Source organism: Nothoprocta perdicaria, unplaced genomic scaffold, assembly GCF_003342845.1.
Source record: "Nothoprocta perdicaria isolate Ctin4 unplaced genomic scaffold, notPer1 scaffold_32, whole genome shotgun sequence".
In the NCBI taxonomy this organism is placed as follows: domain Eukaryota; kingdom Metazoa; phylum Chordata; class Aves; order Tinamiformes; family Tinamidae; genus Nothoprocta; species Nothoprocta perdicaria.
Window position 1 is genome coordinate 1993787 of NW_020455555.1, and position 144179 is coordinate 2137965.

At 39.5% G+C, this 144179-nt stretch overlaps 2 protein-coding genes across 6 annotated transcripts in view; both read right to left on the bottom strand.

Moving 5' to 3' along the window:
* Positions 1 to 7149: 7149 nt before the first annotated feature.
* Positions 7150 to 105140, bottom strand: LDB3 (LIM domain binding 3). 3 transcript variants are annotated; one of them, XM_026043099.1, is made up of 18 exons: positions 104807 to 104974; positions 99080 to 99205; positions 73110 to 73261; positions 64017 to 64092; positions 58245 to 58651; positions 49478 to 49681; positions 44500 to 44669; positions 43500 to 43536; positions 30044 to 30079; positions 23994 to 24161; positions 22407 to 22514; positions 20876 to 20923; positions 19922 to 20049; positions 16088 to 16388; positions 14610 to 14790; positions 11792 to 11912; positions 10899 to 11014; positions 7150 to 8871 (listed from the first exon to the last, which is right to left on the bottom strand). In XM_026043099.1, the coding sequence occupies exons 2-18, from the start codon at positions 99170 to 99172 to the stop codon at positions 8782 to 8784; spliced, it is 2436 nt and encodes an 811-aa protein (XP_025898884.1). In that variant the 5' UTR covers positions 99173 to 99205; positions 104807 to 104974; the 3' UTR covers positions 7150 to 8781. The 3 variants fall into 3 exon arrangements, with proteins under 3 accessions (XP_025898884.1, XP_025898883.1, XP_025898882.1); XM_026043098.1 differs by lacking the exons at positions 20876 to 20923; positions 22407 to 22514; positions 49478 to 49681; positions 104807 to 104974 and adding an exon at positions 105115 to 105140; XM_026043097.1 differs by lacking the exons at positions 20876 to 20923; positions 22407 to 22514; positions 49478 to 49681.
* A 14119-nt stretch (positions 105141 to 119259) lies between these two features.
* The window catches only part of OPN4 (opsin 4), a 26410-nt gene continuing 1490 nt past the window's right edge, over positions 119260 to 144179 (bottom strand). Inside the window, exons 1-11 of one of the 3 annotated variants that reach the window (XM_026043076.1) lie at positions 131970 to 132024; positions 131500 to 131642; positions 129692 to 129825; positions 128490 to 128693; positions 126494 to 126665; positions 125453 to 125617; positions 124457 to 124564; positions 123162 to 123342; positions 121448 to 121600; positions 120918 to 120986; positions 119260 to 119581 (exon numbers count right to left, since the gene is read on the bottom strand). In XM_026043076.1, the coding sequence (XP_025898861.1) occupies positions 119390 to 119581; positions 120918 to 120986; positions 121448 to 121600; positions 123162 to 123342; positions 124457 to 124564; positions 125453 to 125617; positions 126494 to 126665; positions 128490 to 128693; positions 129692 to 129825; positions 131500 to 131639 (1518 nt within the window). In that variant the 5' untranslated portion in view covers positions 131640 to 131642; positions 131970 to 132024 and the 3' untranslated portion in view covers positions 119260 to 119389. Of the gene's footprint in view, positions 119582 to 120917; positions 120987 to 121447; positions 121601 to 123161; positions 123343 to 124456; positions 124565 to 125452; positions 125618 to 126493; positions 126666 to 128489; positions 128694 to 129691; positions 129826 to 131499; positions 131736 to 131969; positions 132025 to 144179 lie in introns of those variants that run through there. The other 2 variants (XM_026043074.1, XM_026043075.1) reach the window with 2 other exon arrangements.

Consider the following 144179-nt stretch of genomic DNA (forward strand, 5'->3'; position numbering starts at 1 on the left):
TCACTGTCTTGTGTTTTTAATCACATTGCCCTTTTTAGCGAGCTTCTGAAGAGAGAGCAGCTTTTAGGACTACACAGAAGGTCCATGGAGTCTTTAATAGTCACCAGAGATGTAAGTCTGTAAAAGGTGCCAAATATGCCTAGTGTTTGCTACTAAGAATTTAACCATGTGGGATGCTCCTCCTAATTTAAAACTCCATGGTCTTGTGCTCAGGTGATCAAGATAGCAAGATCAGAATGTTTCCAGTCCACTAYAAGATGTGTAACACAAAGCTAAGGGGTAAATGCAGAGTCCTTTCCTATTCTCACGAATATGCCAGATCAACTAAAAACTTTGCAAGTTTGAATTGAGTCTAGCTGGTGTCATGACCAAGTGGCAGAACAAAGCCAATTCAGAAAAGTTTCTCTTCCAGAAACTGGTCTACATAACACAAAAGGCAGAACACCATCACCTACATAAAATATAGCCCTATTCTCCTTTTGCTGCAGCAACTGGCACTGGAATTACAGGCCCTGGGGCTGGCTGTGCCCTGCTGCTACTCTTATCACAAAGCGGTTTTGATTCCAGTATATTAATTTTGATGTCATAGCTAGAACCYGAACTTCTCTGGCCAGGACTACCGTGTTTCTGGCAAGCATTTTTTTGCCAGCCGTGTGTGTCATATTGCATAGGTGTTGTCAGGACTCATGCRGAAAAGCAGAACCTTTCAGTAAGAGTGAGACAATAAGTGTAAATCCCCCCATATCAGACCCTTCCAGGACGTGGCAGACGGAGCCCACCCCGCTGCACACACAGGACCTTGCTCCTCGGCACCCACTGCTGCACAGCTCGCAATCAGGCGAAAGGACAGTGCCTGTCGTCATGTGCAGAGATCATAGGCAAATTTACACTGGCCTCAAAAGCAGTGCAGAGAAAAAAAGGAAAGGAAGGAAAACAGATTAGGGCAAAATCCAAGTTTATGCAGGCCCGACAGTTGCATCAGGTGCTGCAGAACAAAAAATGCCTGGTGTGCTGTGAAGCAAATAAAGCRATCTTTTATCACTTTATAGCTGTTATTTCATCTGTTCACTTAAAATTAAATGGAAGTTTTCATTTGTTACTAAATTTCAGATCCTTTTAGGAATAACTCATGCTTTTATTCAGAACAAACTCTTATTCCAAAAATCCTTTCTTCGTGTGCTTTTTGCAACAGCATTTGTACCTTTGTTGTATAGTAAGGCTTCTCTTTCAAATAAATCATTTTATTCTTTCAGCTATTAAATAGACTTTAAAAGAAAATTCTTTCAATTATTCAGTTATTAACCTTTTTATTAGCTTRGAAAGTAAACTGTAGTATTCCCATTTTGCTGATGGAAAATAGGCATAACAAAATTAAGCTATTTAAAGCCAAGCAATGAAGGTTGAACCAAGATTAAAAGCAGAGGAAATTCTGACTTCCACCCTCAAGATCAGCTTCCTGGATGATGACACTGCTTTTTCTATAAGCTTGATCCTGCAAGGCTCCATTACAATTTCCTTTAAAAACAATAGGAATTTCACCTGAATAAAATCTTCCAGACTGAGCCTCTGATTCTTTGAGGAAGTTTACAGCCTAAATAAAATATTGCCTCGCAGAATGAGGTGCTTTGATTGTGGAATAATATATATAGTCTGTGTTCATAATGCACAAAAAACATACTTCCTTTCTTAAGTCATTTTTTTATATGCAGACCGAGTTTTGAAAGTGCCCTTCTTTCTGCTCTCACAGCTCCTACGGAATCAGAAGTCTATAGAAGTCATCATAAGGCACAAATACCTAACTAATAACAAACTCAGTCTCAGAGAGTACTCAGTTTAATACAGTATTATGCTGTGCACAGTAAACACACCATATGACTTCAACAAGTTAGGCTCAACTACTGCATGTATAAGCCTCAATTCCAAGTATAATTTCCTGTTTCAATCCACATATATTTTCCATACATACATATTTGCATTCTTATTTATCTTTTTAAATCCTGGTAGACTTTGAGCCCAGCATTATTTTCTAATATATATATATAATTAAATCTCAAAATAATAAAAATCCTGTAACTTTTTCTCTCTCTCCTTCTGAAAAAAAGATCCCTTTAGACTATGGATATAGCTATTTATAAGCTTCCTAAAAATCCAGAGTACTCCTTTAATACACTGTTAGAAGAAACATTCCAAAAGAACAACAAGTTTTCTGACCTTCTGGTAGCGAGGAGCGTTCAGCCCAAATGCATTTTTGGGGGGAGTCACCTTGGTTCAATTCTAATCTGCGTTTTTATCTATTTCACCAAATTAAAAAAAGAAAAAATCACCAACTCAGAAAAAAAATCAACTTTTTCAGCACATACTAAAACTAAGTAGAAGCAGCAGAAGTATTTCCATACTGTCTTTATTATTAATGAAAATAATGTGAATTTTAAAAGCAAAAAATTATAAAATACTTTTGCAGTAGAAGAACTATTGATGACACTTTAATTTATGTTCGATTATTCCCTAGCAGCTAAAACCTGGAAATTTTCAAAGGAGAAACTTGTTTTATTCAACAACTTTAACTGCACTTGAAGCAATTTCATTCTGCTAGCCCTTATGACCCGGAACAGTCTCATGACTCACCTGTGGAGCCTCTCTAAGGTTTTATCAGTTATAGCCACTATATAAATGAATGAACATTTCAGCAGAACAGTGTCTGATAAGCACTGCAGGGAAGCAGGGGCAGCTTCCTAGGGGCAATTCCTAAAGAGCGAGGAAGCTGCCATTCTTTCCCAGGCCGTTTTGCCACTTCCCATCAGCTCCATGGGCCAGAAGGGTGACAGGGACACGGGCCGGGCTGGCATGGAGCGGCGCCAGGGACAGGGACCGCTGGAGCAGCCGCGGGGTGAGCAGGGACCTCCGGCCCTGCTGAGTTGCTGCTGGAGGGGGTGCCAGGCGAGGCGGGATCTGCAGCCGCGAGTTTCTCATTTCTGGCACCTTTAGGAGCCCGGGGCAGGTAGCTCCTGCTGCAGTAGGAATAGCTGATGTCCTTGTGCAGCTTTGAAATTATATCCTCACTTTGTCTTCTCCTATTTTGAGTAAGAAAAAAGTACACTGCATTCACTTGCAATTTACTGATATGCCTGTACACTGCAGCTCATCTGTCACTGCTTTTTCTTGCTGTGAGCTTCCTAACAGGAGAAGGGACTGTATTTTTAAGGACTAAGCTTACAAGACAGAATTTATGCCTGAATATAACCTGGATCTCCTCCGTAACGCGCTGATTTGGCCAGGAGAACAAAGCATCTCTTTGTGTATTCAGTAATGGTTTCAGCAATCTCATTCACACATTCCTTTCTTAATCAACAGAAACTGCCTGAATTTAAGATTCATGATTCGGGAGGTGAGGAGGGGAAAGGGGAGGGGGAAACAAAGCCAAAACGTATAGTTTTGAAACCACTGATTTTCTATAGAGTAAATCATCATCTCTCCTGTCCTCGGAGTCTTAATGCAGCACTAGCCCAGCTGTTCTGCCCCCTGCGTGTCTCCAGCCACCCTTGCTGGGCATTTCTGGGCCCCTGTTCAGGTGTCACAGGGCCGCCCATGCTGGGTGCCCGGGGCCCCTTCTAGGAGCGCAGCCAACGCCAGAGGGCACGGGGCACAGCCGGGAAGTGCTCCCTGCTGCAGAGCTGCACGGCCAGAACGGGACATCTAAACCAGCCCTTTAGACTTGACAACAAATCGGGTACRTTCTGATCATTCTTTTAGATCGTGCATTTCCTTATGCAAACTGTAAACAGAAATTAGGGCTATAAAATAAAATCAAAGTGCACAAAATTGCACTTCCTGATGCTGTCCTTCGTAATGCCAGCTAAAGCTGAATCTGTTTATTAGCCTAACTTCTTAATTAGGTTTAGTRTCATTAGCTGTATCTTTAAAAAGAACTGCATTCCTGAGGGGTGTGGATTAAGAATGTACAAAATGGCTGCTTTAATAAGCTATACTGTTATGTGAAGATTGACTTTCCTTCGCAAGTATTTCTTGGCACTGGAGTTCAGTGCAAACATCTAGAACTTTGTGCGCATTTTTTAAAGCCACTTCTGCTGAAAAAGAGCAGAACACCCACGTAATTCAGGCAACTGAACTGTGGGCTCCGATGCATCCCTGTAACCTAGGACAGAACCCACCCCTTCCTTACCAAGGTACTGTGTCAACAAACACTGCTTACAGTAACATCTGTGAATTCACCAGTCTGGTTAAATGACAGCTGGTACTATTGATATGCTGCATCTTTTAAGTGTACTAGTACTTTGTTGTTATTGTTTTCCAAAACAGCATTATAGCTGTTGAAAAAAACATTCAAGATTGCTAAACAATGAAGAAGAGTTGAAACCAACACTTTTTATTTTATTTTAAGGTCTGAAGTAGAGAATACAAGCTTGTGTATGCTTCCTTATCAGTATTACATGGCTGAAAGCTGTCAGCTGTTCTCATGGCATATTAATAAATAAGCCCAAATCATAAAGTTCTAAATGTATTTGCACATTGCTTTTATAACCAGTTTTATTCATGTTGGCATAGATAACCCATGCAAGGTACAGTTACTCACACCTCATAAACCACACTACACTCCGTTTCTGAAGTAACTAGAAACTTAAAAAAATTAAATATATATATTAATCTAAAAGCAAGGGCACTTGTGGTATCAAGTCAACATTTCAATTATTATAAAACTTATCTATTATGATCACTGCAGGCAACGAATCACTCATTTTAAAACTCTGATGTTTATAAATACTAAACAAATTAATATTTGCTACCAGGAGACAAGTATTGCAAATAAACATTAGCATGCCCAGCATTAGACACTAATAAGAGTGTTTAGCGCCGTGGACACTCACTTTATTACATATAAATACAAATAATTTTAACAAAACATTTCACCCAAATTACTGACCACTGAAGGACCAAAGTAAAATATTTTTCACTGCTTTGAATTTACTTTAGAAATGTGTAATGTGTGAACACAACATCAAAAACTRTCTTCTAAAAATAGTTAGCACAGTTGCTTTTTTGGAAAATAAAGCCAGAGTCATCTTTGGAGATGTTTAATTCACCCCATTCTGGAGGAAAAAAAGAAAAAGAAGGAAAAAAAAAGGCAGGAAAAAAAAATAGGATTATTCCCAAAGCCTTTAACTGAAAAGTTTGACTGAAAAAGATATTGATCATTTTTTAATTAGCTAGGTCCTTTTATTTGATCATTCAGAGGTACAGTGTCTTTGTTTTATTATGTAAAGCCCCATGTGAATTATACTGAAAAATACTGAGATCATTTTATGACTTAGGCATCTGTTACAAGACATAAAACAAACAAGCACAAATTATTCATCTTGCAAACATTGTTTTTGAACAGCATTCATGTTTAGTGATAGCTGAAATAAGGGCCCTACTTTTAATTTTATGTCTATGTGTCTTTGCCCCCATGTCACAACTAGGACAGCTGGCAGAAGAGTATCAGCAGTTACATGGTATCCTACCCGTATGAGAGTTGAAGTTCTACGTTATTATTCACTAATTTCTGGTTCAGATATGTGCAAAAATTATATCTTAATGTAGATATGAAGGGCGGGTAAGTGGATTCCCAATGTTTGGACCACATCATGAAGCAGCACAAGTTAAACAGGAAGCTTATTGCATGCTGTCCTGAGGGTGTCTGTGCCTGGGCTCGGCGAGGGGCCGGCGGGAGCGGGGCTGCCGCCCGCGCGTGCCGCTGCRCCCGCTCCCRCGCAGCCCCCGCGCTGCGCCGGCCTCAGGCGCCCTGGCCTGGGGCTTTACGGGGTCCTCTCTGCTCGTGCCGTAGCTCGGGCCGGCTGTGAGCTGCTTGCACCCTCATTTCTTGCTCCGAGTCCCTGCCCTGAGTACAGCAGGTCTTCCTGGCTATGCCCCCTTCCCACCCCGTATCCAGCATATTACGAAGTCAGTGAAACCTGCCCTACCCGGCCTGCCCCCTTCAGCAAGGGCTTCCCCTGCCTTCTCAAAGCCTCATCTACACATCTGTCTAGACTTGACCAAAGGCCCAAGAGTCCTGTCTTCTGGGGCCACAGTCACCTTCCSGCTCACACGGGGGCCCAGCCTCCCCTGCCAACACGAGACCCCTGCACCCAACTCCTCACAGCCTGAGCCACCCATGCCACCCGTCCTGGGCTCCCGGAGGGAGGGGGAAAGCAGCCCCACCAGTCCCACTGCCGCCCTTTCTGCTGGTGCCTCATCTAACAGCCTGACTTCCTCTAAGCAGGTGAAGCAGGAGGTCAGGAGGAAGCAGGGAGAAGAGGAAGCCCCAACCCTGCTGCCTTCTTCTCTGAGCACCTCCTCAAAGGTCACACTCCTCACACRGCCAGCAAAGAGCACATGTTCAGGGACTTGGCAGAGGGGAAGGCAAAGCGGGAGAGGGACAGGCGCACACGTACAGATGTAGAGGCAGGAGACCTGATGAGGAACCTCCTGAGGAATCACATCCCCTAGCAKTTTGTATCCTCCCAAAGAGCCTGGCCCCCGTTTGGAGAATCTGTGATGTTGACATGCGGTTAGAGACTAGTCCCATGTGAGAGGGTAACACAGAAACTTCCTGGAAGAGCATCTTCAGTGCAGGCTTAATATGTAACATGTTGTTTCTGAATCTATCTCTCAGTAACAGAGAATAATAAACACCATTTTTTGTTGAATGACATTCAGAAAACAAAAGGAAATATAGAATCACCTCACTCTTACAAAAAACTACTTAGTGCAGTCAAACATGAATGAAAAAATTATTTAACTTCCATGATTATGATTTGTTCCTCTGGAGAACACTAGAGCCAAATCTTTGAATTACGTAATCAATGGAACCATATTTACATCAGTCCAGCACCAAGTGAAAGCAGAAAATTTGTTTACTATGGGAAAAAAAAAGCTACATAATGTATTCCTTTAGAATAATTCATTCATAAAAAATCTGACTCTGTAGCCTGGGATTATTGCTAGCATCAGTAGTAAGGTACCTATAGAATAAATACAGGTCAGATTATTCATGTCAAAACTGCCACAGGCAGCTTAACGTTATTTATTTGACCCAAGATGCGAACTGCCTGCAGATAAGTTTTTACTTCCACAACAGAACCCTGGATTTCCTTTATTTACTCCTCCCGCCTCCTCCTGCACACTTGCCACCCCTAAAAGACATGCTGACTTTCTCAAAAAGGGCATTACATGTCACAGGAGGGAAAGGCAATACCAAGTCCCTCGCTACTAACTCAAAACCACAAGGTAAGATAGTGTGCAGACAGCACCAGAATGGTACCACAGAACGCATCCTCGGGAAGCTGAAGCCCAAGAAATCCTAACGTTAAACCGGAAGCACTGTAAGATAAAAATACAAATTCATAATTCTCTCTTAAATCAATAAAACTTGAATAGTTATCAAACATTCCACTATAATGCTATTTCCTGTTCAATAGAACACCGTCACAGAAGTCATCAATATTTAAAATTAAAAATTATCAATACAAATACTGCGGTCTTATGGAAAAAAGAAGTCGCGTAAGTAACTGTCTGAATAACTTCAAAGGTGTTTAAAATAGTAGGCGAGATGATTCTATGGTTATCCTATGTATCAAAGCCTACCTACTGTCTTACAGTGGTAAACGCAACACAATTCAGATTGCATTGCATTTACAGAACAAAAGTTWAAAAAGACCACATACTTGGCCCTGTGAATTTTTGTCAATGTTCATTTACTACAGGGAAAATAAAAATGTCCTTTTCCTAACTATACGGGGACTCAGCAGGGAACTTCCGTAAGCTACCTCCTACCTCCAAGCTGTGCTCCAGGGATGTGAAGGTTGGACTCGCGCTGAAATAAAGGAGAACTAGACACRCAAGCAGCTCTGAGAATCTTGCTTCCCAAATGGAAAGGTAGACYGGCTTTGAATTAAAAGACAGTTCCTTTCCAGTGAGCCCCTTTCCATTCCATTTAGAGCAAGTTGGAGGAAGCCAGTTGCCCTTTCTCATTGTGTTTTGAAAGTGAGGTAATCTACTGTTTGTACATACGCCAAGTGCATTAACAAGGTAAAACCAAAATCCTTTTCTTGGGCTTATTGGGATATGGATAGAGTAAATTCTGCTTTCATGTTATTCTTAAACTAAATTACCCATTCTCGGCTTTGCTTCAGAGCTGCATTCAAGCTGGATTCAAGGCAAACTTCTTGAAAGAATCTAACATGTTTGATGCTATAAGGCAGCACCATGACATAATGGAATAGTCCTCACTTTTCAATGAGGAAAACCTGACCTATTTATTTCTCTTTGAAAGCTATTGCCTTTGGTTCTACAGATTACTGTACATGTGGCACTTGCTCATTCTTGCTACAAAAGAAAATGACTTACTACAAAAGAACTTTTCCAGTTATTCTTAAACACTAGTGTGTGGTCTAAGCAGTAAAGCTGCTTTGGGTAGCAGTCAAAACTGTATTTGCATATTACTTTTTAATATTGTAGTTCAGTTAATACYAATAATTCCACCAGCTGCTGCATTAAACCTATTTTAAAATAGACAGTTCATTTGTTTTGATTGTTCAACAGCTCTTTGTATGAACCATTCCAAAGTTGTTCTACATATATGAAAGAGGTTAAAATTAAACGTCAGGAGTGTCAGCTTCCTAGTTTTTACCCATAAACATCCTAGCCAGCCATAGCCATCCATTTCATAATTGCCTGGTTAGTCATGTTTTTTTTCCCCAGCGTAACTGGCTTCCACCTCTTCCTTTAGATGTTGATGGCATGGGCATGCTTCTTGCACAGGGGCTTATCCTTCTTGGAGTAAAACGGTTGGCCTTCCAAATTCACATGACATACCTAGAAAAATAATAAGTGCAATCAGAAGAAAATGAAAAGGCAATTAAAAAAATATATGTGATGATCCATGTCAACTGTCTTTCTTTTCAGCCCACAATTTGGGTTTTTTTTTTTTTTTTTTTTTTTTTTTTTTTTTTTTTTTTTTTTTTTTTTTTTTTTTTTTTTTGGCCAAGCCTACACAACAGAGTCGGGGCATGTGCCCAGCTTCCCGGATCAAAGGGCACATGCCCTGGTACCTTTCCCAACTCTGCGCTGTGGTTTGGCCCTGGTTTGCATCAACCCTCTGCTCTGTATCTGGCTGCCACACCAGGCAGCTTCAATGTGTCCCAGCAGGGCCTACGGGGACTGTCAAGGGAGGGTGACACACAGGGCTGCATCCTGCTTCTCCAAAGGAGTGATTTTACAGCAGCCCTGGCGAGGTACCACGGTCCCAGCAGCAACACCCTGCCACGGTACCATTAGGAGMTCAGTCCCTCTCACTTCTTTGTCCTAATATTGGTGTTAGTGCATGAGTCACTCCATAGCTGATACCACTGCAAATGAAGTACCTTTCCTGCCAGGTTATTCTTCAACCTGTAGGCTGCAAAAGCGCCAGTGTTGACACAGCAAAGCAGGTGGGAACATACGGCTAAGGGCAGGGCAGGCCATGTTTAGATCAGCTCGAACTGCCCAGGAAGCCGGGAATTGTACCCACATCCACACCGAGAGACATCCCCTGCTCGCGAGGTCAGAGTTTCCTACTACCCCTGCGGAAGTCAACGTATCAGAACCTAGATACAAGAATAAACTTTGCCCCTGTGCTTACAGCAGGCTCAAGACCAGACAGTGATAACATCAGCAATGCGCAACTGCAAGTGAAAGGAAAGCCAGGGGAGTGGATATGAGAAGCAGCATATTAGAAAGGAGTAATCGTGTGTATTTTCATTTGATTTTTAGCCCACTGAAAGAACTAAAGGAAACTGCTCCATCACAGATGTCAGAACTGCATTAACAAAACAAAGAAATCTCTGTAAAAACTTGGGTTGCTAATTCAAATAGTTAAATGAACATGTGAAAAAGAATAGGAAGCATTCAGAGAGAGTGTTGAAAGTTTGAAAAGGAATAAGCTGCTGGTTTGTGCATGGAACTGGCTGCCTTGGTGCTCCTTTCGGTGCTCCAGCTCCACACACGTTTCCATTTTCAGATAAAGGCATCACTGGGTCACTCATTTCCTGGTGTCCTTGAAAGAACGGTAGCCGCTTAGCTTAGCTATAGATATTTTAAGTATTTCTGCACTTTTACTTTTCAAATGAAATTGCTGAATTGGGGCTCAACCAACTTTCGAAATGGTCACTGTCATTTCTCATATGGCCAGTGTATTATTTGCACCTAATTAGACATTTTAAATATTGTTAATTGTTTCAGGAATAACAGTTGGGGAGCAGCACAGCTGTAATAGGATCATATGGAAAGTACTGCTTACTGTATGAATCCKACTATTTCATATAAATCTATTTGAATGCAAGTATAAGCGTAAATATATAGCTATGTAACTGTACACGTGTCACAGAGTCTCACCAGATCTACACCAATCACTATTCATTCTATCTAAACAGATTCCTTTTGCAAGTTTCAACAAGAATTCTGCATGGAAATGCAAACTTGGCAGCTTTGTAAGCAAAATTATAGCTATACTGCTCAGTATGGCATTAATCTACTTTAAATTCTGATGTATCTTCTTTAGTGCTGGAAAGAATTACAACATTGGAAAGAATAATAAGATATAGTGTTACTTATTCCTGTATATACAGGCTCTCTCTAAAATCRTGTGCTATATTAAAAAGCATTTGCTTACAATGCTCTAATTTTAATACCTCAGGTAAAAGTTTAGAGAGGAGAAGAAAAATAATCCCCATCTGTCTCCATCCACAAGTAAAAAATGAAATCCCTTTCCATCCACAGGTGTATGCCTTCCACTTCTACCAATGTGCTTTCTATTTAAGAATAAGAATCGTAAGAAAATTAGATATTTTTAGGATAGAACGTACAGCACAAATGAAGCAGGTATCGTGCCAAGTGTGTCCAAGAGCTTCAATGAATTTATCTCCAGCTTCAACAGGAAAATCACAGCCATGGCATTTTGTGCTGAACAAAGCAATGTAATCTAAAATAAAACAAACAAACAAATTTAAAACAAACTCATAACTTAATCACATTACATCAAAGAGAAACAACATTTCTAGAGGATGATTTTCTTGGATTATTGTTGCTCAGAATTTCTGCAGCATTCAGTAAGACTTCCCTATAAAGAAATAGGAGAGCTGCCTTTTTTTTTTTAATGCAAATACTAATTCAATTTAAAACTGCACATTGGTACAGCAATACGGTTATTGCAAATATAAAAACCAACATACAAAAGTCAGGAAATTGAAAGCCACGTTTCTCACAGTAGCTTTAAATCAGCTTTAATGCATGTGTAAGCTACAAAAGACAACTATGGTTGTTGAAAATAGAGTCTAATGACCAGTGACTGCTGCCTTAAGGGTGGTTTAGAAGCACAACATGAGGGAGAGGATATGGTCAGCAACCTGCTCATACTGTACAGAAGCACCAGCTCTGCTCCTTGCCCCAGGAACATGTGGATCCTAAGGAGCAGGATGCAAGCAGAGCCCACCAGGGAACTGGGGAACACGGGGAAAATGGGAGGCACAGATGAAAGATAAACAGGTAAAGGAGAGAAATGAGGCAAGGCAGTCTGGGCCACAGGGAGACTTGCCCCACCTGGCTATTAAAAAGTGAAGAAAAACATAGAGTGGGAAGCCAAGCTTGACGTTTGTTTCTATTTTTTTTTTTGTCTTTCTGAGCAATTGCTTTGCTCTTACGTGGCCTCCACGCAGGGGAGAGCAGACGAGCGCTGCGCGACGGGCCCCGCTTGCCCTACCTTTCTCACAGTAAGGCTCCCCGTCCTCCATGTGGAAGAGGCTATTCCCAAATGGCTTCTTGCAGGCAGCACAGACAAAGCAAGTGGTGTGCCAGGTCTGTCGCAGGGCGTGCATCACCTCCTGCAAAGCAAACACAGGAGCTGCAGCACGACGGCACGTGCTCTGCCTGCCTACCTGCTGCAACGACACCACGCAGATGCTCCCCACTTCTCCTGTTCTACCAACACATTCCTCTCCCCAAAAGAAACTGAGAAGCCAGGAAGGGGGCTCCCCGGGAAGGAGGGGGCGGCGCTGCCAGCCTGCTGGGACACAGCACGTGCCAGGGTGAATCGGTGCGGCCCAGCTCCGCAGCTCCTGCGGCCGCAGGGCGGCAGCCACCCGCAGAGCCGCCCGCGTCCGGCCTCCCTGGCCTTGACACCCTTTGTAGGAACTCCTCACTGCAACAAGTGAAGAGGGCGATGTATTAAATCTAAATAAATTCTCAAGTGTAACTTACCCTCTAAGACCAAGAAATGTTCGCTGGGGATAAATGATTTTGAAATTCAATGTTTTCAAGCCAACTTAATTAGGTGTTAATTTCTTTAAGCTTCTCACAAATAAAATCCTTGAAGATGACTATAAATTTTGAAAAAAAAATTGTGTTCCTAGATTCTAGCTCCTGCAACTAATGAAAATGAGTTGGCGGGTCTGCTCTTAGCCTATAGCATTAAGATTAAAATTTGCCCTAGTGATGTTTCCCACAGTAAAAGAAAACACTTGATACTGGAYAGGTGGCAGTTTTACACATTCCCATGATGATCCATACCCTATATATATTTTTTTTAAAACAAAACTTTTTAAAAAAATGTTTTTAAAAAAAAAAAAAAACTGTGACACCACTACAAATTACTGACACAAAAGTGGGCTGTTCTTAGACTCCCACCAATCTTAGTTGTTTCTTTCTCTCCTATATGGATCCCTCTGTTTCCAAAGAAGTATTTATGTCACTAAACAGTGACCTATTTTTCCTTCAGTTTAATCCATCCTGATTCCTTAGTCATTTGAGTGTGTGGCCACACATAAATTTAGGCCAGATTAAGAAATGGATGGCACAGGGGATAGGAAAGAGTAATGCAAGTAGTGAGAGTGTAACAACTTCTTGTGGCATGAACTTATAGCTTGTGGTATTCATGAAATCACAATTTCAGTTGACCAAGTTTGTTTGTTCTCCTGAACTAATGCAAATCCAGCAGYTGTCTGCTGAAAATCTTCCTTATTATTTTTTCTATATAAAAATACTTGGAACAGAGTACCCGGATTTTATCAGTTCTTTTCTTCTCTCCACTATGGAGCCATCTATTGCTGCTTCATTATCTAGGTCACAGTCAAGTTCTGCAAGCCCAAGAGCTGCTACACCGAGCTCTGATGCAGCATTACCTGCCAATTTGTTATTCTGCCTGGTGCTCAAGGGGATGGGACAGTAAATGTCTGTGCAACAGCTGAGATTTTGAAGGGCCAGATGTTCAACTGGTGTCAATTAGTTTAGCCTTATTAATTTCAATAAAACAACGATTTGCACTAGCTGAGGATCTGGTTCCTGGTTTATGTTGCTTCCGATTTAGTAGGAAGGATCTGATTCTCAGCTTTTATTTATTTTATTTTTTTAATCTCCATTGACTGACACAAAAATGACCGAAATCCCTTCTCTACTTTCACTCTACTGTACAGCCAAAAAGGGCTCATTTATGCTTGCCATACATCTCATTACAGAATTGCCACTGAGATTCACTAAATTACTATTTGCTAAACAGTTCTCTCTGAAAAATAAGACTTGTATCCATCTAAGAACATGACAGGCTGAAAAATCTTATTAATATACAGAGAAGGAGGTGGCATCTTTGTTATTTTTGTGATGAAAATCTCTTACAGAGAACTGATTTGTGCCATCATTAGATAACTTAAGTCAGTACTCTGCTTTAAAATTACTCCTACTGCTGCAGTAGTAAACAGGACTTGGTAGGAGCCAGAGCTCTGCCATAAATGTCTGATGCTGCCAGCCCTAATTGGCAATTGCAAAGGAAGGCATCTACTTTGTGGATGCCAACATTTACAGAGATGTCAAAAGGTGAAGGCTAAGTAGTGAAAAACAGTGTGGGGCTCCTTGCTTTCCCATTTAAAGGAATCATGTCATATATTCACTATAGCTGCATGTATAAATACACTGCTAAAATTAAATTATGGTATTTCAGCTGCATCAGCATCTATTTAGAGCATCATTTACTTGTATCTGAGGATAAATATATTAAGACAAAAGTGGCATCTAATTTTGCCCTTCTGGAATTCAAAATTGTATTTATTCTGTATTTTATTACCTAAACTATAATAAGTCAAAATAATTGCTTTGGGCAGCTGCATTTCTAGTCAATAGTGAGGTGCAGTGAGAGAAATGTCTCTCTCTCCAACTTTACTGACCGCTCTACAGGGATTTAGATTGCCAGATATTAAGAAAAAAATCCGCTTTATTACTAAGACATGAGAAGATAGCTAATAGAAGCATACCAAATTATGTGTTAAATGGATCAAAGAATTATCCAGAAAATGCTTTTTATTTTACATTGTGAGAGAAAGCAACTGAACTATGTACTCTGTTAAATAAAGCACAAAAGTATCCAAGATTTGAGAGTGTTAAAAAATAATGTTGATTATTCCAGAAGGAGAAATACGTGTTTTTATAATAATTTTTACAAAAGGCAAATAATCGAATACCTTCATTCAGTGCTTGCAGTTGAACCCTTTCTAACTTCAGTGGTTCAGCCTGCTCTGGTGCCCTCGACTTACCCCCATGACCTTAGTGTGGCACCTGGCACAGGTGGGCGCGAAGAACTGCTCGTAGCAGCGCTCRCAGTACACGCTGTTCTGCTCCTCCACGAAGCACACGTCAGCCAAGGAAGTCTTGCAGTAAGCACAGTTGAACTCTTCTGGGTGCCAAGAGCGACCCATGGCTACCAGGAAAGGACCCCTGCAAATAATAACGACCCTATTTGTATTAYAAAAATGCTGAAAGAGCTCGATTACAAACCCATAGACACATAGCAAGAATTCCATGTGAACCACGAAGATGCATATTAAAATAAGATCCAGAAACCTGAACAGAAATGGATAGTCGTCTTCAAAATTATCACTAAAACATTTTGCAAATTGGTTAAAATGCTTTCATTATTTAGACCAATGCATTTGATTTTTAAAGGAACCATTGAAAAAATCCTCACTTATTTTCCTATCTGCCTGATTATACATCTTTTTGTGACCAGCTGCAAGATATTTAACACAGTTCTTAAAAAGGACACACAAAACACAGAAACGTATAAACATCCAACTGCAGGAAAAGACCCAAGAACTGTAATATACAAAATAAAGCTACTATTTGAAAGCATGAAAAAGCATGCCAATTTCCAAACCTACACAGCCACGTTTCCCAACAGCTCCTCAAGTCTCCTGCTTTCTTTGCATCTGAGACTACTGCATGCTGCCTGTTGTAAAAATGCCAGACTATCAGATTGCAACCTRCTGTTAAATGGGAAGGCACATTAAGTGATTTTTGGTGACTTGCTTTTGACTGTAATCACATGTAGTGATTAGGATTTTATTCTATTATTACAGGAGTCTTTCTGTTTTGGAAGAGGGGCATAAGGAGCAGATCCGCAGCCCTCCACCAGCTCCGAGTGTCCCCCAGCTCGGATGCCGGCTGGTTAGCGGTGCCAGGGGTGGCTGCGGGCAGCCGGCCAGCAGCAGGAGCTGGAGCGGGGCAGGGAGAAGCATGCTATGAATCACTGATAATGGAGCGCAGGCATTATCTTGCTCCAGACACAAAAGCAGCAATTACATTTGGCTGCTGTTCCAAAATGATGTCTCATCCCTTTTCCCTCTGCCATCCCCTCTTTTTCCACAACTCTCCCCTCCCAGCCCCTCCCCAAAATTCTATGCACCTCTGTCAAGAGATAACTTGTGGACCAGAAACTTGTGTAAAAAATAAACAGGGATTAGCCACAGCATCCATGAAACAATTAGCATGTATAACTTGGTAGTGATAAAATGTGAGCCACACAATGATGAAAAGAGCTCTGGAAACGTTAAATTAATGAAGCAGACAACAGACATCCATGCTGGGATGCTGGGTAATTTAACTGAGTCTTAGGCTCTGTGACTGTATTTTAATGTATAATCACCAGTATCTCTGTGATATCTTTTTCCTTTTTTTTTTTTTTTTTTTTTTTTTTTTTTTCTTTCTTTTTTCATCCCTCTTCAGAACCTCTTACCGAATGATGCTGTTACAGTGCCCACAAAGAGGAGTTCGGCCGCTGGCTGGAAAACGCTCAGCCCTCTGAATTGTTCCCCGGGCTATTGCAGGAGCCTGGGAAGAAGCTGACACTGGGGTCGGATAAGCTGAGGTTGAGGCAGGAGATGGTACTGGAGCACCCCGTGGAAGGATGTTCTTAGTGACAGTGGTGGTGGTTTTTCCAGGAGCAAATTTTTGGGAAAAGGAGTCATCTGTTACCCACGGAGGACGGCTTGCAGGCTCAGTGTTGGCAGGCGTGTAGGAATGAACTGGGGCTGGTGCTGTTTTAAGTATCCCAAAGGAAACCAAGAATTATTTTAACCTCATTTTTTTGATGGCAAAAGAGTAACACTTGTCAAAGGGTACCCACAAACAACAACAACAAAGCTCGAGATGACACATAGTCTCTCGCATTATGACTCATTAATTCTGGACGCAATCTAATAATATCAGCAAATTCTCTGACATTTTACCCACTTACATCACTGAAATCATTAAAGTCTTCTGGCTTTTACAGAATTTATAGAGACCATTTTTGAGAACACCTCACTGTTCCTATAATAGGAATGGATGTGATTTTTTCCTAAGATTGCTACCTGATGTGTCTAAGATAGGTTAAAAATGGAAATGCCAGGTCACATAATAAAGTTTTAGACARAATTTCCTATAATTTTAGTAAGAAATCATCCTTAAATTTTGACCTAATTGTATGGGGCAAAATGCAGCATTTTCCACAGACGTCACTCTCCTCTGTAATTCATATGAAGTGTTACTTCTAGGTTCCAGGAGTAACACAGTGGATGCAGGGGACCCAGTGRCCGGGAGCGCGCAGCGGGGCAGGAGCAGCCAGGGCGCGCGGCGGCTCCGTGAGCAGCGCCACAAAGCYGGCAGCCCTCAGAGGAAGGCCAAGCTTGTGGTTCTGCCTAATCTCAGCTCAGTTCTTGGCTCTGCCGCAGACTCCTTTAGAACTCGGAGCAAAGTGTAGTGTCTCTGCCTCAGTTCCCATGTATAAAATAGAAAATTATGTACTACTTAACACTCCTCCTGAATTACAMGTGCTTAAAACTGCTCGTACAGCACTTGAGTGCAATCACCTCAGGACCTCTGGCTTTCTTCTTTTTACTGAGATTAGTATTGAATCTAAAGCAACTTCTTGATAAAACTCCCTCGTACTACAGCATCATCACATTTTCTGCTTCATAATCCTGTACCCCACCTTAGCTTAAGGCTTCTTTTTTTTTTTTTTTTTTTTTTTTCACCTAGGAATGGTAAACAATGTTTAAAGACTTCAGAACAAACAGCTTATATCCAATCTCTTTAAACCCTGGGGCTGTTGCTATTTGTGTATCAAGGTATTAGGCCAATCAAAATTAGAAGGTAATATTTCATCTCTAATTGGTGAGTTCAAAAAAGCTCCCACCTATGAGGCTCTGTAATTAAAGAAGGAGACTTCCAGCTCCCTCAGCTTTGTGAGGGGATTTTCCCACCCCCAAAAGCCAGGGCTTGTTCATGCAAAGCGTGGCAGTGATGCCATGGACAGCCCAGCAAAATGGCTAGAGATTCAAATCCAGACTTCCAAAAGTGAAGAGATAGTGCAGCCCTTACGGACAGCCCAGGTACAATTTCTAGGATCTTCTTCCTATGACTGTCTTCAATCAACTCMGTTTACAAGCTTACAGCCTCTTGATTTTTAACTTTTTCTTCCTTATTCTCATAAATAGTATCAACGTCTTGTTTTGATCACTTTGTTTATTCTAACAGTTTAGACAGCACATGATTAATTTGGGTTTGGACTAATCTAGACTCCTTTGTAGAATAAATTCTGGGGACTGTGTCTCATTCTTGCTTTTTCTTTCTTTCTATTTTTTTTCTATTTCTCTTTCAGTTTGCCACTGTAAAAAGAAAACAATAACATATCGTTTGTTTTTGAGCTGCTGAAAGAAGATGCCAAAGGAATTACTGCARAATGACAAATACTGAGTATTTGCAACTCCTCCTAGTTCTCTGCAGTTAAATAACTTCCCAGGTATTACCATTTAACTTTTAAAGATGGACTTACCACTGCGTATTTTCCCAAAGTAAACAAGCTTTCAAATAGAATCATTGCAAAGCACTAGAAATGTTTTACTGAGACTTTTTAGCTACACTTATTAGAAGGGAATTATTATCTTACAGTTTTAACTCTAAACTCATAAGAAAAGCTCCCTAGCTACTGCCTTACAAATTCACCTTACATGTTTACATATTTTAGCATCTTCCACCATACATACAGCAGATAAAAGGTGCTGTCTGCTCTGAACAAGGACTAGGTTCAGTATATCAGARGATAGAATCTCAAAATATCAGCCTCATATCAACTGACCCATGGCTGTTCAAAAATAAATACTTTAAATGATTCAGTAATTCAACCTCTATCGCCCTGTTTCCCTCGGACTCCGCTTCTCCTATAGTAGAGGGGAAAGAATGGGTTTTATTGTTATCTTGAGAGCATGGTAGAAGAGGTCTCACTTAACAGCCATGGGAACGGGCTGCCTCTTGGCTTCCACAGGATTTGGAATTCTCCCCTTCAGATCTTACTCTACAGTTAATAGATATTTTCCCTCCAGGAAAAAAGGCAGCTTTCCAAATAACAAAGAAAAGATATGTGCAGTCTCAAGTGCTTTAGACTTGCRTCTTATTTTGCAGTGTGGAAACAGTTTCCCATTTCTTTCTGTCTGTTAGCAGAATACAACTGTTGGTAACGTGTTTTCAGGGGCAAACACAATTCATAATCACTGCTCTTTTCCACTTATTGCCCTCATTCTCAAAACCCAGGATTTCGCTACGTACTGGTCCAGTGTATAGTAGATGAGAACCAGATAATGCAACCGTCTTTGTACACATTTATAAAAAAGACACAATTCTTATTCAGAAGAGTTTATGTTATCAGGCAGTGGCACATAACCTGCTTTTTCAGTCTTGAAAACATTTAGGATCGGTGAAAAGTTGGGATCTGTGAGAAGCTTTTCTTGATTTCTATGTGATCAGGCCACCACACTTTTATATACATGAGGACTCCTACTTAGCCCAAAGAWTTCAAAGGAAAGATTTCCTTTCTTGCTTTGGGCTATCTTATTACTTTGTAGGTCGGAACTGGTGTTTGGGTTGCTTGAAATCCAGGCAAGCTCTCGTCTCCTCTGGGATAGCACACGCTGAAGGGAGATACAAGCATTTCCTGCCACCTAGTGGCCCGGGTTCACACAGGGAAATCCATAGAAACAGGCCATGAAACATCATGGACACAAAGGAGAAAAGATTTCAGTTTGGCGTTTTCCCTATGGTACAAAGAGGGATTTCTAACAGCTGAAAATCCCCAGTAGAATTAGTCACAGTATGCCCTCTTTGCCRTAAAAGAAATATTTATTGATTCCTCTCATACAAGCCAGATATTCAGCTTATTTCATCTCTGTTTTGTAGTGTTCATTCTTAAACCGTTTTATCAATACTGATATGCCCTTGGTTTGCTAATTGAGCACATCAGGTTATTTCCCAAATGCATATCTTTTGAAAAATGTGAACAACACATTTTTCTTACAGTTTTTTCCCCTTGCTTTTCTTCCTCCATCCATTCCACATATTCACTTCAGACTAAATCCTTAACCTTGAGATAATCTGAAGCAAAACTCTAGCAAACCAGGACCATTTGGCTCCTTGCACGTAACAGATCTTTTCTAAAATATGCATCCTATAAAAAAAACTGCATTTTCCTTAACCAAAACCAAACCAAATTGCTGGAAACTGTCCTGAATCCTTTCAGAAATTGAGGGCACCTTACCTGGCTGGTAGACAGAGGGCTTGATGCTGGCAGTAGTGACAACCCTTGGTTTTGGCGTGGTAGAAGCAGCAGGACTTTCCCCATAGCTTGGAGAAACTGGTGTTGGTGCATAGGATTGGCTTGTGTTTCTAAAAACAAAACGAAGCTATGAGCAACTTGATAAGCAGCAAGAGATACYGATTATGAAATCAAGAGATCGGGCAGCTTCCACAGTACCCCACAGGTGCTGTCCTTGAGAGCTGCAGAGAGAATGCTGTGATATTCAGAAATCTTCAGCAGCGCTAAGGAAGATGGACAATTCTCTGGAAAGAAAACTATCTGCATAATGACTTCAAGTAATCCAAAATTATTCACATTGTCACAGCAGGTAACTTACTAAAGGAATATGACTAATAAAAATCTCTTCATAAAAGTAATAAAAATAAAAGCTTAGCAAAGTACCCAAATCATCACAAAATTAAAAGTAGACGACTACTGAACTCCTTTGCAAGTCAAAGTAATAACACATATTAAGTAGTGTGAGGAATAGAAGAAGTCTTCTCAAAGAGCAATAAAGTGTAACACTACATGATTAACGTGTTTAGTGAAGTTAAGCCAGCTTTCAAAAGATTTACTAGATACGACTTCTTTGAAAGAAAGAGAAAAAGCAAAGAAAGAGAAATACAACAAAATACATCCCAAGGACTGAAGATGCTTTAATGGAGGAGTAAGCAATGGCATCTCAAAAAGCAATGAAAGCACCCTGACCCAATTTATCTGTAGCAGCCAATGAGAGGTGAGAGGCAGCAAATTAAAGATTGTCTCTGAAAACTATTAGTTGCCAAAAAAAGGAAGTAAAACTTTCTAAGCAGATCATTTTTATGTTAATATTCAATATATGTCTGCTAGCTGCAATAAACTGGCTTGTTAAGTGCTTTTAATGCACAGTAGCTGCACAAAATAACACTTTTATACCTCTTTTTTGACTGGTAGCTGATGGAGGTGGAAGAATGTCGGTTGAAACTAAAATGAGACAAAAGTTGTATTTGAGGAGTGTATGAAGGAAATTGGGGTACCTTGTCCTGCAATTAATTTCCTTATAAACAGAAAGCACACTTACTAAGTGCTAAACAACCTGTAACATTTTTCGAGGATTTAAAATCATTTAACAAAGTATTACAGTACATTCCGCTTATCTTCTTAAAACTAGGACCATACTGAAAATTCAATAAAGGAGAAAAATGAGCTGACTATATTGCTCCCCACCTCATTCCCATTTAGTTCTTGATGGCTCTTTAGTTGCATAATGCTATTTCAAGGGCTGGAGTGGGTGCTTTGACATTCACTGTTGTTTTGTATTAGCACAGAAGAATAGACACGTTTTTGCCATTGTCATAACCTTAAAGTCATTTCAAATCTTAAACAACAACCTTGAATGAACCAAAGTTCAAACACTAAGTTTCCATATTAATTATAGGGCAATAAGGGCAACTCCACAGAAAGGCRTAGAAAGTATTGAAGCAACTGCTTCAAGCTAACATGTTCAGCAATACTGCCCTACTTGTGCATATCCCAAATACTCTTAGGGGTGTAAGCAGATTTTTCTTTTTTTTTTTTTTTCCCCCCTCCTTGGAGAAGCAGCACCATTTCAGATTTCCTTTACGGAATCTTCAGGCTTCCCATTTAAGACTCCTGCACTGTTTTCTCCTTTGTAAGACTGCAAATGAAAAAGCAAGTTTAACTCTTTAACTGTACTTCATCATGGGAAACACTGCTTCTAAATGAAAACTATCAGACGTTTAACAATTTAAAATAGAAATGAACCTAGGAGCCAGTTTTAGGCTCCCKTTTTGCTAGCTTTAAGTTTAAATAGTTTAAATAGTTCAATAGTTTAAAACACATAGACAAACAAATAGGGCACCAAAAAAGAATCAACCTTGGTTCCTGTACAAACGTCTAACAAAATAAAACAATTTGCTTTTTTTATACCTGTTTTTCAGGTAACCAATTTCATAGAGGTTTACTGAGTTTCTGATTTGACTGTATGTCCCCCGTTTGCTGCATTCCTGAACTATCAAGAGAGCTCAAGTGGCAGCATTTGCCTGCTGCTAACAGGCTGAAAGAATGTGTCAGCATGATCCTCGTGCCTAATCTGCTTCCCTGACGGACTTTTTCCCCCTTATATCCAACTGGAACTTCTCTCCTTCTATGTTTGCCATCTGTTAAATATTGGTAAAAGGACCCATGCCATGAAAACACATGAAATAAAAGCCATTTAAACTGGGGGAAAAAAAATTAAAGCAGTCTCCATCTTCATCACTCATTCAAGCCCCCTGTGATTTTGTAAAATCTGCATGTATATGTATCTTGCTGTTCCATTAAACATCACACTTTTCCATACTGTCAAGCTAAACCTTTTCAGAAGCTGTAAACTTGAAAATGGAGAGAATAATGCCAAGTAAACCAAATTAATAAGAAGAAAATGAAAAGAGCTTTACAGATATACCTAGACTGAGATGAGATAGCAGATGAGATAGTGGAAGCTGCTAATGACATGTTCTTGGACCCAAGAAAAGGCTTAGGTTGTGACAGAGAGCTGGGGGAGGCAGGCAGTCTGCGGAGGACACAGTTAAAGGCATGAAAGCATGTACCAAACAATTTCACAGGGACTACAAAACAGCGACATCAAAAAGAAGCTTTGTCTAAATTCAGATGCCAGAGGACTGCTGCAGTTAGCAGCAACATCTGTGTTTTCTGTGGCAGACCTCCGCAGACCTACAGAAGAGCATAACCAAGCATGTCCCTGCAGAACACAAGACAAAAGGCACACATTATGCAAAATTCTGAAACTAGAGCCTGTTGGTAACAAAGAAAAATGATATTTCAGGACAGGACTTTTGTCATTGATTCATGCTTTTCCTGCAAGAAATGAAGATGTTGGTGTCTAAATTCAAGCTAAACATAGCAATCAGCCGCAGACTAAAGATTCTCATATAGTAACACTTTTGTGATTAGCTAAGGAAAGTCATTGACATGATTAGTTTAACAGGGTAGTTTCTGAGGACTATATTAAATAATCCATTTTCTTCACATTACAGTTTAACCTGAAGAGCAAAATGATTAACCTTTATGGTTATATCATGTGAAAATGCCTTTCAACACAGTTCAGAATTGCAGTTTAAAACCTTAAGAGAACCTTTTTTTACTAGTTGAATGTTTGACTTTCTTGAACTGGAAAAAAAAAAAAAAAGGCATTTGAGTCCAGTCAGGATTGGTTAGGAAAAAACGACTTAAATGAGAAACCAAATAGCTGGTATACATAAACATTTTAAATGAATTGGGAAAAACTGTCAAGTAGAGCAAATTACAAAACTGTATGATACCACAGACTACATTTGAATTAGGTCTCAACTCTGTAAAACCATTTATTTTACTGAAGATGTGTTTTCTCCTTCAAATTTTTAAAGCATGCTAAAAAAGAAACCATTAGAAAATCTCTATATAGCAAAAGCCATAAACAAGGAAATATAAATATGCGCAAACTGAATTCATTCTTATTCCTTCAACAACTGCTATAATCTAAAAGACAACAATACAAATTGCATCCACTTCTTCACAGACTCAGTCTGATTTTTTTTTTTTTTTTAACATTTTGTTCACTATTTACCCTTTTCTACTGAAGGGTGCTACAATATGTTAAATCCAATCATCTGAATACATAACATATTGAAATTTTCTATTTCACATCATACTTTAAAAACCATGACGAGAACTTTCATTCACCCACTGCAATTACTGCGAAGATTTTTTTGTACTAGTGGCAAAAAAATAACTYCCCTTTTCAGCCCCAGGCTTGCTTTGTGAAAATGTGAACTGTACCCCAGACATAAAGCAATTTTCTCTTATTTTTCTGGGCAGTTACATTTTGCAAACATAAACAACACACTTCAGCATAAGAACCAACACTAAAATATAAAAAAAAGCATACAAACAGGTTACAGCTCTTGTATACTACATTCTTAAGAATGCATATACCGCAATTCCAGAGGCATCCAGGGGCACAACTGCGCAAGGAGAGGTACAGAAGCATTACCTTTGGAAGGAGGAGGAGAAGGACTCTTGCCCTGCGGAGGCGGGAGCGCTCGCTGGCGGAGTCGCGCTGCCTGGATTTGGAGCAGCGGCAGCAGGCGGATGCGCGGAAGCATGTGGCACAGGAGCAGAGGCAGAGCTGGTAGACACTGGAGCATGCTCAACAGGGGTACTAGTTAGAGTTAAATTGAACAAGAAGCATCTTTAAGAGGTATGTATTTAAACGTAAAGCATAAACCCTACTATGTTGGGACCTGAGGCCGCAAACATAGTAGCAGGCTGTGTTACTGAAAGAAAAGCACAGAAATACAAAGTAGACCACGTTCGTTAGGCATTGCTGGATGTGTAGCTCAGATGGCAACATGGCAACGCAGTTTTGGTCCTGCTTAATTGAATTCACTCTGGGAGCTGCACAGCACTGAATTCCTGCTCCCACTGAAGCCAGAGGCATGTGGCACAAGGTGCTTAGATGGCAGCATGCAGCCTATCGCAGCGCCATCCATCAGGACAAATTCCATCACTCCTGGAGCCAATGTTCAGATTAGGATTCTTTTCATGTAAATGAAAAGCAGTTTAAAGGACTTGGTTAGAGTCTTTTATCAGCAGAATTGCTGCAGATTCTGATAATCTAGAAACATTGTCAGCGGGGACTTTGTTTTGGACTTACTCAGTTTTGTGTAATGCTTGCRATGGAAAAATATTTAAAAATTTAAAAAGATTTTTTTAAAAAAACCATTGACTGACTTGTTCATCTCTGCCATAACTCACCATAAACTCTACCAGCCAACTACTCAAGCAATTACAGGTTTTTATGCTCATGCCACAAAGAGAGGAAAAACTTTAAAATCACTTGGGTGATGAAGACCAGAGTTGTTATTCCTATGTGCCTCTTGTGAAATAGATGGTGTAGATCAGAGAAATATTCATGTTTAATTTAACTTTATTTGATTGTAGAATAAATTTGACAAAAAAATCTCATCTCTTGTGTATATTTTAATAACCTACTGAAATACTAATTTGTCTCTCATCACCTTCTATCTGAGCAATCAGTTCTCATTAACAAATTTAAGCCTTATGAAGTTTCAGAAAGTATTTCCTAGCCCTTGCGAATAGGCAAATGGGACAAAGCTGCTGCATTAAACATCTGCCTCGAAATAACAGTGGATAATTAATTAACTAGTTATTGAAGCAGCCATAGATAGATGTCAATAAATGAAACAAACTGCCAAGTGGCCATGGTTCTTGATATCATATCTGTGTGCAACAGTTCCATTTTATTTGGTTATTCTAATACAACATTTATTTTTAGTTGTACGTTAATTGTATATAAATACAGTTATCCCCAAACTATTGATATAAAAACRTATTTTAAGATGATAATGGATTTTTTAAACCTCTTTTGATCCCACTCATGAGTATTTTGCCTCACCTTTGGGATCTTATAAACTACTTGTATCAAAATGATGGAATCGGGGGATTCTCCTGTGCATCGTACACGGGATGTCCCAAGTATTCTTTCTCTGAGCATAGCAAGTACCAAATAACAAGAGGCAGTTTACATTTCCAAGTCAATTTTTCAGTCAAACCTTTCAGCTGTTCTCCAAGTGACTTTGCTAGTGGTTTTCTTATTTTTTCAAACACTGTATTTTCTTTTGCTTCTAACAGCAGAAACAATGACTGAGCAAGTTATACTCCATAGGAGCTACCATTACTGTTTGATACATCAGAGCTCACAATACCTTCTTGCTCTTCAAGATACTGTCCCTTTTCCCCTGCCCTAATGGCACCTTCCTGTATGGTTTAGTAGTCCAAATGTTGCTGCCTCTTATTCCAGACGAGCTCTTTACCACTTGGTTAGTCAGGACTGGAATGTGGTGGTTATGCCCAAATAATTGCACAAAGTTTAAGCCAACTCACAGGGAAAGACGCAAATCATTATTTTCTCCTTTCCAAGTTTCACCTGCCATTGTAAATATAGCAACCAAGCACCTGAAAATACTTTACAATTCTTCTTTACCATTACAGTTTTCAAGGCAGTACACCTAACGTCTTGCAATAGTTTTGCACATTTTTTAAACCATAATTCACATTTGAAATTCAGATCAATTTATCTTTCTTGATGGTTAATGCATGATATTGCCAATTCTTCTGCTTTAGTTAAGATTATATCAACCATAGAGACCATGTAGCAGTGTGGATGTATATTATACACTAGCCCATAATCCATACCTGTGATGTTCTACTGAATTCTAATATAAATGAAACAGGATTTATTTCTTGCCTAACAGTGGGCAATGGAGCTTTCACATTAAAAGCTAATGACTCAGAATTTAGTACTTACACATACATAATTTGACAAATATGCAAGAATGGGAACTATATCAAAAATAAAACCGAACTTCCTCTAAGTCCTAAAAACAAATACAAAACAAAGAGACAAAATATGTGAAATCCTATTGCAATGGAAGTAAAAGGGAATTTGTTACAGATTTCACCAAAATCAAGACCTTAAATATCAACAAACAGTGAAGTTACTCAATTGTTGTAAAGATCTCAATGTTAACTGAAACACATACTCAGTGACTGTAATGTGAGGGGAAGATAAGAATGTGGGGGGGGCACAGATCTGTAGAGAAACAGATTGGAGCTCAACAGACACACAAATAAACTGAATAGAAACACACTAGAATACCTGTTAAAAGTAAAAACAAAGATTTTTTTTAGCATATGCTGTTTCTAATTATTCATTTCATGATTAACATGTTAGAGGTTTGAACAGCTTCCTGTAAGAAAGTATTAATTATTTTAAAGAACAAAGAATTGCTTACATGAAGTACATACAGAACACATACAAAAAGTACATAAAAATGAGGGAGAATTGATTTTGACATAAATTGGTTATAGAAAGGTTACATAAAATATCTGCAGTTGGTGACTAGCTTATCACTTTCACAGTAATTTTAGACTGTGACTTCTTCTTAGTTGGACCTTTAAAACTATTAAATATTTTCATAGATACTTGAATATTATTGATACATTATTAGTTTTAATAACATTTAACTTRTATTAAAGTTAATATTTAAATAATTTTAGATTATTTTAAATTGATGCAACTGCTTCCACTTACTGGAGCTGTTCTCTATGAGCCACAGGATTTGCATACAGACTCCTCTGAAGTCAGTAAGTCACAGTGCTGGTTTTGAAMATGTCCAGACTTCCTCTTTCTAGAATTTCTATCTACCTTTTTTTTTTAAATTTTCAGATGCAGAAGAATTAAGAACTGCTAAAGGCAAATACTGCTTTATAAAATGGATTACCTATTTTAACAGCTTCATTATAGGCATATTACAGGTATTTTTGTTCAGGTATTCTATACATTTTTCTTCATTAGAATTGTGCATTCTRAAGAAAATCAATGGAAATGTATATTCTCAAATATCTCTATATCTGTGGTAACAGACACAAATGCACAACACAATTTAGGTGGGTGAAAACAAATGCATGAATTCTGCTCCTTCTTGTTTTTCATTCACGGGAAGGGACACAGATCAGTAGAGGTTARGAGTATGATAGTGGTTAACAACCATGATAAGAAAACACAGCAAGAAACACAATAACATTTTAAAAAGTAAGTGTAGATCACACTATCTCAGTGGGGTCCTAAGTTTCTGAGATTTTCTGTGCAAGCCACAATTGAGTGGATCACTGACGATGTACTTTGTGTCTTATGTAACAGACAAATCTTGTTTCAATTCTTCCACTGATTCTCTTGTAAAGAAACAAAACTACAGGAGACAAGAATCCAGATGAATGCCATAACATTAAAAAAATGCTGGAGAACATGAGGAGCAGGACAGAACATGGAGTAGTTCTACATTTGGACATGGGAATGTTTGTGCTTGTAAGAACTACCGGTCAGGCATATACTGGATATCATCAGCTGCAAAAGATGCTCAATGGCTGCTGTCAGTACGCTGTAGGTGAACTTGTTAGGACAGCCACTTAAAACATAACCCCATATAAATGGCAAGTTGCTGGAATTTGTACAATTCATACTTCTGCCTATTGGGAAATAGGATTTTATGGGTCAAAGAGTTAGAAGAGGTTATTTCCAAACCACTCCAAAGCTACAAACCAGGTCAGTTATGCAGCTACATGTCACAGAGTACCTTGGATTACTCGATGAAGTAAGAGGGACTTTCTGGCCAGTGCTGACGAAACTGGCCTCCCTCTGACTTGTACCTGCTCCAAGCCTCACAGAGCCCTTGGAGGCCACTGGTTTAGCATTGTCAGTGGTGGCATCCACCGGGCGCGACTGAGGAGGATGCCAAATACTCGAGGTCACATACTGTGGCGCGTGAGTAGCAGTAGGCCTGAGTAACAAAGATTACAAGGGATTCATATATGAAAGTTTTTAAAATCATGTCACTCATTGCTTAGGTGATAGCAGGTTTCTGAGGAAAAAAGAAAAAAATCCATCCATAGAAGCAGCTGGTGGTTTTAAAGGAAAAAGGTTTGATATATATACACATATATATCAAAAATATATAAAAATACATCAAAGATATAGAGATATCAAAAAATATAAAGAGATCCATRTGCCTGCTACTTACAATATCAGACAAAACAGCTTTTCAGAACACTAATATGGGGCCTTTTAAGACAGCACTTACACATGCAGTGGGGAATGCTTTCAGAAAAAGAACAGATGCTGGAGCTCAAACACAAAACTAGATTTAATAGTAGAGGCTTCCTTTTTCTATTTTGCTTTGCTGGAAGATGTACATCTGTAAATATCAAGTGTCCTCCATACAAATCCCAAATTTCTTCTGTCATAGGAGATTCTGGCATAACATTTGAGGTAATGACAAATTTCAAGGATTTTTTAGTTACTAAGATCAAGAGAGGTTTTAAGAAAGCAAGAATATATGTACTTTGTGGCACACAGTGTGCGAAATCCACAAATTATATTGTTGAGAATATGAAAATCAGACACATAGCAGAGGTGTGATAATGGAGGTGGAAAAAGCTACAGTATGACAAGCCATGCAAGATTAAGATAAGTGTGACACACCAGTCATACATCAGACTGTGTTCCTGGTAAAAATAAAAAAAACATTATGGAGCCACTCCATAATTCTCTGGACAGTTTTATGCAAATAAAATCATTAGTGAAATATTAGCATTTGCTACTTTTTTCCTCAATTTAATTCCGTAATATCAACTTTATATAAGAAGTTGCATTTCACTGTTTTCACATAACTCATTAAATACTCATTTTTTCCCCCCCATACTATTCCAAACTATGCATCACTAGYGATGCTGCTGCTTTTACTTGGAGTTTACTTCTGCACAACCTTTGTTCATAGGTGAGCAGTGTTAAAAAAACAAAACAAGAGTGGCATATTTTCAGTGGAGGAATCAATAAGACTGAACAAAGTGGTGAGGTACATTTCAGAACATGATCTAGTTTTAAGAATTTCTTGACTCCTTTAAACGATTGATCTGTTGCATTCAAGAAGAAGCTCCATTTCAGTATTTTTGTGTTTTACTGCACAAATTAAGCTACAAACTACTCTGTGGAAAGGTGAATAGGTATTGAAATGAAAGAAATTATTTGCAGAGATGTTATCCTATAAGCCTCATAAGCCATCACTGTTCTATTAAGGTAATTACAAATTATATTTAGAAGTGTACTTAAAATACCAAAAAGAAATAATTTAATTTGAAAAACATCTTGAACAATTTAGACAAAGTTTAAGATAGAAATTGTTCTTAAAGCCCAGTCATACTACCATAGTATTCCATTCCAAGAACACTTGACAAAAGCATTGTATTTTTTCAGGTTATAAATTCCGAGGAATTTGTCCCAGTCTGCTCTCATCCCACAGAATTAGAAGTATCTAGCAAACACGCTCAGTTGGAATCTCCATTATTAATCACCTGCACAAACAGTGTATGCATTTGACAGGTTTGGGGGCATAAGAATCCCACGGGGAAGAGGGAGGTAAACTCCAGACAAGAAGGAAGCAGAACACGCGGAGTCAACATTACCTGTTTTCTGACGCTGCTGCAACATTTTCCTTGCCTCTGTGAAAGGAGGAGATACAGGATGAATAAAGCAAGTGCAGTTGTCAGCGGTGGAAAAAAAAGGGCAAAGGAAGATGGGCTGAGGAGAAATGTTTGGTTGCCGAAAGCATCACAGAGTGGTTGCCTATGAGTATTAGTTGTGAGAAACACATCCAGCTCACCAAGTGAATCCCACCAAATATGCAAGTTCACTGTATGTGTTTTCTCCTTTCATTTGCAAAGAACTCTGTTTTGATTTTAAAGTCATGCTTTGCATGTGTAATACATAATTGCAGGTTTAGTTTTGACTGCACTAAGTTCCCAAGTAAACTAAAAATTGAAAAATGTTCTACTGGAACATATCCTTATGTCAACTCCAAGTGGTAAAAATAATCAAACTTGGTAAAGTTTGGTTTCTAAAACAATCTGCCAAGAAAGAAATACCAAAAATGAATTATGTTAATATGTTGAACCCCAATCATTGTCTTAGTTTGAAGCRTTAATCCTGGTATTTTTAATGCTATTATTTTGCATACATTATTTCTCTCTCTCTGCCTAGATAGACATTCATACATATCCCCTACTTCCTTCATTTAGCTCCAAAATAGTTTTAAAGACCAGTACAGTTTACATCTGTGAAGATTTGGGCATGTCATCTTCTCTAACTTCTCATCTTTTAAAGCATCTCCCTACTGTAATGTGACCTCCAAAACACATGAACCGAAGGCAGATTTTCAAACTCAGAAGGAGGTCTGAAAAGGTGGATTGTTCACCACTCTAAAGCAATGAGAAACCAAACAGTATCTTCACAGACAAGCAAGTTTCATTTTCACTGGCATGTCATGGGTACAAAGGCGAGGAGGAGGAGGATGAAGTAGAAATCAGGACTTGTGAAAGAAACGTGTTAACACACCAAGAGCCATAATCATGCAAGTATGGTAAAAAAACACAACCAAAGCCTGAAGAGAATAAAGCATGGCTTATTTCCAGTGTTAATGTGCTATGAAAATAACCATCAAGGCCACAAGGCAAGCAATTGGAGCAAGGCTCCCAGCAGCAGTAGGCTCTCGTATTCCTACTAAGCAGCTGTGGCCTTACACTGAAGGATGGAGACAAATGACACTTGCTTTTCAGGTCAGAATTTCACATAAGATTTTTTTCCCTGAGTGTATAAGTTTTAAGTAATACAGAATGATGATGGCAGGGGAGTTGTGAAGGTTAAAGAGAGAGACAACTACAACAGTAAAAATACTTCCAGAGTAAAGCAAAGGAAACATCAGAAAGGGGAAAGACAGCCTCAAAGCCACACAACCCTTCCTTGCTGCTGAAGAGTTTTGCTTTCAGGAATTATTTCTCTTCCCAGTCAAAGGAAATAATTCCTGTCTAACAATAAAAAAAACAATGAAGATGCAGCTGTTATTGGTGATATTTGCATTTTTATAAACAGGCTATCAGATTTCTAGCATTTACAACCAAACATTTTTTGCTGTGTAATCAATTTGGTTTTCAAGTCAAATACATGCCTGTGACAAACTCCGTATAATCAACAGCTTTATCCCACAAGAGAATCTGGCACAGAATCCTCGGAGCTCATCTCAGTATCCCTGTGGTTACACAGGCTGCCCGAAGCAGCCAGCATGGAGCAGAGCAGCTCGGAGCTACTGGGGAGGTTTTCCTGCAGCCCCTGAAGCCTCTGGACAGAGGAGTCTTTGAGAGAACAGCTCAAACTCCCATAGATATTATTAGACATTGGCCACTCAYCTCAGAGGAGACTTGAGTGCAATATACTGTCAACACCAAGTTTCTAGTGGATATTTTGAAATGTACTGTGCAGTATTTCCCTCTCATAGAAGCCCACTACATGAAGTGCTCATAAAGACAGGGCAAATGAAATGACTTAGAACAGAATGTTTCCCTCCCACGCACCAGCAAGCTTAATAATAGTAAGAGTTAACATAACTAAATGAAAATGCACCCGCAAACCAAGCTTGTGTGTTCTACTGTATCCTAAAAGAGCTAGAAACTTCACTTTTACTAAATTAATTTGTTCAGTCTGAACTGCATGCAACAAAAGTAAAATACTTTCCATTTTGTTCAGCATTTGGGAATCTAATGTATGGGATTSTTGAATAAACACATACATGTAGCAGCAGAGATCTGAGATGTTGAGCTTGGACACTTTCCATCTACCCCTTAGCAAATAACAGATCTAGACTCTCCTGAACCATTAAATTGTTGTTGAGATAGAATATTTCCTGAATAATGAAGGTCTGATGACATAAGGAATATTAAATATGCAGAGACTGTGTGTCCCTTTAACTCCTTCCTGTCTTTCAGTATGAAAGCAGTAATTAAAAAAATCAAACAGACATTGTTATCATCTCAGCATTCCTACGCAGCATTTTACAAAGGAGGAATTACTCAGGATGGAATTGCTCATGGTCAAAAAGCATGTCCATGGCAGGGCTAAGAACTGAAATTAGCTCTCCTGAATCCCTATTGATTACTTTAAATATCAACTCACCCTCTTTAATCTTTAAATAGCTCAATCTCTTTAAAGCCAAGGACTATAGAATTTTGTAAATGCTACTATTCAGTTTATCACTGTTTGCCTGTATTGACCATTCAATAGTTTTTACTAAACCTAACCAGTATCAGCTGGCCTTTTTCACATAGGAAAATAATTTTTAGAACTTGGAGCTTATTAAGGTCTATCTATAGAAATCCACATCTACAAAAAGTTCTGTTTTTCAACCAGCAAGCTGTGGATTTACAGGACAGTCTTATTAAATGTGCAATAATTTTCATTCTAATATTTCTTTATGCACACATAAACATGCTTGTCTACAAAATTATTTTAAAATAATTTTTAACATGGCAGATAGGAATAAACTTGCAGCAAAGCTTTTTCACAACAGCCTTCCTGACTTCTTTGTCTCGAAGGCGTGAGATACTGAAAGCTGTTAGGAAGTGAACAGTGAGCTGGACTAGACTGTTCTGACCCAGTGTGACAAGTTCTATTTTCCAGTGTTTGCAGCTGAGAATCCTCCCTTGGACACRTGAATGTCAATCTACTGAGATGGGTTTCTCATTTTTCCAAGCTGCATATTTCCAAATGTAGCAATCTAATATCGTGAACAAAGACATCACAAGACAAACACAAAAAGAGAATCTTTGGCAGTTACTGTAGAGGATAAAAGACTAGATCATTAACATGCTGGTTTAGTCACAACTTCAGTTTAGGATCAGAAAAAAAGGGATAGGAGAAGGGCTAGTCTCTCTTTTTCAGCCACTGCAGTTAAGAATGTGAGCAGCCCACGCCAAACCAATGTYCTGATAGGAAATCTGCTTTCCAATATGGGGAAACTACTTTGCTCCCAGAAGATACCCCAGTTTGTGCAGACTGTGCCACAGAATAGGAAGAGTATTATTGGATATTCAATGAAAAACAAAACAAACAAAAAACAAACAACACCCCCCCCCCCCAGCAACTCGCTCTCAACAGCTCATGTGGAATTAAAAGTCAAAGCAGCTCACTAAATCAAAGCAAATCCCTTCTACAGATACATTCTAGTRGCATCTACTGATAATACGCTGTTTTATTAAACAGTCAAATAATACATTTAGGTATTATAAATAGGAAATGTGTTTGCMTATAACGGGATAATTGCTTTCTAGGATTTATATAGGGATATTTGGCAGGTAACTGTACCTGCTGCACTTTGCATCTGAAGGGATTCACTGTCAGGCAGGTTTCTAAGTCACACCACTTTATCAAGAACAGAAACTGCAAAATTCTCACCCAGAGGAATTGGAGTTAGAATATATTTCAGCTCGTTGGCTGTGGCAGAAAATTATTTCCTAAATGCTGCAATTACCTCTGTCTGAGCAGTTATCCCTAAGCCTTTTTGGGGCATCACTGACAAAGCACAGATATCTGCCTTCAGGAATCTAAGCAGAGAACCAGGACCGTCAATCTATTCTTATAACCTTTACAAACACCCTCTCTCCCCCCCCCCCCCACCCCCAAAGGAAAAAAAAAAAAAAAAAAGAACAAAGAAAAACTCCCACCAATGATCAACAAATGTATGTTTAGGACTCTGGGAAATGATTCCCCTTTGTACGTACAAGCTCTTTGGCTCTTTCTTCCCATGACTTCACTTAACTCTAAGGAAAGTGCAGAACATGACCCACAGATCTCATTGTCAGCTGGAAACTCCAGAAACACCTTAATTTGTGACTTGTAAGATAATTAAATTTATACTTTCTCTACAGAGTTCTTTATTACCCTAAGTTGGAAGCTGCTTCTAAAATACACTAGTGCATCTTTTCTAAGCACTTCCTGAACAAACTAAGTGGTATGGACTATATTTTATTTCACAGATTCTCTTAAGAATTTTCTTACCTTCCCTCTCTCTCACTTGTATAACATTCTGGATCAAATACAAAAATTGCTTACATGGAAATGAGCTATTAGGAAATTATTAGTATTTAGCCTAATCTTCCTGACATTAATGCAATTTAGAAGCAGAGTAAAAGGAAGCAGTGCCAGCACTACATCATCAGCCAGTTCTCACTAACCAAAGCTCTGCAAGCTGGTCTGATGATCTGCAGACCAAATATGTTAAGACATGCCCCGTGCAAAACCTGCTAGGTGCAAGAACCACTTTTTCCCCATTGGACTGAAGGCAATGTAAGAAAACAGTAGCGAGGGAAAGGCAACGGTGCCGCACTGTATCTTGGTTAGTCGTATGCATGGGAGGAAGGATGCATATGCACACCTGGAAGGTTGCTCAGGAAGGAGGGAAGAATGAAAGAGAGCTTAAAAAAGCAGCCAATGCAGAAATGAACATGTGATGGACAGGAACATGCAGAAGACTGAGATGGTAAAGAAAAGATGTTAAAAGGCAGCTTAGTACACAAACAAAAATGTAAAATTTGAGCTTTGACAAGCTCTGTTAGCTTATGCTTCCTCTACAAGTCATTTTAAGAAAAGTTTCACAGAGGTTTTATTTGGATGCCTCACTCTTCCAAATTGCGAGTACATTCAGGGGAATATGTGTGCCTAGTGCCTGTCATCTCTGACCAACTGATTCTACAGAGAACTGGTTTGGAGATAGTCCCTGACCTCTAAATTCACTTTTCACGTAAGAGTTCAAGGAATATAGCAAAGAAGAGAGACATCATATTTGCTCCATTTACCCTTCTGGATTCACTCAGAATTCCACAGAAACAACCAAGTTCATTAATTAGTCCCAGGCAAGCAGCTATCAGAAAAAAATAATGATGTGCTTAGTAGTCCTTGTTGTATTTGTATTTCTTAGATGAGAAAACTAACCAAAGAAGCCTGCTGTATTCTGTGTGTTATTGTGAAAAATTGCATATAATTCTTAGTTGAATTTTGGTGATCTACCTAGCATACGGATAGTAAATTCCACTCCACCTTTTTACATTTGTGAAATAAAAATGGTACCAGTAACCATACATTTTCTGAAGGTATAACGATGTCACCACAAATCATGGTAAAGACCATTAAAGAAACTACAAAGTCGACACAGTYCCTGGGGGCACCTAAGTGTACAACTGCCATCTCTTCTGTCTCTAAAACAGGCTTCAAACAGCTGCTCTGATACATGAGAGTTTGACTTTTCAGCAATGATAAAGCAGTCCCTAAAATACCTCCCTCTTGCTGCTGAACACTACTACTACTATAGCTAGAGAGAAGCTAAAATGAAGAGAAAGTGACCTCTACCTTTATTACACAGCAAAACCTTTGGCTCCTACCCATGCAGGCAGGCATGAGGTAAGGGAAGGGACCGCAGAACCTTTTTGTCTCTTCTCATCTTTTCATGCATGAAAGGAAGAGAAGTTTAAGCCTGGCTTCGCAGTCGCACTCCTGGCACATGCCATGCGCATGCAGCGCGTGCGGTCAGTACTCCTGCTGCTRACTAAGCGCTGGGAGAGGTGTGGGGGAAACCATCCAAGCAGAGGCCAAGGCAGCACTTGAAGAAACGGGTTAGTTTAGATCAAACAGTCTCGCACCACAGCAGAAAATGAGCATTTCCCTGTGTCATAACCAGACAAGCACATTTACCTGGAAGGTCGTTATGTTTTGATTTCCTAGTGGCACCAGCTTTGCTGTATCTTCATTAAATGCTTATAATGCTAGGTTTTACTGGCAAGATTGGGGAGSGTGGTAGGTTAATATCACTATCCACATGCTTCACTTTATTTTTGGACTGGAAACTATTCAGTATCGTTACYCATCATTGTCCTTTGCTCAGCAAAAGTCACGATTCAGAATATACTCAAGATGGAACAGATGTACCTGCCTATCATGGGCGCTACTCTAAAGGACTAGCTGACTCATCGGACATAGATGCAGGGCCTATTTTAAGCCTCAATATCACTAACTGAGAGCAGTTCTCTGAGGTCAAATGTAGACTTCTGCAAATGGTCAAGAAACACTGGAAAATGGCATTGGAAAAGCCGTGACAACATAAAATGAGATAAGCCTGGACATATTAAAATTAACATGTAGCCAGACCAGACTCTTTCTTTAGCAGATACAAAGTTAAAAGCTTCGTAAAGCTCTCTGCAAACTCTCCTTGGGTATCAGTCTGTTGCACCCTCCAGCAGCTGACACAGCAGCCCTGCATCTCTAGCCCAATTTCTCCACCTTAAAGAAAGGGCCTGACTCCTACTCCGGAGGGAAAAACAAGCCTGTTAACAGGAACAAGGAAATATCTGGAGTATTCATTTTCTGGGCTTGAAGATCACCATGACAACATAAAAGCAGATTTCTGAGGATGAGAATTACTATTTTAAAGACAAATAAGAGAAAAAGGACAGAAAAATATGACTGATTTGGTTTAAATCCCATTAGCTAAGAGTTTTTTTGAAAAGCATTGGACTAAGCACTAGAAAAATGCTGTATTAAATCTCACTAAATTAGGGATAAACTACAGTACCTTTGGAAAGAGGTCTTTGTCATTTCAAAAGCTCTAAATATTGCAACTACTGAAAAATTGATTTTACCTATTAATTCCCTATATTCCCTACACACAACAAAAATACTAAACTTCTATAAGGCTAAAAAAATTTAGAATCTATTTTCTATCTGCCTCTCAGGAAGGAAAAAAGACTGAAGAAAGACAACTATTTCTCTACCTGATTGCATGGTTTATCTGCTCTGAATTTTTACTTTTAAATTCAGTGAGGAGAGATATGGGAAAAGGTCTTTCATTATATTTGCATTAATTTCAGATCTGATCAAACCATGCTTTTTCTGATTATTAAGGAATCTGTGAAGACTACCATGAAGGCAACATTCGGCTAAAACTTAAACAYTGACTTTTTCATTAGAGTGCATGCACTAGGACTATTTGAAACAAATAGTACCAGCATATTGTTGGCAAAACAATAAGGATATACAATTCACAGTTAAGGGAAAGCAAATCACTGAACTTGGTTGAAAACTAGAACTGGGAGATTTTTGCTTAGGTACAATTGCTGTTTCAAGAGAAGACAAATTAATTGCATATTGATATTTATTTGATTTAATGCAACATGCTAATTTCCTTGATGCACAGTTACTGCTACCAGATACAGACCCCTAACTGGAAGCTTACAGAAGTGAATGGAGGGTGCAGTGTTCTTGGTAGGGCTGCAATGGAGTTAACCTTTAGCTGCAGGGGGAGACACCTACGTTTTGCCACCAAAAACTCTTGTTTCAATGGGCACTATTGACTCACAGTGCAGACTGTTACAAGAGCTAACACCAACTGTTCCTATGGAAACAGTTTTATTTGACTGTATTAATTGTTTCTTTTAACAATCAAAGCACAAATTCAAGAAGCAATACAGTTCTTGGATGTACTCTGGAGAGAAAACAAATATTTGAGGAAATTTGTGATAGACTTGCTTATGCTTTTAAAATAAAGGACTACCTCCTTAACAGCAGCAGCATCTCGAGTGCCTTGGCCATGGCACTTAGTTCCCTGTAGTGCTGGGAAATTCTTACAGCATCATTCTTCAGATGGAAATGCCTAATATTTAGCTTGTCATCTAATATCTATTAATTATACCAAGGTCTTTCAGAATCTATTTGCTCATTTCTTTTTTTGGTCTTTTAAGCGTTTCATTGGTTTGATTCAGATTATTTAAAGATGAATAAGAAGGCAATAGGGAAAAGCTTTTTGACTTTCACTATTTTCCATGAGGGATTTACCTTCTTTCAAAAATCAACTGAAGCTTTTACTCTTTTAAAACAGAATAAAGCACTGTGCAAAACAGGCACATAATTATTTTACTTTTTAATCCTTTTATTTCAGATAATGCATGCTGATATATACAGAACAAAAATGTGAGCCAAAGCAAGAGCAATATAGAATGGGCAATACATTACTTAAACTTACAAGATGCTTTTAAAAACTTCAGTGCACAAATTGCCCTATATATTCTTCTCGCTTCTAAATCACCTCTAGCAAAATGCCATTTCTTTCATAGTTCTTGCACAAGCACATTCCATCTATCTTTCATCTAGAGACAAATTCAGATTTCAAATGGAAAACTTGAGAGCAATGATTTTGGCAAATGATTCTTAACAGAATAACATATTGAAGAAAAATAAACTTAACATTGCTAAGATCTTATCTCAAACATCATTCATCTATGCAAAGCAAATATGCTGAATACTTAACAAGCTCTACGCTAGGCCAAGTCCGTTTTCTTTTTCACTGTTTTTTTTCCCCCCTCATCTTTATCTTTACAGCAGTGAAATGCAAAAGTCTAAACTCTCTCCACCCTAAAGAAATGCTATGAATAACTTTCCTCTCATTTCTTTATTTAAAGTCAAGAAAGCAGAAGAGTGATGTTTTCCTTCTAATTCTACATTGAAGTTAGATTTGATATAGTAAAGGACAAAAGTCTATCTACTGTATAATGAACATGAATAGGGTGGGATTATTACTTTGGGTGACAGTGAAGGGCTATCAGGCTAACAAAGCAGAGAAACCCCCTAACATAAGTCTTCCCTGGGTGTGACATGTGTGACACTCTTAGGTTAAGTCAGGACAGCAGTTTTTTCTCTGATGTAGCTCTGTCTCACASGTTTACGTCTGCTACACGTGGAGTTTTAACTTTTAACATTAAGGATTTGCGCCGACAGGCCGTGATGCCAGTTGCGCAATTTGGCAAAGCGTGGGCTGTTACGTTCCGTTTCAAACCTTTCCCTGTGGCGTGAAGAGACAGACAGAGAGAAAGGGRGGGAGACAGAGAGAGAGGGGAGAGACAAAGAGGAGAAAGAAAGGAGGGAGAGAGAGAAAGGGGTTAGGGAACATGGCTACCACTCCCCTGCCTTATAACTAGGGCTATGGCAATTTATTTGGATTTTTTTTTCTTCAGCTTTCAAACCAGTGCAAAGCTGGCACGGTGACCCTTTTTAGAGTGTGCACGAAGGGTGTTTCAGTTGTTCATTTCTGAGCAGTAATAACTTCATATTCTTTGAATTATGTTTGGTTTGACAAGGCTGCTTTTGCTAGAAATGGAGTGTAACCCCATGGCTTTCTTGACAGCAGATTCTCTCAGCTATTCTCCTGCCTACTGAGCAGTTAGTGACAGTTAGCTCAGTTCAAGTGCAAAATTAGTGCATTTTCCATTCTCAATTCCTAAATGATCCTACACTGTCCTCTAAGTACCTACAGCCAAGAACTTGAGCAGTATTTTTATAGAGATATAAATATACACACAGATACACACACTTATATAAATACCTATTAGCCAGGCTACAGGAACCAAATTGATTAAATGTAGACATCTACATAAATATGACTGATCACTTGTCCTTAAAAGCAGAATAATATGGGATTTTCAAAAGCACAGTCCTATGGAGTAAGGCATAGAACCACAGACTCATTATGGTTGGAAAAAACCTTTGAGATACATTGAGTCCAACCGTAAGCCCCTCAACATCCTGCCTGTTAAACCATGTCCCAGAGTGCCTCATCTACACACTGCTTGAACACTGCCAGGGACAGGGACTCCACCACTCCTGGGAAGCCTGTTCCAAAGCTTCACCACTCTTTCTCTGTAGAAATTCTTCCTAATGTCTAACCTGARCCTCCTCTGGTGCAACTTGAGGCCGTTTCCTCTTGTCCTGTTGGTAGKTAGTATGGAGCAAACACTGACCCCCGCCGCACTACACTCTCCTTTCAGGTGGTTTTAGAGAGTGATAAGGTCTCCCTTGAGCTTTCTCTTCTCCAGACTAAAAAAACTGAAGCTGGTTACCCAGCTCCCTCAGTTGCTCCTYGTAAGGCCTGTACACCAGCCCCTTCACCAGCTTTGTTGCCCTTCTCTGGGCATGTTCCAGCAACTCCATGTCCTTCCTCTAGCGAGAGGCCCAAAACCAAGCACAGCATTGCAGGTGTGGCCTCACCAGTGCAGAGACATCTTCCTTAGTCCTACTGGCTACACTGTTCCTGATAAAAGGCCATTGGCCATTGGCCTTCTTGGCCACCTGGGCACACGGTTGGCTCATGTCCAGCTGGCTGTCATGTCAGCCAACTCCCAGATCCTTTTCTGCCACACAGCTCTGCAGACACCCTGCTCAAAGCCTGTAGAGCTGCATGGGGTTGTGGTGACCCAAGTGCAGAACCCAGCACTTGGCTTTTTGAACCTCATACAGTTCAAGCTAGCCTGTCCATATTCCTCTGCAGTCTTCTAAAAACACAATRTCATGCAAGTAGCCTTTCTGCAGAAGTCTTAATATATGATTTTACATATTTTAATCATGTAAAAACATAAAAGTTATGTATTCCCAGCTGAAATCTTAAAACCTGAGGATAGCTTTTTTGTTTTTTAAAGAAATAATTTGGAATGTACTAGCTGTAATAGGTCTGGCATCACCTTTAAAAATTCCCTTATTGCTTGGAAGATACAACCCCTACATTCAAAGAAAAGGTATAAAGAAATGTATTTTAATTGCTGGAAAATATTCTGTTAACAATAATCACAACAGCAAAGTTTCCACAGCAAATTATTATCTTACATATGACTTCAAAATAGTAGTAATATAAGCAGAAGACAGTTATGAAATTAACTCATCGATATCAACTGAAAATAACATTATGACACCTGAATATTCCTGAATATTCCAGGTCCTCCTGAGCACGTCATGAAGCAGTAACCCAGAAGTGAGTATTTCTACATAAGGAACACCTCTCCCAAAAAGCTATGAAGGTTTTTCTCTTTTTCAAGGATTTGCAGGAAACTTGACCTCTGTTTCAGGCAATTCTCCCCGACTGCACTAACAAGCTCACGCCAGGAGACAAGAAAAAGCACAAGCAAGCATGCTCACAGCATGCCCCGAGAGCAAAATACTCTATTCAGTGAAGTCTCTGGCACTATAGGTTTCCAAACATAAAATATTTTTTTCCAGACTCCCAGAACAGCACAGATTTAATGCAATAGTGAGTCTTTCCAGAGTCACAGTCCTATGGACATCTCTGGCATTTGGGGGACTGGGAAACTATACGAAGGATCCCCAACTAGAGGCAGGAATGAGAAGGGGTGGTTGCACAGGTCACCTGAAGAAGTCAATAAAGAGAAGTTTCTTCTCTGTTATTGTGATGGGTGAGCAGAGTTAAAGATAAAAGTGATATCAGACACACAGATCCATACTTTCACACAGACAACAGAAGCACAGGTCTGTCTCCAAAAGTTCTAAGCCACAGAAGCCCGTTAAGGCCCAAGGCAGTAATGACAGAGCAGTCATGATACACTCACAACCACAACTGGCACTGCCAAGTTTGCAGGTGACATACGTATGATGGATGGGTCTGGACAACAGGCCACCAAGATGGGGCAAGCACTAGTTAACTGAATAGCAGGCCTCATTTCACACCTTGCATCCGAGCTCTTGCCAATAACATTGTAACACTGCAAATATTTATTATATACTACTTTTTTGTTGCCTCTACAATCCCTAAACGCCCTTAACATTCTTAACATAGTGTTCACCAGTGCCTACGTGTACTCAGACCTATGACTGTCCTAGTCAAAAAGGGTAACACAGTGATAGCTTAAAACTGTGAACAACATGCTATGTACAATAGATGTAGCCACATGTCCCAAATTAAGTTCACCATTTGTGGTGTCTTTGTTGATTAATTGTTTTTAATATATATGATACCATATTAAATGTTCAGTATCTGCTATTTTGCAAATGCACAGGTTAGAACTAAAAGGATTATTTCTTTAAGACTACATATTTTCCTCAGACGGGCATAAGATGGACTGTTCCCTTCAACAGAATGTTTAATACCATCATTATAATGTGCTCTTACACACCTGTACTATTACATCAAAACATATGATGTGCAATATATTTAACRGGAACCAGGCTTACACATTTGAGAGAAGGAAAAAAATCACAAAAGATGGAATGTCAAGCCTGGTGTGCACACACCTGTTCACCAACTTCAGCAAATGGCAGCCTTATAACAAACCTAGCAAATTGAATGTACACTCCTGGTATCTTCAACCGGAAGACAGCAGGTACCTGTCTTACTGACCCAGCATTTGTAACCTACACTGTGATCAAAAGCAAAAAAAAAAAAAAAAAAAATTACACAAGTCACATAGAAGGGGAAAAAAAGCAAGGAAGTTGAGTATTGTATACATTCCTGGCAGCTTCGAGTAGCTGACACAATATAGGAATTAGAAGAACGCAAATCAAGTTCACATGCAGGATGCTCCAATTAATCCACATTTAAGCTAGACACAGGATCCTCTAATAAAACTATCCCCAGGCAGTGTAGGACAATATTAAAATATTTTAAATCCTTAATGCCTTCTAACATATACCTTTGTATCTGTGTTATTGGTAGAACATCTGAAAACTGACATTCATTTCTCAGCTAGCAAAAGCAGTCCTGTGTTCTCCAATTCTACATTAGATTTTTTTTTCCACAGAAAAAAAAGCAGATGATGATTAAGGACATAAATGGAAACCACTGCTTTACTGTATCACTTCTGATCCCTCACAGGATCATCCAAATAAATTGCTCATACATTTAAAACCATCACAATATTATATGTTTAATCCAGTTATAGAATAAGTAGTTACACAGGCTTGGTTTTAGAAACTTATTACATTCGCATTCCCAATAAACTAAATGAAAATCGCATACGCAGAGAGCTTTCAGATTTAAACACACACCTCAGGAATTCTTCCACTATCTTTCCTAAATACATGCCAATTTGTTACCCTTTTGATTCAAATGCCTCTCATGATAGCATTGTGATTTAGTAATTTTTATGTAAATATGTTAGACTATTTTAAGAAAAAAGGTAGTTTTGCATCTACTTATTAATGCTGTTTTAAAGCATTATTTGATTATCAGTAAGGAAAAAAATGTAAATCTCATAATTAGTTGCCTACCTCGATCTCCTCAAGGCTTCTTCATCTGGATCTTGCACTACAGATTAAAAAAAAAGTTTGATAAAAATGGCAATTTGCATTTAAATTACAAGTTCTTAGAAAAATATAATTGAAAAGACTATTGAAAGATAAATGCTTGCTGACTTTGTAGCAATAGATTTTTCTAAAAACTGTATGAGCAAAAACAGTTCCCTAGAGCTTGGGAAGGGACTAGACAGAAAGCAGCTCTTCCCTTCACATTAATTTATTAGCAGATTTGCACAGCTGTAGGCAATGAACCTACAGGGAAGGCTCTGATTTATAGGAAAGCATCCAAAGCAGTGGTAGATTCCAATGCTTTTGAAATAAGGAGGAAATAACCAAGTAAATATTTCCATGGGATGCAGAGAAGTCTCCTGAATAAGAACTCTTTGTTTCTAAATCAGAAAAAAGATCTGATGCAAGCATTAAATGGTCAGAAAAGTACTTCTACAAGCAAACAGGAGTTGATGCTCCCAGGATATTCATAGCAGATCTCTGTCTGGATAGAGTTGCTAGGAAACCCAGGTACAAAACAAGTGATAAGATGGGTATTTTTGACCTCAGAAAGTCAATTCTATAGAAGTGTGTTGTTACAAGGGACAAAGTAGTTTATCCCCTTTCCAACAAACTGACAGTTCTGCACATCTCCCCTGACCAGAAAGTGAAAAATTACACCGCATACATTAGATTTGTACAGAAGAAAAACTATTTGCTCTCAGCTATCCTTTAATTGTATAGTCTGCTGTTCTTTTATGGTGACACCCATAGCAGATCAATGAATTTTCTGAGTAAAATAAAAGGTGAAATCAAATACTTTACCTCCAGCTATATTCAAGGTTTTCTATCTTGGGCATCAGAGAAAATGACTTACAAATAGACCATGAAACAATCTTGGGTATCAATTACTAATACTAAGATAAGAAAATAAACGCATGAATCCAAAATCATGGATGGGAGTACATTTTGCTATTTGACTTACTGTACTCTGTTCCTGTCATCTGGGCGAGGATGCGGAAGGACCTAGACTGCAGATTGGCAGAACGGCGACTCCAGTCTTCAGTCTCATCCTCAGGCTTGTTCTGAGTCTTAAGCACAGCCTGATACACTGGAGAGGCACTGTCTACATGAGGATCTTTAACTGGAAGAGTACTGCAATTCACAAAGTGCAACGTTGTGAAACAGCACATGGTGGTGTTCTTCACCCCAACCTCTCTAATTTTACAGTTTCTCAATCACAAAACAGCAACCCAAAATACTGCTTTAAAAAAAAATAGCAGTTTTTACAAAACAAAATAAAAAGATCAAATCGTCATAGTCCTGTACATATAATCTGTTAAATAGGTGAAACTTGWTTAAGATGAAATCTAAATCTGTACCCACAATCTGAATAAGCACCTTGCATCTAAAATCTTAAACAGCATAGTGTGCCTCAGACTCTTAGGATGTCCTTAATCACCTTGCACTGTGACATCCAGGAAGAAAGCTTCAATTTTACACATCTGAAGCCAAAMCTATACAACTGTATATAACATCAGCTGAAATAACTTTTTTGACTTAYGAGAAAAGCTTGAAGTAGACTTAGTAATTTAATAGTGCATGCGCGTAAGAGAGAGAAAGAAAATAGTTTTTGCACAGCACATGGTCAGAATTAAATTTTAAAAGCGGCAGACACACACCAAGGGTGTGACGTGTGCAGTCATACAGCTCTGGTCTATGACTCTTCTAAATGCAATATCTGTTCTGAAAGCAAGTGATTTACTGTGACTGCTTTAATGTGATACTCTGTGTAAAGCCTTGCAAGTAGCACATTAAACCTAATGAAAACTGAGAAATGGCTCTTTAAAAAAATTAAGGGCCGTATGGTCCAACAAACTCACTGTTGTCAAGTTCAGGGAATCAGTGCAGTCACTTCTTATAAAACTCACTCGTACAGTTCAAACTATTTTACAATACATTGACGTACATACAAAATCTACAGAGAAGTTAGGGTTGTGTTCTGAAAATTTGAGAGGACTCACAGAAAAGCCAAAAAACGTGTCTTGATATCTTGTGTAAAACAACAACATATAGGAAAAATCCCCTAAAATATGATGTTTTTGGATGACTGCCCATTACTGCCTTGATTACCTTTTTATCTCCAGTCTTGCATTTTAAATCTGCTGAACCTTATAACATTGCTGTATATGATGACACATTTCAAAATGATAGACTGTGGCAGACTGGACAACAACCCCTCAGATAGGTAGTACTGTTGATTTCAGCCAGGTACTACTGTGGCAATAGGGGTGTGTTTGTCATGCACAAATCCAATTAGTTTATGTAAATATTCTAGTTATGCTCCTTTGTTCCTACACCATAACTCACAAAATTGATAAAAACTGTACCTATAGATATATCCYTAACTCAGAGGTATTAAACAATTGTAGAGTGCAAGTTCTGCACTAGCAATGAGTATCACGGCATATTTCTGTCTTCACGGTAGATGACTAAGGCAGGAAACAGTTTGGGGAATTAACCTCTCCTAGCACAGGAAAGCACCCTCCTGCAAGCTCAACTAGATTAATGCACTACATTGGGATTATTTCCAATTCTGTCCTTATTTCAACAGGTTTTTTTTTTTTTTTTTTAAATCAATATTACATTACAGATGAGTAACCAGGAAATATGACCTACTCAGCATGGTAGTGTAAAATACAGAGCAGTCCTGATCATGAGCATTTCATAAACCCAAATGTGATGGCTAATACTGTCAGCCTTAGTATGCACATACTAAGTGGCTGTTAAACCTTTTCCTCTTTTCTGTCTGTATATGTGCATAAATATCATATATGTTAAACCTACCTCTTCAAATAGATGCGACTGAAAAAAAAATCTGCACTAGAATTTGAGAGGTTTTCATGTCCTATTCTAAGGTATTGCAGTAGAATTCATCTAAAATTGAACCACCTTTCCATATTGTAACATACATTACATATCAGTAAGCACAATTAACTAACATTAAAACAAGCTTTCAAGACAATCAAAGATGTTTCAGTAAGTAGCAAAGTGATTTTTGCTGGCAGTACATCAAAAATTACAGTTTTTATGAAACATTTATGGAAGTCATTACTCTGTTTTAATAGAATCAAATAGTTAATTGACGAATAAAATCAAAGGAAGGGCTACAGTCTTTTATCCCCGATGTAGACATACAATCAAACATCGTAACATTGGGTATTAGATCAAGTCCAACTAAGGCTTAAAAAAGCACTAAGGGAAAAAAAACAGATTCACACACATTGGCAAATTATTCAAGCAAATGACTTATTTTAAAATAAAAACAAGACCTAGTTACATGATTGATTTTACCACTAGAACTGTCTGACCTTAATACTGTTAAATTGYTAGTTTTATATCTGATTAAATGATTTGTGAATTTGTCTGAAAACAAATAAAAGAATTTAAGAATTTTGACAGAGGTACAGATGAAATGTCTGATTACACAGTTCTATTGACAACAACTCTTGGTTCTTGGTATAYCAAAATAATTAAAGCAAAGCAACACAGAATGAAAACGCCAGGGCATTGTACCTTTGCTGCAGTTTCAGCACAAGGTCTAAATAACTGCAGTTTAAATAATTAAAATTCTTTCCTTTGCGCTTTCTTTAATGACTCAGTATGTATGGGTTATTCTCTAAGCAACCTGAGCAGAATCTGATATCACTAGTATCAGACAGATGTCATGATTTCAAAGGGTTAGACTAGAAAATGACTCCTCATTCCAAGATTGTCCATTCTCTGTCACTGAGAACTAAAGAGTGTTTCAAGGTACTGTTAAAAAAACCTGAAACTCCTTCCATCTGTAATCACAGGATGCTTACTCCTTTAGCTACCACCTTGTGGCTTCAGCACTTATTGTCCTATGTAAAGTGAAAAGCCTTAAAAAGAGTAACTAAGTCTTGAAGTCAAACTGCATACAGAGAACTGAGACTAAATKAAATCAATACACATTTTGATTTGCTTTTCTATGACAGACTTCTCAATTATTTCTGCATCACATCTAATCTAATCTCAGATCTGATCAACTTGAAAACTAAGTAGCGTCCTCAGTTTGCACTGTTAATTAGAGTTCAGAATATCGTGGGATACGTTAAAAAATTCAGCTATAAGTCTGCTCAAATCATTGAGGATCACTCAATGGGTAAGCCAATGTTTTATCAGGGAGCACCCCCACGAACCTTGCCTTTAYAGCTAGATTTGCAGTGCTGTACTATTAAGGAATACAGTCCAACAGGAAAACCGTTTAGTCACTAAGCAAGTACTAGGAAGTCTCTGAACAGAATAATGTTGCACGAATATTATCTGATGTATAAAGATTAATGGCAATAACTATCCAGTTTCAAAGCAGTCATGAGATAGGTGGAACCCAAACTCAACATGAAAGAAACAAGTGAGAACTATTGCTGTTGGCATTCAATGCAGCTTTGGCTGCCYTCGTACAAAGACTTAACAGTTCATACAAATCTGGTTTTTTTTTTGTTTTGTTTTGTGTTTTTTTAAACTATCCATCTACTTAATTTAGCTCTTTTTCAGAYAGATGTACTTAATACTTTCCCATCACTAGGGAGAATTGTGATGAACACAACAAAACAGTATCAGAAATTAGTGGGAAAAAAAGAAAGAAAAAGAGAAGAGAATGAAATGATCAATAAAGGGAACACAGGCAACTACACAGAATATCAACATGCTCAGAAAGCTGGTAGCCAGCAGCTTCACAAGACRTTATCTTAGAAAGCTTCGCYGTATTTATTTATTTATTTMTTTGTCAAATGAAGGGAAGTTCTAATTCAGATAGAAAGATACCTAGCAGGAGAGAGACTGGGATAAATGAAATTCCATGAAGGATGAATTTAAGTCAAAAAATATGGTTGTTAACTGAATTATATTTACAGAAATACAAATTTGTTTCTTAATAAGATCCCAATTCTGTAACCTACCAGATGCCTATATTTGAAAACTCCRCTAAAAACGATGGAAAGCTATACCAAAACCTGCTTTTAGGACTATGAACTATTCTGATATGCATTTTTCTTTCTTCCACCTCCTCTTCTCTCAGAATGTTCCAAGAATTGCTGTGTACAAAGAGAAGGTCCCGACTCACCTCATACTAACTTGGCTTCATGTGTCTACAAGTACATTCTTTGTAATGGGGTTTATTCCTAATTTAGGCAAGTAYTAGAAATCTGAGAAGAAAGATCTGTTATTCAAAGGCTGAGAGTTGGAAAAATGCTATCTAAAAATATTGTTTCTCACTCCACCAAACAGTATTATTCCCTTAGGGGTTATTGTGCAACCAGTTTTCAGTCATCTATAAATAAAATTTCTTAAAGCAACAGCACTATGACATTACACTTGCATTTTTAGCTTAGATATAGTCTCTTCTGTCAAATATTTTGGAGTCTGGTAATTCTAAACAAGAGGTTTTGAGAAAACAGTGTTAGTATTAATTAAGGAATATCCAATAGGGATAGTATAGCACAACACTCTACTCTGAAGAACACAACTATAACTAGTACTAAATACCTCTCATGCTTTATAGATCAATAAATAACATTTTCCTCCCCTTTCCATTCTTTTTGAGCTACACATATGCAAGAGTGGCTCTAAGAAAGCATAGTCCTAAGTGACAGACCATCTTATTTTATATACAAAGCACCTGACATAGCTCATATTTCAGTGGCGTTTATCAATTCCAGGAATAATACTGAAAAATAAGTGTTAATTTTTCTAGCTATCCTTCTTATAAGCTTCAAAATGATATTAACACTTTCAAAAATGGTATTGTACTGATGTGTATTTTTTCACATACTAGATATTCCAGAGAGAAAGGCCAAAGMGGGGCCGTTGTGCCATGCAGGTTGGCACTACATGATATAGCATGCAGAGAAGAACCATTCCACAGGAGGAAATAATCTTACCCGGCAAACTCTCCACCTTGGGCTTGTGCCTGGCCTGCAATTGCATCCATGATAGCATCCTGGGAGTACATGCTGATCGGGGTGTTATACTGCGCGTGAATTATGGTAGCCTTGCCGCCCAAGCCTTTCACCTCAATGGGTTTGTGCGTAGACAGGGCAGAGTCCTTCAGGACACTGGGGTTGAAACGTTCCACAAAATCCGTACTGAGTTATGCACAAGTGAGGTTTGACAGGGAAAGGAGGGGAAGAAAGGACAAAAGCGTGATAATCGATTAAGTAAGAAAACAGGAATAACAGAGGAATGTGCACGTGGTCTTCATGGCATCGCACCACAAAAGCTCACACAGTAAGAGCCAATGTAAGAAGTAATAGTTAAAAGCTGGCTGTGGTAATAGAAGAGATGTTTGTGTTGGCTCTCAGATAAACAAAAAAGGTGAAAAGTTGTCATTTTATAACAAAATCATGAGAAATCACCACATATTTCTGATTTTTACACAAAGTAGTCTACTCTTACATGCTCATATATATAACTGTATACATATCGATACACATACATACMTATGCATATACCTGGATGTACATACATGCTGCAGAGAATTCCTAATTTTTTCACTACATCCATTCACTATTTCAAATGGATCTTAGGAAGTGCTAGGAAATGCAACGGGGTGAATATATGTTAGATTCTCTATTATTTTGAAGGTCACAGTGTTTTCTGCATAGATGATTAATCATAGTGAAATTTAATACTGAAGCCTTTTAATCTTCAAAGTTGTCACAGACACTAATGAWTTCTCACAAACATCTGTGTGGACTGCCAGAAGGGTTGCTATAGTATGATATATTCACTGAAAAATAGTTTAGATTAAAATAACCTACACTGCAATTTATGGGACAACTGCAGTTGGAAGAGTTGTAGCCATATTTCCTAGGGGTTCCACTTATAAGTAAGRATTTTGATTTGAGCAACTGAACCTCAGGCAAGACAACTGAAGCTTCCATAGCAAAAGAGTCACTTCAGTGTCACACTTCAACCTAGGAGCACCTGGCTTCCTGGCATTGCCTGGCTGCAGGCTGTCACCATCTTAGAGTCAGCTCATAATATTTTGGGGAGCTTTGATTAGATTACCTAAATCTCAGACTGTCATTCAGTGAAACAGGTACTCTAACTACTGGGAGACCACATTGTTCTCTAAGCTACTGTTCTTTCCCTGCCAACAGCAAGGGGATGCAGTGCAGGTCCTATACACTAATCAGCAGGGTAAAGCCAACAATTTTGTTCTTTAGGAAATAAGTGCATCTCACAACAAAATTTCATTTTGAATCGAAGCAAAAGCTAGAAAGGGATATATTCCCCACCACCAAAAAGAAGTTATGAAAATGTTTTCATGGTTTAGCTGCAGTAGGTGCCTGAGAAATAAATCAGAACCCTCAACCTAGCACGCAGGAAAAAGAAAAAATCAAGTAAAGTTGGTAGCCATCTAACTTAATCTTCCACTGACTATCAAAGGTGGCGTGCCACATGTGCAGCCAGCRAACAGAATCCTCTCAGCAGAATACTCTCAGCATTTTGTTTGTGGGATGCCTGACTGAAGATGGACAGTAAGAGAGTTTAGCATCATTCAAAATATTGGAAGAACAGCAGCAACATGCTCAAGAACAAAGACACAGATATGCACATGCTGCAGTRTAATCACAGCTTTTAACCCATGCATCACTGTCATAAAGGAGAGACACGGAAAGCTGCATCATGCATCCATGCAAAAGTGAAAGCCAATTTTTTACAAAGACATTTTCACACTTTTTTTTTATTACCTATTTTCCAAATAGGACATCATTAATAAACCAACCTCATCTGCTTAAGGGTCTTATATTCATTGCTGATTTCTCAGCATGCACATGCCTTACTCTAACAACTGTTTCTCTTGCAATATACCACACAATCAGGTCATTTGGAACACATCGGTCCTCAATATTTGAATTTGGTATTCTTTATCCCCGCTATCATAGTATTGAAGAGATTCTAAACCCAAGACTTGAGAAGACTGCAAAGAAAACAGATCAAGGTTAAGAATATAAAACAGCAGCTGGTTTCAACAGTTAAGAAATGAAAATTAGATCTTACCAGATCTCAAATAAGATCTTAGAACAGCTTAAGCTTCTCTAAAAGTAGTAGCAGTAGTAGTGGCAGTGGTGATTTAGATTTGACTCGTGTAACTGGAACAATCTGAATGACCTCTTCAAGAAACTGTAATCAAATTTAGCCAGATTACCCATACCAAAACAAAACATTTACTGAAATCAAGTGGATTTCCATAAAAAGAAGAGAAAAAAGTACAGATTTTGAACTGCTGAGTTCTTATTTTAGCTCAGGGAATGAAGAGATGTATTAAAGACTGCTGTGTTCTAGGACRAAGTGGCAGAGATACAATCCCAGAGACAGCTGGAGCAACTGTGTGAATTCAACRTTATTGTTATGCCAAACACGAGAAAAGTAGTATCAGTGATAAGAATACAAAAGAAAGATTGAAAAAACTATAATGCGACTTCCCTGTTCTAAGACAGTAATAACATAATAATTATAACTGTCATGTGGCAAGAGCTTCTTTGAATACAAAGCATCTAGATGCCACCTTAAGAGCAACAGAAAATGCCTGTGTGACTTACGTTCATGGAAAAGACTTCTGTGTTTATGCATTCTACTATTTTTATACTTCTCTTACCAGTTTAATTCTGACATTTATTTTATTGCTGAAGTTTAAGCCTAAACTCTTCAGCAATTTCTGGGCAGCATTCTTTTCAGGGACAGAAAGCAGGAATTTGCAAAGCATCCTCTGCCATTACCTTGGAAAACTACAGAAAAAAAAAGCTGAGATTTTAGCAAATTGCCCTAAATAACATAGATCAATCACCATTTCAAGTCCATAGCTTGTACTTAGCTGAGCAAACTTCTAAGTAAGGTCAATAACTTTTTGGATCTTTTCAAGAACAATATCTGATACCAGCAAATACCATAAGTGTGAGTTTTAGTGGAGTAGGTTTTAAAAAATATAACATAAAAGTCAATGCTAAAAATATCACTAATAATATAATGGAGGAAAAAAAAAGGAGCAAAAGGCCATCACTATGACTTCCCAAATCCTGATAGCATGAAAATCATTTTGAAGAATAGAATTATACCCTGGCTGTAGAAACTCAAAAAAGCCTAAAAATAATTGCAAGATTCAAGCAACCTCAAATTCTAACTACGGTTGCAGCATTAGAATCTTAGTGTGAAATTCTGAGCACATGGTATTCTTAGAACAGAGCCACCAGGGGATGCCGTAGCCATGTATGACACTTGGCATACCAAACAGATTTTTTTTTTTTTAATATTTGCACTTGCAAGCCAACACAGCAGGAACACCAGGGATCATGCTACCCCAGAACACAAATCTTCACACATAACAGCGTAACACAAATACTTGGCACTACACAGAAGTCATACTAACTTGGAACTGGTGTTGGTTATGACCTAAAAGAAGAGAAAGAGAAGAAACATCAAAAACAAACAGAATTGTCAATAGTTTTTAGAGTGCAAAGGACAAGAAGTATTTACAGAAGTTTATGGAAGCTTTTTTTCCAGTTCGTCTACAAATAGAAACAGAAAGCAAATGTACACCTGAAAATCCCAGCATGATTAAGAAAGGAAAAAATGTAGGGATTATAGTTTATCCACYAGGATTTAGTAAAGTACAGTGGTATTTTGGCTGACTCTTGAATGTGGTTTTATTACTGTGAATCCCTGGAAGTACTTTTATCTCAGAAGCACCGTTTCCTAAGTGGACAGTAGCAAAAAATAGGAGACATTTGCAGAAGACATTTCTCACCTAAAAGCAGTAAATGAGTGATAGAGATGACATTCTGCCTTCAGATACCAAATATACAGGGAGGAACTTATGCTCCACAGGCTGCCCTCAGAGCATCAGTCTTGCAAGACTGATCTTCTAGCTGTTTATGTGCTGGAGAATAGCCAGATAAAATATTCAAGGATGTTTTAAAACTCAAAATAAGGTAAAAACTTTTCTGTTTAATAAACTGTTTGCCTAAATTTAACTGCATTTGCATTATGCCAACAGTGGTGTGAGCTAATTGATTTCAGCCTAGTCTTCACTAGCACTCTCAGTGTGAAATGAAAAGAGGCAATCCAGTCCATGCATTCTGTATCTTTCAGATATTCACRTCAGGATATTTACTCCATTTGTTATGTATGGAGTTAAAAAAAAACATACATTCATTCTATAATCTACTGTGCTCCCAAAACAACAACTAACTGGCTTGCACAATAATCCAAAAGAAACACAATACAAAACTCTAAATGTAGGCTTTGGGCCAGCCAAAGCTAGATGCAACAGAGAACATGCACAGCCTGTAAGACCCTATGRCCTTACCTGGGGAGGAATAACCCCAGGCATCAGTACAGATTAGGGGTTGACCTGCTGGAAAGCACCTCCACTGAGAGGGACCTGGGAGTCCTGGTTGACACCAAGTTAACCATGAGTGAGCAGTGTGCCCTCGTGGCCAAGAAGGCCAATGGGATCCTGGCCTGCATCAGGAGGAGTGTTGCCAGCAGGTCAGGGGAGGYGATTCTGCCCCTCTACTCAGCTCTGGTGAGGCTGCACCTGGAGTACTGTGTGCAGTTCTGGGCACCCCAGTATAAGAGGGACGTGGAGCTTCTCGAGAGGGTCCAGAGAAGAGCAACCAGCATGATTAAGGGAATGGAACATCTCTCTATGAAGAGAGGCCGAGTGAGCTGGGCCTGTTTTCTCTGGAGAAGAGAAGGCTCAGAGGGGATATGATTAATGTGTATAAGTTCAGGAAGGGAGAATGCAGGGAGGAAGGGGACAGGCTGTTCTCACTGGTGGCCAGCGATAGGACGAGGGGTAATGGCCACAAGCTGAAGCACAAGAAGATCCGTCTCCGGGTGAGGAGGAACTTCTTTACTGTGAGGGTGACAGAGCAGTGGAACAGGCTGCCCAGGGAGGTTGTGGAGTCTCCTACTCTGGAGGTCTTCTAAACCCGCCTGGATGCCACCCTGTGCCACATGCTCTAGGTGTGCCTGCTTGAGCAGGAAGGTTGGACTAGATGATCTCTAGAGGCCCCTTCCAACCTTAGCTATTCTGTGATTCTGTGATTATTTGCCAGGAACTCTGCTGATTGCAAGAGCAGTATTAATGGACTACTATTATTTTTGCTTAGTTCCAAACCTTAATGTCCATTTTTTTTTTCTTCTAGGATGAAGAGTAACTCATCAGGCTATGACTAAAGGAAAATGGAAAAGACTCCAGGATCAGTTATTAAATATCCCTCCTCATTTAACTGCACAGAATGTTGTTGATAGATCTAGGCACTGAGCCTACCAGCTTGCTGCCAACRCTTCTGGATTTGGGGTGGATCTGGAATGGATAAACGATAGTGGAGAGCAACAGTGCTACCTGAGTGACATTCCAAGTGCATTTTGTCTCTTTCTGCTTTTGCTCAGGGAACCTTTGGTATTCCTGTTTTGTTTTACCAAGTCTTTCTACAACTGACCCGGTCTCCTCTACTTTCCACGATCAAAAATATTTTGGTGAGCCATAGCCACCGTCAAGGCTTTGCACTTTTGCTTTTCCATGGAACAGCAATCTCCGATCGCTTTTTACAGTTCCTGTTYTTCAGATGTCAGATTTGAGAACATTCAGCAAGTTATACAAACCCTGAATTAGGAGATAATTATCAATCTTTTACAGGAAACRGTAGAGATATATTAGGAACAGGTTTTAGCCAGTAAGCACATCAGTGATCCTATACCCATTTTGGGTATTTATAAGACAGCTGAGCACTTGCTTCTAATCAAACATGGTGTAATACTATCATGTTCTAAAGTGTACTCTGATGGCTGCTGTAACCTTCTAATCTGAGTCTCTGCCTTGCACATAAAATAACACATTAAAGGGAGAAGTAGAGTCCTTAAGAGAGGTCTTATGGAGAAGAACCACTTATTCACATGTAACAATATAATAGGTTGAGATAAAAAACATTACATGTATGCACTGAAGACAAATTAATAGCTATATATCTCACTAAAGYTTTTTTTTATTTTTAAAGAAGTGAACAGATTACTGCAGTGTCCTTTGGAAAGCATGTGATGAGCAAATCCTCTCCCATTTAAAGCCACACGTTTTTTCAGCTTGATTCTAAATGTGGACAAGTACTAAACACTCAACTTGTTCTGTCAAAGAGGTCACACAAGTAAGAAACTTGTAACCCAAACCACCAGGCACATAAGCACAAGCAGGGCAGATTGACTGACCATGCGAAGCTTAACTTACACCACAGTGAAAAAGATTCCTGTGTGAGAAGCTATGGCTTAGTCTTCATATTTATTAATATTCCCCCTTTCAGAGCTGTCAGCACATGAAGTTTAAGCAGACCTCTATATTTGAGGATAAAGCCTTAATAATGTAGAAGTATAACAGAGAAGCAGATGCTTTGTTATCTTTTAAATGTCAAGGAAATGCTCTGAATTAAATTTCAGCCTGCTGGTAGGATTTTCTAAAGTGTTCAGCTAAACCTCTATCAGAGCTCACATGATTAAGTTTAAATGACTTAGTGAAAAGCAAAGCAGCATTGAAATAAAGGTATCCAATTAAAATCTATCCAATTACCTGAATTCTCTCTCGTTTTTAAACATACTGATAAGTAGATGAATGCATGACAGATTGACAGCTTTGGAGCTGCATACTTTCACAGGCCTTATGCAGCATTTCATGATGTACTGTATGACAGCAATGTCCAAAGCGGCMAAGTCCAGAGCTGCCTTTGCAGAACTTAGAGTGCCTTTCTTAAGCACTCTGTCCTACATACACAATGAGACAGAAACCGTCCTGGCTCATACAAAGCCTCAAGCTAGCGAGACATAAGAAAAAAGACGCCCAGTCATGAACAATACCCAAGTGAAAGGAATAAAAGGATTATTCGACTCTGAATCTGTTTACTTGCAGTCAAAATTGATAATAGCCTAAACCTCAGAAGAATTTTCTGAGAACAAAACCTAACACAAAAATCTACAAAAACCCCTAAGCAGCAACAATAAAAAAACCCAAAATAACACCACCACCCCACACCTAAGGGTGATGGTTCCAGGATAAAACTTTCCTTCTTAATTCTCTGTACTGCCCCTAAATGACAGATCTCCACTAATGGGAAACTTCATTTATGTTGCCCTCCAACAGCCATGGGTAGTTATACGGCCCTAGTGCAACAACCTCCAGAACCAACATAATAGTTGTGGCCCTGACATCAGTTAGTGATGGTTAGTGATTCAGCCGTGTGGTGTGTAGTTTTAATAACAATAAATAGCCAGGAAACTGAAACTCCAGAAATATATCCCCTGTGATCCCTGCTTGGGCAGACATCAGGGAGACAGGGGAGAATAGTGGGAGAAGGACAGTGAGACATACTCCCAAGAAACTTCATATGTTAAAATGCTTCAAGAATTAGTTTTCCTCAAGAAAACAATAAAAGAARCATTCTGAAACTTATTTTGATAACTCTACTTATTAATTCAAATTATTTTCTTTTAAATACTACTTGCCTTTCTTAATTATCCAGTGAGAAGTACAAGGTTTGTTCAGATAAGTTAGYTAAGATGGTTAATGCAGAGCATTGRAAGTTATCTAAAAATGTATTATCTAAACTCTGCATGAATCATCTGAAGCATGTACATATGACTTTTTTGCAGAATGAAATAGCCTTATTTTGCTAGGACTTAAAAACTATTGCCTTAATTCTTACACAGATACAGAGTTTCTGCAACAGGATATTAAGTACTAGAAAATACATATTACCCAGCTAAAGTGGATTGTTTGACTTTTCTGCTTCTTTTCATGTAGTCAGGTCCTTCATATTAAAATGTCATTTTCCCCCCATAATTATAATAGGGAGCTTTATTTTAGAAGAACAAGTAAAAATGATATATGTTTGTAAGTTAAAAAATGATGGTAGAGAAGTTAGGTTTTTTTTCCCCTCATTGCTTTTGCTCATGTAAGCCCTGCTGTTGTATAGTCCAAGTCTACTTCACACACCCACAGATAAGAGAGTTAATCTGCAATATGAAAGYCTTGATAGCAGAGTATCAAAATATCTGGGTAGTAACTAGAGATTATTCTTAGATATAAGTTACTAACAAAACTATAAAAAGTTAGTAACAGCACTTAGACATGATACACAATGTCCAAACTAAAGGATTCAAAAGATTTAACTTTTGACTTGTCTTACACAGGAAAGCCAATACATTAAGGAGGGAGCTACCGCATCTTGCGGGAGATTAACATGTCAGATTTGCTGATCAAAGCAAGTACTCATTAGGCAAGCACCAAAAATCAGACCTCTATTATAACAGCTTCTCTAATGGTCTGTAATGATATCTGGTTCWACGAGTCTACACACCGTAAACTAAACTGGTAGTCACCAAAACCCTGAGATTATCACAGTTTACTTCAGTAATTGTGTTTCTCCTCACRTTCCAGCAATTATTGCCAATTCAACCGGCAATTCAGATACCAAAGACCAAGAGTTATGTAATGGTACTGTGTAAATCTCATGAGGATATYGGAAAATTTAATGATTGTTCCAGATGTTAATCATTTTTACAATATACATGCACAACAGTGTAGGTACTACTACATTTATTTTTCAGAAAATTCATTACTTACTGGAAGAGTGAATATTTTACCATGTTACCTACCCTCTAGGAAGTCCACCTTCTGAAGCCCTTCCTTTGAGACTTAATTTATGCATCTCAGCCATTTCCCTGAGAGTCTCTGCTGAGTAAAGGCCAATAGGGTTGTTATACTGCCTTGCAGGGCTCAGTTGGTGTTTAGGACTATTGCCATCAGTGAATACAGGACTTAGGTTTGAACCTAGATTACTCTTYGCAGGTGAAGTGTCAGGAGTCACAGATTGAGAGGACATGGAAGATCTAACTGTGGTAGTCTTTAAGTAGGAAGAGCTATTTGAAATGCTGATATCTTGCTTGCTGAGGTAGCCTGGAAATGTTCCATTGGTTGCTAAAACACTACCCACAGGCCCAGGCGTCGTGTTAGTTAGAGGATCGAAGGTTGTTCTGCTGCCATTGATTTCCCAAGAAGGTTCCTGTAGTAGCAAACATGCAGGCCAAGAAAAGAAAAAAAGGAAAGAGCAATCATAGAACACATGCAAAAACAATGCATCTGCAATTACAGCTTTCTAAACACATCAATAAACKCGCAATAAATAGATTAGAGGCCAACACACACAGCCTTTCAGAAAACGTTTAGTTCACTGTTCGAAAACAAGGGAAGCATTACATACTCAGGCATTTTTAAATGCTTTTTTAGTTCAAGTCAACAAGCTAAAGGTTAACATTGAAAGAACGTTTGGTACTGGTCAATATCATGGCAATAATATATATAAAAATGACTTTGTCTATTAATTCCTAGGATAATTAAGAAACTTGTGTTTTGACATTGGATTCATTTGAGTTGACAGTATACCAACATAAAATTCAACACCATTATTACAAAAACAATGTTTCTGAAACCCTACCACACTTTCCTCAAGTATACTTTAAGCTATTGAAGCCCACGTGCTGCATTGCTTTCACAGGCTCTGGTTCATGCTAACTGGGCCATCCAGGTTAGCATATGACCTGGAAGTACATCCTGGAATCATTATATCCTGACATCAAAACTGCAAATAACTACCCCACAAGCTTCAAGGTATCATTAAATAAAAAACAAACTACATYTCTCAATGAAAATATGTTTTAAAAGGGACAAATACATAAAGTCTTGCTCACAAATTAAGTCAACAATTGTGCAATTGAGCTCTACATGGTGGCAAAGGTGGACAAAAATATTGCAAAAAAACTAGTGCAGAAGCAATAAGAGAACATAAAGGATATGCTGGAGCTAGGCTCACACACTGCTGCGAAAATTCTGGGGAWTTTGCCTAAAATTGTGTTTCTTTTCTAAACTTCACTGTAAAAGGACATGCAATCAGACCTGATTGTGGTATCAGTTTGAACTGCTAGTAGCAGAAGTATCAAATATTCTGTAATCAAAATGCTTTTCTCATAGTTTCACCATTCCTGAATGCTAAGAGAAGGCAAAGGGAAAATTATGGGGAAGATGGACATAGGAAATCAGTGTTGATAAATGCCTAACAATGACCTGAACAGAATTTTGGTTTCACTCCTCAAACCATTTCCAGCTAGAATAAATTAGAAGATACAGAAGTGACTAACCACTAGAATTTCTAGCAACCGAACAGTGCCAGCTTCATACTCTCCATTTTGGTTTAGTATTCACAGTAATTCGCAGGTAGCTATTTTCCCTGCACTTAGGGGGAAAAAATGGTAAAACACAAAGTAGATAAGAGAACAGCCGTATAATTACTTCAAAAGAATTGTTGTCCAATAACCAGCTTATTCAGCTCTTCTCTGTTGTGATTTATCAAGTATCTGCCATTCAACTTTTTCCTGGGAGGATATTTGAGAATAAATTAGTATTCTGCTTCTTTGTAGTCTAATGATAAAAAGACAGATCAACACAGGAAAAGCCTTTCTGAAATCTGAAGGTCAGATTTCTAATAATGAGCAGCAGCAACACAACTCTTAGCACTCTATAACACGAAACGCTGCCAACAGTAACAAACACTCCCTTGTCTCTCCTCTGTCTCCTCCCAATTCCCCCTCCTCATCTCAGTAGCCGGAAAAGGAGCGAATATCCAAACTAGGCAAGTCTGAGGCTACCTTTCAGCTGACCAGAAGAGGAGGCTCTGACACTGAGCAATGGGCTTCAGGTCTAGTGAAAGAAGCKGTCATCTTGCTGCAATCCTTACTGCTGCTTAGTAGGAGGGGAAAACGGTTTAAATTTCAGTGTAATGTCAGGGAGYGAGTTTACAACTAGTAAATGTAGAGGAGAAACTCAAACATTTGGGAATAAAAGGAAGTTATGAATCATCTCCTTTCAATTCTGCAGTATTATTACGTTTTCCTTATGAATATTTAAAGTCTATGAAAGGTAAGCACCCCCTCTTACATCTAGGAGTGGTGAGAAGGATGGATTTGTATAGGAAGCAACATGAATAGTTTTCCAGGTCTTCCTTCATGTTCTATTATCTATATGATCTAYTGCTATTGTCCTTAAAGACTCTTTTTTTTTTTTTGCAGCATTTCTAGGAGAACAATTTCCAAACACTTGAGCTATACAGATGTATTTAACCACCCAACGTGCCAAGGAAATGAAGGCACTGTAGCTTTGTGCAAAAAAATCCAAAGCTTTCAGCTAAGCCTGCTCTCCTATCCCACGCATAATATCTTTCCAGTTATTTTGGCTCTTTTTCGCTCTTAGCCACACAAATTCCCAAATTTTGCAGGAAACCAATCACAGGCACTATAAGATTTTTCCCTGAGATTTTGAAATATATGCTCTCTGCAGTGTTTCACAAACAGCACAACATGTAGTCATGTTATTAACAGGGTTATCTTTAATATCTTTGTGCAAAGGGGCAGAAACTAAAGCTGGGCACTTAGCCTTAAGGCTTCAGCCTTAAGACTTTTGGAACTGCCCTAAACTGACTCCTTACCTGTACGTGCCCAACTGCATGCCCTCAGAAGTTGCAGAGCTCAGGCTAGTGGCTGCTGATGGCTCAGTCTCGGTCCTTGGAGCCAGGTTTACTCTTCTTCTAGTTTGAACGMTTTCAGCCTCATTTATGCCCTTCTCTTTCAACTATTCCACCCCTGTTCGAAAGGTCTGACTAAATCTCACTCCAAATGAAAACTGTTTCAACTTGCAGATTAACATTAGAGAAGAGTAAATCTCTTATTTCCAATGCAGACTCACAGCCCAGCTGATCTCAAAACTAATGGTTGAAGGAACAGCGTCATCCATAAAATTGATCCAAGGGAAGGAGAGAAAGCAAATGCTCCATTACTTATGTAATGTAGAACAATTTCTATCACATTGAAAAATGATGGGCTTTTTGGATAYTCTTYGCATTCTCTGAAGGAACTAAATTTRCTTTCTAAAAACATGAGAGTCCATGACCACGGCAGTCAAAAAAGAAATCCATGCTTGAAAATTAGTGCAAGCTGCAATCAGATCAGCAGGAATATATAAGCCATAGATTCATTTGTACAAGACCCCAAACTTGCACATGCAGTATGCTTTAGCTGACACAGGCATGCCTTTAACTCTGAGCAAGGGAGARGAAAGAAAAACCTCTGTCCATATTTGTGGACAACATAGTAGCAAATGACACATAATGTAGYTGTTGCCTGTTTGAAATGCAATTCATTTCATGTGCTTTCATGAACGCCACCAAGCAATGATGTAGAACTAGCAGCTTCTGCCTGTGTGCCACGTAACTCTTCATATTTACAGTGTTACTAGACATAATAAAAGGAAAAGCAAAGAAATCTTCATTTTAAAGTACATTTACTATTATATACTTTCTGGCAACATTCCATACTGCTGTTTGTATTGTAAAGACTTTTTATTCCAGTCTTCAGTCTTTTCCTCCAGCAGTTCAAWGTCTTCATTTTCTCTTAAAATGCTCTCCAGTTACTATACTCAGCAATACCTTGGTAACTTTCTAACATTAACTCCTACTAAATTACTTGAGTTTATTCACCTGGTCACAGCAGCATTTTAGCTCAAAAACACAATTATCACTCACCCTGACCCTGCAAGGATCCACCCCCAGCACTCTACTGTTGCCTATTCCCTCTGGGCCAAAGACCTACTCAAGAAAGCTCTCAATATTTTTAGAACCCTGCTCCCCGCCATCGCTAAGAGCTCCCACTCTTCTCCCACATAAAGATTTCAGCCAACTTCTTTCCCAACAGCAAGCACTGTCTGTAGCCTATTCAGAGCATGCAACCTCCAACAGCTCCTATAAACCTTTTGCAAACATCAGGGCACACAATGCTCAAGTGCAAACACCATCCTCCTGAGAAATTTAATCCTCATATCTCTCTGAAGGGTAATACAGGAAAGAGGACATTTATTTTACAGCTTTCATGTCAAAGACATATTTAGGCTTAAAAAAAMCCTCTAGTTTGTGGAATTAACTTTTTTACAGTATAGACATTAAAAGAAAAAAATGATGTCTAGTGTGGTAAACAGGTGTAAATGGCTATGGTTACCATCCATTCTAAAATGGACACTTTCCAGCAAACGACTACACGGTCATCCAAATCAAATTGTGGTGGAGACTATGGAAGTGGGGAAATGTGTCATACCTACATATGTATTATTGAGGATCCCTAAGGATAGTTTTTGTGTCAGTTGGAATGATTCTGCAAAGACAAATCCACCTGCAGCCTTCAAGGCAAACAGCCTTCCATGCAGATCTTCAAGGCAAAGCAAGCGCCCTCTTCCCCTTCCTGCCCTTACTCCTTCACTGAAGCACCAGTTTAAGCAAAAGAATGAACCAGCCTTTTCTCCTATAGAAAGTTCACAGTACCATTTGATCATTCTTTGAGCAAGKTCCTCCCCAAATAATATTTATAAAGTCATAAGCAGAAACAACTCTGAGCAACATAAAATCTCAGTTCCTTCTTCCCTTGCCAAAAAATTTACATGACCCCAGAATTTCTGTCTCAACTAATAAATAGTCAGGAAGGTTCAGCTAAAATACAACAAAATAAAATTAAACCAAACTATTCTCCCTAAATACATTGCCCTCCATTAGCTTGAAGGTATCTACAGCTATTACAGGAATGATGCTAACCTGAGATCTCAATTTAGAAGTCACAATGTTTATAAAAAAAATTCTAACACTGATCTATAGAAATCAGAATTGACTCCCTGCCCCCATCCCCCCAAAAAACCACCTAGTTTCCCTGTATATTTTGACCTTGAATGCTTAATTTACATTTTAGGGACAAAAAACAGTACTTACAAAATGGGTAGAAGAGTGAGGATTTTGCCTTTTCCCAGTTTATCTAATTGAATAGATCAGCAACATCAACATTCTCCTGACTACTTGATCTTCGGGATGCATGTCATCTTTCAGGCATCCTTGGTCCCAGGTCCTTGGGCCAATGTCTACTAACTGATGTGACATGAAGGCCATGCTCTAATGTCCTCTTATCAAGTCAGTGTCTCTTCAGTCATAGGAAAGATTTAGATACATTGAGACTGACAACAGGTTTTTCACTAGAATCTACAAAAGCCAATGCACACGTTGGGAAGCTTTGTCTGCAGCCTAGAGAACAAAATCAAGACAGTCACTTGCCCAGTCACTCAGACTAGACTGTATCCTGTGAATGGACAGCTGGATGCTTTGGTTCTTCTGATCGCAAATTGGCAAAACATAGACGATCTGTGCTACAGGCACTGTGGGTACCTGTGCTTTCATTCAATATTTACCTATTTGGGGTGGCAAAACCTTCTGCAGTAGTTATCTATGTTCACTACAGTACATGACAGTACTGATGACAACTCTGGCTGAGGAGAAATGTGTCACATACCTTCTGGTGGGGAATTACGGCCCGGGGAGAATCAATTCTGGGTGCTGAAGTTGAAACTGGCACTGGACGTTTTGATCTGGGAAGTAAAAACAATAAAGAAACATTGCTAATCAGGATTCCTATTTTTCACATCTAATTTTGAAATTCACAGCTAATTCTGCAACAGTGGAAGCTAAGCATAGCCTAGATTTTTGCTAGTTATTAGCATGCTTTTTTCTACCTCCTCACTTGCAAATATCTTGAATAAAATAAATAAGTTGGATTTGGTTTCTCTGAATGATGTAAAGCACCGGTTATGGAAGCAGCCTCACATCTGGGAGGCCCTCTATTCTCCAACATTTTCTGACAGGCTGTATTTTCATAAATGCCAGTCAGGCAGAGCTGTTAAAAAAAAGAAAAAAATCATCAGGCTCAGGCTGCACTCTGGAAAACAGCACTTCAAAGAGTCTTCAAAAGCAGAGAGTAAACCTTGATACTGAGGCATCTCAAAATCAACTTYAACAGATTATAATTTGATCTCTTAAGCTGCTATAGCAAAACACTAACTTAGACTYGTCTGTCTGCAGGACGAAACCTGGGCTTCATTTTAGACAATTTAAGTTTCAACAAGAGTTCCAACAAATTTCAACAAATATCACCAACAAGCTCACCATACTCCTCTCCAAATGCCATTCCTTCTCCTGTTTGTGACAAGAATGTGCACAAACACACTTAAAAAAACAAATACCAAACCAAAAAAAAACCCTATAAAAATTTTTTAAAACACTTGGTTCTCCCTTTCACAGAAGCACTTGGGCAAATGTTAACTAAATCACTTTGTGAAATCTTCTGGGACAATCAGGTAAGTAAAAGTTTATTTGTGGAGGTCTTGTGAGAACCTATATCAAACACCCCTCTGAAAACTCCTCAGTGCACATGGGATTTACCAGAAAAAATTATATGAAAAATGAACTAAGAATCAAAAAAAATAACCAAAATTAGACAAGTAATACTGTTGCCAATTTACAAAATATTAGACCTGGAATACTCATCTTTAAAAATCACTTTTCAAAATTTGGACAAAGGTACAAGCATGAAATGAAAAGACTGAAAAATAAACTTATTACTCAAACAAAAATGACTAAGATATTAGAAATTGTTTACTTTAGAGAGGAAATGAATATTGAAAGGCATTACAGAGGCTTAGAAAATAATGGATGGTAGAAAAAGAGAAATAAAGCTGCGCTCCTAAACTTGAAATGAAACTGAAAAGWCAACGCACAAAATTGACAGAAGCAAACAATTTTTCTTGGAGTACTTGATTAACCCGAGGTAAAACTCATTGTTGCAAAACATCATCGAGACCATGAGATTAGTAGGGTTTCAGAAATCATTAGACATTTATACAGATAATGAAAACTCCAAAGCTGCTTTAGGCTGGGAAAAAAATAAGTAGCAATAGAGATTCTCATTTTTCATGGCACAACTTAATAACGGCTGATAGTGGAAGGTATAAGCTCTCCGTGTTAGGTTCATTATTTCTTTACTGACAGGTATATTGCACTTTCCTCTGATATACCTAACAGAGCTATCTATCAGGGACAGAAAACTGAGCAAGGCAACTGCAGGGCTCATCCACCCGGCGAGTTCCTACACTAATGCCTAGTGTATCAGGCAGTATACCTGCCATCTAGGTAGGTAGTGTACTGCCTTTCTGTAGGAGCTAAGCAGTGAATTACGCCACCGGGATAGGATGCCCCAGCAGCAAAGCCACTGCCTACAGAACTGAGATTCACTTTTCCCTGTCACTACAAAGGAGGGCCTGCATAGAGTAATTGGGCATTGTCCTTCACAGGAAGGACCAGAACACTTCCCATGGAGAGGGAACTCAAAGACTGCTCCATAATACAGCAATATAATGAACAGCTGCTTGCTGTAATTTACTCTTTTTCCTGAAGCTTTGAGGAAAACATAAGCTGATTGTACAAATAYGTTGTAAACTGTATGCTGTAAAATCTACAAATATGCTGTAAATCCTATGACTTTACAATTACTCTTGGCATGTCTGCTACACTTCAGTTGCTGGAGATAGGACACATTACAARCAGGACAGAGAGACGAAAAGAAGAAAGTGCAGAAGAGATGGGGGCCAATAAGCATCTGGAGATGGTAAAACTTGTGGGAGAAAGAATTAAGCTTGACAGAAATTGAATTTTAGAGAGACTTTTACTATCAACTCAGCTCCACGTCTTGAGGAAAGAAAGCTGGCCATGACCATCAGTCATTTGCTTCCTTTTGAGTGGAATTCAAGTGCCATCTGAAGTTGGCACTGCAGTAATGAAGACCAGATGACAAGGCCAGCGCCAGTACTCAGTGTTCCAGGTTGTCATCTGCAACTGACACCCACCAAGGGGAGCACAGATGCAAAGAGGCGGCCAACTGCTGCTGGTGACAGAGACAGGCAAGACAACAGGGGCACTGACAASTTAAACTGTTTAGAGGAAAAAAAATGAGCTCCCAATAAAATGGCTCCAAAAAGAAACTACTAACCTCACAAACACCCAATGGCTAAATCAATATAGTAAAGTTTAGCATTTTACTTGGTGGAGTTATTTCTTTTATCACTTTTCAAAAAGACTGTATTATCCATTCCAATTAGCTTCAACTGTATAATTAGTATTTTGATGCATCTGTGCTTAAGCTTATCAACATTAATAAATAAGAAAAGGTCCTAACCCTAGTACCTAGYGACTCTCCTGCTTACGGCATCATTTTCAGCAAGATATTGACTTCCTTGTTCAGAACACAGCCCATAACTACTTGTCTGAAAGATTAAAASTGTCATGTTCGAGTAAGCTGCACCAGCCCGTTGGCTTCAAGATGGGCAGTGATACCCGGCATGACTCTTCCATGGTCAGTCCAGTATCACACACAATGGATTCCAATGTGTTCCCATGGAGACCATCCTCAGCTCATCTAGAGAACACTTTTCAAATAAAGGGCTGCATTTTAAGATCCCTCCTAGGAAGGTATTAAGAGATGGTGGAGGGGAGGGAGAGAAAGTGATGTACACTGAGAACTGTTCTAATCCCTTAGCAGAACACCTTCTTGTAATGAAGACTTCATTGCCCTTTCAGGCCTTGGCATTTATCCACAGTTTCCAAGCTCTTTTCTAAAACTAACAAGGGCACTTTATGAACTGAGTGTAAAATAGAAGTCCACCAAATTAAACTGCACATGTAAGGAATATATTTACTGCAGTGGCTGACATTGATATTTTATTTCATTTTCCATGGAAAAAAGTTGCTCATTAATTTTAAAAGCATTAGACGTTACTACTCAGAGATGGTAACTCAGAGCCCTGCTCAGATGCTAGCCTCACATCTAATAAATCCTACTGCCCTCAGTGCACCTGAGTACAGAGACAACTGGGTATGGAATAGGATTCCTTTATCACACAAGGAATGAGAGTCTCTCAGCCCATGATAACACATGGTAAACTTCTTAATCCACTAACAAAAAACGATATGCTTTTTTACACTGTGAGCTCCCTGCATCAGCAGGTTTGGGGAAGAAGTTTTGGATACAGGTGGTTCAAAAGTTCCTGAGACAAATTTCTAAATAAAATAAAGTAATAGTCTGCTGACCCTGTCAAACACAAATCTCCTATTCTTATCCAACAGACGAATTCCATGAGATGCATTCACAATGCTGGCCACTAGCACAAGTGAATTATCACTATTGCTAGCATTCCTTTCAAAAAAGGAGAAAATAAAAGCCACATTCACATGAGATCATATTCTGCCTCTAATGTGAGCAATCCCAACTTATCTCTTCTCTTTTGCTTGGCTGCAGAGCTAGATGGCAGCAGCAGATGTGAGAAAGCTCTTAAGTCCTACCTTGACTGCTGAAATTACCTCCCTCTGAGATCTTGAGATTTCTGGTGTTTTGTGAGATCCAGGACAYGCCCACTGTCCATGGCTCTCACTCTGCACACCAGAAGACAGTCACAAAGATTAACACTTGCATAGCAGTTAAATATGGTTTGTTTGTGGTTACTATCACTGTTTGTATTCCTGCATAATTAAATTCATATTGCAAATTACCATTGTTAAAACAGCTAGCAAAAAGAAAATGGACAGGCCAGGTGTGTCTGTGTACTTCTTGGCACACAATCATTTCTTGAAACATCTGTTGAGATTAACTGTAGACCTTCAAAAAAAACACTTGTCCCTCATGAAAACACTGCATGTAAACTAGAACTGAAGCTGGTTCTACACTCTTAAAAGACTTCATGGTCTTTCATTTTCTTTGCACAAACTATTCAAGACAGAAAAAAATCTTGACAGGTGCTTTTTGCTATCATATCACACCATGCTTATCCAAAGTGCGGATTATTGGCACTGAGGCTTGTAAGAAGAGAACTGTACAACAACATGACAGAACGGAAACACTATTAGCCTCATGAATCTATCAGGATTGCTCTAAGCAAGATTTTTTTTTCTCTTTTAAACCAATTATTGCCTACAGTGCTTTTAAGGCAATGTTTCTGCATGATATTCAGAGTACCACTATTTTTAGACTGTACTTCCATAACAACTGTTTATAGAGTTTCAGTTCTCTGATAAATTAGCATACATACGCTCYTCCAGTTCTCCTCTGAGCATAAACTCAGTCTAAACCTGATTCGGATTYAGAAGTGCCTACCAGCAGACCTAAAACACACATAGAACCGTTGGCTATTCACAGCTTCAGACAAGGGAAAGCAGTTTACAATAACCACTGAATTTCTCTTGCTTGCAATTTGCTGTCACCACATGCTTTATTTATAGTAGGTGTGAAATAAATATCGCTGGATCAGGCATCCTTTGGTGTAACACAAGAAAATCTACTTAATATTTGCAATAAATTTCTTGTAGCTTCGCCTCTCATCTTGCCTTTTCAATAGAGAAATGGATTATTTAGCCTGGATTTTCCAGCAAAAGACAGACTGGAAGTGAAYTGGAGCACCACTGGGGTGCTGTGCCAGCACGCAGCAGCGCAGAGGCCCTGCACCTCCCCTGCTCTTCTCCAGCAGCGCAGGGTGACGCCAAGGCRGGCAACTTACAGAGTGACACAGGAATGTTTAGGCCAGCAGAATGAGAGGCACTCATGTTACAGCACTTTCCAAAACTAAACCAGTACATTTGGTGAATCCTTTCCAAGGAGGCTGATCAGATTCCTCGTGTTAAGATCAAATGAATGTTGTGGATGCTGCAGTGAAATGTGCTGACAAATAATAATGCATTCTCCTTCATTACACTTACTGCGAATTAAAATAGAAACTCCTCTGTAACAAAAGTAGATTTTTCCATGCATTTCATTTTTCACCTGTGAACTAAGCACTGCAGGACAATAAGCTGATAACAAGTCTCTATGGGACTTAAAGGCAGCTAAAATGCCTGGGAGCAGCTGTATAGCTCAAGTAACTGATCAGAAACCAATACTGAAAATGATTGAGAACTAAATTCCAACAAGTCACAAAAAGATTAAAATCAAAGCTGTGTCTTTTTCCACTACAACCTAGAACATTATGGAATATGATCGCCTCTTCCACAGCCTAGTGTAACTAGCATGTCTAGTGTAGTGGAGGTACCTAAGGGATTAGCTGCACCTGTCCAAGTCTATAATGTTTTAGAATATCAACATCACTGTTTGCCTGAAGAGTGACACACTATGTAGAGTTCTGTTGGGTACTAGTGCACAGTGCAAAAGACTTTTTCCCTTTTCACTCCATTGTTGCTCTCTTCCCCAGCAAAGAAACTACTGTCCTTTGTCTCTTGAATCCACAGAACCAACTGAATTAAGTAGAGCTAGTCTGGAGGCTCCCATACCTTTCCACACCACTGGAACACAGGCTTTTTTCTCTAGCAATGTCCCAAGCACTTCAATTCTCTGCCCCCTTGATTGCCTGCATCCCTTACCTTTCCCAAAGCAGTCACAGAATGGTTAAGGTTGGAGGGGACCTCTARAGAYCATCTAGCCCAACCTTCCTGCTCCAGCAGGGACACCTAGAGCAAGTGGCACAGGYTAGCATCCAGGCAGGTTCTGAAGACCTCCAGAGAAGGAGACTCCACAACCTCCCTGGGGACTCCACAACCTCCCTGGGGTTGTCCTAGAAACTCCCCAGTCCAAGGAAGCAAGCCGCAGGGTCCAGAGAATTAAGCAGCCAGAAACCGAAAATGAGCAGCCAGGGAACAGAGTGTTTCATTCAGACAGAATGAAATGAAATGATGCCTCTAGCACTGCTGGTGAGAGCTTTTTTCTCTCAAAAACCCTCYTGAGTTTTGCAGAATTTTATCTAGAGCCATAGTAAGGATGAGGCGCTAAGAGGCAAATTTAACAGAGTTTAGGAACAGAAACAGTCAGAAACCACAGGACATAAGTAAATTCCTTATTCCATAACCGGTTACGTACAAGTAAAACATGGAGAACTCAGTTCAGTCCAGCACWGGCACCCTCAATGTTCACTGAAGAGCTAGGTTAAATGTGCACTGAAAACCTGATTTTGTGCAGTCAGAGAAGAGCCTCTGACTGGTTTAGGTAGGCATTCAGATGGGCATTCTTAATGTTTCTCTTTTGCTACACATTTCACATCTGTAATTTGTTGCCCTGTACAAATGCTGACTCCACATACAGATTTTGACAGCCATAAAAAAAACAACCATGTTCCCATTCTGAGAAAGAAACCCCACAGGGAATTTAGCGTGATAATAAAACTGAGCAGCAGCAAGCTTCATCTGAAGTGCCAGGTTATAAACAGAGCTCATGAAACCTTCAAGACCAGGATCGATTAAAGGAAACGTCACGACTCCCAAGAGCTAAGAATTATTAGAAAAATACAAAGCTTTATTTCGGAGTGCATATATCTGGATTTCACATTCCACTGCTTCTCCCCTGGCMCAAAAGCCTGAACAAGCAAGCAAGCTAGGGCTCTTTGACTGCCAGTGCTGAAGCAGCAAAACCAAGTCACAGATTGCCCGGCAGGCAATTCCACGACCTTGAGACTCTCCTGAGCCATGCGGCTACCTCACATTGAAGTCCAAAGTCACTAAATTCACGGCTTAAGTTTTTCCCATCACAACAGCTAGGCTCCATCTTGATCTCAATTACTAATGCACATCTACCCACATTCAATGTCAAAGGAYTCCCCACGTTTTCAAACTTTTATGCATATCCAAAAACTTCGAGTGCCCCCATTTCTTTATTTCTTTAAGATTTGATGGAAATTAGCTTTTTTTTTTTTTTGCAGTATAGGAACATCCCACTCAAGTTTCACCTTTGTAAGCCAAGTCTAAAAAGAGTTAAAGTCATCTCTTAGCACAAGCATTTTCCTGCTATCTAAGGCCTCGGGCATCTTGCCTTTCCCCTGTTTTGTTCTTATTGGATTGACAAGCTGGTACTTTTTATTAGTAATTGCTCTCATTTTTCACTCACTTATGCAATCTTTCCAATTGTTTTTTTYCCCCCTTCAGAGTAAAAATCCATGTAATTTCTCAGCAGGAGACCACACTGCTACAACCCTTTTGTATGTGGGTGAATTCCTCATGATTTTCTGAGGTGAGATTAATCTAACTTGATGAATATTGTGGAAATGCCCAAGACACTGGAATATTAGATCTTGAATAAGTTTTTATGCATAAGTCAGTAGGCTGAGCTCACATGATGAAAGGGTATAGCTTGCATAAATACTGAATTGTACAGACCGAAAGCCTGCTTAAATCCTCAGAGCACAAGTTTATGAATAGCCCCTTTATGAATAACTTAGAATCAAGTCCACAATTATAAAATAAAAGTTACTTTTCAGTCTCTGATGTTTGCTTTTTCTATGTGATTGTAGCAAAGCTGAATGAAGACCAATAGCTCACATTAAAAAGCAAGAGAAAACAGAAGGWGATACTACCAATCTGTATGAAAAGACTAGGAGTATCCATGAAATTGCTTACTTGCTAACAGACATTACCTGACTTAAGGCTCARTATTTCATATCACTTGATTCTGCCTTTTTTTTTTTTTTTTCTCTCTTGTGAGAATGCATCTTAACTAAAGTTACTAGTCTATACAAACATATATTGACATGTGGTATGCTCCATTCAGGAAGTTTAGGGTCAGGCTTTTGGTAGAGAATCTTTAGCTTTGGGTCTAAATCTTTCTTAATAGACTAGAGACACAAACGCACATGAGCTGATAGAAATTATTCCATGCATAGAAAAATTCCACAGGAAAAAATGCAACTTGTTTCAGCTTTTCTCAGAGTTTTTATAAGTTCCTTTTCATGAAATATTTAAATATGGCCATTATTCCCACAGTAAAGCTAACAAATTGTTCTTTTTATTCTTAGTGTCTTTCTAACCTGTGCATTTATTTGAAATGCTATCTAKAACATTCACTTAAAGACGTTATATTTTGAAAGCAATATGGGAAATTCAGCCACATATTTTCCTTTAGAATACACTGTTCTACCTTGGAGACCTCAGCATAGGACCTTTGTCCCTTACATGTTAGTCTATTCTTTCTACTAATTTATCTACAGTGAATCCCAGAATAAGATCTGTTAGATCCTTAATTCATATATTCATAATATAGCCTAATTACTGCTTTAAATACCTGTCTTTGTCCAGGCTATGTAAAAATTATTTCTTAAAAATGCAATAAAAATAGCAGTTACTTAACTGCATAAAATTATAGAGGTTTAAATATTAATGCAGCTCATACGGAAATTCTCTCTGCAAGGTTATCTAATCTGAGAACAAGTTTCCTAAAAAGGAGGCCTGTTACCTGAAGAGGTTCTGCTTTCTCAGTGGTAAGGCAACTTCGCTCGTATCTCTGAGAAAGGCTCCCCTTTTCAGATCCTGCTGATTTTCTTTCCTGCACTCAGGCTACACGTTTCTCCTCATCCTACCAGCTGGAGAAATGCCACTTTCACATACACACAGAGCCCTGCTGGTGCCATACCATTCAGACTCACAACATGCTGCAAATACTCACTTTGTGAATGACATGTTCTCCCCATGCACTCAAAACACTTGTCATAACATTTTCAGAATAGCCATCCAGACCAAAAACCCAACATACTTTTCAAGAGTGAGGCTCAGATTGTAGCTGGCCGACTTGATCTTGTTCTGGGCCTCTAGGTGGGTCATGCTGTCAGTGTTGACTCCATCAATGGCTACCACGTGGTCCCCTTGGTTCATCTGCGACTGGGCTGCTTTGCTGCCAGGGGTGATCTGCATGGAAAAAGGAAGGAAAACTCAGCAGGGTAAATCTTCTGGTGCACAAACTGATTCAAGAGAACTTGTTCAGAATTACAATGAAAGAAATATTTTCCTCATCCACTGCTATTGCTGTTACTGGAGGGATGGAACAACAAAATTAATAGAAATTAAACAAGCTTGAAGTTAACTCAATTCCATAGAGACCCAGGCCAATGTCTGCTTGCCATTAATTCCCTTTTGAGGGGTCAAGTCATTAGAACAGCATAATGCTAAAAGACTGTATTTAAAAATACCCATTAATTTGGAATGATCTGATTGAAATTATAGTTTTCTATATCTCCATTAGAGATAAAAGCAGTAAGAATTACCTATTTTTGAGTGAAGAAAAGTCAGATATATTTATTAAGGCTCTTAAATGAATTAAAACTGACYCATAATGCAGTGTCATCTCCTATTGCACTCTGCTATTGTGATGGAATAGAGAAGAAAAATAATTCATAGCAATTTCAATGACACCATTTTGTTCCGCACCTCTATTCACTTTCATAGGAGGAAGGTAGTGGAAACAAGGTAAATGCTACTTCATATTAGAAATAGTGTTTCTAACTTTTACAAACATAAACTCCTATGTATTTCTATGACTTGTACTGCACACAAAGTACACAAAAACTTTGTTAGTCTGTAAAAAGTACATATGATTATCTGAGTACCCAAATGTACTTGAACAGCTACCAAAAGACTCTGCTCAGCCCCCCACATAAGCCAGCAAACAGTTTGCAATAAAGGGTCAAAAAAGCAAAATGAGAACAAATGTCAAAGTTGGACAAATCAGTCAATAAGAGTCAAATTCATCAAGTAGGTTTCTGATCAGCCCTTCTTAAATGTGTAGCAAGCTAAACTCTCTGCTGTTCAGTTACATACCAACACTTGAGCCTTCCTGTTAAAGGTCCTTATAAATAATCTGGATAAATCAGGGTACCACTGATGGAAAAAACTAATTTTAGCAGTAGGTACAGAGTTACATTTGACAAGTCAACAGTTTTTCATATCTCTTAGAAAAGCAGACATTGTTTGGGGAATACTTGCTGCTTTCACAGATATGTGAACTCCCAGCCCTCCCAAATTTCCTACCAGTTGGATATCTGGTATTATACTTCAATATCCCCAGGCTAAAGTAAGTGGGCAGGTTGGAAGCATCACACACTGCTTTCAATGCACTAAAGAGAAAACACTGTGTTGAGAGCAAAACTGAGTTAATGTAGAGTACAATAGTGACAGCTGTGCCCTGATAAACAAGTCTGCCCTGGGTAGGGAGTAAATGCCACTTAGCAGGAGCTCTGGGAGGCACCATACGGGGCACAGCTGCTGCACCACCTGGAGATGGGAACACATGGTCCCACCGGAGCCCCCAGCGCCCCTGCTTTGGAGCACCCAGAGTGCTTGAGCGTTCAAATACAAGTGAGGATGCTGCTATCATCAGATGGACAGACATCCTCTCTGCCCCCAAGAATTCCTAATCTACAAAAGACAAAATTACGCAGGGAAGCCTAGACTACTGCAGCTTGTAACACAAGCCAGTGACTCTTTCTAGGACTTGAGCTACATTTGCCTCCAGTTTGATACCACCAAGTTACTTGTCCTTCCCTCTTCTCAATTAAGAGCAAAGTTTTAGAGAATCAAGCACTCTCTAGCACCAGAAATAAAGCATCGAGGAACAAGCACCTCAATTTTTTTTTCTTTTTTTTTGGGGGGGGGGAGGGGGCAGGGGGACGGGATCAGAGACTATTAAGGGAAAATGTCCCTTTCCCTAGTCAGAAATGCTGAAAAGCAGAGATGCGACAAACGCAATCAGCTACCAGAGACTGTAACACATATTACCATAAMGAATGGAAAGTGTAGACAACAGTAAGGACCACTAGGAAACAAATCCACCTACTTCATGGAAGCAGCAGCATTTATATTTCCCTTGGTTACATTTTTACAACAAAATGCAACTGCATTTTGTATGTTACATTGTGACAGACATCACAGACAATATTTAAGTTACTGTTTCTTAAGCCATTGGCCATCCTTCTTCCTGCAACAAACACCTAACAGTCCCAAAATGAAAATCATACTAAAAAAAATCTGGASAAATTAACATGCAGAAGAAAAGGAAGAAAAGGATTTCACAGGATAAGCCATGAGGCAAAAATTCACCCTACACATCTCTAGAAGGCACAGAACAGAAACGAAGGAAYAGTGCGGATAAGCTTCAGCCCGGAGTAAGGATTCTGCTTGCAGAGCTCAGCTGCGTACAGCTTTGTCCTGGGGGGAAAGCAGAGACAGGACTATAGGTGCAGGGAAATCTTTCTATCACACGTAGAGCAAACTTTCTGCAGTTTCAATTTACTGCATTTGGAAAATAAATAAAAGCCAAAACAAAATGCTGCTGCTTGATTTTAACTGGATAACAAAGCTCGCCCTAAACGAACACTTGGGGGACCTGTAAGATAAGCCCCTGACACCTCCAAGAGCTTCCACTTACACTAAGCAGAGCTGAGCTGGCAGGCTGCAGAGATACTCTCAAGTGCCCTCTCAGGCTGCATTTCATCTGTGGCTAGAAAGGGAGATAATACATGTGAGCATACCCAAAATAGCTTTAATCTACCTCTCCTGGGTACCAGAGGCCATGATGCCACAGCAGCCGAGTGATTTTGTGAGACGGTCAGCCAAGTACTTACAATTCAGGACATCCTGTGCTGAAATTGGTCCTGCAACAGCAGACCTCCTATCAGCACTTCAGCTATCTGGCTTTTCTTTTCTTGGGTACGCCATGCTGTGCTGTAACTATTACCTTCCTCTTAATACTGTTCTTTTTGCCTCACCCTCTACAGGACTATTGCTCACACACAGGGCATGGACTCTTCAAGCAAGAAAGCAAGCTAGCTCTTCTCACCTGACAAAAGCTGAACATTGTGTGGGGGTTGCTGCTCAGCCTGTCAGAAGCACAACTTGCCTGTGCACACCAGTCATACAGAGGATGGTCAGAACGAGAAAGGCAGGAGCCGCTGGATCTTTTCAGCCTGTTTTGAGTCAGCATCACGCGCTGTGTCAAGACAGAACGCGCTGCCGCTTTGCAAAAACACAATGGAAGCAGTTTGCTTGGTGTGTTATGACGACAGTGTGTAAGGAACAAGTTCTTATGTGATATCAGAGAGCTTGATATTCTTAATGCAATTCCAGTCTGAGAATCCAACTGAAGTACTGATCCCAGGTGCACTGACAACCCAGCAACTGCCACCTTCCTTTAAGGCAATTCTGTAAGGCAGAATATTTCTTAGTGTTTCAAGTAGATAGTGAGATCTTACTAATCCCTACAGCCTTTCAGATTTCCACAGCTTTATAGCTTCTTGAATTCTCCCTTCTGAGCAATTTTTTGACCTCCTGGTCAAAACAAATTGTCTTGTCTCCCACTGCAGCCACAAGCAGTAAAATCAGGGTTTTGTCTTTTGCTGTTCGCCACTCTAGTAAAATAACTTTTCTTCTTTTTTTACTACATTCTGTTTAATGCTTTCCAGTGCATGTAATGACAGCTACAAAGCTTTCTAACTTTGAAGGGTTTTTGATTCAGCAACAATAAGGCCTGAACTAAAAGGGCATTTGAGACAATACAGAGCATTTTAGTTTGGCACTTAGCAGCCTCCAGCCACTTCTGATATTAAGTAACTCAAAATAGCTTTGACTTTGAGTATGTCCTGACAGTCCAGCACAGATTGCGCTGCTGTGTACGTGACTCTTCTGCTCCTGCATGTTCATAAATTAGGGTGTTTATTACACTGATGCAAGTTTACATTTAGCTATTCCTTTAAATGGGCATTTGTTTTGTGAGTTTGTTTCTGACTATGAGGGGATCAATCTCACTGACTAACATAATACTAGCCAGTCTGACACAGCAGAGAACAGTCCTCTCTAAATCAGAATTCAGTGGTAGTCACCTCCRTGCTTCGCCTACAGGAAGCTATGGCAGTATAGCGCACATCTGACAAACAAACAAAAAACCTCCAAACACTTAAACATTACAGAGTACAATAAAAAGAAACTATTTTTTAAATGGAACTCTAGAACAGCGTACTGTTTACAGAAAGAAAATGAAATAGAAAATGAGAGGTTTCAGAATACTGGTGTTGTTTGCAGCCAAAGGCTATTTTGAACTCGAAWCAAAAATCAAAGAATAAAGAGTATCACTTACTGAAAAAGACAGTGATTTTTGTTTAATCGCTATGGCAGCGAGGGTAGGTCAGTGACTAACAGCCCGCCCACTTTCTCTTCTTTTGCCTTAAAAAACCACTGGCATGGRTTACAATGTCATTAAACCTAAGGCCAGGTAACCCTGAAATAATTGCTCCTTCACAATGCAAGGTTCTCAAAACTGTTTCATTTCTGGTCAGGAAGAGGGCCAGTCAGCTGGGCACACTACTACAAAAAGTTAACCTGTTTTGATAGTCATATTTCCCCAGAGCACTTCAGTCTCCTTTCCTGTTTCCTACCTGTAATATCTCCTAAGGAAGACACAAAGCAAACTCTTAGAAAACATTGCACAGAAGRCAAAGATACCGCTTTCTGAAAATCTGGTACACAGAAAGTCTTCATTAAACAAAGATCAATATCATTTCTGCTCCAATACATCCTGAAAGGCACAAGTAAAAAAACTGCTATGTTAAGAAAATGGACCTGCAAAGGGGACACTGAAGTAAGATTTTAGCATTAATTCCCCACAACTTCAACAAAACATAAGTTGATATGGAAACATAACATTTACAAAGAACTTGAGGATATGAAGTAACTAAGCCAGTTAATATTAACTTGCTTATTGTTACTGCCTCTTCATTTAAAGTGACCTGTGCTTGAGGATCAAAGCAGTGCTGCTCACCTTCATTTTCACAGCTTACGTTGTTTATACACAGGTTTGTGGTTGCAATTTGACTCAAAAAATCTCAAGCATTATGAGGAAAGTTATTTGGGGGAATTCCATCCCAGAAAAAGGCAAGTGTGTGTGATCTCATAATTTGTAATTCAGCTAAACCTAGAGTTGCAGAGAAAAAATCATTTGTTCAAAGTCCGAGTCCCTGGAGACCAAAAAAACGCAAAGCATATTGATTTCAACATTCTACTCGGCAGCACATTCCCAGAATTTAGTCAGAAAAAGATACAACTACCAAAACAAGGCAAAAAAAGTTCTTTTGACATCGACCAAATAATTTAACCTCAATGGTACCAAGGATCATATCTCCACCTGTTGTCTCCTGTACAGTCTACTCAGCAACATTTATCCACCAGTCTTTTAGGAGTCCACAGAACCATTTTCTCTCAGACAACCTGGTGTGTCATCTGATGAAAGTTTTTTCAAGAAGTTTTTTCATGAAGAATTTCCCAACAATTCTGTGTGGGTGGAAGGGGTATTTCAAGGTAGAAGGACTATGTCCAGTAACTTGAGGAAAGTTATGCAAAGAACGCTGGCCAGTATTTTCCTACCTAGCTGACATACCACCATGGAGAACCTGTCACCCTGAGCTGTCCCCACAGGGATCAGCAGACAGGGCTGTGAATCTGTAAAATGCAGACTGCAGCTTTGCCTGGGATGCACTCAGGGTATTGCTGGTTAGTTGAAGTTTCTCCMCTATGAGCAATGTTTCTGCCAATTAATTTCTGTTTAGGTACTCTTTTCTCCTGTTTTAGGTGTGTAACATCTCATCTAAACTTGGTGAACCCCAGGGAGATAGGATGTCCCCAAGTTAAGGCAGGATTACTCTTTCAGCACTCCAAAAATTTTGAAGTTATAGGAGGCACATTGAAGCATGTCCTTTGTAAATACTGTCCCAACTCTCACTCTTCTGCACATTCCCCATGTCCTTTCAGAAAGAAAGAGAAGATGGAAAAGAACTTACAGTGAAAATCTTAAGATGTCTACCAGTCTGGCAATGCAATCAATAGTTTAGGAACTCATGGCAGATTTCCAAAAACGGCTGCAAGATTTTTTAATTAGCATTCATCGGTACCAAAGTTTTGGTTCAGAACATACACGTGAGAATAATCCTTTGCTGTCTTGGTATATTTAGCTGTAGAGGCTTTATCTAGATTATCATGGATTTGTTCCCTAGTGTGTTATGCTCATTCTCCATTCAGAGCCTGTCTCACTTATGGATCATTAAACTTCAGAAGTTAGGTACAATTTCAACATGAGAATTATTTTGCAGGGTGCTTCACTTCCATTTCAAAACTCTACCTTTATCTTTCATTCCTTCCTCAATACCTTCAGGCATTTTTCCTTAAAACCACTGCAAGCAAAGGCTGTGATCTGCCACACAGACATTGTGACATTGAGCTCCTAAATCTAGTAAACCCAAATCAGGATACACTGCATTACACTAATTATGATAATCTGTTAGTGTATTTTGTGGAACACGGAATAAATGTTCACAGGATTGCTRTTTATGTGCATGGAAGGAATGCATTCAAGTTCAAAATCCATCTTAGCAGTGTTTCCTTGACTGTGTCAGTCACTAACTTCTGCAGTGAGACATGTCAAAAGCAACCAATTTGGTAGAGGTGGTAGGAAAGCTACTGTTTCACCGAGAGCTTCGGAAAGCCTAAGACACAGTCTGCTTCTGTGTGTCTAGTTGGTATTCTTTTTTCATCTGGCACTAAATGAATTACTAGACAACAAATTATGTAGACTACAAAATACAAGATGGTTACTTTAATAGGAAATTCTGCTGCTAGTAACATGATATTTGTCTAAAATGAATAATTGAAAAAATATTACAAGAAGTACAAAGAAAAAACTTAACCTCCCACCTTGATCTCAACAAGAGCTTTGCTRAACTTCTGCAAAACAGGCTTCATTATCTTTTGTCAGCAAAGTCACCTAAACAGCTAAAATGAAGTAACATTTTCTATTGCATAAAGCAAAAATGTCTCTACACAATATAAAATTAACACTTTTGTTAATTTTCAAATGCAAATCTCAGAATCAACCAGAATTAAGACTGATAGATTTATGACAGTGCTGTTTTCCAGACAGTTACAACTACAGTAATATTTTTCAGAGCTGGTCACCCACAGGCAAGCAAAATATGCAGTCATTCTGTAGTTTTACACATCAGAGTTTGCTCTTGTCCAGATTTCTCTGAAGCCTCTTAAAACAGGTTATAACTTCATGAGGGTCTGGCTGTCATCCTTCATAGTCATTATTTTTCACCCAGTTTCAGCTTTCCTCCTCTCTCCTCCTCATTTTTGTTTAATACCCTTCCTTCTCTYATAGTGCCTTCTGCAGTAACATTACTCAGTATGATGAATCATATTTGCAGAGAAAAATATCTAGTAACTGTTGACAAAGGAACTTTGATGTGCTGCATATGAAGAATTTGCMAGGTGCAATGGCAATGGAAAAGCACATTTTTCAAAGTGAATATGCACCTACTTAACAGCAAGCTTTTAGTTCTGATATCAAGAAATGGAAATAAATGAAAGTTATAAATGCCTGGATAGCTACTGGGCAGCTGGGAAGATTCCTGGGGCAGACAGAAGTTTCAAATGGAGCTACATTAATAATCTCTCTTTATCCCACGATTGGACTTCTACTTATAGAATTGTACAATTCCCGGAGAAACTGTAAAATCACATATATATGATATAGGAGCAACATATGGATTTCACATGTAACTGTCTAAGGAAGTCTTTACATGCTCCCACTGTTTTACCGGGCATTCTTTAAATAGTACCACAGATTATGTCCATCCGGTTCTCTAAGCTGCTGACAGGCGTTTTCTTCTGAATGGCCCTTCCCTCTGCCTTTTTGTATTACTTTCATGATTGAAAGAAATTTATCTTCTACCTTCTGCTTCCACTTCATGTAAAACTCCTCAGAAACCTCAAAGGATCAAAATCCCTAGAAAAAGAACCCCTTCCCAATTCCAGTTCATACCAGTTGGCCCTTTAGGTCATACCSAGTCTAGAATATATTCAAGTAAAAGTCTCTTATTTCACATAGCAGCATAAGCTTCTTATTCTCTAGCTAGAAAGCAATAATTAACATTTCATAATCACTATATTCTTTGACAAAGTCAAAGCCCATATCCAAAGTCAGAACTACAAAAAGACAMTGATTACTCATACTTTAGAATTGAGTCACTGCTGGCAATAGCCTTTTGCCAGCAGAATGTGGATTATCAAAATGGAGACTTCTCAMGTTGCAGAAGGAAATATTAGGCATGAACAGTAGCTGATATTAAAGCTACATATATCATACACACAAAGAGATGTACATGTCAGCTTCTAGTTATCTATATTTTTGGCAATGGAAAGACAAACCAAAGCTGTGAAGCACTGACTACTTCCTTCCATGTATATATAGAGTCTAGTGCAATGGGACCCAGACYTTCCCTGTGCCTCGGAGTAAAAGAAATAAATAACGAATTTTATCCACAGCAAGCAGCATCCTGGGCTCATACAGAATGCTGGTATAAAGAACTCACCCAGATGCTAGAAGGACTTCTTAGTAAAAATACAAAGAAAGATAAACTGAGACATAAAATATATGTATACATATCTACAAGACTGTGGATATGTTCCAGAAGAGCAGGACAGCATCTTTAATCTCCCCTTCAAAACATTAACATTCTTCATGTAACACTGCTGCTCTGTGAATATCATGGATAGACAACAATGAATTGACACAAAAGCAAGAATTTCCATTTCTATGTTCCTCTGTCTATATGCTAGGCAATAATTCTAGTATCTATTGGAGTCTCTGGGAAGAGACCCCTTGCTTTAGGTTGATTTGTACCAAGAGTGCAAACCTAAAAACTCTGCAGACAATAAGGCATCAGTCATGTCCCCTGGGAGGCCCCTTATCCCTTTTTATCATGCATGACCCTCTAAGAATGCGCAACGCGATAGCCGAGAGAGAGAAAAGCACCAAACTGCCAAGCTGAGCTGTTGCTGGCTGCACCTCGGWGGAGACACAGACTCATGTCCATCTTATGTAAAGACTGGCAAGACAGCAGTGCACTGTTTATGCTATCGCAGCATATAATTAGAAGGTCTTGTGCATGCCTTATCAGGTAAACTGATAATTAGTCCTATGAAGAAACTAGAATGGAGAAATGAAAGTGTGAATATCAGAGATGGTTGAATTCTTCCAGAAATCACAAAGACTAGCATTGGCCTAAGACTAACAAATTCAGAAACAGCATGAATACAAGTACCTTCTTCAAGCAAAAAGTGTCAATCTGATGTGGGATTTGCTGGGGAAGGTGTGACTGTTGCAGAAGTCAGCCAAGGAAGAAAAATTTTTTTGCAGGAAGTGAATTCCTTCTGCATATTCCTCTTATGAACCCAGTCTGTTTGAAAAAGAAACAAAAAATATCTGTTCTGACTCTTGGGGTTTTATTTTTCTGTTCTGTCCTTCGGTGTTTTATTTTTTCTGCCTGTTGACACATCAGAAAAACAAACAGAACAAGAAAATTCCCCAAACTGTAAGCATAGTCAAAACAGTGTGGCCATAATTCCCCACTACTCACCACAGAACCCTTCCTTCAGTACTAGTGCAAGTTTTTCAGTTTGTTGACTCCTTTGCAATACTACAAATGACCGCACAACTGCTTAGCAATGGTAAACCAGAGCTTGTATTTTTGTCTCAGGCAAAATATCAATCATTAATTTGCATATAGCACTTGGAAAATACATCTTTAATTTACAAAAAGATTTAAAAAGCTCTTATAGCCCCGCTAAAGTTTTAGGTTATATTTGCTGGCTTTATGAATACAGAGGTCAAACTAACAATTGTGGCAAGCCCTGGTGCTTGTGTCTATTCTGTCCTGAACAGTAACTTCCCTTCTCTTACCATCAAAAGGAAGAAGTTGCAAGTTCATCTTACCTCAGAGTTTTTTTTTACTCCAGAAACCATCTCTACTGAATCCTCTCCACCAAAGCCACAGCAAACTTGTTAAAGAGAAGAGCTCTGAGGGCGCACACCTGACTTCCATCTTGCTTGCACGCATGTGCAATGTGCCTTTTCCCTGGCTGTGTACCAGACAATCCAGTTCTCCCCAGTAAAGATACTGAAAACTCAAACTATACAAACCTGGCAGCCTTTCAGATAAATTATATTTAAGCCTAAATCACAGGAACTAACRTATGAAGCTTCCCATGCTGACAGAATGCAGATTACAAGTCCATGTTACTGGCAGAAAGTCAGGAGCCAAAGTCAGAAGAATGGTCCATAAGATCACCAGGATATACCTCAACTTATCTACAATTAGCTCAAGTAAATCTTTGTCCAGAAAAGTAATCTACAAACCCATAAGTACACAAATATAAGTACAATGTATGCAGGGGAGATTGGATTTCAGATGGAGTTATATACTTATCTCACTGGGAAGCAAGGATGATCACAAAAACAAACCAGAACCACCACCATCTTCTGAGGTCAACATAATTAACTAAATCAGTGTACATAATAAATTATATTGTCTCCTCTAGCCCTTCTTTCCCAAAGCTTTTTTGTTTCTCTATCACTTTATGTCATAGAGCAATTCTACAGGGCAATATGAACACAATATGAACCTGCTAGTGCAATCTCATTTCCACTCTTAACTTACACAGCACCGAAGAGGCTGAGGGCTTATGTGTTTTTACCCAAGGTACAAGCAAAGTATTTGTCCCCCTATTCCACAGGTTACTTTACTTGCATAACAGAGGTTACATTACTTTCATAATAGACAGCAATGTTTATAAAACTCCAGTTTGTTAATCCATCATTTCAGTTGCATTAATACTGGCCAATAAAATTTTATATTTTCAATTTTTGTATTTTTCTGTAAACTTACAATCTAAGTCAGAATAGTAGTTTCAGCATTTAAAACCACAGGCTGCGTTTCCAAAACCTAAGCATTACAGTACACCACCACTTGTAAATATACTGACCACCTTACTGACCACCTGTTTTTCAAAGTGAAGTTTATTTGTAACAAATGGTTTTATTTTGTTAAAAGCATCCATAAATGTTCAAAGTATATATGTCCTACATGAGGCTCACACTTGCTTTAATAGCCCTGTTTCACAAAGGTCAGGAATTCAAATTACTACAAATACTAACTGCCAATTAACTCTGCCTTTGAGTTATGATAAATGATTATTTTAGAGTAAAGCTATACATTTTCCAAAAGGGGCTTTATCATAGCTATGTTGACAGGACTTTAAGTAGGGTGGTATGCTTAGTACTACTATAAAGTAGTTCAAGTATGTGTTCCAGCAGGTGCTGGAGGTATAACATGTATTTGCTTTGACATTAGAACACAGGGTATAGAATGAGCACAGGATTTTTCATGGATTTAAAAAGAGCATATGTCCTGGATGGTTTGGTAGTGCTGAGCCCTTCCGGGCCCAGCATTCTAGCCGAAGCTAAGCAAGTCTGAAGAAATCCTGCCTCATGATGGTAACAGTTGTTGGTAYTTTATGATCATCAGGGTAACCATCACTAAAGAAACATCTTGCTGTCTTTAAAGGAGATCTCCCTGAAGTATAGCCTCTTGGCAAAAATAAGACCAAAATACTAAAACATATAATTTGAGCTTTACGGTACCTATTTCTACCATAGAACTGTAAACGTATTGGTATCTATTAGCATATTTTACATGTGTTTCGTATTCTCAATAATGCCCTTTTTTATAAACACTTCGTCCCGAATCTTTGCGCTAACTCCCAGCAGTCCCAGATATTGGTAATCAACATGTAGCCCTGGTCCTTCAGGTACAAAGTAACATAAAAGATGTTATCTTTTACCAAACAAAGGCATTTAGGGCTTTACATGTTATCCATCTGACCTGCCTTAATTCAGCCGAATTGCCTAAGTGACAACCACCCCTTGTTGGCCACTCTCCCTGCTGACAGGCATCTCTTTCTTGCATTTACRCTCTGGAAACGGTTAGTCTGGCTGTGACTCGTGCAACAAGGTTTCTCCTCAAGTCCTTCATATTTTCTAGCCATTTTARTCGTTGCAATGCCACCTTATAGTGAGTGTCTATATATTCACACTTCCTTTCCCAATACRTGAGCAACAGTGTATATCTAGATACCGTCTTCACAAGTTACTTAAAGAGCTTTCTTGAACCGTTTGTAATTTAACATCTTGAATACGAATTAAAAGTAACTTGCTGTAATAAAATGAGGTATCTAGCCTGTCTGCTGGACAGAGTGTACAGACTTGGTGTGCCAAAACAGCAGCTAAAATTAAAAATTTGTCAAAGATGATGAAATTATACCAAACTCCACCAGGAAATCATCCTAAGAAATATATACATTTCCTAGATCAACCCTATCATATATACAATTGGAAAAAAGAGTATCAATCTATTATGTTGATTAAAAAAATTTGAGTTATATCCTCAAAGATTAGGGGGGAAAAAAGGCACAAAGTACTTTCAGTGGTAGTCAGTCTCCTTAATGAAGCTATGCTGGTTTTGTATGAGGTAAATGTATTACTCTCAGAGTGGATAGCATTTATTTTACAGAAAGAATTTATTTCACATTAAAAGGTATTTTGCCCAACTTTTATTTTTTTAAAAAAACACAAGCAGACATGAACTGTCATATCATTTTTCAACTTGAGAGACCCTTTGCATCAATATATTTGCCCTGCAATTCCACAGAACTAGTGGAATTATACCAGGAATAAATTTGTTCCAGTATCTTCAGTTACTCTATCTGAGAGCCAGTCATTTGCCTGACCTTCAGTGCAATGCTAAAAACAGAGTTTGTCTGTCATCAGCAGCCAGTGAGATTTCAGATAAAACAGAAGTCACAGCTCCTGCAATGAAATTCCAGGAGTGCTCATCAAAGGCTTGCCAACAATAGTCTCTTGCATGGTCAGKACTTCTGTATTTTAATTAAAGCATTAAATAAAAAGAAAAGAGAAACAGAAACAGAGATTATATTAAGTTCCAGATGGCAGCTACAACACTTGGAACTGGGCACACCATAGAGATTTAGGGCTAAACCCAAAATATATGCAATCAGAAGGTTTCTAATTATCATCTGCCTAAATTTGGACAACTTGAATAGTTTTCATTCTTTAAAGTCATTCTTCCCACTATGGAGAATTTTTGATTTTACCCCTTTAAGCATGTTACAAATGAGATATTATCTATTAGACTATTAGGGTAGCATTTTTTCTTGCTACAAATACAAGAAACTATTTGAAATAACACAAAAAGCAATACAAAAAATGATTTTTTCTAAATTTCTACATAAATATTGTGAGCAAGTAAATAAGTGCAAGCATGACTTTTCTCCTTCCTTGTTTAACCTAAAACAGATTAATCTTGTGTTCAGTAGATTAGGAGGATTATTCTAAGAGGAGAGCTTCCAGGCAAGACTTTAAACTTCCTTCTGGTCCTRTGCCAATATGCAGGTTTATAATGTTCTTTCCTCTTTTAGACTCGATACCCTCATTCTCTTGAGAATTACCTTTTTCAAAACCTAAGGCTCTCTATACTAACCCAGGTCTAGGAGGATATTGCAAAACGCTTTAAAAGTTACTAGAGTCATTTCCACATACATCCTGCACCTCCCTTAGTACATACATAGTTTTCTAATAATCTCACTAGCTTAGAACACGCACTGGTCATCCAGTCTTGTAGCCACTTCTTAATTGGATTTTCACTAACACTACATGAACAGCTAACTTTATGTAAAGATGAAAGCTGAGTATTGAGCTGGAAAAGCCAGCAAAAAAAAATTTGCACCACAAAATACATAGTATGCATTTTAATCAAAAGACAAAGACCTATCATTATGGTGCACTGATTTATTCCCTGCAATTATAATTGGCCATAAACAGACACAAGACAGAGGTGTCAGAAAAAGAATACAAAGGAAAAAGATTATCAGTTTCTACAGGCTGTCAATGGTTAGGGAAAGAAAAGCTACATTTCCATGCTAAGCATAGGTTAAGACTCATACCATCAATTTTCAGCACAACTTACAGAAAGCTCTTCTTAAATACAAGGCTTGGTCACTATCTCTATTCTGTTGTGTCACTAAATTGAGACTCAGAGCAGTGCAAGCTATTTACAATACAAAGTGATGCAAGGCACTAGAGAAAAGAAAARGACTATCAAGCATAGTATCAAACACAAATATCTTTTGTATCACAGCAGCATCCAGAACTCCGGAGACCCCACAGGACAAGTCTGCAAATCCATCCAATACCACACCCAGAGCCATGACAACTACGGCTTAACAACRTAAAGGCAGAAAATAGGATGAAAAAAATGATGAAAAATAGGATAAAAACAATARAGGTGAAATAAAGAAACCAAGTTTGCATGATTTCAAATGCAACAGAAATCATAGAATGCCGAAGGTTGGAAGGGACCTCAGAGGTCATCGAGTCCAACCCCCCTGCTCACRCAGGGTCACCTAGAGCACGTGGCAYAGGGCTGCATCCAAGCGGGTTTTAAAGATCTCCAAAGAAGGAGACTCCACAACCTCTCTGGGCAGCCTGTTCCAGKGCTTTGTCACCCKCACAGTGAAGAAATGCTTCCTTAAGTTCCTGTGGAACTTCYGATGCTTCAGTTTGAAGCCATTTCCTCTAGTCCTATCMCTSYCCACCACTGAAAAGAGGCCGCCCCCCTCCTCCTCACTGCCTCCCTTGAGGTATTTATACACGCTGATCAGGTCCCCCCTCAGCCTCCTCTTCTCCAGGCTGAACAGGCCCAGCTCTCTCAGCCTTTGCTCRTAGGGCAGATGTTCCAGGCCCCTGATCATCCTSGTAGCCCTGCGCTGGACTCTCTCCAGCAGCTCCACATCCCTCTTGTACTGGGGAGCCCAGAACTGGMCGCAGTRCTCCAGATGTGGCCTCMCCAGGGCTGAGTAGAGGGGGATGATCACYTCYCTCRACCTGCTGGAGAYGCTTTTCTTAATGCACCCCAGGATCCCAAATGAAACCAAATGAAACAGAACCAAAACTGAAAATAGACACAAGAGCAGTCTAGATTTTACGTCTTTCTTAAGCAAATAAATTTTCACTGGATTTCCTATTTCCTTCTTTTTTAAAGCAAAAATGACCATAAAAATATAGATGCTTAACATCACAGGCTCAATATATTAAAACAATACAATGGATATTAAAAACCAAAAGTCTCAGATTTGTGTCTTCAGAGCAACAYCTTCAGCCCTCAGAGTTAACATTTAGCCAGAAAAAAATGCATTTAGTTGATTACAGTATGACAGAAATATGCAACTGTAGCAAGGTGGGTGACAGTGTCAGAAATGGCACGTRTACTCCTTCCAGAGAGGTTTCAGCAATTTCAGGACTTTTCTTGCTAGTCATCTGCATTTTTATGTAGTTCAAGTTGAGGGTCTGCAGTTGAGTAAAATTATGCTTTAAAAAGGGTGTTTCCCTCCCCCCCCCCCTTCTCCACAGCAGTACTGTTTCCATCCTCAATTTACACCAGGACATGCTCACGCTAAAGAGCTGTTAGAGGTCACATAGCCACTGTGTTATCTGTGATAAGAGCCAARAGCAAATACTTTAGAGGAAAATTAAAACTATGGACTATCAGCATCTAGGCTGAAACACGTACAGCAGAGATTCCAGAACAAAATGCCAATGAGGACCATTTGCTCCCAAACCTATACCTGGCTCCTAACTYTGAATCGAGAGACTTAATCTGAACTACCTGGCAAGAGCTCTTCCTTTGTCTCCCAAGCTTGTGGGTGCATTTAACATGGGGACACAATTAAAATTTGCCAAGACTAGCAGAAAAAGACCAAGGCTTAATGCAAACAAACAAAAAAAAAATCAGTAGTTCCCTTAGCAATATCTTCTTCAAATTAAAAGTACTAGAAACCCCATTAACATGAGGCAAGTCACAGGTGTTTTATTTTTCAAAACTATTGCTTTGTACCATTTTTTCTGACCTATAAAGAAATACACAAGAGTAGAAAACTTATAGACTGATTTCAGTAATCGAGTTAAACAGCAGCAAGAGAAACAGGCATCTACCCATACCACCAGATGACATGCAACTCAGGTCTAACTTTTGAATTCCTTCCCCATAGGAAGGATCAGCACCTCACACTGTACTTATAAAATATAATACTGCCCCAGAAAATGTAATACTGTACAAGAGTGTCCTCCCTCCCTCCTTCCTAGGTTGTCTTTAGGACACACGAACTCCAGGGAATTGGGGGTAGAGTATATAAAAGATCATATTGCAGCTGCTTGTGCTGCACCTGTTCAAAGGATAAATAAAGCAGCTTAGTTCTAGTTTTGGTTTCATTCACTGCCAGTCCCTTCATATGCAAAGAAATGATATACCACCTCCTCATCTTGCCAATCAAACTGGAAATATGCCTTCTATATTGTCTAAGTGACTTTTTTTTTACCCCTCTAAAACATTCCCACAAGCTGGGATAACTTCTCACATGTATASTGCACCAAAGGGTCCTTGCTTCATATTCTTTGAGAACAATCCTGTCCATGTAAATTACTAGTCCTCAGACTTCTCCCTTTTACTAGGAAAGGGATTACARTTAGCTCTAGACACAACTGAACTAGATTTCAAACTTAACTAACTCATGGTTTCACTAGAGCTTATAATTTTTTGCTGCTTCTCCCACATACTTTATCTACTGCTATCACATCCAAAGCTAGAAACACTTAACTAAATAAAAGAACCRTAAAAGTACTATCAGTGCTCAACATATTTTCAATGGAAAAGAGACTGCAGTTTGAAATCATTTGGCAGTGTGAGCAAACAAAGCTYTGCAGAATGATTTAAGCAGTGATGTGGATGGAACTGCCCATGAGTAGGACAAGAACATGACTTGTGATCCACAAGAGGTGTAATTATAAGCTCAGGGATACATCTTCCAGAAATTCTGAGATATTACGCCTCCTCTCAATTAAGACAGCTTCTTTTGGGTCCTCCTCTCAGTTCAGAAATGATACTGCTGTTAGCTGCAGATTGGGTTCCCAAGCAAAGGATAGTGATGACTATTTAATGCAAGGAAAAGGGAGAGTAAGTTAAATACAGCAGTGGTAAACTTGCGTAACTTATTCTGCTCAGCCAACTCCCTCGTGTACTCTTGCATCCTGCATAGGCTCTTCCTTCTTATACAAAATATCAAYATTTTATGGAAGGTTCTCTGAGGAAGGTCCTCACTTTCCTCATCCAGTCTCCATTTGTTCTACCCATGAACACTGTCCACAGAGGTATCAATATGCTTACTCTCACAKCTGACTGCCACAACCAAGGCACTAAGCTTTCAAGTATGGGAGACGCCCTCCTGCAAGAGGTCTAGTGAGTTTGGCTCCTCCAGATAGGATTTAGTCCCAAACAATGTTAGGCCACTTTAGTAAGCCCAAGACAAGAATTTTCCCAGCAGGAAAGCAATTTGACAAGGAGGTTTCCAATTCTTAAAGTTAACAGCAAGACTAGAAATTTATTTCTTAGGGTGATTAATCTTAGCCATCTCTGATGAAAGAACATCTTGTTTCAGCTGTCCCCTTCTTTTTTAAACACCTCTCTGCAGTAGTAGCACCTGTCCCTGGCCATTTTTGAGCCAGCTATGACTAGGTAAGGAGAGAATGCTGACATTCTCAAATAGAGGACAGCTCCAAAGGACCGTGAGGATCAAGAAAAGGCAGCCCAAAYTGACCCTAATACCAGAACATTCTGGATTTGGCAGTACATACTAGAATGTGGAGTTACGCATAGTATTTCTGGATTTTTGGATGTCACATCCCAAGCTGGCATTCCAAAAGTCTGAAGTAAATACAGCATTCATTCCAATTCAAAATAGCTTCCTAAATTACAGGATGCTTTAAATATAGCATGATAGTCCCACAGAGGCCTCTGAAGTGCATGCATGCCACCCTAACCAGGTAGTAATATTATGATGCCTTACAGTTATTCTTTGTGTTACATTAAGACTAATTGTGATTAATGCTGTCTTTACATAGATGATCATAGCTTGTTCAAACTAAGCGTGCACCTTTGAGCCAGCTTYAATGAGAATATGGGTTTACCTCTGCACTAACAAGTACAGCTAACCAAGAGCAACAAGTGAGGGAGCCAAAATAGCCTAGCAGCTGGTATGTGGACTCTGAGAAAGGGTGCCAGCATATGAAAGGCAGAGTTCTTCCTAATCCTCAGCTGCCATTGCTACAAATCAAGTGTATTTGGAAGGATTTTGGACAAAGGTTAAAATCYATATATTCACAAGTCCAGGCTTGAACACCTGTGGCACAGATAACTCCGACAGCAGCTACATAGGTGGGAGGTGTGGAAGGTAACTCTACCCTTGCCTGGGGATTTGCACGCCKTTAAGACATTTGATCCATTACGTCTTCCTAAAAAGAAGGGCAAGATCTCATTGACGTTCTGGAAAAAGGCTGCTGGCCACAGGCAAAGGGGAGCAAAAAAAGTCACCTTTAAGGAGCATGTTCAGAAGCCATTACTAGKCTGGTAACTAATTAATTATTTTCAAGGTACTCAGTTCTAGAAAAACRGTGCTTACACACAAAATTAGTGGATAAAAAAAATACAGTTTTCCTTCTGTCCCTGAAAAGCTTCCCCCCTACACCCAGGAGGCCTAGAAGGACAAAGAAATAGTTTTGCATTTTAGAGAAACAAATATACTTTTCACAGACCTGAAAATGGACCTTTCAGGACTGTTTCAAAAGGATTTCTAACAGTAAGGCAGGCTAAGATGCAGGGCCAGCATCAGGCTGGCAGCCGATATGCTGAAGCTATCATATCACCTGAAACCTTAAATTACATTATCAGCTAAGTCAAATAATTTTTTCCTCATTCCCTGTAAGGCATGTTTTGATGAGTAACACTTATTTGCTTTTAACTCATAACTTAAGTAATACAGTATATTTAACACAATGCAACAAAACAGTGTACCTACTGCTATTCTTGTCCTCGCTTTGCACAGGCRATAAATCAATTCCTTACAAAGCATCATTTATTAAACAGCACTGTATACTCGATAAAATTAGGTTTTAATAAGGTAAAAAATTGTTGCAGAAAAKCCTCTTAGATTTCACTCTCAAGGAACCTTTAAGAGATTAATTCCAATAGCAGAAGGAAAAACAGCCCTTTCACATGCTTTTTTGTCATCCTTTTTCAGACAGCATTAGCAATTTCAAAGCATACCCTGAAGGGCACTGCAAAACACTATTTTAAATTATTTTATTCAAGATAAGCAAGTATCAACTTAAAAAATTCCRTAGAAGTCTTCCTCCTTCCTCTCACTAAACATATCTAGTGAGATGAAAATTGTTGCTGCCAGGATAGCTAAAGCAAACATATTTGCAGATTCATTGCTGATTTCATTCTTTAATTGGCCTAAAAATCATTCTGCAATAAGCTACTCAGAACAGAATTAATAACAGGGTTATCTGCTGTGTCATGGAAGGCTGCCATTTACGAGGTCAGACAGCAGAGAACATAATAAAAGTACTAAACGGAAATGGGTTGTATATTTTCACTATAAAATCCACCTTCAGCATCCAAAAATTCGTAACTTACTGGTTACYTCTTGGTACTTTTAATGGTTCTCAGGAAGCTTCAAAATTTATACAAGTTAATTCAGTAAACTTGAGAGCTACATAAAGACACAGTAATTACAGTTATCTCCACTTGTGAAATCCTCCTCRGCTTTTCACCATTGCTAGGCCCAAGTTTCTCACCATAGTCAATCAACACTAGGCCTCCTGTTCACAGGCAAGGTTATGCATCTCTTCCTGCAGCAAGAAAGCAAGCTGTAAAGTCCCTGCAAACTGTTTTTTGGAAGYAGTAGTAGCCTAGCACCAACAAATACTGACTATATTTACAAGTGAGTTGGTAACTGAGTAGATCCTATGTCTGGTTACTCTATACACTGAGCTCTTTCAGAGACACTGCCACAATGGATTCAATGACCCAGATAACAATCAAACTCCAGCAAGCTGCATTTAGCAGACCAAAGAGAAAGGAAAGGCTACAACTGCAWTCGCTAAGTATTTTGTGTCAGAACAAGCAGGGCACCAGGGTTTATTATATAACACCAGCTACACATCGCTTAAGCCATTACCACAGCTATTACAGACCATTAGCCATATTAATCTGGCCTACRTTCCAACAGGGCTACATGGTTATCCTGAAATTCATAACAGACAGAATTGAGAAACACAATCTGAAACAGAGCTACCTACACAGGTACTATGCAAAGCACATAGTACTCTACACATTCACGGCTTTCAGCACTGGGTTYAGTTTTTAGTCATTTTCATCATACAGCAATGAGGGGCTGGTTTTCAATTGCAAGCACATAGAATTATAGAATCCTTAAGGTTGAAAGGGACCTTTAGAGATCATCTAGTCTAACCCCCGAGAACATGCAGGGGCATCTGTGGCATGCGGCACAGGATTGCATTCAAGTGAGTTTTGAAGACCTCCAAAGAAAAAGACTCTACACCTCCCTTGGCAACCTGTTCCAGGGCTCTGTCACCCTCACTGTCAAGAAAATTTTCCTTACTTGATTTAAAGGAAACAAATAACCAAAAGCTGTAGCAGAGCTGTAAACATCACCCTTCCTTAAAGTTATTTGGTGGCAATATATTCTCCTTCATTAAGGAAGTATGTGCATGTATGTACATGTACATCATAACACTGATATCTAAATAGAATAGAAAATAAAGAGTCCCTTCCCCTTAGTGCAAAATTATAGTTTCTAGAAATTGAGTTTCAAAATTACCACAAAATTAAGCAGATTCCGAAAGGAAAGCTGACACCAACAGAATAGTTTTTTCCCCCACCCCTCACTTAGACTGCAATGTTTTAGAGCCTTCTTAGAAGCTGCCCTGGTAAAACTTCATTCCCTTCTTGCAGGAAACTATTCTGAGCTCCAATGTAGGAAAGGAGAAGAATTTCAAATGGTCAATGAATAAAAATTCAAAGCTTTCAGAAGAAAAAGGATAGTTACATTAAAATCCCATGATTCACAACCCATCTCTGAAGCTAGACATTTGCATTTTGGCAGAAAAATAAAGCCTCTCTATTCACTCATAGTTAAAAGAGGGGTGATACAAGAAGATATTGCCTTTTTTTCATTAAGAACACACCACCTGACATTAATTGACATTAACATCRACATTGATTTATATCTTTCAGCATTGTGAAAGACTTGACTTTGAGATGTAACAAATCTTTTCTCTCAAAGTTGAAATTTTATCACAACTATTATCAGAGAGATTCTTAATGAAGGATATGAAATCCGTTTCAAATGAACTTGCTAAATGCCTTGATTTCAGTCAACACAGGTATACTTCCTTCTCCTGATGACAATGAATCCTGAACAACACCTGTTCAGATCACAGTGGCAGGGTGCCTGCTGTTCGACACAGCAATCTCTTTTGCTGACTTTCAGAATAAAGGAACAAAAGATAAGAGGGACTCCCCTTCCAACCAACACTTCTTTATTGTCAAGCACTGAAAACCCATAGGTAATCAAGTGACCAGGAATACAGGATGAACACAGATCCCCTGAGAGAAACAGTCACAGAGAGAGGTTGACATCTGTATGTTTGGGAGTGAAAAAGGGACAGAAAGTAATTAAAACACAAGTAAAAGGAGAGAACCCAAGAAATATGAGAAAAGCCTGCTTCCTCTTCCTCTAGTGATACGGATTGACAATACTAGAAGAGCTTTCAGAAGGCTCTGYGTTGCTTGCATCAGAGCAAGAACACAGATCAGCTCAAAATGTCATTTATTTTTCCTACTAGYGCTCAGAATTTCCCCTTGCTGTATTGCCATCATGGTCAAATTTCAATTTCCTACTCACTAAAGCAAAGCCAAAATAGCTTTTTAATATTATCTTTCTGCTGTTGTTGCTTGTTTAAATAGTCTCCTTTAGCTTCAGGCTTTGATTTGGCACCCAGGCAACATTAACAACAACCTCCTCCTCTATTAGGGAAGAGAACAGAGTGGATAAGCAGAATGAACACATCAGTACTAAGCAACTACACCGCTTCAGATAGTGTTTTAACTCTTTGAATATAACAATAATTACTGCATACCTTACATGTCATTGCCCCACTTGCAAGCCAGCCTGTCTCAGTACAAGTCTACTGCTCAATAAACATCATTCACAAATATAAAGTGACAGCCATTTTATCCATCCATGTTCAATTACTCCATCTTAAGTAACATAACAATATAGCACTTAAATGATTAATCATGCCTAATATCCTTCTTAGAGAGGATTAAGTCTATAAAATTCATTTGACTTGTTTTCAGGCAGTAGGAGAAAAACATTTGACAGTGCAGGCAGTAGGAGAAAAACTGCTTTGCTGCCTACATCAATTCAGAAGGATGAGATTTGCAAGTACAATGAGGCCACTGGTGGCAGCTCTTAGCAGTGCCAATAACCTGCAACTCTCATTTCAGCAAGAACAGACGCTCAGCTTCGCCCAGAGTCAGACACTASTGATATGTAAAAGGGACATCTCATGGTGAATTCATCTGGGAGAGTGGGAAGGTCTGTAGGGTGGGGAGTAAAAGAATAGGTTTAAAGTACAAAGTCTTCCCAGATTATTTTCTAAGAATCTGTTCCATTGTTAAAAGAGTATGAAGCTGCAGGGTGACATTATCTCTTATGTACTTGTTTCTCGCCCTACTACTGTCAGCATACAGCTACTTATTTTTAGACAGAGAACATAGCATTAAGCACTATGTTCCATTTTGGGGGAACACAAAGCTATGCCCTCGCTTGTCACCCAGCTGACTGACTGATATCCCTGTGTCAGTATGATCAGCTGAGCCTCYTAGATGGGAATAAAAGACAACATCTCAGAAAGTATTTTTAAAAGACCTTTAAACCTGAAATGTTATAACATACAGCTCTGAGAAAGAGTAGTTCTCTTCATTGCTCACAGCTTTAAGGAGAAGAACATTTTCCTGAACAGAAGCATTAGCAGAGGTTCAGATTTGCATTGCTTCCCTGGCTGGATGATAAGGCCTGGATTTCCCAAGCTCCAGGCCACAGTYCTACTCCTTAAGCCCAGGATACCCATTTACGTCTAGCTGAGGATTCACTTAGTAGTAACACCAACATCAGCCTTTCCTTTCAGRAAGTCTCTTGAACATACATAGGTAAAACTATAGATGGGATGAACAAACCTGGCGTAGTAAATGCTGTCATCTTTCCTAGGAGCACAGAGGCTGCTGTCACTATATGACCTGCAGCATTAACAGAAGAAAGAGTCTCCATAAAAGAAGGTGAATCTTCTATTTTCAGTGGCACTCCACAGATCATCTGTTTGGAAGCTGCTAGAGTATAATGTGTGTACCCATAGGTAAAGTCTATCTGCCTGTGTAGTGAAAAACTAAACATGARGAAGCAAAGAGGTCATGCCACATCAGGTACTAAAAGCAACCATGTGGTCCTTTCAGTCGAAAAGGTTGCATTTTAAGTACCACTGTTCTACATACTGCAAGTCTGGTCCCATCTCAGTGGGAGTGTAGATCAAAACTAGTCCACAGATGTGTGCAGTACCTGCTGAGAACATGCAGAACTGCATGCTCTGCCCAAGAAAAGGAACAGTTCTCACAGTTTATACTCTCAAGATATCCTTGAGGAAAAAAAGCAAATAAGTAGKCTTCCCTTCTCCTTTTGGCAAGACCGCAATGACATTCGGGTTCATAGCCCACCTCACTTGTCTGCAAACTGCTCATAACAGGAATCTCTGATAGTTTTAGATACATGTATGTGCAGGAAGATAGATTAGAAATAGACATTATTACCAGAAATAATGCATTAAACTCTTAACTAGTAAAAATATCACAAATAGCAGACATTCCTAGTCCACCTTTCCCCAAGAGACAGCATGCTCCTTTCTGCATGTCTGCTTCTTCCCTTAAGTAGGCTTCCAAACCCTAAAGCAATGTTCACAGCCCAAAACAGGGCCTCAGTGGGGAATCTTTCAAAGCATTTAACAGTACTTTCTGACACTTCTATTGCCAGGAATGCAGCCAGCTGTGCAAAATGGTAATTTCTCTCTGCCTCTGGAATCCAGCYACCACAGAGATTTACTCCAGCTCATCACATGCCCTAAGCAGTCCCACGAGAATCACACAACCTTTGGATAGGAGTAAGTCTCCCTTACGAGACCACCACCTAAGACTATGGACTCTTKGGGAAACAATTGACTTTTCATTGTGTCATACAGTGCAAGTGTCATAGCCACAGTCTTTGACAGGTGGCCTCCAGGCATGATGAATTACTTTTAAAATCTCAACACTTCACAGAGCAGGGTGCTAAAAATGTCATGAGTATGCCTGCAAATACCTTCAGTGGAGTAAGGAATAAAATACCAGAAGTGTTTACCATGCTCAAGTTTGCATAAATTTATGGAAGTGATTTCTGTAAGCAGTYATTATTTGCAAGACTGACAGAACACCCTTCTTTGCCACTCCAATGGCACAAATACCTCTCTTGCAAAAGGGATCATGAAAAAGTCCTCTCACCACACAACTATTACCACAAATACATCTCTGGAGAGAAAGGAACATTACATGCAGGAATAAAGGAGAGTATATAAGACAGAGCTTTACAGTTTCAATATGAAACAGGATAGGTAAAATTTCAGAAGCTTGTCTGTCTTGATTCATAGTTGTGCCAGGAATATCAACTCGATATCATAATTTAACAGACTATTTTTCATTAAGAAATGTTTCAAAGTAGTCCTTTATTTTTTGCAGTGCAGTAGTTTCTTTTTGCAATCTGTTTATCCGATTCAATCATTCTGGTATTCCTTTTAAAGACTGCTACGCAAGTAACCTCGCTCATCACTGCAGTGCAAACTGATAAGCCTTATGCAGGTGATTTGTGGAGCAACCAGTACTTCTCTAAAACGTCTGAACATTCTGAATTAAAGCTCGAACTGCCAAAAAAGCCAAAAGAAGCTGCTGAGAGATACTGGAAAGCAGAGTTTCCAAACCAGAAGTGACACAAAGCTATCTAGTTTCATAAGAGCAGAAGAAGACTGGGAAACTTTTGCACTTGAGGACCATTCAGAGTTAGAAGCTTTTAAAGAAAGATATAGTTAAGGTTCTAACGGCACCTGACTGAAATGCCTTAAGTTATTCCTCTTATAGAAGGGAAAAGAGATGGCTATGGAAAAAAAAACACAGATACAMTGGTTAATTATTAAATCAAACACTGTTCATCAATCAGACAAATGGAAGTCTTATGCATTATTTAAGACAGTAGTTTCAGCATTATTGAGTATTCTGCTTGACATGTCTAATTTGTACCGGTTTCTTGTACCTCCCAGAAAAGGGGGGAAATATATGCCTTTATCCTGTACAGACTTCATACATTTAGAAGCAGTTATATACTGCTATATAAATATATAGATTTATAGTAGTGATAAAAATTTTATTTCATTATTTGTGGTTCTCCTATTCCCTTCCTCCAGAGCTCCATATAGACAGGACCAGAGCGGTCCCTGACAACAGAAAAGATACAGCACAATCTAAACAGAGCTGCAAGCTCATTAAAGAGAGACAGTATCATCACTCTTAAAAACACATAATCCACAATTGTTTTCCTGTGGTWTTACCAATGATAGGCTGTGCCCTGAACTGGTACGTATAAAGCCTACAGTATATTCCTTTTACCCTGATCTAGCTGCAGAAATCCTCTGTTTTGCTTGCCTACATCAGAGTGTACTTACTGTACGTTACTTCCCAACCTATACAAACTTGATAAAGCTTCCTGCTCACTTACTCTGGAGATGGTCAAGGGCATGTTGAAGTCCTTGCCGCCCTGCAGTCGAAAACCCCATGGTCCCGGTCCATTCAGAGTCACGTTGTAAGCCATTTTGTACCTCCTTCACCAGCCGATGACAAGGCACTGCAGAACAGAAGGATGGAGTAGACAAAGCAAGTGTGAAAAGAAACAGAATGAAAAGAGGAAACGGTTTTCTACAAGAAAAGTATATTCTCTTCTTGCCTTGCCTGTTCAGTCGTGCTGGGATACCACCTAAGAATAGATGGAAGCTATAATGCAGATGCTGATATCCCAGCTGAGTAGGRCCCATAAAAGGTTTGTAACCAGACACCTACTATGCAAAGACTTCATGACTCAGAGGTCTAATATAGCCCCCAGGGAGGGGGGGACAGATCTTTCTAGGCTTCTCAAGACCCCTTCATGCTCAATTACTTTATGAGCAAAATATATTTTGGGGGAAAAAATAATCCTATACAAGTGAATATTATTACTAATCTGTTAACAGCTACAAAGCAACTTAAGCTTCAGAACATATACTTAGTACACAGTGATATATAATCGACTGCAAACAGGTGCTTTTTACGTAAATCTTTCCATACATTACAAAAAAGTGTTYAGCTGGCTTTGCATTGGTCTATTAAAATGAAAAAATCCGCACTATATGCAATTACCATCACAGATACAGTTCTGGCTCTGTTACATAGCCTTCACTTTCTCGAGAGAAAACCAAAATTTATTCTCTTGAAATGCAGTAGAGGTCTAAGTTATTTCTCAGTCAGAATCAGCAAATGATTTCTGTGGCAAAAGCTTAGTTATATCACATACCTTATGTCATCGCATACATCATATACTCAGATATTATTTTAATACAAGTCTCTTGATGGCATGACAGTTAAGCAAAGGACTAAGTTGCCAAGGAGCTCATTGTTTGCCTAATTTATTTCTGAGATATTTGATAGGTTCTATTCCATTTGTATTTGAAGTTCCATAAAATTTCCCAGCCCAAGTTTAGTAGTGCTGAACAGCAGTTTTGCCTTAAGCTGGAAGTAACTAAAATACAGAGGACAAGGGAGGCGAGGTTGGCAGAGCTATGAATATACACAACTGATGGTAGAACTTGAGAACAAGCATTAAGAGTCCCAGCTTTTATCGAAGGAGACAGTTAATAAATTTTCAAAGTCATGAAACAATAAAAGCTTTTGTTTAATACTTATGGCAGCCAAAGAGCTATTTATACAAGCAAATCATCATATTCTGCATTGACACTAGATTAAAAAGAACTGACAATGTTTTTAGACAGAATCCCAAATTAAACAACATAACTGAACATTTGAATAAAAGTTGGGCTGAAACTGTAGAACTGGCCCAAGCCAAAAACAAAGCAAATGAAAAAACAGAGCTTGAAACAGAAAAGAGTGCTACTGTTTTGCAAATATCTCCATGATGCACCTACATTTGACAGCATTTTTTAACTATATCTATAGGAACCCATAGAACTGCTCAGGACTGCCCATTTTTTTCCAGCAAGCCTCTTTCTAAATCTAATATTGGATCTCTTTTTTTAAAGGGCACCTGCATATACACAAAAGATCAGAGGTAAATTCCCACTGCGTGGTTCCTTTTCTCTTCCTAGAATTCATTGCTGTTTTCTATTGCTCTGCCTTGACACTGTTTCAAAGATTGAGGAGCATAGAAAAAAAAGAAAAAGAAGAAAAGGCAAGAGAAACCAGGTTAGTTATTGATTTACYAGCCAAGACAGACGTGTGGACAAAAAGAATCAGAAGATAGGCTACATTTTTATGAACTGTGAGGTCCATCTAAATTACCTTCCTATATCTAAATCTGTAAGAATTTAAATAGCAAGAGTTTAGATAGCACAGACAAAAAGCTGAACACAGCCAAGCACCAAGAGATGTTTAAAACAGATTGCGTGCTTTTGCCTTACTTTCACATACATAACATTGCATTCATTTATCTGCCCATGATACCTGAAAGGGTGCATGAGCTCATTCAGGCTGAAAGGTATGTTATGAAACTACAGTGATACTCTCAGAAGGGGCATTAGCATCTGTATGAAATACCAAACTGAGCTCACTTGCTCCTCCTCCTTGGTTTTTGCCAGTATCCACATGAATTCTGGCACAGCTTGAAACTTTCTTTTAAAAAAAAAAAAAAGTGTAGAGAATGCCAGTGTCCTGGCCAATATACCCTCTCAACACAAGATGACCAAACAGGCACAGCTCTTACATGTGCRCACATCATCATCACTACCAGAATTCTCATTTTCTAGACCTTTCAAGTCTGCTTCCTCATGTATTTCCTTCATCTTTATCTTCACAGTTTCACATCTCTCCCATCATCATTAATCACCTATATACTCTCTTCCAAGTAAATGCTGTGACTAATAACAGTGAATTCTAACCAGCACAAAAGCTCACACTGCAGCCACAGCTCCATTTGCCAGGCGTACTTAGAGCACAGGCCCCACTTGCCTTCTGCAGACTCCTACAACTGGGAGTCTCTTGAACAGATGCGAGATCCACCCAGAAAACCTGCCGTTTTCAAAGGCAGATCAGTGAGACACACAGATGCTCTTTAAAAAGCCTGTGCCAGATACCTAGAGCAAGTAGAGAGAGGTGGATTGGTGCAGCGGGTACAGTGCTATCATAACTATCAGCACAAGCCCACCAAAACCTCATGGGAAAGCTAAGGAAGAAATAAACTGCATGCTTACATATAATCCTTCTGTTCCCAGAAGTTAGCAATGTTTAATTTAGACTTTAGCTGCTTTATGCTTCTTAGCATAATAAAATAGTCTTGCAAAAGTTTTGTTTGTTTGCTCAGACAACAGTATTTAGTTTCTCTTGGGGTAGCTTCTTGCCTATGTTCTGCAGTTTATTCAACATTGGTGACATTACTCTAGTTCCTTCCCTTCAGAGAGAAGCTACGCTGAGTCAGAAGAGATTAGTGGCATAAGAGGTGACATTTAATTAAAAAAAATTACCAGGAGTAGGGTGGCATCTTCTCTTCAGATATCAAAATGTGGAAGTGTCCAGAGCTCCCAATGTCCCCCCGACTTGTCCCCGGCTGACTGATGGGTACAGATGTGATAAAGCTGGTCAGGTCCTGAGCACAACAGGCCCTAGGCACCAGCTGGCCTAATGAGCTGAGGAGAGCTCCCATCTGCAGCGGGCAGCTCCGAGCTGCAGCTGAGCCACACTTCCACAGCTACATCACACACACTAGGCTATAGGAAACAATTCACACGTGATGGGAGACCATCCTATCGTGTTATAACAAAAAAAGCTTCAGGAAAGCTACAACTGCATGCTTGGAAGTGCACATCATGAAGTGAATGAAATAAAATGCACTGGAGTCAACACTAAATTTAGATGGAGGACACAAGCCCTGGAAATGCAGTTGTTCCATTCAGCTGACCGTGTTACTCCCCAGCTCTACTGCAGCTGCAATGCTAGCTTTGCTTCTAAGAGAATCTGCTACTTTTACTGCAGTAACAAAGCTGCATCATTTGTAACACTGAGGAATTCAGAAGTAGATTCCTTGACAATTTATTGGCTTCTGATCTGTGATAGACCTTGTTCTTCAATAAACAATATAAATCTCTTTATAAAAAAAATGTTAAAAACACTAGGATCTTCTGCCTCAGTCTCCCTCACTACTGCCTCTCTGCTACCTCTTGAGGAGCAGCAGTACAAGATAACATTCAGCTTTAGAACAAAAACATCTGCTTTATTGCATTAATTCCTAAATTGCACCAACTAAGATTATTTGCACTCATTCAGAAAAGCAGACAGGCAAGGGGGATACATTGGGAATACGTGCAAAGAACCTATCCACATATACACTAAAATGAAGAAAATAAAWTCATGTTTTAAGCCAGATAGTTTGAATATGCAATCCTAGATTATTCCAAATTTGTGGTTAGCTCAAGGCTAATTGTGCTCCACATGTAACAGCAGGGATACAATAGATATATCTAGGCGCTGATCTTACAAGTTATCCATAGGACAGAATAGCATGTACTTACTATCTATGGGCTAATCAGTACTAAAGAACTTCACTAAGAGCCACTAGAGAGGAAAAAGCCTTTTACTTCACAAGTCATATCTTCATGAATATCAAACTGTAGGTAAAAATAACTACTGAGAGCAAAGATTTTTCCCCAGCAGATTTTGAATATTGCTTCCACAACAAGACTATTTTACAGGGCAAGAAAGCTCAATGCTATCTCCTTTCCTTCCCTGCTGAATTCTGGACTAAGTTGAGTTATTCCTACTCGTACTTCCTCACAGTTTGTTTCACCCACTTAACGCATACCCTTTCTTTCAGAACTTTATATTCTTGAATTCCTCTTAGATGCCTCTTTGTCCAGTTATCTTAAGTCCTGTACTTGGATCTTTCTGAAGGAATTAAGTTTTCTTTCACCTTTGGCATCACCAAGATCTGCTTTGTTGATATCTTTCTAGTAATGCAGTTTGAGGGTCCCAACAGAATATACGATTCCTGGAGATACATGTTAGTGTGATATAATGATGGAATGTGATCTCCCTCCCTCTTGCTGCGATACGATGTCTTCAAAAAACACAGCTCAGTTTTCTGCTTGACTTTTTGGTACAGTCAGTATCACCTTACAGCCTCACACTATTTTGTTTACTCTCACCTTTAGATCCTTCACTATTGCAGAAGAGTCATGTTTTAGATTTTTTCCCCCTCCTAACTGGTATGCTTTTAATGCCACAGTTCTCATTTCATTACTATAGTAGACAGGTACAGCACAGTGTAGCTACCTCATATGTGAGGCACAAAGACTTTGAAACCTATGCTACACTGCAAGACACACCTGTGGAAAGACTGGCTATTGAGGGAGGGGAAAAACAAGTGCCACCTGCCCTTTTACAAAGGTTTCTTCCAGCCTGTATTACAAAAAGACTTAGGTATGTGTTACTGAGGTCTCACCTTACTAAGGTCTCAGTTATTGCTTTTAAAAACATCTCAACTACAGCATATAACACTTAGCATTTCTGGGGCACTTCCAACAGATTTTTTATTTTTATATACATTTACCTATGCATTTATTTAAAGATAGAAAACTCCAAACATCTGTTGTTTAGGTAAACATTGTCATCCTTTTCTTACACAGGTTGGTCATAACAGATTATCAGCTTCAGGTCAGCAAAGGAGTGAACAGCAGAGACTGGATTAAAACACAAGGCTCAGCTTCTAATGCAGATGGTCATATCTGAACCAGAAACAGAAGGCTGCAAAGGGCTTTGCCACTTCTGCCTTCATGCTTTTCCACCTATAGTACAAATCAGCAACCCTGCGGCTGCTTCACTTTGCGCCTTGTTGCCTGCAATCTCAATTGACTGTTCTGTGACTAAGAGGGGAAAAACAAACAGCAATTAAGACTACAGGAAACACAGCTAAAGAGCCCAGATGCTCATCTTCCGAAGCTCCATCCACCTGGACCAGGATTTGGGTACCATTTTGCAAGCTGGGGGCCAGGGCAACAAAAGGACCCCTGAGCCCCGCCACGCAGTGGGAGCCTCAGCTTTATCCCCCACTGCACAGACTCCTCACAGACTGTTACACCCCTGCGAGGTAGCAGCATGCTCCCAGGAAAACGCTCACACTCCAAGTAGCCACAAGTTAAGATTAAATTGAGCAGCTCCCCCAAAGTCAGATTTCAAGCACATCACTCACCTACTAGTCTCTACCTTCCCTGGAAAGGCTTTACTAGTTAACRTGTTCAACTAGGGAGAGCCTTTAATCCCTCGGGGATGCGTTTATAGGCAGCATATGGCTCCCCTTCTACAGCCGTCATTTGCACAAGTGCTTTGAGGCGAGGGAAACCTTGCCCGGTGCCGCGCTCCCTCCGGCGCCCTCACCCGCGGACGCGAGGCCGCCTTGCCCTACGCGGCGGCGGGCGGCCCACCAGGAGCTGCGGGCGCCGCAAGGCCGGGGCGCGGCAGCAGCTTTGCCCCCTCCTCCCGCCKGGACCCCCGCTTTACCGTGCGGCGGCGGCAGCCCCGGCGCGGCCCGCGCGGCGCTGCCCCGGCGCGGGCTCCGCCTCCCCGGCACCGCCGCCGCCCTCGCCCCGAGCGGAGGAGGCGCCGCCGCTAAGGTGGAGCCGTTAAAGCGGCAGCGCCCCCGCCAGGCGCAGGAGCGCGCGGGCTCCCCCCGGGACCGTTCGCRGTTATCACCGTTATGTGCGGCGGGTGTGGCAGGCCGACAACCCTCGGGGACCGTTAACAGTTATAACCGTTACCCGCAGCAAGTATGGCAGGCTAGCAGCCCTCCCCCGAGRCCGTTAGCCGTTATAACCGTGCAGCAGGTGTGGCAGGCCGACGCCCCATCGCTTTAAAACACCTGCRCATGATTTCGATTTTCCTTTTCCCTTTCCTTTCCCTTTCCCCGGGGTCCGCGCAGCGGCACGCGCGCAGAGCCGCCRCCATGGGGCGGAGCGAGGCGAGGCGGGGCGGGGCGGGGCTTCCCGGAAGGTTCTGGAAGGCGCGCGGGAGGGGGCAGGCGCTGCGGCGCGTGGGTCGCTTTTAGTGGCGACGTCTCCCGTGAGGTTCCACGCGACGTCGCCGTTTGGGCCMCAAACAGTTTATTTATATGTCTGTATGTGGGAGCACACATTTATGCACTACACAGGTGTAAAGTTCTTAAAGCATTYTACATTGCTAGGATGGGAAAAATAGGGGAGTTGAAAAAGGGTGAATTTGCCYGAAAAGGGATGGGGGAGACATGAGCGAGTGATACACCTACTCGCTCGCTATGTTTGTCACAGCCTTTGGTGGAGTAAGGTGTAAAAGGTGGTGTGCAAGACAAATGTCAAAAAAAAAGAGAAAAAAAAGCATAAGTGAAAAATCATTCTGAACAGATTGTTTGCAACGTGAAACTTGRGGATCATTTTTGTGCTTTCTCTTGTCTTATATCTTTCCTTTGGATAACTTTGTATGTCTGCTGATCTGTGTCACGAATCCCGCTGCTACAAGCATTGCTCCATTCAACAGTGCTAAGTAAGTCACTTGTTAAATCACTTGTTCCTGATGAACCAAAATAAATGCTCCAGTACAGCAGCTATTCCCTTAGCATGGAGACAGAGCTGCTGTTTTAAAAAATTGTTGAGGTGAAATACTGTTCCCGTCCCTGCAAGTCCTGCACCACATGAGCCAGCTCAGTGCCTGAGCTGAGCTGAGCTGTGTGGGTTACGTGCAGGAGTGAAAATACAGCACAGCAGGGCTAAGTGTAAGAGCCGAGCCCAAGGCAGGAGTGGCCTTGAACTTTGCTCGGTTGCGTCCACACCTTGCAGAGAGAGGTGTGGAGATGAGATCTGCTTGTGTGGCTCGTGCTGGCGTGGGAGTCAGGCCATGGTCCGGAGCAGCCCGGGGTCCCTGCCTCTGCAGCAGGCGGGCGGGCAGGTAGGCAGCACGCACCCTCATTTGGCTCCTTCAGCACCAGGGACAGGCCCGCTCCGGAGACGCTCCCTAGCCCAGCGGGACTGGCCCTGTTGTGGGGCACCACCCACAAGTAGCAAGACACTAGGAAACCTTCAGGAGGAGGTATTTTCAGTGCTACAGTGTGTGCATAATGGTTGGTGTTCACAGGCATGCAAGACACATGGAGACAACATKGCTGCTTGTGCTGGGTCTCAAATGTCAACAATTACAATACCTTTTAAATGATCTTAAGGTGCTGTAGGTTTCATAGGCAGGAATAAATTCAGCAATGACATCACTGAAATAGAAAACAACTGTTTTAAATATATCCTCAGCCTGGCTGTACCGTACTCTAAATAACTACATTTGAGATTTGGTATTTTGTATCTTATGGCATCTAAAGTTGCTTTATCCACGGTGTGTAACAGAGCTAAATACTGACCGTATGACGCACAGTAGGCAATGYCTTTTGTCCCAGAACGCAAGGTGAATGGACCAGGCCAGGAAATCATGATCTAAGGCATTTATGTATTTATATTTGGCCAAAGATCATATTCACAAGGACTTAACAATGGTTGTAGTGATAAGATTGTGGTGACAAGTCAGGTTACATCCCCTAAAAAGGGAACATTTTGCTGCTTGCAAAATGACTGAACGCATTACTTTTCATGGAGCATTAAAGATTCTAATAATTACTGCAAGGCAGTGCAAAAAAAGAGCCTGACATAAAGCATCAGGCCGATGGAACAGGTTAATTGTAGCATGGATTATAGAAGGGAAATCGTTGCAACTATTTTATTTGCTTAAAACTGTGGAATAAAATAATAGGGTGCTTGATATGGATGGACAAAAAGCATAATATAGCATTAATTTTCTAGCACACATCGGTCAAACATACTTTAAAGAAGATCTGAAAAACTTATTGCCAGGCTACGTAATGGCCTTGGAATAGCTCTGTGAAACAGTTTCAGGATGCATTTACTACAGAAAGCTGAAGACCGAGAGTRGTTGGCTGGGCCATCCTGTGCCGACAGTCGTACTTGCTTACTTGCTGTAGAGTAGCTGACTGGTAGATTCAGCTGTCTATTTTCTGTGACTAACTGTACGTGACTTGTCAGAAACCAAAAATAGTTTTTTTTCCATGTTTGTGAAATTTCTGCTTCATAACTGATTCGCGTTACCAGACATTTTCATGAGCTGTACACACAGTTAAGTTGCTGTAAGTGTAAATGAATGGTACCGCCATTGCCACTGGAAGTTGAAGAGAACGACAGCTGCCCAACAAGACTGGTTTTCCTTTSCCAGTGGTGGTGATTTAAAAATTAYCACATAGAGTAAACTGCGCCACTAAGTGTGGACCAGTTTCCTCCCAGATAATACTTGCCACATCTGATCTCGAGCYCTGGCTAGCTGACAGGGTTAAGGTTCCAAGTACACAAATAAACTGGTGACGTGTGGCTTTCTGAAAGCTCTACTGTGACTGCTGCAATACTACAATGTTACCTTTTGTTTGGTTTGCACTGGGTAGGCCTTATTGCTTTATGGTGACTTTAACGGGATTGCTCAGACAGACATGCTCACTTCTAGAAGACTGCAGATCTGAGGTTAATTTGCACTGTCATTTACCCAAACTGTATCAGCTCCACTAGATGAATCCATTTTGTTTCCATAGCTATTAATCCCTCAGACTTAACAATAAGTGTTTCRATCAATTTTTAGAACAAAAATAAGGACTTCGTTTTTTAATGTGATTGTATTTGTTGCTCAGTGCTTTTGACACTCCCTATCTTTTGCACAGGCTGTGTATGGGAGCATGGGATTCAATGGTCTATTTTTCTTTTCATTAGTGATGAATAGCCGATTTACTAAACAAAACATAGGTTTTTACTTCCCTTCTGATAAAAGACTGAAAGGAATTTCTCTAAAATGAGTATTATAGATGTATCCAATTAACAGTCGAGTTCACAGGGGATTATGGATTAATTATTGTTTGGCATTGACAAAGAAAGCTGCCAAAGAAATTTAATATTTTAGATTTTCAACATTGTATTATTTTACAAAACAGGAAATCTTAGAGAAACAAAGCAAACACAGCAGAGAATCATTTTGTTAGAGTGGTTCTACCTTACTAATTTTATCCTTATAATACAAAGGTTCATCAGTTCTATTTGCAGTTTTATCTTAGCAATTTTGACAAGTTTATAGTGCTGCCCAGCTATAAACAAACAAAACAAAGTTCAAACTGTTACAGAGTTCAATAACACATTCTTAATTAAAACTCTGGAGTTTTACACAAAAATAAAAAATTTCTGCCCATATGGTAACCTCCTAGAACTGGTCCTGTCATTTCCCTGAGCTACTTTACTAGTATAGCATTCTTAATACAGAGTCACATCAGAATTATGACAGTGGGTAATTCAAGATGGGCTGTCAGCAGGATGAACCCCAGCAGCACAGTTTGACTTCTAACCACTGCTGCATACAAACTTGGGGTCAGTCCAGCCTTAAAAGTCTGTGTTGTCTACAAAATATCCAGAAATCTTGTACTCCACTTTTAGACAGAAGGAGAGCAGCACATCTGTCAAGTTTAAACTTAGTATGTTCTCATTCAGGTTTGTCCCAGTAAAATTGGGACTTGATTCTAWTTCACTATTCAGCTGTAAATACGTGTTATCCATATGAAGTGACAGGTATTGTGAGTCTCTTCCCACCTATTCCACTCAGTTTCTGTAGATACATCACAGTTCAAGGCTGATTAATTTTGTCATTGCTTCTTCCTTAAAGCAGGCACTGCTAATCCTCTGAGTTTGAAAAAAGGGTCACGGTTTTGGAACCTACTAAAAAATCAGTAATTCTAACATAAATACAGGTAACATACCATAGCTTTAAAGAATTTTGTGTAAAACATTACTAATCTAACCTTTAGGCAGCCCAAATGTAAGTGATATGTCCATTTATAGATAAACTTGGGCAGTGAGGTAAATTGATTTGTCAAGGTCACAGAGGTACTRAATGCCTGTCAGTCTCAGAACTGTATTTTTTTTGATATTTTCCAAAACATGGTGTCAGTTGAATATAAGTCTTGTTCAGTTTGATTACCTGGTGCCTTGATCTGATGGTTTGTTTGGCTGAACCTATTGATTCACTGAATCAACCTTAATTGGGGCCTCTGAAGACTCATGTAACCTTAGCTGAGTAAACTGTGACCCAAGTGGCTCTTGCAAATAAGGACTTAAGGACCACTTTTCCTGAGCACTAAAAAAATTACGTCAGCCTTCAAAGATAGCCTTTTAAAACAGGTATTTACAAACAGACATATAACACCTAGGTTACCAATGAAGAAAGATTGCTCCTCTCACCTACTCTCACAAACCAGAACTAACGAATGTTTTATGCTGTCACTGAAACATTCACTGTGCTGAAGCTGCAGTAGAYGTGTGATAATGGTGAGTGGAATAACCCCAGCTTTTCTGGGAATTCTTCATCTTTCTGTAAATAGAAAATGGGAGCTGTCTAAGCAGCTCTTCTCACTGTGCCCTGGAAATAATCTTTTGGGCACTTGATAGCTGCAGACAGAGATAAGGATTTTAAAGTGATCTTGACAGTCACTAGAGAATGGCTGCTGCTTTATGGGTTTTTCACACGGTAGTGTCCCAGCGCTCCACCTTTCAAAATCCCAGAGAATTTGATCTGACTCTTCAAGCATAAGGTAAATTTGCTTTGCCCCACCAGCTCAACAAATAATCTGGAGTAAACTGTTATTTTGAGTACTACATATGTTAAAAGGGAAACAAAACTATGCCAAAAACTATTCATAAAAGTTTTCATCTAATACATTTATGCTAGCAATCCATCCTAACAGCTAGATAAATCTATGCAAGAGAATATGTACAAAAACAAACTCCTGCCTCTCAGCATTAGTTAGGAGGTTGTAGCCAAACTATTCCATCAGAATGCAGTGGCAGAATTGCTTTAGTTGAAGCCTTGGCCAATTAGTAATCATTCAACCGGAGTTCTCTGAGTTCCCATTCAGACAGCCTGCTATTTCTTTTTAACGCTTTTCTGTTATGCTAGCAATAGGGGAGGAATCAAATTCCAACTTCAGCCATTGAAAGTAATAAACCCTTTAGCTTATCTAATGATTCAATACAGAGCTGCACATGTAATTTACAGATAGCTGATGTGTTGTAATAAATAGTTCAGGCAGAGTCACTGGAGGCTTATAGCTAGATTAAAAGGGCAGGGTGAGAGAGCATGCTGGCTACCACAGTCTCATGTGCTCCCAAATGAACATGCTGTATACTGRTTTTTAAATAATAAGGCAGATCAAAGTGAATTAAGTCAGAAAGGTYTGAAATGATGGTGACATGTCATTCAWTTTTTTTTCTGTGGAAGGCAGTTCAAAGGTTAGTTTAYAATGAAACTTGCCAAAAGGCCCTGTGTTAATGTTCCAGTTTCTGTTGTAGTCTATTTCCAGATCTTTATGATTTTCCAAGACATTAACCTCTGGCTCTATAGTGTTAGATGATCTGTTTACGGACAGCACAAACATCTGCTGTCATTTAGTTTAAATCTTCCACTTTTCATTGATTTTGCAGGTTAAAAGATCCTGTAGTGATCTGAAGTGACCTCTGGTATAACAATTTTCGTAAGGGAAGTGAGGTTTAGAAATTGAGGGGCTTATTGGGATTCACTGCACAGTAGTGGATTAGATACAGACCTCTTGGTCAATCCCGATTGAGATGTTAACATACTCTTTGATTTTCAGTATATGGATCCACGTTTTGCAGCTTAGCCCTTTCAACGTGTTAAATTATAGAATTTTTTAAAAAGTCTATGGATAAAGTGAGATAATGTGCGTAGTTTATATCTCTCTCCAAATTATATACATAAATATATCATTTTCTCAAGCCTAGGTGTTTGTGAGACCTAAGCTACGGAGAGAATTAAACTTACCTTGATTTTCAAAAGATATGCAAAAAGATTGTTTCTCAGCTGAGAGGAAGAAAGATTGACAACACCTTGATGGTGAGATATGAAATGTGTAAATCATGTAGGAGCAAATGGAAATTGACAGATTGTGTRATTTGCACTTGCACAATGTTCTTGTACAGTGAACAGAACGAAAGACTTAAAAAGAAGGGCACACCGTGTCAGAACAATTTCCAGAACTGCCTCTGTTGAGTCACAAGAAACTTGAATGAGTTTAAAATGTAGCTTTATTGGAGTTCTTAGTAACAAAAGCTTTGCTTAGACTCAGCCCAGCTTTCAACTGCCTTCCAGTGGCTAGAGGAGGACAAATGGGAGACTGATTCAGGCTCCTGCTGTTATGCGGTGAGTCCTTAATGGGATTGTGTCATTCTTACCTGCATGGCTTTGCCTGGGCATTTGGCCCTGGCTTTCTGTTGGCAAAACTGCRCTGGTCTTATCTAAAACAGAACTTTGAAGTTGCTCAGAAGTGGCTTCTAGTGATGTTGGTCAGTCAGTTGTGTATTTTAAAAACTCTTGCAGTAAATTTATTTTTGAAATGCTTGGAATTCAGGCTGCTTGGAATTCAGGCAGCKCACAGTATTGCCATGTTCATGACCTGATATAATAAGCAATTGCCTTTATGCTCTGACCCAATAAAAATGGAGCAGGCTCAGCTGAGAGGGATTCTTTCCATGTCARGAGGCAGCACAATGAAGGGAAGCAGCCAGATACAGCTCTCTAACTCATGCTGTGGCCTCCTTAGCCACAGCAATGCCTGTGAAACCAGTATGATCTAACTCTTACATATGGGAAAAGATCAAGGAGGGTTGAAGCAGTGAAAGAGGCRAAAGGAAATCTGATAAAAGATGATATCTCTAAGTTTATTTGCTGGTAATAGCCTTGAACAGAATAGAGGGGAGGGACTTTTCTATTTAAGGCTATTGTACTTCATCACAGTTCAAAATTCCTTAGCTTATTTACAGTCACTTTATTAAGATGCAGTGCTAATGAGTATCCTAAACTGAATTCTTTTTCTTCCTTTGTTTTTGGTCATCCTCTGAAGTGACATTTCTGGGTAAAGCATGAATTAAAATGGGTGTGTTTTTTTCTTTTATTTAAAAAAAAAAAAAAGCTTTGTAGAATGTTTCATGGWGGTTTCATGATTTTTAATTTCTTTTGTTGAAATAAACGGACTCTGCACTGCTCCAAGGTAAAGATTTTTGTAGTCAAAACTACACAAAACTTMCTTCTTGTCTGACTGAACATAAYGATCCAGAACTGAAAAGACTAGAAGTTTGTTTGTTTGCTTGTTTTTTCCTATTCAGATGAGGAATGATTTTTCAGGAGGAATCTACRAAATGAAAATGAACAACCCCTGAGCTACCTGGAGCTACAGCATCAGCAGTGTACTGCAGAGTGAGTACAAGAATGCTGCTCCCTTCTTGCTTCATTGAGCAGCAGCAACAGAAGGTGCATTTTGGCCAGCATGTTTGGTAAACCAGCACTTAAAATGAAATGTATCAGCACACTCTAAGGAATTTGCTATAGGCCTCTGGTATTAAGATGTGAAGCTTTTATTTTCATTTTATTTTTTTAAGTGAGTTTGTTTTTTAAGCCTATTTTCCTTGCATATGTCTTTTCACCTTTATCAAGTGGACTTGCATAGCCTGCCTATACAAGCAAATAAGGGGAGAGGTATCACCTGAACAGTGAGGCACAGAGTGTTCTTTGGGCTGTTCTGCTTTGTATTTACAGCTATGATCAGTCTAGTGTGTATTAATACTATCCCAAAAGTTTGATGGAGAAACCAATTTCCTCAGAGGTCAGCACTGGGCAAATACATCAGGGAATCAAGAGCCCTGTGATGACAACCACATGCTTCATGCACTGGAAATGCTGCCTTAATTTTTTTTAAGACTATAGTCTCTTCCTTCCCTGAGCTTTGCTGTATTCTTAATAGTTATTGTCTTGGAATTCAAACTTTCACAAGTTGCCGCTGCTTACATCCGTTGAAATTAATGGAGATCCTTGAGTTTAAAATGATGTGAGTTATACTAGCTTTTAAGAATAACTTCAATCTGGACAGAGCAGCAACAATGATCTGTCTGATGTTCACAGCAGAACTAAACATGATATTTTAGAGTCTGATTCTAGGTAACATCTGGGGAAAGTTGTTAAAATTACATTCATTTGGTAGTGGCAGATCCTATGAGCGCTATCCTAGTGTCATGGGTGATTTTGCTGGTCAATCACTCACTTCTCCCTGCTTTATTTTGCCCGCCAAGCAATGGAAAACATATGACAATTGGAAAGACATCTGTTAGAGTCTCTCAACATATTCAGGAGATGTCCCTTGTGAAACTACATGGCAGATCTTGTGCTGTGCACTGATAGGGTCTCAAATCTTTGTGTCTCTTTCTGAATCATCTTCTTGTATGTGTGTGGAATTCACAGTGAGGACAAAATGGTAGAGGAGCTGAATAATGGCTTTATTTTTCACTTGGTGAGTAAAGCATGTTTAGCAAAGGTCCCCTCCCATGTCCATTTATACCCCACTGCCCCCAAAAAACCCCAAGTTTTAAATAAATACACGATACGTTTGTGTTTTTAGGGTGTGATAATTGTATTTCTTGAAGATTATTCATACTGAAGTTACATGACAATATTAGTAGTTGGTAGCTTCTGTGTGGGGAGAAAGGAGCACAGATAAATGAATAAAACTTGTATTAAAAATAATTTCTGAAACAAACCCAAAAATCCAGAATATTCCTAYTTTAGAATAAAGGTTTGGAATTCAGGCACAAAGAATCTTACTCTGCTAATGAAACAGTGGAGTATTCTTAATACTTAAAATTTTCCCATCTTCTGCACTCTAGAGTAGCCTCACAATGTGGCCTTCTTTCCTATTGCAACATGCCCATATCATCAAGTTTCCCATTACTGTTGTAAGAGATAATTACGTATTGTACCATAAACAAAAACACAAAACAGTAATGAGCTAAGAGCTGTATGATGAGCTTTACTGTTAGATTATGTCTGTATTAGTTTGCTGCTTGCTGAGACAGTTTAACCTGAGCTACAGCTCACTCTCTTTCTTCTCTATAGTGTAGTTGAGGTTTGACCCAAGCCTGCTAAAAATCAATAGGAGTGTTTCTATTAATACCACTTATCTTAAGCCTACAGAATTGAGCTGTGAATTTTTGTGCTTCTTGGTCTAAAATCTGATGGATCATGCCGAGTTGCCCAAAGTTGAAGCTTAAAAAGGTATTCCCACATAAAGTCTCCTTGGCTAAGTTTGGTTACAACTTCCTTGAAAGCAATCATAGATGTTTTTGGTTCTGAATCTCAAATRCAGTTGTTTGTGCAAGTTTAACAATTAACAAAAGCAGAAGGATGGGGAGAGGAAAGTTTGCTGTAAATAGGCCTGAATCCATCTCCATTCTTCCCAGACCATGATACTAATATTTATGCTCATTTTCAAAAGAATCTTCTTAGTTGTGAGATCCAATTTCATTGCCAAAAAGGTGTTTGTAGGTAATGTGCCAAGAAACCACCGTGAGGCCAACTTTATGGTCTCCTCTCATGAGACCGTCATGTCTCTGTACACAGCAAGATGATATTGGTGTCTGGAAAATGCACTAGCATCTTTCTGGGCTGGTAGCATCTAGCAGCATTTGATTTGCTCTGTGGACCTGGTACATAGAGCTATTGTCCTGGGCATCTGGTGAAACCTGTTCTAACTGTTCTGCAAAAGAGGAGACTTTTCTAATATTTGTCCTTTATATTAGGCTGATATGGTAGATTGTCTTTTCTAGGTTTATTAAGCTTACACTGAACATATATTTAACCTACTGACCTTATGGGGGATGTAAATAGGGCAACTTCATACATCTTGACAACTGTTAACTTTGCAGCAGTTAGTGTGGATGAAATAGCAACCTTCTTTTATTCTGTATAAAATATTTAGTGCAAGATGTTCTGGATAAAATGTTTAGTACCTGGGATTTTTGCCCATGCCTAGGCTTGCCAAGAATGACAGTACTAATAACTTCTTTCTTTGTGTTAAGATTGCTTTTATATAACCCAGTTTGTAACATGGGATTCTTTAGATGCCTTTGGCGTTAACAACTCTGCTTCTGGAAGCACAAGTGTTCCAACTAAGATACCTGTTGCCAGCCCCTGAAATAGCCCTGACTGATAAGCTAGCACAACTCTGCAGGCAAGGGCGCTTCCTCTGTAGTGTCCCCTTAAAATAGTGCTTTCAGAAGCAGAGAAGAATGGCTGCTTAGTCAGAGTTACTGATAGACTGACATCTTTCCCTGAAGGATCTGAAAATGATGAGGGCTACAGTGCAGTACTTTTTGGAATGACCTAGGAGAAAATGGCACCAAGTTTTTTGCCTGCATAGTGGGGGAAAAGGGGCACTGGTAACTTACTCCCGTTATACTTAATAACTGTAGGGACACCCACGAAGCATTGGAAAGGCTTTTGTTCTTTCTGAATGTCAGGCTCTTTCTCTGCTGGTTTTGTATATGATGTCAAGTAAACTGCTAATAAATTTAAGAGAAAGTTGTACTCTCCGTGCATTTCCATAATTCTAAGTAAAATTGTATTAATAGGTCTGCTCTGCAGTTTCCTTGATGGCAAAGTTTGTATCTGCATACATGAGCGTGAGTGAAATTTACTCCGTGTGTGATGACACTTGCTAATTCAATGGTGGATGAAAAAACTATTGCCAAAAGAAAAAGTGTGCGAAGTCAGATTTTAACCATCAAAACATAGGGACTAAGATGCTTGGTGAAAAGATTGGTGGTGTGTGGCTGCCTTATGGTGCTGTGTTTTTATCACAAATAGCAGTGAACAGCATTTTGTTGCTCTTGTTCTTGACACCCTCTTTATGGGACCACCAGTAGTGAGCATAGTAAATTCAAAAATTGCGTGGATGGTCAGACCAACACATCTTCACTTTTGAACTGAGTCTGAGTTTGAGTCCTTGGAGGTGAGAAGCTCATCCATTAAGTTACARCACTGCCCACTATTCCTTTTGTCCACAGGCTCTGCGAACAGCAGCTGCAGCATGAAAGGCCAAAGGGAAGGGCCTCAGTCTTGCCCTAGTCCTTTCTTTCACACCTCCGTGTTACTGGAACATACCGAGGTGCACGGTTAACTGCAGGCTCCTCGCAGTGCAGAACAAGCTGTGCAGCTGACTTCAACTCAAACATGAATCCTCTCAGTCCTAAATTATTTTCAACCAATCAATCATCCCTATAAAGAGTTAGCCAAATGGAAAGAATGGTTGCCAAGCAGAGGATACAAGACACAAATAAAGCTGCTAAGACAAAATGAAATATGAATGAATAATGATTTATTCCATATGCCACTGGGATTACTATGTGAATGAGAGGGGAAGATATTCAGATGCGATGAGTTTTGTTACGTTTCCCATGAATGATTTTCATAGCTTCAGTAATGGTGAAGGGGAAAGTAAAGCTGCATTAGGTACATAAGGAGAATACACAAGAGTTTTGAAACGCTCCAGAACCAATTCTCTGTAATTCATATATGATTTTTCAAGCCTTTTGTAAATAGACAAGCACAAACAGCTGTTGTTCTTTTTATAGCTACAAAATAATCTCTGGTACATGTTGGAGTTGAAGGATATAGAGAACAACATGCTGTGGATTCATTAGGTTTTTCCAGCCATGGAAGTATTCTTTTTATGTTCTCTAAAAGTGGAAGGGAATGCAGAAGAACACAGAGTACAGTCTTCAAGAGTACTAATTGGGAATGAAAYTGAGAGGAGAAAAGGGGTTAGATCTAGTGACACATATCACACACTAAGGCATCTTATTAACTCAGCATGTCTGAGCTTTGGCCTGTTTCTGTGAACAAAAGGTTCAGCCTTTTCTACCCCTGTGAAAYAGGCAGTAATAAAGCATCCATTTGTTAGCATTTGATTTCCATWTTTCACTGGTGTGGATGGCCTTCATAACAAAGGATGGGGAAAACTGCGGCTTTGTGTTTTCAAATAATTTAAAAAACTAGACAGTAAGTCATAACAATGTTCCTCAGGCTTGATGAGTATCTTTGAACAGAGTCCCTGTTTGAAGATGATGTGTTTTTTCTCTTCTTTATTGCTAGCTGAATACATAATCAGTTTAATATTGTCTTCTGTCTGAAGATAATATCCGGTTGTGATAGGTAAAGGCCAGAGCTGTATTAGCTCTTTCTCTTCTCTAATGCCTGTGATTTTATGTACATGAAAACATCCTGGATTTTGAACAATTTGTTCCTTAGGTCATTTTATTACCTTCCTGAACTGGTTTACTCATGATTCCAAATTCGGTTGTTGTAGAAGTCATCATCTGTTCAATTTTTGGATTTAATAACCTTATTGGAGATAAGTTTCCAAAAGTTTGCTTCAGGTAAGCGTACCAGGTCTCCTGGAACCTAAGGTAGTTTTTTCTTCAAAGGGATGAATTGGTTACATTTTTGTTTTGAAGCTGTTTCCCCTGTAATATTGGAAAGAGTAGTAGTTTACTTAGAACAAAACTACTTGTTCCTTTCTTTGAAAAAAAGCAGAGAATTACTTGGGGAATGGTGTAGAGAAAAMCTCTTCCTATAGTTCTCTGTGCCTTGTGCTTCTATGCTCAGGAAGTATGTATTCCSTGCTGTGGACTGACTCTACATCATTACTGTTGGATTGCAGACTTCTGTGGATTGTAGAATAATTCTATCCATTTAATCTCATGTCTTGGAAGGAACACTAGGGACAAGCAGAAAATTACTATTTCATACAACTSTCTTCTTTCCTTTCTGGAGGAATAAGTACAAATTAAAGGCAGTCACCATGGAGAAGACCTTGCCTATACAAGTATTGCTGGGTAGAGAAGGCAAAAATTTACATGTTGATGGAGAGAAGATGTGGGTTCCCCAATCTGTAGAACAAATCTTCATGGGCAAATAATCCTTCTCCACCTACAGTTTACTTTARAAAAGTACAGATAGATTGTTTTTAGAAAGTGGAGGTCAATTCTATTTCCTTAACTGTAAGACATCTCTCTACATCTAGTGCATTCATCTCCTGACATCTGCTCAAGAGAAGTGAGGAGGAGCTTCCTGGCAAGTTCCTATTGCTCAGAGGACGTTAGCTAGATTGTGTTCAACTGCCTTGTAAATAACTGTCAGAAAAAGAATCTAGGTATGGAAGAAGAGCAYGGGATTGGCTTCTGTATGATTCCCTTCTCCCAGAATCTCTCAMGTTAAAGAATCAAGACTTCAAACTTCTGCTCAAGGCCATTGCCTTTCAACCATACTGTACAAAAAAAAAAAATGAGGGGAAGCATGTTAATGAGAGGAGGGAACACAGTGTAAGGTTTGATTTGCTAGAGGAACTTCGCAGTAATGGGGAAAACATTTACAAGAAGTAATGYTTTTTGTTTTTTCTCCCCCAAATATTTCAGCTTTATCTCTGTAAGAACTATGAAATTAAGATACATTTTAGTGAAAAGGATCAGCTTTGAATCTCACTTTCTCTAATCTTCCTCTTAGGTTAATATCAAGATGCTTTTAGGTAAGATCTATACATTGGTGGTATATACCCAAGCAGAGGAAAATCCAACCGAAAGAAATCACTCTGAGCTGCAAAAAAGAAGAAATAATAGAATTGTGACGGGACTCAGATTAAAAAAGAAAAAAAAAAAACACTGGAAAAAGTTCTCATACTGAACAGCTGACTCCTCTTGGTTTCATCTTTGCTTGCCCTGTGTTTTGTCTCTGGAGCATATGAGAACATAGGAAAGTTTTCTGGGTTCAGCTGATCCGTGGTTATTCCAGATCATAAACCGATACTCTGTTTTTCACCATCCAGTTAGCTATTGGAGTTGCTTTTCTGTCTCTGACTCTTGATCTTAGGGTACAAGAAGCCAGAGCTGTGTTCAGAAGGTGGCTCTACTCTTTGGGCATTACTGTATGTTATTATAATGCTGGGTATCTGGGCTGCAGATGGTGTTTGGTGAGACTCTCCTTTTCTTGGTCCAGTACCATTCAAGCTTCCACCTGCCTGGAGCATGAAATAATTTAAGAAAAATAGAAAACAGAGAACAAAGAGATCAGGTTGCACTATCTATGAAAAAGAAACATGTTTAGATGAGCATTTTGCCAATCCTAACCACTGACAATCCTAGCGGTTCATTCAGGTTAGGCTTTTCCTCCAAAGGAYTGGAGGAAAAGGGAGACCTGAATGCTTTTGGAATGTTTCACAAGTGCCTTTTGAGAAAACTTAGTGTTAGAGAGGTTAAGGGATTAAAGCACAGGACTTTGCATTCGCTACTTAAAAATCTGTTCTGCTGTGGTAAGACACCAGGTTAATGACAGCACTGCCACCATGAGCGAAAGTGCTGAAAGAGCCTAATGAATTCAGTGAAAAAGAGTTCCTACATAATGAAGTAGAGGTAAGTGAGATGACACCTTTGCAGAGTCATTAAAGCATGGAAATTTTGAAAGAAGAGCAAACTGGAAAAAAGAGGGAAATCTGAACAGTAAACTGAAGGGAAGATTAATTAGCTTATTTTGACAGTAGCAATGCTAGCTGTGACTTGCACAGGACTGAAAAAAATAGTGTGTTAGGATGATGCTAGCAATAGCTTATACTAATGCTGCTAGCTTATACTAGCTCTACTAACAGTACAGGAGTAGGTTAACATGTTTGTATTACATGGTGATTAGTACTGTAAGATTAAACTATCTAGCTCCCCTTTTGCTTTAATCCAGCAATTTATTTCTCTTATTCCCAAATCTTTCAAAACTTTGGAGCAAGTTAACTCACTTTGGGAAGATGTATGAAAAAAAAAATGAAGAGGCATGGGGACAACACTGTACTGAATAAGTGTTCCAGAAACGGTCCTGTGCGTCCTGCAAGTTGCATGTTTTAGTTGGTTGGCACTACCTGAACAGAGAACGTGAAAYAACTAACCGTTTATAGAGTAATACTTTCCATAGGACTAGGGCTGCTCCTCTGAAACAGCCACACTCCTTCGGAAAGTGTTCCCAAATGGTTTATCTTCCCCTGTGTATTATTTATTTAAAGTAAGGSACAAAGTTAAGACTTCCATGCTCAACTAAGGAAATCACAGACCTCATTGGAGTACCGGCTGAATCCATGAAAGTATTCAAGTTGGACTTAAGGAGAACAGTGTAGCATGTATGTTTTCCATCCAAGTCTAATATTCTAATAGGCAGCAATGCATTCTACCATTTGTGGCATTTTTTTTAAATATTCCATTGGGAATGTCATTTTTGCAAATGAGTTGATTTAAAAGGGCCAAGACTGGGAGAAAATGTCATTACTTTTTATTTACTCTTAGACCTATGACAAATAGTAAAATAATAATTCTTACAGCAGATGTAGCAGTGCACTCTGTGACGTTCAGATCCACCATGGATATGTCATCAGAATCTGTAAAGGTCTGAAAAAAGGAGCACAAGATAAATGACATATAAGTATGTCACAATATCCTGCAAATTTGAAATSCAAAGGGTAGGGAAGTTAAACCAGCAGAGGAGTGAAATGTAGCAATATACTGAAGGCAGCTTTATTTTCTACCTCTCTAGTAACTATATCTGTCCACTTTAGAAAAAAATGGGAAACAACAAAAAGATCGATTAAATAAATTATGTCACTGAATGCAAACATAAATATAAGACATGCCACCCAGATGCCAGGTTCAATGCAAGAGTTCCTCTGCCCGCCACCATGCAATAAAGGCAACTGGATAATAAACCAGCTGAGGGCAAGCTGAAAGTATTAATGAATAGGGTTTTTTTTCCATCTTCTAAACAGAAACATTCATGGGTAATTATGATACAACGGGCAGATTTATTAACCTACCAGTAGCCTAAGAATTTAGATACCACACAATCTTATTACCTTCTCAAAAATGCCATAGTCATGGAATTTAGGTTCAGGATTAGCTTGTATATCACTAGTTTCCTGTGTGTTTTTTCCCTTTTCATARGTAATCCATCCGCTAGGAGGCCTGGAGATGGTAGTGGTGAAACCACTTTCTGTATCAGTGCAACCCTAAAATGAATACAACAAAAGCAGAGTTTGACCATCCTTGATGCAGAATACACAGTAGCACGTGTACTGCGTTTTTCTTGTGAATGTGCCTGTAGAAAACTTAAAGCTTAGTTAATCTAAGTACAGTGCAAAAACAAAGCAGAGAGCAATGAAACAGATAACTTTGCTTGTCTGAGTGTTTTAAACGTGAGCCCTGTGTTTCAGCTCATGTGACAGTACTTGCTGACATAATCAGAGAATTCTGATAGATATATATATATAGTTATATATAATAGGGAATATACCTGCGATTGTCACTCAGAACAAGAGTATTTTGTAATTAATATTAAGCCGAGTAAGGCTTACTCAGGCCTTACAAAATACTCCAGGATGAAGTCTGATAATTACTTGCTTTATTGTTTTTGCTTGATCATTTTGGAATAAATTTTGCTGTCAATTCCACTGTTTTTCCTTGAATATTAATAGTTGTTTTCCCAGGCAAAGCAAATGTTGAATTTTTATAGGGTTCCTCCCTCCCCTGCACTGGCAGCAGGAAAAGAACTCACAGCATTACTGAAGAAATCTGTCTTTTAAAAGAATTTTAATGTATCAGCTGATAAGTTATCTTAACACATTTTTTTCTACTCTTCTAGACACAAAGTTATTTTGTGTCAGAGTAAACAATTTCCAGCCAGTTCATTGTAATGAATCAGGTTTTGCAGTATTTGTTTCTGTKTTAGTTGACCAATTTGAAGGCATTCAAGCCGAATAGTGGCTGTTATCCAGAAGAATTTGATTTTGATTATACTCAAAAGCCAAAACATACAAAATATAAAGAAATAGAAATGATATTGTTAAAAATAACAGAATTCAGAGTTTGACTGCATCAGATACAATGATTAGCTATGAAAAAAATCACTGAAAAATAACAACCTTTTTATCGATTTGGAAACAATATTCAAAACAATTGCATAGAGGGCACTAATGTGCTTCTAGCAAGCGAGAGCGAGCCTGGGCCTCCAAACACCTGACCTTTTTCCAGCTGCAGAGTGTTTGGCTGCAGTCAGAATGGCAGCAGCGAGCTGTTGTTTTCTCCCCAAATGGTTTTGTAATGGATTTCTTCATTTGTCTAAATGTGACCRTTAATATTTCTTCCATGTACAGCCCACATCACCTCCAGAAAGCATTAGCCGTTTCCTTACAATCTACTYTTCACTAAAGAACTGTTTTGTTTGCAGCAGTTTCTTCTTCTGTGGTTCAGACTCAAACTTGTGGTCAGACAAGCAACATCCTAGAAAGATGGTCAGGCTTTCAGGGATATTCCGCCTCGGATCCCAAAATTCCTGTTAGTCCCTCTTTCTGTTCTTCCTTCAGAATCATAAAACACCAAGAATAGAAGGGCATATGCTCTGCTTTTGCACCTCAGCTTTCTTATATATCACTTGTCCCTGAGGAACTTTCTCCAGAACTCTTGTAATGAGCAGCGTAATCATAATACATTTCATCAAAATCAACTACCACTTTGAAAGAAAAATAGTTACCCTGTAATTAAAAATGCATGTATGGAAAGTGTCTTCCTTACGGATTCACTGTCTGAGATGGAAGACAGTCGCCTTTTTCCTTTCTGGGGCCGGCTGGTCTCCGAAGTCTGGCTGGTGATGGTGGATCGTCTGGAGGACGGGTACCTGCTGAAGGACTGGCAGCCTTCAGGAGAAACTCTCAGCAGGGATCCAAGACAGGGCACRTGCGTTGCAATGGCTGTTCTAATGCAGGAGAAGTAGAGCCTGTCAGATTTTCTTCGTTAGCATAATAATTGAGTCATCATAAGCAGTAGGTTTGTTGAGAAAGGTGAAGGAACGCTGAACAGACTGAAAARTTATTGGTACAGTAAAGAGTTTTCCAGATAGCATCTCACATGCACTTACCCTACAAGATCACTTAGAGTGTGCTATGGAATTTAAATTTATTGCTTTACAGGGATAAGGACATCAAAATACAACTCTTCTAAGGTAAGGCACCTATTAAAATGATGTTTTCTCTGCTTTCAGCTTAATAAGTGCAAACTATAAAATTCTCTCCCCTCAGATGAAACCTTGCAGAAGTGCCACATAATGAATTATTTTAATCTTCCCCTAGGCAGCTGTGCTAGCTTCCTCTTGCACATCTGTCTGCCTGGTATCGGTACAGTTGTACAAAACGTGCAGTAACGTTACAGTATTCATTTCATCACGTGCACGGCAAGGAAACTCTTGCTCTCCCTCCCAGCCTTCCCCACTTAGAAATCTCCATTTGCCTGTGTTCTGCCCAGTTCCACAGTACATCTTTGTGAAGGGTGRAACAACACTCTGTTTGGCCTTGCTTTCAGAGCCCACATCCTGCATCTCCCCTTGCTGTAAAAACTCAGAAGAAATACTAAATGAAATAGGGGAGCTTGAAGAAAAGTGGGGAAGACGCACAGAAGAGGCAAGAGTTGGATTCTTTTACTGAACTGCGTCTCTCATGGGCCTCATTAATTTAACAAACTGCTATTTGTAACTGACAAACGTAATCTCCCATGGAGATATTAAAAAAATACATATAGTGCTTTAGTTTGAACTGGGGAAAGTCTCTATCTTTTATCAAGTGATCAGTAAGGACAGATCAGCATTCTGCAGCTCCCATCTGCACAGTAATTTTTTCCAAGTACAAACTTTACTAACATTTATATGGCATTGRGAAGTTTTCTTGGGAAGGAGAGACTGTCTTACAGGTGAAGCAGAGTTCAAGTACTGGTCCCAGAGGTAACAAAGATACTACCTGATGATCTCCACTATATTAAAGTTAGCTAATAAGAGGTAAGTTTAAGTTAATAACAACTAATATAATTTAATAACTCACCTGTATTTGGGGTGACCTATGGCATAAATGATGGGGTTGTGGATGGCAGAAGCTTTGGCAATCACAGCTGGTATGGAGTTCATGTAGGGTGTTAGGAYGTGGGAATACCTGAAGTGATGCAAAAACATTAAACTTTTAGTAGTGAATTCTAGGTAGTCTGTGCACAGTTATATCCCTACACTTCATTGTTCTTCCAAAGAAAGTAAAAGAGGAGACTCTGAACTGAAACAGCAACTGGGTAAATTTTACATACTTGGCCTGCAAAAATCAGCCCCAGCCTAATTGCATTTCTGAGAAACATCTTGGTTCTTCTCTACTAGGACTCAAGGTGGTGATAACCCCCGTGTTGTTTACCCTAGCTCTAAAACAATGTGGGGCAGGTTGCCTGCAGTAAAGGAACACACATTCAGCAGAGCAGCTCTTCCAAACTCAGCAGATGAACCTGCTGAATCAGGGTAACCTGATTCAGGTTCCATCCATTCCCTCAAAATAGAATTTAATGCATATGCAGAATGCAGCATTATCAGGAAAGAGAAATCCCTAATATGAATAAATGTATTTTCTTACTCAGACTTTTTTTTGTCTGACCTGAAGTATAACAGAAATTAAGTGTCCTCAGGTTTCAGATGCTAGACTCACAGCAACTTGCATATGTAGAGGTGGATACAGTGATTAGTACAACACTAAGTCCAAGCTACTCAAATAACCTTGCATAAAGAATTTGCCTTCAGACCTCATCAGCACAGTTTTCTATGCTGCCAGTATAATCTTCCTGCTTTTTCTTCCCTTTTTTTTTTTTTTTGTTTGACAAGTCTAGCTAAGGAAAAAAGCATAGTTGAGGGGGTCCCTCATTTGTTAAATGTCTCCCCCAAATGTGGTGTATGGTTTGAATGCACTTCATATTGACAGGTGACAGTTGCCTTGTATCTATGGCACCCTTAATGTCACACTTTCTGCTTTCACTGAATATTTCTTCTTTGATACATTTGTAATTACCCAGCAAAAGCTACTAGAGCAACAACAGAGTATGGTGACCAGGAAATGACGTAAAGCAAGATGACAACCAGTGCAATTTTGGCCATCTTCCACTCAGTTTTCATCCTCTGATACTGTTTCTGGAACTCTCTATTTCCATGTTTGCATCCAAATGTCTGAATAGACCTAGGAGAAATAAACGTATTACAGCCAAAAGACAAGTAGAGTTGATCAAATAACTTCATAAAATGGGGAACAATTACTCTTGCTTTAGTTTATGCCAAAAGTCATATTTTTAAATCTATGTTAGCTGTGTGTGACCRATTCCTTACAATTAAAAAGCACTTTTGTTGAGCTGATTAATGGTAAAATTCCCACTTGCCTCAGTGGAGAAGTCAGTCCTGTACCAAAAGTATTTGCAGATAAATCAGGTATTCAAGCTCATAGTATAGAATAATACGGAAGTAAATATCTTTGCAGAAGCATTTGCTCCTGTAGGTCAGATTTTGCATTTGTTACTCTCACTGTGTCATTCCTTGTTATGTGACTAGATCTGATGAAGTCAGTGACACAGATCACAGATGCTGTGGCAGTCACTGCCTTCAGTTTTTACACCAGTTTGTTTCAGATTCAGTTTTGCCTTCATTAGCTCTTGGCCAAACATGGAACTGGCAGTTCAATTCCATCCATTTTCCTATGGAATAGTTGTTGATATGCTGTTACCAGGCATCTCCCATCTTTTTTTGTATTTCTTTTCAGAATTGGGTTAGTTTACATAATCCTGCCTCATCCTCTAGATTCCTGGGCTGCTAATCATACCCTTTTTGAATAACTAGTGAATGTACTGAGTGGCTGTGGCTTCAATTCAGAACTCTAAATAACTCTTTAGAAGGATCATACTTCTTGATATATTGATTACTGGCAGATTTTTGTTTCCTTTCTCTGTAATAGATAGAAATGCCAAGTGAAGAGCTTTGCTTCTTGTTTTTTTTTGTTTTTTTTTTCTCTAAATAAGCTGTCACTTGAGCTGAAGAATGAAAACCCAGACTCTTGGCTACTTACTTGTTGGCTTTCTTGATAGCCTCAAAAATAAATATATAACTGTATATGATAGCAATCAAAGGAATGAAAAAGACAAAGCAGAAGAGCAGCATTGTGTAGGCACGGACTGATGGGGTGAAGGTTATGTAGTCCCAGGAGCAGGAGGTCAGCAGGCCCTCGGGAACATACGCACCTAGGCAAACAGACAGGAGAAGAGTTAGGCTCTGAGTGATGCTTGTTACCGCTCCTGAGGGCAGAACTTCAAGGTATTCAGAATAATGAGGCACTTAGACCTATTTTCTTTGAGGGAAGAGTTTAAAAGGATATCCGACTTTTTTTTTTTTTTAAAACCACCTCTTTTATTTTCTCTTACTCTTGCCCTGTCACATTTCACTGAAATATCCTGTTTCAGTTGTGAAAAATGATATAAAGCTCAATGTAGACAAAAGGCACCTCCAGAGCTTCGCTGCATCTTGGATGAGACCTGTGTTGTGTTCAGGTATCTCCATTTTCCCTCAGATTGCTGTCTTCCCCAGGWGCAAAATGAAGCTGACTGCAGTAACTACCTCCTTTTAAGTTCTGCAGATAAGAGAAGTTTATTGTGCAGAGGAGATTTATTGTGCAGATCACATGAATTTTGTTGTGAAATAAAATACTTGTAAAAGAAATACCACACAACAAAAGATTCTGCCTGAAATATAATCTCATGAGAGAATCCGTGTCAAACTCTTAAGGTAGTAGCCAACAGCAATGTATTTTTACCATTGTATTTAATTTTCACTCTTTACAGTGATATTTTCTGTTATTTTCTATATGTTCTGATACCTTCTGTAACTCTTAAATATTGTGCCAGATATTCCCATGTACATCTAATTATGTAAGTATTGCAGATACTATTAGGATCTAATTATAAGATAAACTTAATACCCTTCAAGTAATTATTCTGCATTTTGACGTTAAGATCTGAGCATCTAAAACTGTATGCCACAATTCTCTTCAATCTCCTAATTAAACTGGAGGCTGCTTCTCCAAGTACCACAGATTGCCTGCTAAGCACGCTGCTTGTTTAAGAAGAGCCAGAGCTACAATAACAAAGCAGTAACAGAAAAATCTACTGAAATTCCACTCCACAGCCGAGTTTGTTGCAACATCCTACAGGAAAAYACAAAATTCTCAGCTCAGTTGAGCTCACACTCGTTCTATTTTGAAATTAGAGAATGCAACGGGCAGATTTAATTGACAGGTTTGTCCTAAATTATYGAAAACTGGTGACTTAAAACAATGATACTCAGGCAGATTGAAATGAAGCAAAACTGTGCTGCAASTGGTGAGGATCAAGATGTTCTATATGTGCTCCAGTTTCCATGCATAAAATTTAAGTTTACAAAAGCAAATTAGTTACCTAGTTATTACTAAATGCCATCCTTACAGGAAGCCTTAGTGAAGACACCAGTGGCTGTCTGGATGATGTGACYAACTCCTAGAGCACTTTGCCCTTCTAGAATACAGCCAAGACACACTGAAGACGTACTTGCACCAAATACTCAGACTGTATTCCTTTTATATGAATAAAGAGATTCAGATTGCCAGCACTCTCTTACACAGCACCTTTGGGGAGGAAAAAGTTATCAGAAAAACACAAATTTATTAACTTCCCCTTTAATTTATATTGTTCAGTTTGAGTCAATTAAAGCAGATATTAGATAATATACAAGCCCCTTTGTCATAAACTTTGGCCTTGATTTTATCTGCTGTTTTCTTATGATAATAAATAATGAGTTCAGGGAAAAGTGCCAGCATCATATAATTTGCCAGGATATACACACTGTTTTTCTTTTCTTCTGATTCCAGATGCTTGGTTTTGATACATACCTAGCAATCTTCCTCAAATTCATTTCTTGAAGCCTAACATGCAAGCCAGTAATTCTCCTGTCTCCTACATGTGTAACAGACCAGTCTTTAATTTGTCACTTCCCCATGCAATGAGGCAAAGCAGCTTTTATGCCGTTTCACTTACTCCATCCAAAGAAGGGTGGGAGACTCCAGGCCAGGGAGTAGAGCCAGACTGCCAGCARGATCAGCAGGGCCTTCTTCTTCGACATCACTCCGATAGAAGCCAGAGGTTTTGTGATGACGAAATATCTGTCCAGGGCAATCACYGTCAAAGTGATCATTGATGTGATGCCAAAAAGAGCTCCGCAGAAGGCATACAGCTCACAGCCTTTCAATGGAGATGACAAAGGTAGCAGTGAAATTAATCCACCCGTGCTAATTAAGAAAGCATTTCTGAGAGAATTCAAGTCTGGGCTCCCTATGGACTACTGCTTTGTTGAATTCTTGAAGCTTTTGGAGCTTCAGTTTTCCAGCAGTTGTAATTCTATTTCAAAGCTATTGCCTGTCTTCCTAATTACACTATCAATGGAGGTAAATTTTAAAGATATTGCTTGTTCATGTTGCTCGAGACTATAACACTTGAGATATTTTCACTCATTGGCTTCTAATGATTTTAGCAGGAACATTTCATCAGTCACATGGTCTTCTGTTTAACTCTGGTTTTATGACAGCTACCCTAGAAGAATCTATTTTGCTTAACAATATATCTATTTTGATACCATGAAATCATTTGTATCTAAAGGTCACCATAACTGAATAAATATTCAGATTATAGTATATTCAATCATTTGCAGTTTATATTGTAAGTAGTTTGGGGCAGGGAACAGGGTTTTTTTTTAAGTCGCTGATGAAGCTTTTGGTCAGATTTTCTAGTCATTGTTGTCATATGGCAGTGGCCAGATATCTCCTATAAATCCTAAATGGTCCCTGACAAGAACATTGCTGAATGCAGAGAAAATGTTCAGTTAAAACTTCATTTTGAAAAGTCACTTTTGCAAGGCTTTCTGGTGAAACACCCTGAGCAAGTTACCTGGGGCAGCTATTAAAATCCTTTACTGTAAAATTCTGCAGTATCTAAATTGTGAGATTTCTAAAAAAGAATGCTGGCAMTAAGGGACTAGTGACATTGCCAGTGTCTCCTTTTTATGTCATAAATATAATTTTCCTCTCCTTGGTGGGAAGGCATTTATTGTCTCCACACAGAAATAATTCAAAGAAAGTTATCCAGACTGCAAAAATGAAGTACCTAAGGACTAGGGAATATGGATTAACTACTGTTAGCATAAGAATATGTTCTGCAGTTTCTTAGAAATGGTATATACAGACCTTTCTCACCAAAAATCCAGCGCTTGTGGAGACAGTTGGTGAAAAAAATTGGAGACTGTGTAATGGACATGAGGAAGTCGCTGACAGCCAGATTGACGATGAATAAGTTGGCTGGCGTTCGAAGGCTCCTACTCCTAGGAAGGAAGGATGAGAATGAATGTTGCTGCGCTCTGCTGCCCACGTGGTTGTGTTGTTACYGTTTCCCGTGAGCTTTGGCAGCCCCGCAGGTATCAAGGCAGGCTGCATAACCAGCTAGAGCCGAGTGCTTCCCATTTCCCTGGAGAGGTAGCACAAGCACGGCTCAGTATTATATCCTCATATTCCGGCATGTTTTAAAGGGCTGTTTTGATAACCAGTTCAGTGAGGGGGGTAGACCACATGGTTCCTAAAATATCCTGACCCAGTGCACTGCATGTCCGTGACTAACAGGAAATTAAAGTTGATGTACGCTGTGGATTTGCTGGATCTGGGTCATGCTGAGCTGAGGGGGAGGGAAGGGGACTTTTCCACTGCTGACAAGATCAGCACTAACTTCCAAATACTGGGATTAAACAAACGCACTGTGTACCACATCAAGCGTTTTGTTTTATATTAATTCTTTGCCACAGCACTCATTTTGCTCTGAAAAGAGCAATAGGCAGCCTTTAGCATATGCTGCCTGTTTTATTCACAGAGGTGCAGTACGGTACTTCAAAGGGTACACATAACATACAAGCACACCTAAGAGCTCCTCCCTCTGGGSTTCATTGTAGCTTTTTAGTGCCTTTCTCAAATTTTCATCCTGACATGCAATTGGAAAATCTCCAAATAAATGATGGGTTCTTGTCACTGATCCATAATCAGTAACTTGGTCTATCATCCCTTAGTGTCAATTTAGGCACAAGGAGGTAAAAGTAATAGATACCTAAGGGAGTGGGTATATTCATTAATTAGTCTACAGAGCTACTGAACATAATTCTGGTTTAGTAGCTGACTATCTCTGGGAGTTTTGCCATTGTTAAAGAGACTTTTAGTGTCACCACAGCTTTGCTGCGGGTATCTCTTCTTGTCCTTATAGCATCCTCAAATGAAACCAGACCATTCTCCTCTGCTCTCCAACTCAACTGATCTTGCTGAGACTGGATTCTCAATGTGGAAGCAGCRGGAGAACTAAGTTAGCTCCTGAACTTGTCCCTCTCGCATACAGGTGGCCTGTAGGCCAGCACCCCTGTGCCTGAGGACCGGGTCGCTGACGCCCCACCGTCGCTACCTGCTCACAAGGCACATGCTGTTTTCTGATACAACCCTAGCAGAAAAGTGGCAAGCGTTTCCTGRCGGTCTCCCATCTCACCCTTCCAAATCCCCTGTTTAATTCATCATATAAATACAGTCTCGGGAACAAAATGAGTTTGGGCCACTTTGCAGTAATCTAAAACTGCTAAAATAAATCATAAAATTGTTATTTTGGAGGGTTTATTACCTTAGAACCTGAAGACCAACCAGTAAGTAGGACCTCCCTGCTCTAGACATCCTATCAGTGATCTCCGCCCCCACGCAACAGAACAAAAACCAGATGAGGAAATAGGAATGGTACAAATATCACCTGATGATCAGAGAGCAGATTTCCTTTGGATAGAATAGTTGGGATGTGGCTTCAGTTAACTGAGCTAAGCAAGGAGCTAGTRAACAGTTACAGGGACAGAGAGGGACAGAATAAAGAAGCAGTAGGCAAAAGGAAATGTGAGATAGAAAATCATGTAGCAAATTCACATGGAAGAGGCAGGAGCAAAACACGTGAGTACTGAAAGAGCATCCAAAGCAAGAGCTACCTGCAGAAAGCGTAGATGACTAAGAAGTTGCCCAGAGTCCCTGTGATTCCCACGGCGAGAATGACACCTCCAATCGTGTAATGGGCATGGTCTGGGACATCCACTGTCGGGAAGGCCCGGGGCACCTCCTGAGCCGTCATCTTCTACGGGGGGAACAAGAATTCACAGGGATACGTCAGATGTGKCCGAGAAAGCTGGCACATGCTTCTTCTCTAGGAGAGGAGAGGGACAAGAATGGCAAAAAACAGCAAGCAAAAAAAGGTCAGAATAAGCAAATTGCTTTCAAATTACATTTACTGTTCATCATTGTCTAAAAATAGATATGCCATCAGCAGTGCAAAGGCCAAAGTATTTTAGATGTTTACCATTGCTTAGCCAGTCAGTGAAGAGCAATCTGTTTTCGCTGAAAAGAAACATGAATATGAAAGAGCAGGAAAAAGACAGAGGGGATCCTTTCTGTTGCATCTGACCTCAAGTAATTCAGTCCTTGACAGCAAGTAAATTTTCTGCAGTTTTCATTTCATGAAAGTTTCTATTGATTTCTGYTGTCTTCTCACATCACGGGTACAATGCTCACATGAAATAGAAATGATCTTCTATGAATAGACACATATTTCATTTGTTAGTAGCATGGCTGTTTTGTTTCTTGCACTAAATAACTAAGTTATTCGTTATCCCCAAGACTTAGTTACCACAAGGCTGGCAACATTAAGCACTTCTTAAAATCCAAATTAAAGGTTAGAGAAACTAAAACAAAAACTTTTATAAAGCAGCTAATRTCAGGTTTACCTCCAAGTTCTGAGCAAACCAGTTTTTCTCTTTGTGAAGTTTGTGATGAAAACATTCGTGTCTTACCTTGAAAGAGCTGTAGCAAATTTCAGCAGACTGTTCTGATAACAGTTTAAAAAAAATAGTTTTAAAACTTCTCCTGCAAGAAGCCACGAAGACTTAAGCCAAGTGCTCCTAACTTAGTCATAAAGCAAACAAGAAAGCTACACCTGGGATGACCTGACAGGAATGAAAGAGGACACAGGAACAGCTGTGTGAACTGTCAACATCTGCTGCCTGTAGGTATAAAGCAAGGCAAGGAGAATTAAACACTCACCTGCACATAACTGCTGCCATCTTGCATGTGTCCTGGCATGAGCTCCCAGCCGCCAGCGTGGYGAGGAACAGCAAGCCCCATCCTTGCTCACCTCAGCAGCCGAATCTCCCCTCTTTCCCTAGCATGACCGTCTGCGCAGGGCGGCAGTGGCTGAGCGGCGGCCACAACCGTTGCTTGTTGCACAAACCCGCAGGCTGCGGACATGGCGCTCCCCGCTCTGAGCTGCCGGAGTTAGGCCAGGGCTGGGCAAAGCCCAGCGGGTGTCTCGGATCCTTGGTACCCTGCTCACCGTGAATCCTGTGTGCCTGGCTTGTGGCCTAGGATCCAGGACAAGGAGACTGCCCGTGTCCAGGCCTGCGCCTTCACGCTGTGAAGGTGCCTCCGCTCTTGCCCACAGCCAGTATTGGCARATTTTGCTATGGCTCTCATCCGCACCCATTCCTATGAGAAGGAAGGTTGCTGGTGGAAAATGAAGAAAGATTAAGTTTTCCCATTATACCACRGTTGTATTAATAGCTTCATCATCCGTCACTGGCTGTTAAGGTGAAACTCAGAGGTGCCTTTGATAACAGCCTGGTTATCAAAGGACATTGATATTTTCCAAAAGAGGGGCAGAGATAGCTTCTGGGTAAATCTGTGAGATTGAGTTAAGGTTAAGATAGAGACAACATTTAAAACCAATGTGCCAGTATGGATAGATCCCAAGAAAGTTTGAAAATTCTTGAAGAGATTCTCCTGCTTCTGTCCTGGGGCCGAGCCTGCAGCCATCCTCAACAACAGTGCCTTCCTTGGCTTGCTGCAGTAGCAGGGAGGAAATATGAGGCAAATAGTCTGATCTTAGGGAAAATGCTGTGATAGTTGCTATAATTGGAGCCAAGTTATTTCATGAAGGTTGATATGCCAACTGAACGGCAGGGTCATGAAATTTATTGTTCGAGTCCCTTCAGCAAGCTTGAGCTGATCAGACATCATAAACAGCAGTGGCATTTTGCCAAAGCAGAAGTTCTTCTCCTTAACCCACTGCTACTGCTATGACCTAAAATCCCATAGAGGGGTAGCGAGAACCAGAATTAAAATTGATGTAAAGAAATCAGATGATTTTTGTTTGCATGTTTTACTTAGCCATGTGGCTGAAGCATTTTTTAACTGCTGCTCTACAAGGAGTTATTCATGATTATTATGGGAATGGAGATTTCCGATGTTTTTGGAGCATCTTTTAGCTATCTCTTTGAAGACAACTGGATCAAGGTAACAAAAATACAGGAACTAAAGTGCTTGTTCTAGCTACCAAGAAGACATTAAAAAATGTTTTAATTGGATTTATATTTGTGTAAGACTCAGAACAAAAAAATAAATACAAATAGAGAAAGCACAATGGCAGTAAAGGTTACTTGAAAGGACAGTAAAAGAGTAAAGGTGCTTCTTCAGGAATAAGTTGAGGGTCAATAAAAATGTCAAGTCTTTGCAAGAGGATAATCTTATATCAGAACATTTATAGGACATAAATAATGAAAACAGATGGGGAGAAAAAAAAGGCCTAAAAAAAAAGAGGAATAGATTCCGCTTTTAGTGTGGACTTCTGTAAGCCTGGGATTTTTACTACACTGTAAAGTAGAGGACTGTAAAATGATTTGCAGTTTTAATCCCTGATAAATAAATAAAAAAAAAACAGAAGGATTTGTCTATTTGCTCCATAGCATGGCTGGGTCTGCCGGGTAGCTGTGTTTTGTTAAGGAGCTGAGGAGATGGAGATGAGCTGGGAGAGCCCCAGCCTGCCCTTACTTGGGATGGGCTTTTCTGCAGAGCTGCAAAAGGAGCAGCTGCCCAGGAATTTCCTTTTTGCTTCAGAGTCTTAGGAGTTTGTTGGTAACCTAAAATAGATTTATTATCCTTTTGAAATGATAATCTTAATGGAGGATATTTTTATTATCCAAATACACATGTAATCCCTTTCTAAATCCTACTTTTTTTCCCCTCTCTCCTGAATCATTGACAAGTAGTTAGGGAGGCTGTTCCACATTAGCACATTAGTCCTTCCAGTACGTTTGAGTGTGTCCTAGGGGAACACTAGGAAGAGGGAAAGAAATAGGAAGGTTTAGTTCATAGTCTGCCTTCAAATGCTCATAGTTCTGAGGAAGTTTGGGCTGAGCAAGATAGGCTTGTTTCTACTAAATATCAAATGGGTAAACCCGGAACAGATGCCACACTGGAGAACAGATAGCACTGTGCTGTCAAGGAACAAAGATTTCCTCTGCAAGGGAAGGATTGTTTCTTGCTTATAACAGGAGAGCTTAAACAGAACTAAACATGTTCCTAGTTATCCAGCCARCTTCCCTGAGACTTACAAGCTTTTGGAGTTTTTTAGCAGGTAGGAAAGCAATTCTTGCTAGTTGGATAAACRCAGGTAGCTGCCGGCTCTTCTGGCCTGTGTGCGGAGGCAGCAGCACAGCGTGGAGCCAGGCAGCTCCATCCCTGCTGTTTGCCAGCAGGGCGGGTTGCGAGAGCTTCCCGGGCTCACCTCTGCACGGCCACGCTCAGACAGTTGCCAGCGCCGAAGGACCAAGTGTCATTCAGCCCCAGAGAACAACAAYGAGAACCAGCACTAGTGTTGTCAAAACCCTAGACAGGGCCCTGAGAGTTCACAGGTAAATCAGTCATGCAGGTCTGGACAAAATCACAGATTACAGAACGATTTGAGTTCTGTAGAGAGGTTAGAGTAAATCTAGACCACATATATAACCCAGGCATCCTTGAAATGCATCTATCCTATCTTGAGAATATGTTTTTTACATACTTTTTCCTGAAGAGATTGTTATTTCCAAATCACTTGCAAAACAAAAACAAACTCACTTTTAAATAAATTCTAGTAGAAGGGAAATCCTCTTTGAAAGTTCTAGTCCTCCACCTCATGACATTAGAATAATGTTTACATTAACATATAAAGAATACAGTACAACTATTACTGGGAAAAAAGCCTGTTCCTTTTCAGATCAAGAAAAAAAAAATCTTACCTTCTAGTTATTCTTCTTCTGGAGATCTYATGTGGTGAATTCTTACTAAGAGTGATGATGACAGGAGCTTGGCTACACATGTAAATATGTACTCAACATAAATCATGTTTGATATAGCTGATTTCTCACATTATCTCATTAGCTAGAGGATAAGGCAAGGTTTAATTTACACTTAAAAGGAAATCAAATCTTCATCAGATTGTTTCGAGATTTTAAAATGTCTCAGAACTGCTTCTGGTCAACTATGTGGCAGTGAAGAGTCAGTAACAAAAAAAGACTGGACAGGGGTATTTTTCAGCTACCTATAACTGGATACTAGATGAATCTGTATCTTAATTGGGGTTAAAAAAGACAAGAAAAGGGCAATAGAGACTAATAGACTGCTATGTTATTGCTCGTAGGGATTTTATCTGGGTTTTAAAGAGCAGTCACTGTTTTTACAGAAGGGCTGTTTCAAGCCCAAAGCATCACAGGTTTTGGCAGCCCCACCTTGACTTGGGCCACGTGGCTCATCTTTGTTCTGGGTTGTCTCAGAAACACAGGTGAGGAAGTTGCTGATTTCTGGAGKGGGACATATACCACCAACATTAGTGTTAGGCATTTTACCTTACAACACATCATAAAGCCTAGAAAACAATGTCAAAGCAGAAATACTGGAATCTATTATCTGGGTGCCAGCTTTTGTCCTGCACACCTACAAGAGGCCTCAAACAACTGATAACACCTATTTTTCCTCMTAGTTTCTTGCTCCGCTTTCTGAGCTTGCCTCTGTAGACACCTTCTCTGTGATGACAGGCAGCACAGAGGGGAGTGTAATCCCTCCTCAATTACAGTTTCAGCAGGATAACACCAACTGCCAAGCCCCAGTTTCCAGTAGGCAGCAGAGTTCTCCAGGAATGATTTTGTCCTGCTGAGCAATTTGGAGAACAGATTTTGTATCCTGGCTTCCGGATTRTATCTCAGCCACACCCAGCACATATTGCTTTCAGTGCTCAAACACTCTTAAGCAAATCTGCATTAAATTAAAATGCAAGTGCTTGAAAAGAGAATCACTTATCTAAGGAGCAGAAACAGGCAGCTAACGATCTCTTTCAGCAGAAGGAAAAAATCATTTTGAGTTTTCCCGTGTAAATCACTCTGTTCTCAAGACTCTTATACATTTTGCCACGTACTCCCCAGACCTTCTTCTCCCTCCCTGCTGTGTTCTGCTATCCTCTTTCATTATGTGATCCATCTAATTCAGTTGTAAGCACCTTGGCTCACAACACTTGTCTGCTTGTTTGCCTGTAGTACACTACACATCCGCRTTTCATTAAAAAATGATATTTCAATATTCCTTCTACTATGCAATAAGGTATTTACTGCTTCATTAGAATTAGCATAGGTATCCTAAATGTATAAAGACTTCTGGAATATTTCAAACTTCTACTGTATTTTTGCAAGTGACCTCTTATGTTGGCTGTGCCAAAATGTGGTGTGTCCGGCCCAGCACTTTACATGGAAATTCAATTTGCTGTTTTATATAATCAGCAGGTGAAGAAAACTTCCTAGTTCTAATAGTATACAGGGATACACTAGCAGGAAAAGGAGCCCTGAATTCCTTTGGCAGGGTTTCTGGGAGAGGATGGGGAATTTAGAGTGCCCAAGCAAATTCTGTCCTGACACTTTGGGACAAATTCTCACCTTCATACTCTTAAGGAAACGTTCTTTCTATTTTATGTTTTTTTTTTTTTTAAATGAGAAATACCTTTAATAGAACTTACCTGGAGGGAAAAAAAAAAGCTTCTGAAAATACTCTTCCATGCCTGCAAACAACTCTAACATTTACATAAACAYGTCATCGCTTTTATAGGCTGCTAGGGAAATGACAGAGATTTCCCATCTCAAATAAGCACAGAGTGCATCATGGTTGAACTGCTAAGAAACTGGTTAACGTACAAGAACATGCTGTTTTGATAGTTTCCAAAATATTCACTGCACTTTGACACTCRACATTCCTCCCTGCCTTGTGCCCATGTAACACTGCTGACAAACACTTGCTTGTACAACTACTTCTGCAGCAGGCAGAGTTAAAAAAATAAAAAGAAAGCATTTATGTATTTTAAGTTGCTCATTATTGCATTGCACACTGAACGTATGCAWGCCTTTAAGCGTTCAAGTTGTGTTAACACCAGCTCTGGCGGCATTTCCTTGCTAGAGGTTTCAGTCACAGCAAGCACTTACTGTCGGGGCTCTGAGAGGCAGGTCCGCACGCCTGTAGGCTCTGGCTTCCGAGTCATTCCACGCGCCGCGGGACTCCACGGTTTTGGTGCAGCTGGGCTCCTCAGAGGCACTAGAGACCCCTCTTTGAATGGGCTGCCTGGTCTTTGAGGACTCAGCAGTGACAGCAGCAGCAAAGCTCTGAACTTCAGTCAGCCTCGCTTCCCTCTTGGGTGTCCCTGTTAAGCAGGTTGCCAGATTCCCTTGTCCAGACCCCTATGCGATCCAGGGCGGTTTCTCACTGGAGCCTCGGATTGCGTCTCTCCATCTCCAGCTTAGCAAAGGGCAGCAGCAGCAGCTTCCATTTAAATATAAGAGCCTGCAGGGTCTGCACATGCCCAGTTGGACACTTGTTCGGTCCGGATTCAGGCTGCAGTTTAATGACATTACAAGACCGATGCTCACTTAAAAACATTCTTATCTTTTTTGCCTTTGACTGATTTAAGTGAATTTTAATGCTGTCACCACATTATCTCTCCATGAAAGGAAGGTAAATAACAATAGCACTAGCCATCTCAAATATTAATTCTTGATATTAATTTTCATGGTAGTTGTGAATGAGTCTTTCGAGCTCTCTATTAAAGAAGATGTTTCTGTACAGTTCTGCTGAAAYTGCCTGAACCAAAATAGATCAACAGTGTGCTTGTATGCACTTCTGTCTTGCAGAATTTAGGTCATGCTTAGCAGTTGCACACTTCATTAAAATAAAAAGGAAAAAAATAGAATAAAACCCACTGTCATCCCTCTTTTTCTGCCCTTCAATTAAAAGAAAAAAAAACAGATACCTTAGGCAGAAAACAGCAAATAATCTCTTGTTTCAAGAGTTGTCCATTTTCTTTTTTTTTCAGTATTATTTAGCCAGAGTAGATTCTTATTCATGTAACTGCTCCTGTACATCACACAGAAAAGGGGTATGAATTGCTGTATTCCTTGCTGAAGGTCCTGTGGTCCTGAAGGTTACTGCTGTAAAATGAAGTTTAATTGAGCTGCTGTAGAGAATTAGGCACTAAGCACCTAAGGTGGGAAAGCTGTTCTAGCAGACACCACAGCCTGAGCGTGCAGCATTTAGGCCTTCCAGCCAARTGACCCTGTGCAAGCTATTAGCTTCGTTACAGCTGGTAATAAAAATAGATAGCGGGAAGTGTTTCCCGAAAGCCTCRTGAGAAGATTCTAACAGGAACTGTGCTCCCCCGGCTCCGCTCAGATTTCCCTTCCCACATACCTTTCCATGAACTAGCACTTGCAGTAGCYGACCTTAAATTAAGGGGGGAAAGGGCCTTTTTTTGACATGAATRGCAAGTGTGCTATGGGTGTATGTGATGTGTGCCTCTGTATTAAAGAGGTTAAGCCTGTAGCAATTCCCTTTCCTTACCTGGGGAAGGTAGTGCAAGCCTTGCATCAACAAGTCACCAAACACTAGCTACAGGAGAGACTTCAAAGACTCTACAGACTCTCAAACTGTGGGTCGTCAGAAACAGTTATAAGCAGACCTGTTTTATTTTCCTTATTGCTGAGCATCAGGAAATTGGATTCCCAACTCAGTCACACTGTGCTTCTGTCATCATTCTCTTCCCCTTACCTCCACATGCAGCATGATCCATGTAAATATCAGTGCAATAGTGGGTGAGAGTTTGTAGCATCAAGTTCTGAAGATGGGGTTGAGAACTCCACATCTCTCCCCCGGCAGCTGCAGTGAGCAGGAAACTCTGCTCTGYGACCCCTGTAAGGCAGCACATGGGGATGTTGGACAGCTCAAGGAACAGGGCCCTTGTGGAAAATAATACTGCATTTTACCATTAGTAAAGGTAGAATACATCTTTATAGCAAGCCACAATATGAACCTGGCAAATCCCCTCGTCTGCTCAAATAACTGTGTTCAATGAGTAGAGTAGGAATTGTTTTAATGGCTGCAATAAAGGGAAAGAGTGGGAGATCTCCTATTCATGTGAACTTTATGTCCCTAAAAACTCTATCTTGCTGTTATCAAGCTGATGATACGTAGATTTCAAGACATTTTTGACAACAGGCATAAATATTAGATCAGAGATGTTCCTTCCTTCCATATATTTTTCCCCCTCCTCTCTTCCCCCTGCCTTAAATGTGTTGCAATTTGGCTGTATGTWTTTTGAGCAATGACTAACAATCTGTTTATATACAGCTTATATATTAAGTTTGTTTTCTCTGGGTCACAGATTCCCTTTTTCTTCTTTCTTATTTCCTCTCAGCTTTATGAGAGTCAGTGCAGTGAAACGTTTTCATTTCCAGGTGGCCTGGAAGCCTTCCCTTCTTTGGCATTTCTGGGTGAACTGATAACGTGTTCAGCAGGATAATCAAATCATGTGGCAAGTGTAATCCTTTTGAAAGCACATCACACATTATAGAAACTATTCGACTTCTTGCTTCATTAGACTGGCCTTTGCTGTACGTGCCTTTCCAGGCAGACAAATTTGATTGGTTTAGCAGTTCCTGAGAGGATATTATAAAAGAATATATAGTATAAAGGAAWGAAATTAAATGTCCTCCAGAGAGAAGCAGCTACTGCTCCCAAGTGGGCTACTGATTTGGTGTTCCTCCAAGCCCCTGGRGCCTGCCTGTGTGAATGCTAAGCACTTGCAACTGCAAGTGAAGTAACTTCTGAAAATTGGACCCTAARACTAGAGTTTAGGCATGCAAGGAATAATTTCTGAAGTTATAAACTTCTCTTTTGCTTAATCTTCATGGATTTKCTTGGTTTGACAGTGTCTACATACATTGTTGTCATATTTATCTCCTGAAAGAGTTTCATTTTCCAAAAAACTCTCCAAAATTCTAGATAYTTAAGAGAGTCTTGTTTGGTCTTATAATGTACACAGAAAATTAGAGATATGAGATATGGTGACAACATCCCTCCCAGTTTTGCAACTGTGACATTAAAGTCACAGTTAACTTCCTACAGTCACATTAACTTCCTACAGATAGTTAACTTCTATTCCTAGTTTTTTAWAAGCTACAGGAAATAGCACAAAAATCAGGAACTCCGGGGTCGTTCCAGGAAGCTGAGAAAATTGCCTCATAGGACAAAGAAAAGATAATCCATGGGTAAAATTGACTGTTGAATTAATGTCTAGAGCAGCACAGGAGTTTTTTGCTATGAATGCAAATGAACTGTTGCCTTTTCTCCTCTGTCTGGGAGCTGTGTGGGATTAGGTTTTAGCCCATCTCCAGAGGCACAAAGYGGGCTGAAAGAACAAGTAATCTGCTTCGCAGATGATCAACAAGTGGTTGTTGCAAAAGATCAGGGTGATGGTGGGGMCAGATAACAGTTTTCCCATGATCTTTTATAAATAAGTTTTAGGCTCCCTTAAACTCTCCTCACCCGTGGCAAGGCTAAGGGGAGAGCAGTAGAACATTTGCTAGTAGCTAAGATGAGCAGCTCTCTTCAAGTGCAGATCCAATTTGGTGGTCTGAGTTACCACAAAYCAGGAAAGCACAGAACAGAAGTTGAATGTTTACATGCCTTACTAATAAGTTATTTGAACTTGTCCTTGTTRGGATGGGAAGGGCAATAGTGATATCCTTGTAAAGGATTTTGAGGATAACAATACTAGCCTCACTTTAATTGTACTAATAGAAGTTGAAACCATGCTGTTAGAGGAATAACACATTCCTTCTTGCTTTGTGAGATTAGCAGTCATCCTCATTTCTTCAGAGCCTCTGTTTTAATTCCAGAAAAGGCTGCCCTTTACCAAATAGTGGGTTTTGTTCTTGATTTTAAGAGACCCATCTCTTTGTCCTCAGGAGCTGACCAGTATACTGCAGTATAAAACCTGCAKCCATAGAAGCTAAGGATGACACAGAGGGGTTGTTACCCCAGGTATCTGGGTTTGTGTATCATACATCAGCACCTCTGGTATTAGAAATATATGTCAAAAGTTGGAGACCTACCTTTGTACTAGTATTTAGACATACAGACCAAAACTGAAGGTTCATTTTATACCAAACCCATTTTCCACACTCTGTTCTTTCTGTCTTACCAGCTAGGATCTATGAGGTGGGAATTCTCTCACATCCTAGATGTTTCCAGACAACGTGCTGCAATTCAGCTGTCCCAAATACTCAAATTGGAAAAGATTTGTGTAACACATTCTTTGTACTCTGTTAGTCACAGGGATAAAATTTAGTTGTTCATACCTAGAGTACCTTGACAAGGAACACAGAGGCAGGGACACCCTTTGTAAATAAAATTATTAAATTGAGCACAAAGTTCTCCATAACCCTTAATGGAAGCCTACTCTTGAGACTGCCTAAAAGCCTCAGACAAAATACAGAACAATAAATCAAATGAACAATTTCTGCTCCACTATGGAACCAAATAATAATTCACCTCACTGGTAGTTCTGGCTTTACAGAGTAGCCAACATGTGCAATGAACAAGGAGAGCACGAGCAGCAGGACACAGTCAGCAAGCGCAAACTCTTTGTTGCTGTTCAGACCCACACAAAGAGTGACAGTGGCAGGATTGAGACCCAGGGAGATCTTTTAGAAATGTCAATTTAAACACAAGGATTTCTAAGGCTTACCAAAAAAAACATCACCACCACCACCAACAACAACAAAATAGAAATAATACATCTCTTTCCCTAAGAAATTGTCAGCTCTTTTCAGTAGTATGAATTTAGTATTAGGCTGCCGCTACAGAAAGACGCAGTCTAGTTAGCTACTCTGCCTTAGTTTCCCTGGGAGCATTTCCAGTTTATTCTAGCAGCTTACAGCTTCAACACCAGGTAACTTGAAAAGTTAACCCTACTTCAACCCTTCCTGTTCTTCTGCAGAGTCTTAAAGCTTTTAAAGTAGCTGCACACAGAACTCTGCATGCACCCAAGTTGTATTTGTAGTGCCTCCAAAACAACTTGTTAACTTGCTCTATGAGCTCAGCTATAGGATTCACTCATCCCATCTCCTCTTAACCTCTGTGCAAAGCCTACTGTTCCCCAAGGAACCTCGTTAGCCAAACTCAAAAATTTGAGCTGCCAAATACTTCACATTTCTGGTCCTTTTTCACATGTACAATAAAAGCTAGTAGTGCTAATGCAGTTTAGTGCCAACCATAGGTAGGAAAAAAAMCATTTACAAATAGTGAAGTTGCTGTATCATGGCAGTAAGAGCAGTCTTTTCAACTGTCACAAAAGGCTAGGACACAAACACTAAAGAGAGCTCCCCTTGCCCTTCTCCTGCCCACAAGAACTCAGGTGCACACACAAGCAACCTTTTGCAGTGAGCTGGCTGCCAGGCTGCTCTCTCCAAGCTCTGTCTTGTCTTCGCTGGGAGCAGGTGTTACAAGAGCTTTGCGTATGCAGAAACACACAGGACAGGATATTTCCCAAAATAGCCCAGAGAGCACACAAGTTAAAAATACCGGAGGATAACAGCAGAGCTGAGACTGTAAGAGGAGGTTTCAGGGAAGAGCGCCCAGCCCAACCGAGCCTAAGCAGCAGTGGGACTCAACTCAGGGCTCTGCAGGGACTGCTGAGAACAGAGGTGTTGAGAAGAGTTTCTCACTGCAGCAAATTAAGGCTTTGCATACAGACTACAAACCCAACAGGAGCAATGCTTACATGAAAATAAAATCCAACACAGCTCTGTAATCAGAGTGCCTCTATATCGAGTAGTAGACTACCTACTTTTTAAAGCAGTTCCTTGTAGGAGTACCATCCAGTCTGTCATCACCTTGACCTAGGTTTTTCTAGCATTCAAATGAGGTCTCTAAAAGCACAGAAATTCTGATGCACAGATCTGAATTAAGGCCTTTGTTAGCACCTGCTTTGCTAAATGCCTCAACTGGATCCTCATTARCTTGTTCTACTTACTCCAACATCTTTTCCCCCTCTTGAAGGGCAGGACAGATTACCAGGAGGAGATGCAGACAGGATGCAGGCATGCCAGCATGCCTATCCAAGGCCAATAGCAGCCTACACTGAGCTCTCTGCCTCAATCCAGTCCTCTCCAAGCACTTCGCTTCAGCTGGGCCATTTCTGCATGTCCCTTTTCTTAAAGAGAAGAAATATGCATTGCCAGTCTTCACTCTCAAGGCTCTTGATGGGTCACCACCTTACCTATCCTCTTTTCAGACAGCACTGGGTCTCACATCCCATCAGTGTCTCATCTCCATCATTCACTGAACGGGTTYTCCACGTGCTTGAGTTGCCTTCCTTGCTTGCTCGTGCCAGTGGCAGCAGCGGCCAGAGGCTGGGCACAAGGGCTGGGCAGCAGACGCTGAGGCCGCTGTACTGGCAGTACTCACCTGCTCTGCTTTGTTGCCTGCTCCT